Raw genomic sequence first — 144,179 nt, 5'->3', positions numbered from 1 at the left:
TGGGAATTACAACCATTTGGGAATCATAAAAGGCTGAGTTTTTATTTATCATTTTCAGTGAAGTTTCTTGAAATTGTTTTTGTAGGTTGGGATTGTGTAACTCAAGAAAAGGAGAGTGGATGAGGATAAAGGTTGGAACAATTAATATCTGTGAGATCTACTCTATGCCAAGCTCTTTGCATTTATTTAATTCAAAACATCTCCACCAGGTTGAGGTTATTGTTCTTGTTTAACAAGGAGAAAAGCCAGACTCAGAGAAAATAATGAATTTGCTCCCTATTAGACCTGTAAGACCAGCAAAACTTTAAGTTCTAACCCATATTTGCTGGCACCAATCCAATTCTCTTTCCTTTAGAACAGCAAACGTTTTCGAGAGAGGACTAGAGCAAGATTTTTAGGCTCTGTAGGCCATGTGGCATTTGTTGCAACTACTCACTGTGCTGAGGTAGAGTAAAACCAGTCATCAACAATATACAAAGAAGTGAGTGGCACTGGGTCCCAACCAAACTGTTACAAGAGACAGTGGGCGGGATTTGATCTGCAAGCCTTGTTTTGCCAACCTCTGCTTTTAGTTCTAATAGTCTCAGAATAAAAACAAGAAGAAGAACACAAACAGAAAAGATTCCCATAAAGAGATTTGGAGGTTGAAACTCTTATTTGTAAAGGGCATCATAAACGCTCTGTATATGTTATCATCCTGTATTGAGGAGAAAGACAATTTCATATACATGTGTGACTGTCCTATAACTGTGTAAGTTCCTGCAAAACTTTTCTTTAAACATATACACTAAGAGTTTCGAGTATCACATCTCAGCTAACCACTCAAGACTGATCAGAGTATTCCCAGCGGTCCTCTCCAGTTGGTACTGGTTCCCTTTGAGCTTTTAATGCCGTTCTGAGATGCCCATACATAAACAGGTTATCATATTGTTGGAATGATTCCAATGCCACAGGTTATCATATTGTTGGAATGATTCCAATGCCATAGAGCCGGACAGACAAAAATGTCCTTTTAAGGTTAAACTATATTGTTTCCTCTACTTGTGGCATTATGAATATTATATTTCTAAAAGCACAGTTTCTTTGCCATTTGTTTGCTGATTTTTTTTACATCCTACTCAGATAGAGATTTGGCAGTTCCAAATAGAATGGTAACTAAAAGTGGTAAAAATACATTTATTTACGAAAATCATTGTGTTTGAAAAACATGAAAAAACAAAAGCTACCCCATTTTTTTTTAACTCTCACTTAATTTCATAGGAAAATCACCAAGTCTTCTAAAAGGTACAGAGCATCTGACACTTGGAAATTGTCTAATGCAATAACTAAACCAAATAGTGTAACCAAGGAATACTAAAGACCAGAAGCCAATTTATAGTGGGGTTCAGGTCCAGTGGCTTACTATTCTGGTTCAGAAATCCTTTTGTAGTGATGTAGCCTAAAGATGATGGAAGTTGATATTGAAATAGTAGGTTTACAGTGGCAAGAAAGGGATGAATATAAGAAATATTTGGCTACTGAGTTGACAAAATGTGATCTATTAATTAAAGCTCAGTATAGCTCATCATGATCATGAAGATTTTGCTGGAAGATAACAGAAACTGTGAATGTAAGAAGAACAGGGGACTTATTGGAATCTTTCTGAAGTATCCCAGGTAATAGAAGCAAGGATCGAATATTCAAACCATGGGAAGGCAGAAATCAGAGTCTCCAGGGAATACCATAGTGAATCTCCATAAATCTTTTCTCCAGGGTATTTCCATTAGAGTTATTGGCTTTCCATCTGTGGGGGTTAGCTCCATTAATCATTCCAATTAAAGGCTTCATTGTCTCCATGCCCTTTGTTTTATAACTTCATGGTTCTCTCCTGTTACTGAACCCTGCCATACGATATGCCTACCACTGAAATGGGGAGTTTGGTAAAAAAGTTTATTTGCAAGGTGGCCAAGCATGAAGACTGGAGAGCAAGTTGCAAATCTGTCCCTCCAAGGATAGAGCTTCAGGGTATGGGTTACAGAAGCAGTGTAGCCTGAGAGTGACTGGGGATAAGGAAGAGTGAGGCAATCAGCAGTCAGCACTTGAATAATCAAATGTCAAGCTCTTCATAGGTGGGTGTTCAGGAAATGGTGTTAGCATGATCTGTGGGTGGAGTTTTGGCCCTCTGATCTCAAAGAGTTGCTCATCAGGCTATAGGACCATGGGAAAGGGTTGTGACATCAACTCGTCTGAGTTAGAGAAGACTACCTCCAAATCCCTGAAAAAGAACTTGAGCAACTGCTACCACAACAACCATGTATCAGGGTGCTGTCTATAGCACAGCTAGCAGGGAGTCTAGTATGATCTTGTTTTAGCCAAGTAATTTCTAAAATCAAAGATGAAAGCAAGTAACTGGAAGGGAATGAAGTTAAAGCACTTATCTAGATTTTCCTTTGGTTTCATTGCCATGCTGAGCCTGAAATTGGCCACGAAACAGTAGTAGACATGAGATAAGCAGAAACTTGAATTAGCACTTGCAGATTTCCACCTCCTTGCTTGCTCCCTATCTTTTCCATGAGGATCTGGCCATGCTAGCCTTCCGAGTGATGTGACACATGGAACAGAGCTGAGTCATCCCAGTTGTCCAAGCTAAGCTCCCAGCTATGAGACAAAGTCCATTTGAGAACTATGTCTGCAGTAGACTGCAGACACATGAGTGAGCGCCCCAACTGCAGAACTGTCCAACTGAACCATGGATTCATGAGAAATAAAAACTTTTTACCTTAAGTAAAATTTGCAGGTAGTTCCTGAAAAAAGTTTGTATATTATGCAGCATAAATGTCTTTGTTTCTATCACAGTTATCATTTTTAATAATATTTAGTATAATGAATGAAGACATCAACTTTCCCATGCATCAATACATTCACAATCAGCAGAATCTGATCCTTTCCTTTTCAATACCAACAGCTGATATTTATTTTGAACAATTCCTTTGATACTTTTCACCTCCTTAAAAAAAATCAGAGAGTTACTCAACTCTGAGATGGAAACTAAGATTATGGAAAATTAGGGTTCCTACATTGTTCCAGTTGTTGACATAAAATATCTCATTGAATTCATACATCAACTCTGTAACATAGGTATCATCCCTACTAGTGGGGTCAAGGAAATAATAAAATTACAGATAATAATTTTCTAAGTCACACAGCAAGGACATGGCAGAACTAGGATTTGAGTGCCAGTTTTTACAGTTGTGACTGCAAAGCCTGTGCCCATTTATCTGCACATAATGATCCCTCTACTACTCTTTGGGCAAATACCCTTTTAAATAGACATACTCCCTGTATTACTCAATTATTGTTGTACTGTTGATTCATAAACAATAACCTCAACTCATTGGTTTATAACAACATGTATTTTTCTCACCATGTGTCTCCAAGTTGACTGGTGTTCTGTTTACCTCTCAGCTAGACCCGCCTGGTTCAGCTGATTTTGGCTCTGGCAGGCAAGCTGAGCACAGATTCTCTCCAAATGTTTTCTCAATCTCCTTCTACCAGATCCTTGGAAGCTTCTCATTATGAGTGACTGGAATACAAGAGAGCCAGCCACACCATGCATGCCCTACAAAGCTACCGCTGTATTATGTATCCTTAGCATTTCACTGGCTAAAGCAAGTCACATGACCATCAGAACTCATGGAGGTAGGGAATCATAGTCCATTTATACTAGGAAGAAATATAAAGTTATAAAACAAGATATTCAAATGCATAATTCTATAATAGAGAGGGAAAAAGTGAAAGAATCATTCATCCCACCACATTCTCAAGTCAGCAAAATGGCCAGGTAGGTGTGTGTCAGTGATCTAACCTTTTGAGGTGCTTACAGTTTGAAGTCCTGAGTGAGTCTTGTCTTTGTCACTTCCTGGCCATCAGCATTTAACCTAGCACCTATCACTTCTGAGCCTTCCCATGAAGGAATGGTCATAGTTACTTCTGAATCCTACTCCACATAGGCTCTCCTCTGGTTCTGAGGGAGCAAATGTGAACTGTTTCATAAGCCTTACTGCTGTGGTCTAAGTTAATTGTTAACATTGGTTTTTGTTATTTTTATCAATGTTATTTCCACCTTAATTAGGGTAGTTTTGCAGTCTTGTTGGGGACCACTGGGTAATCTGCAATTAGAAAACTAGGTGGTCTGTGGGCTGTGGATGAATGCTTGTTTATTGTGTGGTAGCATCTATGGTTCATGTGGGGTGTTATTAAATTATTTGTTTATAATATTTAATAAAAGCCGGCACTGTCTAGTCTGCAGGCCACCAGAGGCAACACCAGTCTTTCCATTTCCTGGGGTGTGGTTTTCATCTGGGGCGGTCCCAAGTGGGACCGTGGGTGGTTGCTGGTTCGTGGACATCATCTATTTTGCAAAGTGGTCTGCAGTCTGCAGGAGCTGGAGAGCCTGCCTTCCCAGGAGGACCCTGATTTTAGAGTTGAAAGCGTTCACACAATTACCGTTGCTTCATAATGGGCTGAATTCTCTCTCCATCAGACAAACACAAATAGTGCTCGGGGTGAGTGAGAAAGGGCAGGATGTAACATTTGCCAGAACCAACGAGCTGCAAGTGTGAGTGCAAAACACTATCTGCCTGAAGAAAGAAGCCACAGCACTGAGAGCTGGAGGCCCAGGAAGAAGCTGCTGTCCTAAACCGAATATGAAATTCCCAACTTAAACATATTTTACAAGGTTTGCATGTTTGCTCAGTTCAGCTCAAATCTATAAAATTCAATTCTCTACAACTCAATTCAATCAATACTTCCTGAGACTAGTATCAACAGTCCAGGAATAGGCTTTAACTCAGAGATGAATAAGATAAAAACTCTGCCTTAGGAAACTCTAACTGGTGGGTAATACACATGTAAGAAAAATTGGAGGGAGGGAAGGAGACAGACCTGGGTTGTTTCTGGTATAGAGTCTTGGCCCCTCTGAGTCCCAGCTTCTTTATCTGCAAGAGAGGACAGAATTGTCCATCTCATAGAATTCATCTGGTAGTCATCCATTTATTTGAAAATGTCAAAGTAAGACCCTTGTTTTGGTCAAGAGATGTGGAAGCCTTTACAAACCCACAGACTTACAGGTGAGACAGACATGGAACAAACGAACCCAGAGCAATAATTCATAATAATTTTGAAAAGTTCTCCCAAGACCATGTTCAGGGTATGTGGGATATAGGATCATGGAGGAGGAGAGTACAGGGCCTGCGGTGTTTGAAGGACTTAACTTAGGTTAGGCAGTCATGGGCTTTCCCCTTTTAAGCAGAAGAAGGAGAGGTGATTGTGACTTTGCAAGACACACGCATGCATGCAGGCACACAGCTCTCGCGTTGGGCTGGATAAACGGAATGCTTCAGGGAAGGGAATGATGTGTGCAGAGTCTTTGGGGTGGGAGGGAAGACTGGACTGCAGGAAGTAAGAGAAGGCCGCGTGGCTGGAGTAGTGAGTGGGCTGAAGAGAGAAGCATGTGCATCTGGTTCATATTAAGAGTTTGGGTTTTGTTCTAAGACTACTGTGAAGCTGTTACGAGGATTTAGAGGGGGGTAGCGGTAGCTCACATTTGAGGAGCTGAAGTATGGGAAGTGGTTGAGAAGAAGGCAGAGAAATATCAAGAAGACGGTCTCAGGTCTACTGTGATCTTCCAGGAGAGAGATCATGTGAGCTTCCTTGGTGGTAGTAGTGAAGAGGGAGGAAAAGGTCGTCTAGGAGTAATAACAGGTTGCCAATGTTAAAACCACTACTGATCTTCATGCTGCCAAATTCACTGGTCAGTTCTCTGACCCATCTTGCTTTATGGCTGACCCAGACATTTTGATCATGTACTTCTCGAAGCACTTCCTTCTTCTTGTTTCTGGGTAGCTGCCATTTCTGGATCCCTGTCACACGGTTCTCATCTTCAAGACCCACGTGTTATTTCTTCTTTGAGTCATTCCCTTCTAAGTGGTGAGGAGGACTTTTGTCATTCTGGAAGTTTAGCCCCACAGGACTCCAGTATATTTAGTAAAAGAGCATTTGTTAACTGTCATCATAATTCTTGGAAAACAGTAAATCATTGCTTGACACTTGCAAATTGTCTTTGTATTTCCTCATAAAGGTCATATGGAGCCCTGTTCTAAGTGTAAACCACTTCCTCTCAACGTTACTTCTGCAATGAATTTGCTGTGAGGATACTGGAGGATGTTAAGAATTCTGAAAGGGTAGACTATGTAACAGGAAGTATTTCTTCTACTTTGTGTTGGGTCGGCCTGGTCTTTAGCAATGACTTTAACCTCATAATATAAACCAACACCTAAAATGATAACAGAACTCAGTATTGTAATTTACTAGCCATTTGATTTTGACTCACTTAACGTCTCTGACTTCCTGTCAGGGTTTTATTGATACCTTGCTCCAGTGAGATGTGATCTGGTAAATAGTCCCTATTCCAGTGTCTGGAGTTATTCACAGGTGTTCAGTAAACATCAGTTCCTTTGTCCTCTAGAAGAGAGGGGCTTACATTAGTGTCCCCAGCCAACCTTAGTATCTGAAGGCTTAGCACAAGGATTGTTGAGCTGTGGGACACCTGCAGCCTGGTGCAACATCTAGGTACATTTAAAAGAGGTTCCACTTCAGGATGCTTGTATTCTGTCCCTTTGTTTACATCCTCATTCCGTAACCACTTTATAGATGGGAAAAACCAAGAACAAAGGGATTTAATTTACCCAGCATCAGCCTGCATAGGGCTAGACTAATGAAACCTTAGAATACAGAATAGTATGAAAAAATACACTTGATCATGGTGCACTATCTTCTTAATATGTTTTTGTATGCGATTTGCTAAAATTTTGTTAAGAATTTTTTCATCTACGCTCATTAGGGATATTGGTCTAAAATTTTCTTTCCTTAATGTGTCTCTGTCTGGTTTTGGTATCAGGGTGATATTAGCTTCATAGAATGAGTTTGGAAGGGTTCCCTCCTCTTCTATTTCATGGGATATTTTGAGGAGTATTGGAATGAGCTCCTCTTTGAAAGTCTTGTAGAACTCAGCTGAGAATCCATCTGGTCTGGGACTTTTCTTTGTTGGTAGGCTTTTGATGGCTTCTTCTATTTCATTGCTTGAAACTGATCTATTTAAATTGTGTATGTCCTCCTGATTCGGTTTGGGTGGATCATATGTCTCTAGAAACCTGTTGATGTCTTCGAGATTTTCTATTTTGTTGGAGTATAGATTTTCAAAATAGCTTCCAATTATGTTTTGTATTTCAATCATGTCTGTCATGATATTTCCTTTTTCATTCCAAATTTTAGTAATTTGAGTTTTCTTTCTCCTTCTCTTTGTTAGTGTGACTAGGGGTTTATTAATTTTGTTTATTTTTTCAAAGAACCAACTTTTTATTTTGTCAATTTTTTCGATTGTTTCTTTTGTTTCAATTTCATTGATTTCAGCTCTGATTTTAACTATTTCCCGTCTTCTACTACTTTTGGTGTTGATCTGTTCTTCTTTTTCTAGGACTTTGAGTTGTAGTGTTAGGTCGTTTATTTGTTGACTTTTTCTTCTTTTATTGAATGTGCTCTGTGAAATGAATTTTCCTCTTAGTACTGCTTTCATAGTGTCCCAGAGATTTTGATATGTTGTATCTTTGTTCTCGTTTACCTCTAAGAATTTTTTTTTAATTTCCCTCCTGATGTCTTCTCTTATCCATGTATCATTCAATAGTGTATTATTTAATCTCCAGGTGTTGAAGTAGTTTCTGTTTTTTATTTTATCATTGATTTCTAATTTCATTCCATTATGATCTGATAGAATACAAGGTAGTATCTCCATCTTTTTGTATTTGCTAAGAGTAACTTTGTGGCATAACATATGGTTTATTTTAGAGAAGGATCCATGTGCTGCTGAGAAGAAAGTGCATTTGCTCATTGATGGATGGAATATTCTATATATGTCTGTTAAGTCTAAATTATCGATTGTGTTATTGAGATCCAAGGTTTCTTTGCTCATTTTTTGTTTGGAAAATCTGTCCAGTGGTGAGAGAGGTGTGTTAAAGTCACCTAGTATTATTGTGTTGTGGTCTATTTGGTTCCTGGAAGTGAGAAGGATTTGTTTGATGTACATGGATGAGCCATTGTTTGGGGCATAAATATTTACGGTCAAGTGGGTTTTATCCCAGGGATGCAAGGTTGGTTCAACATCCAGAAATCAAAAAATGTAATTCACCATATCTACAGACTTAAAAGAATCACATGATTATCTCAATAGATGCAGAAAAAGCATTTGATAAAATATAGAACCCTTTCATGCTCAGAACTCTAGAAAAAAATAGGGATAGTAGGAACATTCCTCAACATTGTAAAGGCTTTGTATGTTAAGCCTACAGCCAATATCATTCTCAATAGAGGAAAACTGAAAGCATTCCCCATAAAAACTGGAACAAGGCAGGGATGCCCTCTTTCACCACTTCTATTCAACATTGTCCTTGAAAATCTGGCCAGAGAAATTAGACAGACCAAAGAAATTAAAGGGATATGAATAGGAAAAGAAGAACTCAAACTATCACCATTTGCTGATGACATGATTCTATATTCAGAGGAGCTGAAAAATTCCACCAGAAAACTTCTAGAACTCATAAATGAATTCAGTAAAGTAGTAGGATATAAAATCAATGCTCAGAAATCTAATGCATTTTTATTCATAAGTGATGAATCCTCTGAAAGAGAATTTAGGAAACCTACCCCATTCACAATAGCCTCAAAAAAAATATATAGGGAATTAATCTAACAAAAGAGGTGAAAGACCTCTACAATGAGAACTACAGAACACTAAAGAAAGAAATTAAAGAAAACCTTAGAAGATGGAAAGATCTCACATGTTCTTGGATAGGCAGAATTAATATTGTCAAAATGGCCATACTACCAACAGTGCTATACAAATTCAATGCAATTCCAATTAAAATGCCAATGGCATACCTCATAGAAAGAGAGCAAGCAATCATGAAATTCATTTGGGATAGCTAAAGCAATTCTTAGCAGGAAGAATGACACAGGGGGTACCACAATACCAGACCTCCAACTATACTACAGAGCAATAGTAACAAAAACAGCATGGTATCGGCACCAAAATAGACAGGTAGATCAATGGTACAGAATAGAGGACACAGAGAAAAACCCAAATAAATACAGTTTTCTCATACTAGAAAAAGGTGCCAAAAACATACAATGGAGAAAAGATAGTCTGTTCAACAAATGGTGCTGGGAAAACTGGAAATCCATATGCAGCCGAATGAAATTAAACCCCTATCTCCCACCCTGCACAAAACTCAACTCAAAATGGATCAAGGACCTTGGAATCAGACCAGAGACCTGCACCTTACAGAAGAAAAAGTAGGTCCAAATCTTCATCATGTCAGCTTAGGATCAGACTTCCTTAACAGGACTCCCAAAGCACAAGAAATAAAAGCAGGAATCAATAATTGGGATAGATTCAAACTAAAAAGCTTTTTCTCAGCAAAGGAAACTATCAGCAATGTGAAGAGAGAGCCTACAGAGTGGGAGAAAATATTTGCCACACATACCTCAGATGGGGCACTCATCTCCAGAATATATAAAGAACTCAAAAAATTTTACACCAAGAATCAACCCAATCAACAAATGGGCTAAGGAAATGAGCAGACACTTCACAGAAGATCTACAAGAAATCAATAGATATATGAAAAATGTTCAACATCTCTAGTAATAAGAGAAATGCAAATCAAAACTACACTAAGATTTCGTCTCACCCCAATTAGAATGGCGATTATCAAGAACACAAACAACAATAGGTGTTGGTGAGGATGTGGGGAAAAATGTACACTCATACATTGCTGGTGGGGTTGCAAATTAGTGCAGCCACTGTGGAAAGCAGTATGGAGATTCCTCAGAAAGCTTGGAATGGAACCACCATTTGACCCAGCTATCCCACTCCTTGGCCTATACCCAAAGAACTTAAAATCAACATACTACAGTGATGCAGCCACATCAGTGTTCATAGCTGCTCAATTCACAATAGCCAGAATGTGGAATTAACCTAGATACCCTTCAACAGATGAATGGAAAAAGAAACTGTGGTATATATACACAATGGAATATTACTCAGCCATAAAGAAGAATACAATTATGGGATTTGAAGGCAAATGGATGAAGTTGGAGAATATCATGCTAAGTCAGATAAGCCAATCCCAAAAAACCAAAGGTCGAATGATCTCTCTGATGATACATAATGCGGGGTGGGAGGGAGGCAAGAATGGAGGAAGGATGGATTGTGTACAGGAAAGAGGGGTGGGAGGGGTGGGGGGTAGGGAAAAATAACAGATTGAGACAAACTGTACATGTATGATTACACAAATGGTATGACTCTACTTCATGTACAACCAGAGAAATAAGTTTTACCCCATATGTTTATAATGAATCAAAATAAATTTTTAAAAAAAGAATAGGATGAAAGATGTTTATAGCCATCATTGCTGTTTTCTTCACCATACACAGATACACACAAAAGGAAAAATGTGTTTATCCTGAGTTTTTTCTGATGTCACTGAAGAATTCAGCTGGAAGGTCACGGACAGTTACTCAGGGTCTAGGACTACCAGAGCAGGTCAATCATCTTTTCTCTTAATCAAAGGTTGCAAGAGAGCGGTGTTACCATGATCTAAACACCAAGGGCAGGAGTATGCAGAGGTCAGGGGACTCTGGATTCCTCTGTACAGTCCAGTCAAGGATGGCTGAGATTGTGCAAAGAGGGCATTCACTGAGGATTAGCTTGGCAGACTCCAAATTCAGGACACAGTAGAGTGGGGATGAGAACTTCCATCTTGCCATTAATCGTCCAAGATTCCCTTGACACCAAACTGTGCTTAACAACTGTCACCTCCAGGTGTTGTCCCTTACGTGGCTCCCTTTATTCATCAAAACCATCTTGTAAATAAGGCAGGTATCAGTCCACTTTATTGATGAGAAAATGGAAACTTTGGAATTCTTGTTAACTTGCCCCATGTTGTGCACTTGGTTAAGAGGTGCTGTATGTATTACAAACTTTCTTTTAAACTCTTTCAGAGAGCTTAAGCAATGTGCCTGTGAAATCAGACATAAAGCCAGTCCTTAAAAATGGCAGATTGGCATTTTTGCCACAGTGCAAAAACACTAAACTCTAAAGGCTTCTTCAGTTTAGACTGTGGCCCAGGTCGAAGTCTGGTGGGCTGAGATTTCTGATCCAGTGCTTCACCTGTTTTGTTCTGCTCCCCTCTTTTTCCCTAGGCCCAGAAAGGGTGCTCTCCAGTTTGTGCCTGTCAGTGTTTGAGTCTGGTTGCTTCCCTATAGTTGCCATGACAGCTGTGGCTGAAAGCTCACTTTCTTCATCCTTGGACACCCATTAACTCTCTGACCTTCCCCAAAATTTGTTCCATGGATCACCTGCTGTCCAGACAATCTGTTTATAGAAGGTGGACAACCTCATATTGTTTGTGTCATGAACTGCCGGCCATGTCCCATCTTCCCTCCCTTCTCATCTGTCATTCAGGCTTGTGTCAGAGACAGGGTCAATTAACTTCCTACAGAGATGTTAACTTGGCAGACACAAATTGATTGATTTGTTTTAATCTGACCACTTTTTGTGATGAGCATTCCAGGTAGGAGGGATAGTCAAGTCTGGGAACTGGAGTGCCTGTCAAGATTGATTGCTCTTTTATTTTAGAAGAAACACAAAGTAAATAGTAGATGTGAGCAGATGGCAGATTTGTCTGATAGATTGGTGTCGTCCAAAGCCTGAATGGATTGCTTGCTCCTTATACAACATCAATCTCCACTTCCCACATCATCATCTTTCTCTTCAAGACAGCGATGGCTCTGTCCTTGCTACTGCTGTCTTTCCTGTTCATCCTAATGGCTCAGTCCAGAACCAAATTGTCATCCTTATCAACCACACTTTTATCAACCCCTTCACCTGATCTAAATGGCCATGACATCACGTTGGTTCTGCCTGGACAGATTCTCTATTCAATGTCTCTGCTCTCTCCTTCTCCACTTGATCATACTCCAGGCTACCATCTTTTCTCCAGCCATGTTGCCATCCACTCCTAACAGGTTCTGGTTACCCTCTCCAGTCCATCCTCTGTTCTCCAGTTCAGGGCAAATTTAATCATGTTACTTCCTTGCTTAACAGTCTCAGTAACTCCACTACTTACCTTCATGTTGGGGTGAAGTCCCAACATCTATGCATTTCTTTACAGTTTTCCATGGTACGAACCCTCTGTGATGCTCTGGTTCTTCATCCATTCGTTTCTCTTCTTGGAAGCAATGTCAAACTCTTGCTTTTTCTTACATATTTTGGGATATTTTGTATTGTGTTAAATATAATATTTGCACAATTTTATCTTTGCATTTGTTTCCTTTATCTGAAAAAATTCTTTATTTTTTTGGTCTTCTAGAAAACTCTTATTTGTGCTTCAAGCCCCAGTTTGAAATATCGTACCTTAAATCTCTATTTTGAATTGAATAGCACTATTCACCTTAAGCTCTGAGACATTTATTTATTCATATGGTTGTTTTCTTACCAGATTTAAGTTATTGGAGAGAGAAATCTTGTCTTATGTAGCATTATATCCTTATCATCATGCAAGGAATAATACATTTTCAGTACATGCTTTAAAATTATATTCAATTATTGGTTCTTGAATCTGACTACCATCAAAAACATATTAAGAGGCAAAGCAGTCACTGTTTACTGCTCTGGTATTTTATATCTTTGATTGTTACAGTTTGATTCTGAAATGTCCTCTTCAGGCTCATTGAAGGCAAGGTCCTCAGCTGGTGACACTACTGGAAGGTGGTTGAAATTTTAGGAGGTGGGGCCTAGTTCTTGAAGGGTGTATCTTGTCCCAACTTTACTTTTTTCGTCTCCTCCCCTTCCTCCATCTCCTCCTCCTCCTTTTCTTCTTCTCCTATTTCTTTCTCTCCTCCTCCTCCTTCTTGTCTTGTCTTGTCTTGTCTTCTCTTCTGTCTCTCTCTCTCTCTCTCCCTTTCTTTCTCTCTCTTTCCTAGTTCTATCATGTTGTTTCTACCATGTTTGTTCTACCATGTTGCTTCCTGCCATGATGCTCTGCCTCACCACAGGTCCAACAATACAGCCAGTCAACCATGAACTGAAATCCTCAAAATTGTGAACTAAGGTAAATCTTTTCTCCTTTGTTTTTCTCGGGTATTTTGTTACAGTGCTGGAAAACTAACATATTGATCTTTGCACATGACTCCTTTGCTCATGACTGTGCCATGTTGTCTCCTAAAAATAATTATGGATGCTTAGCTCCAGTTCAACTTCATTGCATCCTTGAAAGTTGTCTTCACGTCCCCAGGTAAAAATCAATCATTCCTTCTTTGGAAATTTCACAGTTGAACCTATATATTTACGTATTCATTTATCATAGTCAGTAGAATGTTTTTCTAAATAAGACTTTGAAAAATTATTAATAAGTCAATAAGTACCCATCCTTTCCTCTCTCCCAGAATTAATGTGGCTTCCTTTGTATTTTTATAGCATTTATTTCCAATTCTTGAAAATATTTGTTCATGTATCTGTGAGATTTTAAGCTCCTTGAGTGAGAATTTGTGCTTTTCTTTTCTTGCTTTCCCTATTGCCTAGCAGAAAACTTGGCACATGAGGGCTAAACAATTATGTTAGATAGAATTGAAATGAACTAAACTGTAAATATTTTTTAGAATATTGATTTGTCTTACTTCTTGATTTTACCAAAGTAGTCACTAGAGGAAAAGGAAATAAAACAAACAAACAAAAAAAATTTTTTTGGTTGCACTTACATAACAACCCCCAAAATTTGAAATAAAAAATAAAAACAGCCTATTTTGAAATATGTCCCTACCCATGCTGGAGCTACACATGCTTATGATTGACACTTACAGGTAGACCTTACTTATCATTTCTCTTTCTTCCTTCCTTCCTTCCTTTCTTCTTTCCTTTCTTTCTTTCTTTATTTTTATTACAGACTGCTTTTTGATTCATTGTACACAAATGGGGTACATCATTTTGTTTCTATGGTTGTGCATGATGTAGATTCATGGCATTTGTGTAATCATACATGTGCATAGGGTAATGATGTCTCTCTCATTCCACACAAAGTAAATCGAGGACTGAAAACACAACATTGAGTTCAAACATCCCAAACTGCTTCTCCAGACTGTGGAAGACCTGTGATGATTCTAGGGTATAAAGTGAATCTTCCATAGAAACAATCATTTTTTCTCTTAAGATGGCTTAATATCTTATATGTCATTTTTGAATCAAAACTAGCCTATGTCTTCTTCTTCTTTTCTTTTTTTTAACTGCAGAATTGTCCATCAACATAATTTAAGGTCAAGGCGTATTTAACAGGTAGCTGCCACAGAAAGGCAGTGTAGTGTGGTCCTTATAAGCGTGGGCCCTGGTGACGATGGCTCTCTTTTCAAGCTCACTGCAGCTGCTTCCCAGAGAAGCAGGCTTCCCAAGTCACTTAGCTGTTTTCCTCATCCCAAGGGGCCTGCCTTTAGTGGGTCGTGCATGAAACACAAGTGTATCAACTTTTGTAAAGTTCTTAGTATCTGGTATAATAACTTAGTGCTATGCAGTTATTTGCTTAAAAATGTCTTGCCCCAGAGTCTTTTTATGGCATGGTTCTACCTGTAAGTTCTTCTTTATCCTTTCCCTCTAAGATTTGACTTCTGTTCAACCTGGATGACTTGAGTGACTTATGCTACCTTTAGTCACATGGCTTATATTTGAACTCTACTCCAAACTCATTGTAAATTTCTCAGGTGTCTTCACTCCTGAACTGTCTATTGAGTATCAAACAAAGACTCAAGGTACAACCCTTGGGTGCTGAGTCATGTGCCAAGGCCAACAATTAAAGTTTTACCTGAAAATTCTGTGTGTGGGGGCCTGGGAGTGTAGCTGAGTGGCAGAGTACATACCTAGTATGCATGAGGCCCTGAGTTTGGTTCCTGGCACCACACACGCGCGCACACACACACATACATGCACACACACACATGCGCACACACACATGCGCATGCGCCCATCTTGAGTGCAGAGATGTTTTGTGTGCAGATGGCTCCATGCAAGACAGAAACAGAAAAATGCCACAAGAGAGGTTGAAATCATATACTATGCCTGCAAGTGTGTGCTTAATCCCTTCCTAGCCACAGCGTCCGGCACGCAGGGGAAGCTCAATAACACTGTAGGTAAGCCCATTAAACTTCCATTGGAGAAAAACAGATATGTTTGGTAGTCCCATGTGACTTTTGTCTCAGGCAGTGAAGAACTAAAGTACCCATGAGTCCCACAGGACTGTGAGAAGGCCCCAGTGACCCAGCCTGGGAGATAGAGCCAGTGTCTGAACACATCAGAGGGACTTGGGGCCACGGTTTGAACATGGATAGTGTCCCTCAAAGGTCTATGTGTTAAAGGCCTTGTCGTCAGGGTGGTGTACTGGGGTGGAGGGTGGCTATGGGTCTTTAAGAAGTGGGCCATGGGAGAAGTCCATAGGCCACTGGGGCATGCCTTGGAAGGGGCCTGTGACTCCCCAGTCTCCCAGGCCCTCTCTCCTTCCTGGCTCCTGATGGGAGCATTCACTTTGGCATGCGCTTCTGTCATGATGTGATGTCCTCTCCAGAGGCCCAAATCAACAGAGTCACTGATCTTGGACTTGAATTGTGGCCTGAAATAAACCTGTGTACTTCACAGCCTGTGTCAGGTGTGCCATTACAGTGACCCAAAGTTGACCGATGCACTTGGTTAGACTGAGAATGTGTGATGTCCATTTAGTCTGTTTGTCAGTCTCCACAGAGTAGATGCAATTCACTTGTGGTTTTATGCTTAGTTTATGCTCCTTCGTTCTGCCCTGTCTAGTACCATAGACCCTGGTCATATGTATTTATTAAGCACTTAAATTATAGTCATTCCAAACTGAGATGTGTTGTGAGCATAAAAGACACAATGAATTCTGAAGACTTAATGAAGAAAAGACCATATCTCATTGAAATGTTTTATATTGATTATATGTCAAAATGATAATATTGCAGATACATGCATTAAATTAAAGGTATTTTTAAAATTAAATTTACATGTTTTTATCTTTTTGAAGGCAGCTACTTAATATTTTTAAAACTGTAAATGTGAATTGCGGTGTATTTCAGCTCTTCATTAAAGTACGACTTTGAAAGGCTATAAACACTTATTGAGTATATATAATGCATTGAGCCTGTGCAACTTGCTGGTGATTAAAAGACAAATAAGATGAATCTCACAGTCCACAAAGAGACACTTGTACACAAGCACCTACCTATGGTGCTGAACAATGGGTGTTGTGGTTGGGTGACAACGTTGTGTAGAAAACAATAGGAGGTCAAGTCACAGAGGGCTGATTTTGAATTCTAATTCTTTCACTTTGCTGGTTGTAAGAAGGGAATCTTCCTTTGGTTTTCTCATATTTCTTATATACATAATGGTAACTATTATATCACCTTAATTTATTTGTGGTTAGTATTTGCATAGTAGGTGTTCGATAAACGAGTTAATGTAATTTGATTATGTGATTATGGGGGAAGAGAAACTGAAGTGCCTAATGATGGTGAGAAAGTGGGAAGCATGAGACTTACAGAAAAGTGTCATTAGAGTTTTAAAGGATCACTACAAACTTGCCAAGTAGAGTGTAGAAAAAGTCAGTGAAAATAATAAAAATGAATACTTGAATACACTAGGTCCCCCTTTTCAGTGACCATTTTGCAGTTTCAGTTGCTTACTGTCAACAGTAGTCTGAAAATATTAAATGAAAAATTCCAGAAATAAATATTAAGTTTTAAATGGTGCATCTCTCTGAGCAGCATCATGAAATCCTGTACTGTCCTGCTCTGCTCCACTCTGGAGGTGAACCATCTCTTTGTCCAGTGTATCTGGGTTGTGTAAACTACCCTCCCGTTAATCACTTAGTAACCATCCTTGTTATCAGATGAACTGCAGTGGTAGAGCAGTGCTTCCATTCACCTAATTCTCATTTTACTCAATAGTGGTCCCAAAGTATGAGAGTAGTGATGCCAGCAATTTTATTATAGTATATTGCTGAAATTGTTCAATTTTATTATTAGTTATAGTTAACATCTTTGTGCATGTAATTTACAAATTAAACCATATCATAGGTACATATGTACATGGAAAAGCATACTATAAATATGGTTTGGTGCTCGCCAAGGTTTCAAACATCTTCTGGGGTCTTGGAACACATCTCTGTGAATAATGGGAAACTGCTGTCCCTTCTCATTGTATTTTAAATATTGTACTGTAACTCATGTAAGTCTTTAAGAAGTGCTACGTGGTGGGCACTTTAATTGTATTCCCATTTCGCAGATGAGAATCCTGGGCACAAAGACGTTAAATCACTTCTCCAAGATCTTATAGCCAAGAAGAGGTACAGCAGAGGCTGGACCTGGGTGCTTGGCCTCAGGTCTTAAGCACACTCTACTCTGCTGCTGAAGAGAAACATCAAGAGCAGGGCCGGGGGAGGAATCAGTAGACTGTCCCTCATGGCTGGGACGTGTGAGGTATCAGGGCAGCTTAGGTGAGGGAGGAGATTGCAGGCCTGAGGACAGTCATTAGAGGTGAGACAGAAGAGGTTGCTAGTGAGGGGCTTTGAGTGGAATGTGAATTTTATTCTATAAATAGTGGAAAACAATGGAGGATTTCTAAGTTGGGTACTCATATGATCAGAGTTTTATGTTATAAGGGGAATTCTAGTGACAGATGGAGAATGTACAGGAGCAAGGAGACTACAAGGCAGGCTGAAGGTTTGAGCTGGGGTTTCAGCAGCAGGGATAGATGGAGAGGTCCAGTGCACGCGACTTGTGGTCATCGTAACGTTGTCATTTCCTCATCCTCCATTGTCCATGCTTCTTTTAGCTGGCATATGCTTCCTAGAGATGGTCCAGATTGAGTTTTTTTTTTTTCTTTCTTTCTTTCTCTCAAATTGTCTTTACACGGTTATTTATATTCTGGAGATTATTGCACATGATAATTATAATGCTTCAGTTTACAGTTCTTCGTAAAACACAGGGTGAGTACTGTTCATCTGTATTCTTTTCTTAATGCTCAATGGTGTATTTTTACTGGACACCAATAATCACTTAATTACTGTGGAGTTATTGAGATAAGATATAATGCTCTGTTAAAGATTACCCTAATTATGAGGCAAGCTTATTAGATTCTCTCTCTCTGCCTAGTTTTAGGCCTGTAGAATTTCCAAAAAATGAAAAGTTGAACAAGCCTTGAAATCTCAGTGCTATGTATTCTGTATCCCTCTCATTCAGCCATTAGGTTACCCTTTGTATCCAGATGGGCCGACTCTGGCCACACGTGCCTCTTTGCTGAGATCGGCAGCATGAGACCGGTATTGACGCCCTGAAGCTTGCCAGGAGAACCACTGTTGCCTAAAATAAAGACTGTCTGAAGTGACATAAAGACCCTGCACTTTTGTTTCTAGTTAGATTTTCAGCCAGGGAAACATTTTCCTTCTTCCATTCACCATTTTTAAGTTCTTGTTCAAATGTACACCTCATGAATCTCTTATTGTTTAAAAACGTTAATTTTATTTAATTGAATATTCCTAATGTTTCTGGCACTGGAAATGATAGCAGCAGTTTAATCTTCCATTTACTAAATGGGGATTTGACTGTAACTGCATCAGGTGGAAGTGTAACTATCCAGGAGAATGAATTTGAAAGTAGGCAAAGGACTACAGTATGGTTTCTGAACTTATGTTAACCTTGCCCATTTGCTCACAAGGTCACTGTCGCACATTGTATAGTTGTTTATCAGACACAGCTGGAAGGAAAAGGAAGTGTGTGGGCTATCGGCTTACAGACCCTAAAAGATCCCGACAAACTGAAATAATAGATTCATTCTTAAATGCCTTTACTTGGTTCTAAAAAATCAGTCAGACACGTACACATTAGGAGATAAGAATCTTGGATACCATATGCAAGGGGAATCTTGGATACCATATAGAAATCCGAACCATGCAGTCACCGTGGAGATGGCGACTTGAGACTAGCATTTTAGAAACTGGTTTATAGGGGAAGAGAAGAGGGGATGGTCTGAGAAGGCTGTCCCCCTGCCTTGCTTGAGAGCACAGAGCTATCGCATTAGACTGAGAGACAGAGCTGTTGGGCAGTGTGAGATCTCAGATGCCCGAAAAAGAGTAAGATCTGATTATCCTGTCCATGGGTGAGGGAAGTAGTGGGGAGAAAAGAGGGTTATAGGCACTTATCATGTGAGCTTACCCTGAGTCTCAGAGGAGACTTTAGGCTTGAACTTTTGGGCAATCTCGGAATTGTTGAGACAATGGGAACTCTTGGAAATGGACTAAATGTACTTTTGCGTGGTGAAATGGTCATGAGCTTCTGGGGCCTGGGGTGAAATATTATGGTTTGGATGTGAGTTGTCTTCCAAAAGCTCATGTGTGAGACAATGCAAGAAGACTTAGAGGACAAATGATTGGGTTATAAGAACCTTAACAGAATCAGTGAATTAACCCCCTGATGGGATTAATCGAGTGGAAACTGAAGGCAGGTAGGGTGTAGCTGGAGGAGGTGGGTCATTGGGGGCGTGCCTTTGGGATATATATCTTGTATCTGGCAAGTGGAGTCTCTCTCTCTGCCTCCTGATCATCATGTGAGCTGCTTCCCTCTGCCACACTCTTCCTCCATGATGTCTTGCCTCACCTTGTGTCAGAGGAATGGAACCTGCTATCTATGAACTGAGATGTTCGAAACTGTTGAGTCCCCAAATAAATGTCCTTCCGAAAAATTGTTCTTGTTGGGTCTTTTGGTCACCACAGCAAAAAAGCTGACTAAAACAAGGGTGCTATTAAGAGTAGAGTTGGAAGAATTCGCTGGGGAAGAAAGGAAGGACACATCTCTCGTGAGACAAGAGGGAAGGAGGTCAACCTGAGTAATCACAAAACCTTTTAAAAGTTATAAAGATTGTGTAATGACAGGCAGAGGGGAGGTGAAGATAATGAATCTGGAAGCTTCAAGGTTCTTAAAACAAGTAGTTGAAGTCATCTTTCAAGTCTGCAAAAGTAACACATACTGCTGAAGAAAGAGACCTTAATTTGGCAGATGTCAAGGTGGGGTGAAGGGTAATTAAAAATGTAAAGAATCAAGGCCTTCATGTGAGCTTGTTCAATGTGAGTTCTGTCCTGTCACTGTCCTGACTTACGGCACTATGAGAATACTGTGAGGGGAAGAGAGTGCCAAGTGGAAGGGTGAACACAGACGAAGACCTCAGGGAGGGAAGGAAGACAATGTGTCTGGAAAGTTCTGGAAGGAGCTGGTGTGGCTAGAATAGGGTGAGCAAGAAAGAGGTGGGAAATTAAATTTTGGAGAAAAAATCCAGGTTTGTAGGCCCTCGTGTGGTAAAGGAGTTTGGACCGTGTTCTTAGAGCAATAAAAAAAAAAAAAAAAAAAAAGCCAATAATGGATTTTAAGCAAGCAGGATGGTGAAGGCCGTAAAGGAGGGAGATGTGATGGGGAAGTGTCGGTGGTGTTTTAGAAGCTATCTAACTGCTGTGTTCAGAATAAATGAGCAGAGGGCACGTGTGATCCCAGCGAGGGCCCCAGGAGGTGGGTGTAATTGTCTGGGCCAGAGTTGGTAGGGACGGGACTGTTCAGTCATTCATAAAGCACTTGGCCCTATTGTGTATCGGGATTGAAATATGATAAAAGAACCATCGCTGCACATAAGGAGCAAATCCTTTCGCAGAGGAGAAAGGTTCAAAAGCACTTTTTGCAGGACTGACACCTACTATATTAGCAGCATGAAAATGAGCAGAGGCAGCTCAGAGGAGAGAGTGATCAACCCTGATACAGCAAAACTCAGGACGCTTCCCAGAGGAGAAAGCCATTAGCCAGATCGCAGTCTCTGAAGGCTGAGAAAAGTGACAGGTGGACAAGGGATCTCAAGACTGTTCCTTGCTGCGGTCCTCTGTGGTGGGTGGCTGGGACTGGGAGTCAGTTCCCAGTTCTCAAACCTGGACGGAAGAACCAGGGGCAGGGAGCACAAGTCTGCATCTGTGACAGTGCAGTCCTATGAGCTTCAAGAGTAAGAGTGTTGCCTGCCTCCTGGTCTTTGTCTCCATTTCTTTACACAATGTGGTCTTTGGCAAAGAGACCATTGCTAATGAAGTCCACCTGGCTTTACAACCCCCAATGGCTTTTGTGTGCTGTTCTATGGCTAAGGTTTCCACTTTGATTGGATGAGACCCAAAACAGAGAGTTGACTACTTGTGGTGATTAAAAGCTCCCCTGATGATTTTTTAAAGGGATTGTTCAAAGCTTTTAGTGACGCCAAGTAGGGAATTATACTTTACTTCCCTAAAACTTCTCTAGCACTTGCACACAAACGCAGCAGACTTTCCTGCTGCACAACACTGTAGAGAATTTAGTTTTAGGAGTAGCAGCCTTTTAGTGGGAGGTTAAGTGATTCCTGTATATATCATTTATAAGGTATTCAGAACTTTTCCTATGAAAGCACATTGGAAAAGTAAAATTATTATTATTTATATTATGATTATTATCTTATATTTTCCCGTTTTCACATGTGATATTATTTTCTGAGCTAAAGGTTCAAGTAGAACCACTAATCATAAAGAAAAGAAGAAATAGATTGGACAATCATGAAAATTAGAGATAAACAAGCAAGGCAGAATAAAGGTGAGCAGTATGTGACAGTTGTTCTTCCTTAAAATATGATTTCTTGGTAAGTGTTGCTCTGACATTTTTTGTTATCTCTATAAGAAGGATGTTGAGTGTAGTGACTTGCTGGCAGCAAATGTGTACTTACACACACACACACACACACACACACAGGACCTAATAAACCTACAAATTATTTGAAGCATCTATTTTACTCCTGCCTCCATGCAGTTGATAAACAAATAGTTGAATTGCATAATTAGCATTGTGATGCTTTTAAATTAAAATGCAGAAAAGAAAATAATGAACTTTTGTCTGCTTTTCTCTCATCAAAGGGCTTGCCCTGGATAATGGTACCTTGTCAGAATTTAGACATTTAATATACCCAGGGGGTAGGAACTGGAATGGAAGCGTAATATAAAGTTTGATTAATGTTTCAATTCCTTTAGGATAAAAAAAAAATCACAGGTTAAATCAATTCTTTTTTCCATTATTGTTGCATTAATTAAAATATTCTAAAGTCTTTTAGATTATATAGTTTGAATATATTTATATTAGTTAAACTTGATTGCATGCTATAAAAAAACACCAGAAGCAGGGCATAAGTAAAAACAAAAAAGTTTCCTTCCCAGAGGACTGGGTGTGGTAGAGTTGGGTGCATGCTCCCATATTACTGGGAACCCGTCTCCTGTGTGGGGTTCTGTCATCCCTTCCTGGCTGCTTCTTGTCCAAATGGCTGCTAGGATTTCAGTCAACATATTAGCACTCCTGATAATAGGAAGGAGCAAGAAAAGAAAACAGTTTCCTTTGAAAGAAGACTTCCTAGATATTTTACTAACCCTGTTCATATTTCACTGGTCAGAAATTTGAACCTACTGACAAAGCCAGCTAGTGGAAAGAGAAACTGGGATATGCAATTTTTGTGATAATGCATCCAACTCAACGTTTAACTTAAATAAGTCACGTGGTAGAGTCTGCAGCTTGTTGGAACTCCAGGGCATATTAATGCTGGTGCTCTTGAGAAATAGTCACGTGGACAGTTGCATTCTCTGTTTCCAGTTTTCTACTGCTTCAGTTGGTCCCAGATCTTTGTCCTGGAACAACTGCTGTGTGGCAGAGGTAGAACTCTTCCTGGTACTTGCTTCATGCTGCTTGGTGGCTGCTCCAGAGGGCATACAATACATTCCTCCTCCAGGGCACTGGGCAGCTCAGCCCTTTCTAAACCATCCTGCATGTTTTAACAGAAGGAATGATGCTGAAGACACTTGCATGAGAACTCACAGAAAAGAGACAGAGAAAGTAATATCAACAAAAGAATATTGGTTACATTATTCTTCTTGTCCATTGTAATTTTTAATCTCAAGGGGGAATAACTAAATAATGACATCACCTCTACCAAGTTCAATGTGAAATAAGAAGATTCATATAAACAAAATGAATACATACCACTTTTCTATGTTGTTGAAGAAACAAGATGATTGGCTGTTCCTCAGCTTTAGTCATATGAAATTCCTGCTTAGGTAGGTCAAAAAGTCAAGCATAAGCAATTCTTAATGGTTCAACCTGATAGCAGAAATTTCTGCTCTGAATTAAAAACAAATTTCTTTGGTCTTAAAACTAATATCATTTAAAGTTACATATTTCCATTTGTAAAAGCTTTTAACAAATAGATGTTATTTTTAAAATGTTAGGAAATATAGATATGAAAACAATATATTAAAAGAAAATCCATCCTCTTCAAGGTGATAAAATCAAAAAGTTAAATCATATTTTCAAAAAAAGACTACATAGAATTACATTTTTGGTTTGCAGAAATTTATTAAAAGTCAAAGATGCCGTTTTATCTTCTATCTCATGAGCATTCATTGAACTATATATAGATTTAAAAAAATGGAAAAAATGTCTCCTAATTTGAATTTCTAAATCCATAAATGAATATATAGTACAGTAGAACTGAAACAAAACCTTCGCAAAATAAAATGCGAGGAACTTTGTTGTGGAAAATGATGCCCTCTGGTAGCCTCGGTGCTCTCCAAAGGCAAAAATACACTTTTGCAAATTAATGAGCTGAGGGACAAACGTGTCCACCAGGAATGATTCAGCATCCACAAAAGGAATCCAGGAAGAAGCTGGATTCCTTCCCCTCTCCTCGCTTGTAGGGAACCCACTCAGGGCTTTATCCATGGTCTGTAAGGCCCCTGGCAATTCCTCATCATGGGTCAACTCTCTCCAGGATCAAGGAAGTAAGAGGTGCAGTACTACAGGTTGTGGGCAGTGCCAGTATGGAGATAATTGGGAGCATCACTATGACTCTTATTTCTTGACAATCTGGGGAACATGGCCATGTCTGCTTTGGGTGGTCCTGATTTCTTCTGGCTGCAGAAGTACTGAAACCACTAGCTTGCTACCTCCTGGCCACAGCCAGCAGGTGAAACATTTTAAGGTCAATGCTAAGAGCCCCAGGTAGCAGATGCATGACCTCCCTGGTTACTAAGGAGCCATTTGCCTAGCTGGTTACTAGGACAGGGAGGAGGGAAGGAGGCAGAAAACCCTGCACAGGAGACAGAGTCCCTCCCCCTCCCCCTTGGCTTTATCGTGCTTTCAAATATGAAGCTCTGATTAAAAATCTGAGGAAAGAAGCCATTCCTAAAAACTAGAAATCTTTTGGATGTAAATAAAAGGTCCTGAATGGCATTTTAGTTTTTTTCCCTGAATTGATATGCAAATTTCTAATTTACTTAAAGCACACTGTCATGCATTATAATAAAGTCTAATACACACTTCCATGTAATTATGTGTAATAACCAGTGATCAGTGGGAGGAGGGAAGGAGAGAAGGGAATTGTGTTTCCAGCTGGCCCTCCACACCTGCAAATAACAGACAACTCCTTTCAATGTAGAGGAAACAAGATAATGACAGTATGATATTAAATACAAACATTAATTCTTGGGAACAAAACATAAGGAAGAGGTCTATCAATTAAGATGTGTGATAGTGAGCAACTTAAATTATATTCCACATCATCTTAAAGAAAAATAAGGACCATGAAGAATGAAAACCTTAATTTGCTATTTACTGCAATACTCCTAATGCCATTGATCTTATTTTTTTTAAAGGAAGACTTGTCTGGGCCACTTCAGTCCTGTGTGGAGGCCCACTCTTCATGTTCATTTGGTTTGCTTTAAGGACTAAGTTGCAAGAGCAGTCTCTTTCCTTTGAAAGAACAAGTTAAAACCTAGGGGGAAATTCTCAGGAGCCCAGTGGGGACTCAAGTTGTGAGGAGAAACGACATAAGGATGTATTGTGAATCAGAAAGCGTTATCCTAATGTAAAAGACTTATTATCCTGGCCACTGTCACCGGCAAGTTTTGTGATGAAAGGTGAATTAACCTGGTCACTGTCACTGGCAAGTTTTGTGGTGAAAGGTGTATTCATGTCCTCCTCTGCAGAAAGAATGTATTGACATTTAAACATGATCTCCCTGTGTGAGGCAAAGTAAGAAAATTTGTGGCCAGATTTCGTCTCCTTTGTGCCATTAAATGTTAGCTGTGTGAAAGTGAGCAAGTTACTTAAGCTTCTGAAAGCCTCAGTTTCCTCATCTATAAAATGGGAACAAAAATAACAACAACTATCTGATAGCACATCGATGGGAATTAAATGAAGTAACATATCTAATCTTGGCTGTATAGAAGGCCTGCAGAAAAGTGAAGCACCTGTCTTACAAAGTAATTATATATATTAAAATATAATTCCTCCAAAATATATATATGTCAAAAGAAATTAAATACAAAGAATTCAAATCTATGGACTACAAAAAATGCATAGTGGATATTTTCTGTGTCTTGTAGAGTAGAATGGTCAAGAATGGGTGTCCATGGAGGGCAGGAGAAGAGACAGTCAATAAAGGGTTCCATTCCAGTTTTTCTGTTTCTAATTCTGTGACCTTGGACAAGTTGTTTAACTTCTCTAGGTTACTCAGAGTAGACTGTATCTTTGGAGTATGCATGTGAGAAAAACTACATGAATTAGATCCACAACATACCTTTTACTTCTGTTGGATTAAGTAGAAATGAAAACATAGCCACCTTCCAGTCCTAGCTTGATGGACAGATCTTTTCCCAGATTCTAGTCCCTCCTTAACTTTACAAAGAGTAGCATAAGTGGTCCCTTTGGTATTGTAGTGTTTATAAGAGAGGGAGTAGAGTCATGAAAGAACAATATGATGTAGAACGGTGAATTGAAGTACAGAGATTTAGAAGTGTGAACTCATAGAGCCAAGACCCCTAAAGTGCTGATACCAATGGACCAGAGATAGTGCTACTAGGTGGGTTTTGTGACAAGTCCCAGAAGCAGGAGGATTGCTGAACTGCTGGACGTTAGTCCAGGGAATAGGTCAGGGAATGCTGCCTTACTCCAGGAGTAGAATTCTTCCCTACTCTAAATTAAGAACTTTGACATAAATGCCTTGGCCTCTGTATAAATTTAATGTGTTCTGTAGTTGTGCTTCAAGTTCTATTCCAGAAACTTTCGATGATGGTATGAGGAGACATCTCAGCACTCAGGATGCTGGACAGCTCCTCCTGGACATTCAAATACTAAAAAGGATGGGAAAAATTAACTGTGTCTCCTCAGTGCATCCCATGAAGGGAGTGGAACTCTGTTATAAAAACACAGTGATGAACCATTGGTGTGGGTTTAAGTACATCTATTAAAACTTATTTTCAACCAGGACTTTTCTGCCCCAACCACAGAATTTATGTTGGATGCTTATTATGTTCCTAGCCATATTCCAGGTCCTGGGAACATAAATGTGATCGTGTCACCATCCCTACCCCCGTGGATCTCAACATTTCAATTATGAGACTAGACTGTATATCAATTTTTATTTCTTTCTTTACTTCATTGTAAACATGCTCTTTTAATATAACGTGGTAAGTGTTATAGAAGCAGGTGATGATGGAAGCCTTCAGCCCGTCTTGATATACCACACAAGGTTGATAGAGTGATCTGGTGCTTGAAGTGGTGTGTGAAGTTGGAGAAAAATTGGTTAGCTAAAGAGAAGGGTTTTCTATGTCTGGGAAAAGATAAAAACTAAAGAACAGATAAAGGACTTTGGAATAATCATGGTGGGAAGACTGTTGAGGGAGGTAGTGAAGGAACTAGGATGGAGATACTGCTTTAGTCTACACCAGGGATGGACACTCTTTCCAGGTCACATACTATTTTTAGTATTACAGGGCACATGGTCTTTATTTCACCTCCTCAACTCTGGTGTTGCAATGTAAAAGCTGCCATAGACAATAACAAACATATGGGCTTGACCAGATTTGACCTGCCTATGCTATACCATCATGATCAACCCACCAAGTTCATTACAGCACTATACATAATCTCTGAAATGTCCTTTGATCTTATCATCTAATTTTATCATGTGGCTTTTCTTTTTCTTTCTATTTTAGCAATTTTCTGGAAAGAAGTATAAAATAGAATAACAATTAAAATAGATGGAGTCCCCATGGGTTTTCAAAGCATGAACTTATTCTTATACCTGTGGATGGAACTTTCTTTCACTTGAGGCAAAACAGAAGAATGTTTAGCTCACTAAGTCTATAGTCAGTACTTGGCAAAATGGACAGGAATAGTGCTAAACTACCATTTATTGGATGAAGACTTTATGGTGGGTACTATGTGCAAAAGTTTGCATGTTGAGTGTCTCTCAAAGGTTCATGTGTTAAACTCTTGGTTCCTAGGATGGTGCTACTGGGAAGAGCTGTTGACCTTTAGGAAGTGGGTCCTATGGGATCTCTTCAGGTGTCTGAGGGCATGTGCTTGAAGGGGATTGTGGAACTCCAGCCTCTCCCTTTTCTGGCTTTACTTCCTGGATATGAAGCAAGCAGTTTACTCTTCTATGTGCTTTCCACCATTGCTACCCAGCACTTCCACCAGAGGCCTAAAAGCAATAGGTTCATTGAATCATAGACTGGAACCTCTTAAACTGTGAGGCAAAGTAAATCATTATTGATTATTTATTATTATGCATTAATTATTTCAGGTATTTTATTATAATGATGGAAAGGTAACCATGTGATAGATACTTTTACAGATGCAATTTTATTTCATAAACTTTCTCACATAAAGGAACCAGCACTGTGCTTTATTCCCACACTTTTGTCTTTTCTAATTTTGCAGACTATGTTTTATTCATTTATCCTTTATTCAAAACCTATGTATTGAACTCTGCTTTCAGGAAATCTGGGGTAAAGATCACAGGTTTGTACTCCCAATTTTAACCAATTAAAAGAGTGTTAAAAATGTACAAATCAGACATTGTTAATCAGGCAGTTCAATACAATGAAACCTGAGAAAGAAGAAATAGAACAATGTGAGCCCAAAGGTGGTGCAAGCTTACTGGAGAGAGTTTTCTGTTGAGAGCACAAGGTGAGGAAACCAAGGAGAAGTTCAAGTTGAAGACACAGAGTGCAGAGTTCAGAGAAGGAATGGTGGAACAGAGAAGAATCATGAGTCAGAGAGAGCTTCCTAAAGAGAGAGAGAAAGCCACAAAATATGAGGGAGGTCCCCCATCCAAATGTTCAGATAGGTAATAATCTATATATGCATGTCAGAAAACTACTTAAATAGAATTATTTAAAAAGTAAAAGGAACAATCCTGGAGGTCACACAAGGTCATAAATTGCTTGTCCCAGAGTGGAAAGAGCTCAGTACAGTGTTCAGTTGTCAAAAAGGTTCTGTAATGCTAAGGGGGCAAATTTGCCCTAGATTAAAGGCTCCTCTGTGCTGTGAGATAAAATTCAAAGCAAGGCTTGAAAAGATCAAATGATTTCACTGTAATTTAGTTGTGTCCCCGAGTAACCTCGAGAATGTAGGGGAAAAATAATGTCTATTACTTAACAGTGCAAAATTCACCAGGATGACATCCAATAAAAAAAATTACATGGCATACAAAGGACTAGGAAATACAAACCATAATGAAGATAAAAATCAATGAATCAAAACTTGCCAACAAATTATATGGATGATAAAATTAGTACATTAGAATATTAAAATAGTTATAATTATGTCTTTCTTTTCAAGAAAGTAGAAGCATTCCTTAGCATGTTAGCATATAAAGGAGATACATGAAAATATCAAAATTCTAGAAGTGATAAAATGATGTGTGAGGTAAAAAAAATTCACTGGATTAAATTCATGGAATAGTAGCGACAACAGAGTGCCTTTAGAGAATTTTAAGCCATAAAACAGAAACTATCCCAAATGAAACACAAAGAGAATAGGGCTGGATAAAATTAATAGTGCATCAATGAGCTGAGTGAAAATTTCAATCATCCTGATAAATGTAAACTTGAATCTCTAAAAGAGAGAGGAGATAGATAAGGTGAGGGAAGAAAAAAATGTATATTTTTAAAATGTGAAATGTTTCTAGATGTGATGAAAAATATAAATTTAAAGATTTAAGAATCTTAAAGAATCTCAGCAAAACTGTCCTAAGACATATTGTAATCAAATTAAAACCAAAAATAAAGAGAAAAATCTGAAGAGCAAAAAAGTTAAAGACACAGTGTGAGCAGAAAAGCTTGACCTGTAAGCATGACAGTCAACTTCACAATGGAAACAGTGCAGGTGGGAGGGCAGTAGAACATCATCATTGAGGAGCAGAGGGAAGGAGCTATGGATGTAGATTTCTTGCCCAGTGAAGTGTCTTACATGAAAGGATAACATACTATATGTTTCAAAATCTAGAGGAAGTTTGAATGTGTTCACCTTAAAAAAAAAAAGAGATATGTTAGAGAAGATAGATGTTTACCTAGATTTAAGCATCACACAGTGTATACATGTTTTGAAACATCATGTGGTACCCTATAAATACATACAATCTTTATGTTTTTATGTATCAGTTAAAAAAATAATTTTCAAAAATAACAACAAAAAAACTAAAATAGAGAACTTTTCAGACACACACACAAAAGAGATCAACATTGGTCCTTGGATCACAATAGATATTAAAGAAAGTCTTTTAGGTAGAAAAAATAATACTAATTGAAGTCTTGATTATACAGCATACTATAGAATCCCAGAAAAGGTAAATATGTTGTTAAACATAAAATATTTGCTTCTTATATTTGAAATTACTCTGAAAGATAATTTACGATCAGAAAAAAAATAGTACAATGTATTGTGGGTTTTATAATAAACATGAAACATTTACAAAATTAAGAAAAGCTTAAGAAAAATAGAAATATAGTATTGAAAAGTTCTAATACTACCTGTGAAGTGGTATCATACTATTTGAAGGCACATTGTGATGTTAAATTTGTATAATAAAACAGTAAAGTAACTACTCAAAAAATGTGGCTCACTGGACACCAAGAAGAAAAAAGAATTTTAAAAGTACACAATTCACAGGATGTAGAAAAAGAGAATAGAGAGAAATATATCATAAGACACATAAGAAAAAATATCAAAACTATATATTTAAGTACAACCGAATCTATAACCTAATTAATTTAAATGAACTAAACACTCCATTTTAAAGATAAATATTTCAAACTGCATAAAAAGCAAGATCTAACTACATACTATCTACAAGACATATACTATAAATGTGAAGACAAATAGATTAAAATAACAGAGAAAGAAATAGATATATCCTGATAAACTAATCAAAGGAAGTTGGAGTGCATTATATAAAGAAGGCAGAGGAACAATCTTTAAGTAGGCCTTGAAGCAAGTACAATGATCAGAGACAAAGAGCTTAGTTTTGAAACATAAAAAGATCAGTTTGTCAAGAGGACATAAATATTTCCAACACACTGTACCTAATAACAGCTTTAAAATACATGAAGCAAAAACTGACAGAACTATGAGAACAATCAATTCACAAGTACCTTGGGGATATTAATAACCCCCTCAATAATTGATATCTGTCTACAGATTAACAAACATAGAAAACTTTATCAATGTTATTAACAACTTGATCGTATTGACAAAATTATATCCGATAAGTGCAGAATATACATTCTTTTCAAGTATATATAGTACATTTTCCAAGATAGAACATATAACTGGTTCTAAGCCAAGTCTCAATAAATTTAAACATATTCAATTAAAACAAAGTATGTTCTCTGACCACATGGAATTTAGAAATCAAAAACAATAATATCTGGAAAACCCTCAAATATTTTTAAACTAAATAACACACTTCTAAGTAACCCACAAACAAGTTAGAAGTATTTAAAACTGAATGGAAATGAGGTCCAACATTTCAACATTTATACACTTAGACATTTATTTATACATTTATAGCACTAAACACCTATATTAGAAAAGTTTGCAAATCAAAGACCTAAGCTTCCACAATCAGACATTGCCAAAGAGCAATGAGACCCAAAGTAAGTAGGAGAAAAGAAACCACTAAGATAAGAGCAGAAATCAAGAAGATTGAAATACAGTATAGAAACAAAGATTGGAAACTAATTCTGTTTGGCAAGTGGGGGTGTGACAGGGACAGAATGTGGGCAATTAAGAAGGGACAACATAAAGGGTTTCTGGAGGAAAAAGACAGTAACTAGCATGACTTGCATTTATTAGAAATCTTTCCTTATCTTTCAGCTCTTTAAAATGCCAGGGCTTATTCTTCACTATTAGCCTGAAAAGAAAAAAGTCTGACAATACTATTTTACAGACAAAGAAAATGGACTGCCTTTTGTCCTTTCCTGAAGGTTTCTGTTTTTATTCCATCCAGTCTGTTTCAGTACTTTGATAAAGGAAGCAGCCAGAAACAGCTGAAGCCTCGTGAAACAGTATGCTGAAATTGGTAAAGACTGACTTTGACATATTCTCCTGACAACCTTTTGATTAATTTTCTGCTTCATTAAAACCCTTAATTAAATTAACACGGGGTGTAGCAATATCCCTGACATATTTTGTGTATTAGCAAACAAGGCCTAGGAATTCAAAGACTGTGGCAGTGAAGAGATCAAAAGGGCCCTTGAAGCCAGGCCAGTGGTTCCTGGGAGAAGAGGGTGGTGAAAAGGACTAAGTCGGGAGCTTCTCCAGAAGCCCCTTTGGAGGGATGCAGTGGCGCTCAATGAAAGCATGGAAGTCTTGAGTGATGACTTCACCACGGTCCCGCTCCATCCTGCCGGACTCCACAGCTCTGCCTTCCACCCCTCGGCCACCCGATTCTGCCCCTCAGACAAGACTTTGTAATTGAAAATGGCTAAGCTCCTGAACGAATCCTTCACCCCACCACGTTCAATCCTTCATTTGTCCCCTTCACACTTACAGATATAGATTTGTAGGCGTGCTTTTCATGAGTGCTGAAAATGAGGTGCCAGGACTCATATCTTGAAAAATTCTAAAAATGATAAATTGATCATTTTTAAAGTTCCTCTTTCACCTCTTCCCATATGTTGGATTTAGCAGCACATATGCTACCACTGGCATGCTATCTATCCCTGCATTGTGTAGAACTAAAAACTTGGAGGTGGGGGAAGGTAACAAAATCAAAGGTCCATAAGAGCAAAAAAAAAAAAAAAAAAAAAGAAAACTCTTAGAATATTAATCCAGACATTCATTGCTTCAAGTGAAATTATTTTTAAATGAAATTATTGACATTCAAATTTCATAGAAAATGAAAATTTTCTACCAGGCTATTTTCTGAGATAATAATTTGACTGAAACAGGTTGTGGGTTGCTCACTGTCTCCTATAGTATTGGTGTGCATATGGGGCTAACATTCTTTCCACCATTGTGATCACCGACAAGTGACAGTTGCAGGTTTATAGACATTTTAATAAATAAGCTTATCACTTTTCATTTGTTAGCATAAAATATAATGCAATGTTTCCTACCTTTTATAGGAAGGTTGTATGGGTTACTGATGTATTTTTATGTATCTGTTTCACATGAGTTCAGTTGATATCCATCCATTCATCCATCCATCAATCCATTCATGGATTCATTTAACAGAGGAGAATTTAGTGCTTACTATGTGTTAAGAATGCCCTGGAAATACAGAGATGAAAAACAAAAACAAAAACAAAACAAAACTTCTGTCCTCAAAAATGCCACAGGCCAATACACCAGGAGTACTAACTGAGGTTAGCACATAGGGAAGAGGGCACATTTAGAAAACCAAATTCAACCTCAGGGAGGTGGTCAGCGAGGTCTTTCTATAACCACCAGTGTGGATGCTGCATCTTGATAGATGAGAAGACATTCCACCCTAGGGGACACATGAAGTTCCGAGGGAGCTTTGGGGAAGAAGAGCATCACTTGAAGACATACTAATATGTTCAAAGCACAGCACGCAAAGCAGCCAGTGAGGTGGGGAAGATGGAGAAGGCCACAGCCTGCAGGGTGATCAAGGCCCTGGAGATTAGGAAAATGTTGAGATGATGCTGGAGAGGAGAGTAAGAAAGAGTCATGAAGGTTTGTGAGCAGCAAACTAAGAAATGTGAAATGATTCTGGAGACTGTGAGGGGTTGCTGAAAGAATCTGAGGAATCAGTTCTGGTTGGACTTTTCCTGCCGAGTAGGAATCACTAGCATCCATGTAGAGGGAGAAATGCACTGGGTTCCGGTGATGGGGGTACAGGAACAAGGTGGGAGGAGGCTGAAAGAATCCAAGCTGGAAACAGGACAGATTGAACTTGGAGAAGAGAGGAGGGCAATGTTGAATAAAGCTGTTGCATTTCTTTGGATGAACAAAGGAGAGCTACTGTTGGCATTAGTCAAGGATACAGACCTCATGGGAGGGCTTTTAAAGAACTATATCTCTTAAAGATAAAATATAAAACTATCTCCATGGTGACAGCACATAGCCTTGCATTGGGTGATCCGTGTCCCTGCACACGTTGCTTTACCTGGAACACTTTATTGTTACAAACACTGGAGCTGTTTGATAGGAGAGACAGCAGCAGCATCTCCAGAAGGGACCTAAGCAATGTTTGGGTTCCGTGTGGGGAATATAGGTGCCTTACTAAGTCAGGAAGCACTGAGCATGAACTCTTTTAATCACTCAAAATAGCACTTTGATAAACATGGTATAGTATTTGAGGAGAATCAGGCAGAAAGATGAAGCAACTTCACTGTGGTCATACAGCTGGTGAGGGCAGATGGGAAGCACATGTCACAATGCCTGACACACAGTAGGTGTTTATTCAGTGTCAACAAATATGAATATTTTGTTGCACTCAGCCATTGTTTATTTTACCTAATGGAATAAATGATCTGAGGGTTGATAATCAAGGAGGACAACAAAAGGGAGTCCCAGGGCAATGGAGCCTGGCCTCATGCAGCAGAAAACCAGGATCTACGGGTCAGCACGGTAGGGCTCTTCTGCTTAGGAGCTGTGATACCTCTAAGCTTAGACATTTGAATAAATCTTCAGAAGAAATGATAAAGATTAAAAAATAGACACTTAGCCTTTGCCATAGAAGTTCCAGAGCCAAAAGGGATTCCAGATGTCCTCAGTGAAGGGAGCTTTCATGAATGGTAAGGGAAGGGGGGCTTAAAAATGACTTGCAAAGTTTTCTGATGCTCCTCCACCTCAAATAGGATTTCCCCTTCTCCTTGTCTCCTGTACTTCCCGTCAAGGCGTCTGTCAGGATGAGCCACTGTTTCTGGTAAGTGTGTTATAGATCTCAGGTACGTGGGATCGGAACAAAGGCTGAGAAGCACTGTTTTGTCCCAACACTTTGAGTTTGCAGATGAGAAAAGAGACCCTGAGAGTGGAAGTATGCCACAAAGCAGATGGTAATGCCCTGGGGCTGGTGCTTTGAAACCCGCTCAGGGCAACACAGCACTTAGGATCTATGCTCCTAAAATTCCTACCTTTACTTTCTGTAAGGAAATGAGTTAGTGTTGTGAATGATTCTTTGACTGATACATTTGACTGATAATAAGATTAAAGCCAAATTAAAACTCTCAGAAGATTCAAACTCTTAAACAGATTATATTGCCATCTCCTCTCTACAGACAATTAAAAAAAAATTCAGTATAAAACCATAATACAAATATAAGAAAGTTCAATAAAGTTGTGATTTTCAATGAAGATGACTTCAATGCCTTTTTAAAAATCGAAGTATCCATACATTTATACAAAATTCTTTTACAAAAGATTAAAATGCCCCACATGTGCTCCAAGTATGTTTATACCTGTAGGTCAAGTCACTGTTGAACAAATGAGCCCACATGGCCTTTTATATCAGACTCTGGTTTATTTATTTCAGCACTTCAGCCTGAAGCCTGTTGGCTCAAAAGTCCATTGGCTCTACCCCAAATGTTCACACATCCAATTATTCAAAAATATAGGCCTGAAAAGCAAATTTTTAATCATTAGACTCTGCTTGCTTTAAATACCCTATAAAACTTCACCTAATAGCTGTTGTTTATTGAAAGATAGGGCCTTGCAGTTATAAGGCTGGCCTTCCCAGATGGAGCTCCCTGACCCAGAGACTTTCTGCTGTGCTGTTGAACTGTGATTGCTTGCAGTCCTTGCATGGTGGATCCCTTCTCCCCAGAAGTCCCGTGTTCCCCTCCTTAGTCGTGGTCCCCTTGCCTTGGCAGTCTTTCGTGCTATGGAAACTTGACCAAGCAAGTAACCCTGTTCACCCCAAAGGAAAGAGGCACACTCTCTTCTGAGCCTAGGACACAGTCTGGACATTGAGTATGGACCAATTCTACCTATTTTAATTTGTTTCAATATTGCGCATAAAAAAAAATGTCCAGCTCACAGAGATGCTGACCAATAAATTAAACTTTACTACAAAAGGCTTCTTTTTAAGCGGGGGATTTGTACTGGGGATTGAACTCAGGGGCACTCAACCACTAGTCACATACCCAGCACTATTTTTTTGTATTTTATTTAGAGTCAGGGTCTCACTGAGTTGTGTAGTGTCTCGCGATCCTCCTGTCTCAGCTTCCTGAGCCCCTGGGAGTACAGGTGTGTGCCAGTGCACCCAGCAAGAGAGACTTCTTTAGTTGAGTTTCTGGCCACTCATGAAGGGCCACACTCACATGGTTCATTCTCCCAGTGGCATCAGGACCAAAGAACACGATTCAGCAACCAAGGAAGACCTTTCGAAGACACTCTGATTCCTACTTCCATTCCTTTACCCCCATTCGGTGGATGGGTGTAATTCTCGATATTGTGTTTATCTTTCATCCCTCTTCTATCATTGTAGATACCACCTTCTTTTCCTTCTGGAATCCCCAAGCTCTCCTGAGGGGTTTCTGTCCAGTTTTAGCTTGTATATGCTCACTCCTGCCCCTACACCCCATTTCTACTTGATCATTGCAGAGTGCCATCAAGAGAGGTCTCCTGGCAAAAATGATCCCCCTCAGAAAGCAGAGAGGGGAAGGATCTTAGCAGAAGAAGGCAGTCACCCTTTAGCTGACCTGGAAGGGACCCCAGGACTCAAGCATTAGTGAGGTTTCATTCCACAGTTGCCTTCTTTCTCCCTGGTTCCACAGCAAGATGTTTGATCACGTGTTCCGTTGCTTTCAATGTCCATCTTATTTATGTCACCCTTCAGTCCCTGACACCACGTTCAGGTCTAGGGAGCTCTCAATAGTTTTTCTTAACCACTTGAGGAGAAAAAGCTCTTGAAGAAATCCATAGCGTCTATACCTGTTTGTCCCTGATTTCAATATTGAAATTTTCTCATTTGTTTTTGACAAATTTGTTCCCTACATCCTGGGAACAATGGGCACAACATTTAGACCCTGAGAAGCTATACTCTTGACCTCAAAAGCAATGTAAATGCCTGGCTTTATTGAAGTGTACCTTCTGCAGCTTCACAAGAGACTTTGACTCTAATCTTTGCTAAAGGTATTAATACAAAAGAACTCCTTTGGAAATAGGTTTCCTTGGTTTAAAATAATGTGTTGGAAATTATTCTCATTGACAATCAGTTTGCATTGCTCAGGGTCAGGCATACAGAAAGCTAAACAGGGAGCAGTAGGTTCAGGGAAATTTCACTTCAAGTTCTGCATTTGATAGAATCAATTTATTATTCTGAAAAAAGCACTAGACCCATGTTTTCAATTTTGGAAAACATTTAAAAATTAGTTTTTGAGGTTGGATTTATGGACTGATTGTGATTTAAGTTGATCTCTTGGCAAAATAGATTTGTTTTTGCAAGTTGCATGTAATTCAAATTTTTATAAAACGAACTCATTATTAGGTGCTACATTGTTTAAAATGAAAACATGCAGATTATTTAAAAAATAAGGAGATTATGAGTGGGGATTGAGAGAATTTACCACTTAGAGCAATATTGTGATCAAATCCTTGATAATGTGGCAAAATTTTAATTATGATAAATATTTGCTGTTGGCCTTTATTGTTATAAATATTAACCCTCTGCTTAGCAAAAGACATTTGAATGCAAGTCAGAAAACCCCCTCTGCAGGTGATCATATCATCTTGGGCAAGTTTTTTTGCTTGTTTATATTTTGGTACCAGGATTTGAACCGAAGGTCACTTAACCACTGAGCCACATCCCAAGCTCTTTTTAAAAGTTCTTTATTTTGAGACAGGGTGTCCCTAAGTTGCTGCAGCTGGTTTTGAACTTGGGATTCTCCTGCCTCAGCCTCCCAAGCGGCCGTGATTACAGGTGTGCACCACCATGTCTGGCTAACTTGTTTTTTGAAGAAGATTCTAACCTCTCAAAAATAGATTAAAAAGATAAGTCATTAAACAAATAGGGACTGACTCCATTATTCTTACTAGAAATTCTCCTTTGCTCATTTGGTAAGCACTTTTGGTGTTCTCATACCTAAAAATGACTTTGAAAATTTAAATCACAATTCTACCAAACACAGAACACAACATCCTAGATCCTTCAACTGAGAAGGGGGCCTGAGAAATCACCTGTTGCCATATTTTCATTTTGTTGACCAGGACACTGAGATGCAGAAGGACTCATTGTAACATATACATGCCATCAATTGTATATATTTTGGCTTGTGGCCCAGCTATTTATATTATCCAGTGTCTCCTCTCCATGATCGACTGACACAATACTTGAGGACAGAGACTAAACCAACAGCTTTGCATTATCTCCTATTCCAGACTCATGGTAAATCTGTAATAAGTAGGAGTAGACTAGAGTTGGAGGCAGGTAGTAGGGAATGCTTGAGTCCTTTTTATGAAAACAAGCACAGAAAAAATACTGATATGCCAAAACATACCCCATGTGATTGTTCCAGATGGGAGATAAACAGGATAGAACATGCTGGGGTTTCACCCCAAGAGATCAACAGCCATTATTAAGGGAGACTATTGTGACTATATCACATTCTCAGCCCTTGTATCTTTTCTGCTTGATTTTTGAAGTCAGAATTATTGCACAGATTCCACGACCTTTACTGATTACAATCAGAATTTTGCTGTCTCTCGGCTGATACCTAAAAATCCTCTACTCTTTGCTCCAGCCCATGTTCTCATACACTGCGGGTGCTTCACAGAGCCCTATGGCATCTGGCCTTTGCTTTGTTTTTGACTTGACTCTGATAACTGTGATAGCATGGATTCACAGACTATCCAAGAGGGATGACCATGGTCCCAGGTGCAGCAGCTAAGGAGGCTGCCATTAGATAGGCGTTCACTCTTCTACTAAAGCAAAGACCAATTTCCTGAGATTTTAGTAGTGAGCAATCTAGGGAGTAGACTTGCAGAGGGACAGGGATATAAGTAGAGATGATTTTTTTCATTCATTCATTCCAACATTATTTATTAACAATCACAACTATGGTGGGTAATATGTTGATTAAAGATTGATAAGACAATCCCTGCCCTTATGGAACTGAGAGCAGAGTGGGGAAGACACTGCAGAGACTAACTAGATGTTCAGCAATTACACTTCTGTTCCCTGGACACTTAGGAAAGCTATATTCTCAGCTTCTTTTACATCCTTGGGCTAGGACCATGTGGCTAGTTATGGCTAATGGAATATTGGCAGGAGGGGTTTTTAAGTCTAGCCTTAAATTATAACTCTCCTTTTACAGTCCATGTGGCTGATAACATTATGGTGAACTCACACAACAGGAGGTACTTGGATCCCTGACTTATTACCTGGAAATGAGTAACCCAGGAGAACCAGAAAAAGTTTTTTGGATTGTGACTTGAGTGAGAAGGAATCCTTTGCATTAAGCCACTGAAATTAGAGTTTGTCACTCCAGAAAAAAATGCTCTATGCCACATTTGATTATAAAACAATAGAATTGCCAGTCATTGATTTTTTTTTTTTTTTGGCAAATATTATGTTGTCTTCAAGGAGAGCACCTGTGTTATCGTGGGTATGCTGCCCATAGAAAGAGATGTATAAAGGAATCCTTCAAAGATTCTGCCCTTTGCCATTTTCACCTTTCTTCTTTGGATCTTTCCTTTATATATCAAAGCTCCTGTAATTGAAATAGGAAGAGGTGTGTTAAAACTCAAAAAAGATTGCATGTGAATTAATATCTTTAGCCTTGTTTCAGGAATGAGTCCACGAAGTTCAAAAGTCCACTTTCACGTGGAAGGAGAGGAGGCGATAATTATTACATGGAGACAGGAGCTGAGAAGGAAGAGTGTCAGAGCACCCCTGAATTGTATCTGCTTTTTGGAGTTGAAGTGAATTTAGGTAAGGTTAGAAACCTGGGCCTTGAGGGCTTTTACATTTGCTTTAGGTCATATGCATTTCATTAAGGATGTTTATGCACAAGGCACCGCTTCAAACAGGCTGGCAGTTGGAGCCATTTCATTAGAGCAGACCTGCTGTTGGAGCAGTTGGATGGTGCAAGATGGGTCTAGTTTGGATTACTCATTTTTATGTTTATTTCTAGAACTTTTAAATTCTTTTTCAGATCTTCCATTTAAAGAAAATTGACATATAAAATTGTATGTATTTACTGTGTGCAACATGATGTTTTGACACGTCTACACATTGTGGAATGGTTAAATCTAACTAATTAACAAATATATTGCCTCACATAGCTATCAGTTTTGTGTTCAAAACACTTAACATCCACTCTTTTAGCATTTTTCAAAGATACCATATATTATTATTAACTATAGTCACTCTGCTCTACAACAGATCTGTTGAACTTTTTCCTCCTGACTGTAAATGCGTACTCTTGGACCAACAACTCCTTCACAGTTCCCACCCAAAACACACCAGCCTCTGGAAATCACCTTTATACTCTCTACTTCTGTGACATCAACTTTTTTAGGTCACACATAGGAGTGAAATTTTCAGGTATTAGTCTTTCTATGCCTGGTTTATTTCACTCACCATAATGTCCTCCTGGTTCATCTGTGTTGTAGCAAGAGACAGAATTTCCTTTTCTATTAAAAAAAAAAAAAGTAGCCCAATAGTATTCCAGTGGGTTTGTATGCCACATTTTCTTTATCCATTTATCCAATCAACATTTAGATTGATTACGTATCTTGGCTATTGTGATTAATGCTGCAATAAACATGGGTGTGCAGATGTCTCAACACAGATTTTGTTTCCTTTTGGTATTTGTCCAATAGTGGAATTACTGGATCATAGTGTAGTTCTATTTTGAGCTTTTTGAGTAACTTCCTTACTCTTTTCTATGATGGATGAATGAATTTACATTCCCACTAAGTGTGCAAGAGTTCCATTTTCTCTGCAAATCAAAACTACACTGAAATTTCATCTCATTACAGTTAGAATGGCAGTCATCAAGAATACAAACAACAATAAGTGATGGGGAGGATGCAGAGAAAAAGGAACACTTTTACACTGTTGGTGGATTGTGGATCAGTACAACCACTATAGAGATCAGTTTGGAGGTTCCTCAAAAGGTTCCACCATATGATCCCACTATCCTGCTCTTCAGTATTGATCTTAAAGAATTAAAGTCTTCATATTACAGTGATACGTACATACCCTTGCTTATAGCAGTACAATTTACAATAGCAAAACTATGGAACCAGCCTAGGTGTCCATCAATGGATGAAAGGAAAAAGAAAATGTGGTATATATACACAATGTAATTTTATTCAGTCATAAATAAGAATGAAATTATGTCATTTGTAAGAAAATGGATAGAACTTGAGAGCATTATGTTAAGCAAAATAAGCCAAACTCAGAAAGTCAAGGATTATATGTTTTCTCCCATACATGGAAACAAGGAGAAGCAAGTTGCCTGTGGGGAGCTCATGAAAATTAATGGGAGATCTACTGAATAGAAGAAAGGGACCAAGGAGTGGGAGGAGGGGAGAGAAAGAAAAAATAATAGGAAATGTTATTGTCCAAATTATATTGTTATATTGTGTGTATGTATAAATATGTAGCAATGAGTCCCACTGTTATGTACAATGCACCAATAAATATATAAAAACAAATGCATAATAATGATTTCATGTATGACTTTTGTAATTTTTCTCTGATACATTGGCTTATCAAATTAATGAAATAAAATGGCTTTCTAACTTTATTTTGTGATCTGTTAATTTTGTTTTTTTTATTTTTTTTAATTTTTTTACATTTACATAGGGTAATGATGTTTATTTTATTTTTCCCCTCCCCCCACCTCTCCCACCCCTCTTTTCCCTCTACACAGTCCTTGTTTCCTTCATTCTTGCCGCTCTCCTTAGCCTAACTCTAAACCTAACCCTAAACCTAATGCTAGCCCCTCCCACCCCCCATTATATGTCCTCATCCGCTTATCAGCTAGATCATTCGTCCTTTAGTTTTTTGAGATTGGCTTATCTCACTTAGCATGATATTCTCCAATTTCGACCATTTGCCTACAAATGCCATAATTTTATCATTCTTCATTGCAGAGTAATATTCCATTGTATAAATATGCCACAGTTTCTTTATCCATTCATCAACTGGTGGGCATCTAGGTTGGTTCCACAATCTGGCTATGGTGAATTGAGCAGCAATGAACATTGATGTGGCTGTATCTCTTGTAGTATGCTGATTTTAAGTCCTTTGGGTATAGGCCAAGGAGTGGGATACCTGGGTCAAATAGCGTTTCCATTCCAAGCTTTCTGAGGAATCTCCATACTGCTTTCCAGAGTGGCTGCACTAATTTGCAACCCCACCAGCAATGTATGAGTGTTCCTTTTTCACCACATCCTCGCCAACACCTATTGTTGCTTGTATTCTTGATAATCGCCATTCTAATTGGGGTGAGATGAAATCTTAGGGTAGTTTTGATTTGCATTTCCCTTATTACTAGGGATGTTGAACATTTTTTCATATATCTGTTGATTACTTGTACATCTTCTTCTGTGAAGTGTCTGTTCATTTCCTTAGCCCATTTGTTGATTGGATTATTTGTATTCTTGGTGTAGAGTTTTTTGAGTTCTTTATAGATTCTGGAAATTAGCGCTCTATCTGAGGTGTGGTTGGCAAAGATATTCTCCCACTCTGTAGGCTCTCTCTTCACATTTCTGATAGTTTCCTTTGCTGAGAGAAAGCTTTTTAGTTTGAATCTATCCCAGTTGTTGATTCTTGCTTGTATTTCTTGTGCTATGGGAGTCCTGTTAAGGAAATCTGATCCTGAGCCAACAAGTTGAAGATTTGGACCTACTTTTTCTTCTATAAGATGCAGGGTCTCTGGTCTGATTCCGAGGTCCTTGATCCATTTTGAGTTGAGTTTTGTGTAGGGTGAGAGATAGGGGTTTAATTTCATTCTATTGCATATGGTTTTCCAGTTTTCCCAGCACCATTTGTTGAAGAGGCTATCTTTTCTCCATTGCATATTTTTGGCCCCTTTGTCTAGTATGAGAAAATTGTATTTATTTGGGTTTGTGTCCATGTCCTCTATTCTGTACCATTGATCTACCTGTCTATTTTGGTACCAATACCATGCCGTTTTTGTTACTATTGCTTTGTAGTAGAGTTGAAGATCTGGTATTGCAATACCCCCTGCTTCGCTCTTGCTACTGAGGATTGCTTTAGCTATTCTAGGTTTTTTATTCTTCCAGATGAATTTCATAATTGCTTGCTCTATTTCTGCAAGGTACATCATTGGGATTTTAATTGGAATTGCATTGAATCTGTATAGAACTTTAGGTAGTATAGCCATTTTGACGATATTAATTCTGCCTATCCAAGAACATGGGAGATCTTTCCATCTTCTAAGGTTTTCTTGAATTTCTTTCTTTAGTGTTCTGTAGTTCTCATTGTAGAGGTCTTTCACCTCTTTTGTGAGACTGATTCCCAAGTATTTTATTTTTTTCGATGCTATTGTGAATGGGGTAGTTTTCCTAATTTCTCTTTCTGAAGATTCATCACTTATGTATAAAAATGCATTGGATTTATAAGCATTGATCTTGTAACCTGCTACTTTACTGAATTCACTTATGAGTTCTAAAAGTTTTCTGGTGGAATTTCCAGGTTCCTCTAAATATATAATCATGTCATCAGCGAACAGGGATAGTTTGAGTTCTTCTTTTCCTATTCGTATCCCTTTAATTTCTTTGGTTTGTCTGATTGCTCTGGCTAGAGTCTCAAGGACGATGTTGAATAGAAGCGGTGAAAGAGGGCATCCCTGCCTTGTTCCAGTTTTTAGGGGTAACGCTTTCAGTTTTTCACCATTTAGAATGATATTAGCCATGGGCTTAGTGTAGATTGCCTTTATAATGTTTAGGAATGTTCCCACTACCCCAATTTTTTCTAGTGTTTTGAGCATGAATGATGCTGTATTTTATCAAATGCTTTTTCTGCATCTATTGAAATAATCATGTGATTCTTAACTTTAAGTCTGTTGATATGGTGAATGACATTTATTGATTTCCGAATGTTGAACCAACCTTGCATCCCTGGGATAAAACCCACTTGATCGTGGTGCACTATCTTTTTAATATATATTTGTATGCGATTTGCTAAAATTTTGTTGAGAATTTTTGCATCGATATTCATTAAGGATATTGGTCTGAAATTTTCTTTCCTCGATGTGTCTCTGTCTGGTTTAGGTATCAGGGTGATATTGGCTTCATAGAACGAGTTTGGTAGGGTTCCCTCCTCTTCTATTTCATGGAATAGTTTGAGAAGTATTGGAATGAGCTCTTCTTTAAAGGTTTTGTAGAACTCGGCTGAGAACCCATCTGGTCCTGGACTTTTCTTTGTTGGTAGGCTTTTGATGACCTCTTCTATTTCATTGCTTGAAATTGGTTTATTTAAGTTGTGTATGTCCTCCTCGTTCAGTTTAGGTAGTTCATATGTCTCTAGAAATTTGTTGATGTCTTCGAGGTTTTCTGTTTCGTTGGAGTATAGATTTTCGAAATAGCTTCTAATTATGTTTTGTATTTCACTCGTGTCTGTTGTGATGTTTCCTTGTTCATTCCGAATTTTAGTAATTTGAGTTTTCTCCCTCTTTCTCTTTGTTAGTGTGGCTAAGGGTTTATCAATTTTATTTATTTTTTCAAAGAACCAACTATTTATTTTGTTAATTTTTCCGATTGTTTCTTTTGTTTCGATTTCGTTGATTTCGGCTCTGATTTTAACTATTTCCTGTCTTCTACTACTTTTGGTATTGGTCTGCTCTTCTTTTTCTAGTGCTTTGAGCTGTAGTGTTAAGTCGTTTATTTGTTGATTTCTACTTCTTTTTTTGAATGCACCCCATGAAATAAATCTTCCTCTAAGTACTGCTTTCATAGTGTCCCAGAGATTTTGATATGATGTGTCTTTGTTCTCGTTTACTTCTAAGAATTTTTTTATTTCCCTCCTGATGTCTTCTGTTATCCATTCATCATATAATAGTGTATTATTTAGTCTCCAGGTATTGGAGAAGTTTCTGTTTTTTATTCTGTCATTTATTCTAATTTCAATCCATTATGATCTGATAGAGTACAAGGTAGTATCTCTATCTTCTTGTATTTGCTAACAGTAGCTTTGTGGCATAAAATATGGTCTATTTTAGAGAAGGATCCATGTGCTGCTGAGAAGAAAGTGTATTCGTTCTTTGTTGGATGGTATATTCTATATATGTCCGTTATGTCTAAATTGCTGATTGTGTTGTTGAGATCTATAGTTTCTTTATTCAATTTTTGTTTGGATGATCTATCCAGTGGTGAGAGAGGTGTGTTAAAATCGCCTAGTATTATTGTGTTGTGGTCTATTTGATTTCTGTAATTGAGAAGGATTTGTTTGACGTACGTGGATGAGCCAATGTTCGGGGCATAGATATTTATGATTGTTATGTCTTGCTGATTTATGCTTCCCTTAAGCAGCATGTAATGTCCTTCTTTATCCCTTCTGATTAGTTTTGGTTTGAAGTCCACATTATCTGAGATAAGGATGGATACTCCAGCTTTTCTGCTGTGTCCGTGTGCATGGTATGTTTTTCCCCATCCTTTCACCTTTAGTCTATGGGTGTCTCTTTCTATGAGGTGAGTCTCTTGCAGGCAGCATATTGTTGGATTTTTCTTTTTAATCCAATCTGCCAGTCTGTGTCTTTTGATTGATGAATTCAGGCCATTAACATTCAGGGTTATTATTGTGATATGATTTGTATTCCCAGTCAATTGACTCATATTTGTTTTTGACATGATTTGGTTTCTCCTTTATTTGGGTATTCCTTTAGGCTAGCGCCTCCTGTTGCTGAGTTGCATCGTTGTTTTTCATCTCTTCCTCATGGAATATTTTGCTGAGAATGTTCTGTAATGCTGGCTTTCTTTTTGTAAATTCCTTTAGCTTTTGTTTATCATGGAAGGATCTTATTTCATCGTCAAATTTGAAGGTAAGTTTTGCTGGGTATAAGATTCTTGGTTGGCATCCATTTTCTTTCAGGGCTTGGTATATGTTGTTCCAGGCCCTTCTAGCTTTTAGGGTCTGGATTGAAAAATCTGCTGATATTCTTATTGGTTTCCCTCTGAATGTAATTTGATTCTTTTCTCTCGCGGCCTTTAAAATTCTGTCTTTATTTTGTATGATAGGTATTTTCATAATAATGTGCCTTGGTGTGGGTCTGTTGTAATTTTGTATGTTTGGAGTTCTATAAGCCTATTATACTTGGTTTTCCATTTCATTCTTCAGATTTGGGAAATTTTCTGTTATTATTTCATTGAATAGATTGTTCATTCCTTTTGTTTGTTTCTCTAAGCCTTCCTCAATCCCAATAATTCTTAAATTTGGCCTTTTCATGATATCCCATAATTCTTGTAGATTCTGTTCATGATTTCTTACCATCTTTTCTGTTTGGCCAACTTTGCTTTCAAGATTAATTAATTTGTCTTCAATGTCTGAGGTTCTGTCTTCCAGGTGTTCTATCCTATTGGTTATGCTTTCTATGGAGTTTTTAACTTGGTTTATTGTTTCCTTCATTTCAAGGATTTCAGTTTGTTTTTTTTTCAGTATCTCTAACTCTTTATTGAAATGATCTCTTGCTTCCCGAATTTGGTCTTTTAACTGTTGATTGGTGCGATCATTTAATGCCTGCATTTGCTCTTTCATCTCCTCCTTCAATGCCTGCATTTGCTCTTTCATCTCCTCATTAGCTTCCCTGATCGTTTTAATTACGTACATTCTGAACTCCCTTTCTGACATTTCTTCTGCTGTGCTGTCATTGGGTTTTATTGATGTAGTATCTAGGTTTGTTTGGGACATTTTCTTCCCTTGTTTTCTCATATTGGTCAGTTGTCAATGGGACCCTGAGATATTGCAGTTTTCCGCTACTGGCTTATAGTGTCCCGGTAGATTTCCAGTGTATCACCTCCCAGCCTTCAGTAGCCTGATATCTTGGAGGAATCTGATAAAGCAGCTCATCCGAAGAAAACTGCCCCTAGCCCCCTACTGGTTCCACGGTTTGGAACTGGCTTTGTGCGGAAATGCTCTCACTGTGGGCCTGCGCCGTGCAGCTGGCCGTGTGGGAGGACCCCACTACCGGAGTGTGGAAGGCTACCTTGGGATGACTCTAGCTGCCCTGCCCGGCTCCAATAAGCCACCCCTATCTGGGCCTGCCACCCGGGCCGAGCTTTACCCAGTGGGCAGACTCACCCGTGGCTCTATTTCAGTCCGAGTCTCTCAGTGCCTCCCCTTCTTAACTCCTGGGTTGTGGAGCGACTAGGGGTGCAGTCTCCCTCTAGGCCGCCATCTTGGATCGCCCCGTGAAGAGAGCCTGCAGCCGGAGTGGGCAGAGCCGCCTGAAGAGGTCTCTGGCTGCCCTGCCCTAATCCCAGAGGCTGCTTGCTGATCGCGGCTCTCCGCTGGTTCGTTGCCGGAGTACGCTACGCTGCAGTGGCTCCGGGACTCGGAGCTTGTTCTGGTCAGAAAGGCTCTCACTAGCGGGCCAGTTCCGTTCCGAGAACCTGGAGAAGCTGGCTGTTGATCTGTTAATTTTGAAAAAAATTATTTCAATAATTATTTTTGAAGAAAGTAAAGAGATGTTACATAAATTATATGCACACACACACACACACACACACACACACACACACAGTTTCCTTTTCTTCATATCCTCACCAATACGTATTACCTTTTGTCTTTTTGATAAGAGCTGTTCTAAGAAGAGTGACATTATTTCTCATTATGGTTTTGACTTGCACTTTCCTGGTGGTATTGAGTATTTTTTTTCATGTACATTTTGCCCTTTCATATGTCTTCTTTTGAAAAATGTTCAGAATTTTTTGTCCCTTTTAAAAACTTGGGTTGTTTTCTTGCTATGGAGTTGTCTGAGTGCCTTATATATTTTGCACGTTAACCCCTTTATATGCATAGTTTGCAAATGTTTTCTCCCATTCTGCACATTGTTTCTCAATGTTGTTTCCTTCTGCTGAGCAGAAGCCTTTTAGCTTGATATAATCCATCTTTACTATTATACCATGTGATATAATGCTTTTGTTGACCTTGTTTTGAGGAGTCATGTCCAGAAAATCATTGCCCAGGCCAAAATCATGGAGATTTTTCCTGTGTTTCCTTCTAGAGTTTTCATAGTTTGGGATCTTGACATTTAAGTTTTTATCCATTTTGTGTTGGTTTTTATACATAATGAAAGATATGGAACTATCTTTCATTTTTAGAATTATTTCTTTTTAAAAATATAATAAACTCCAATTACCCAGGAACTGCCCTACATACCTTATAAATATTGTCACTATTAATATTCATTAATACCTTGAGATTTTTATCTTTAGATACAAAGGATATCTCTAAACGGCTCACATTTTGTAGTAAACTTCTGCTAATAGATGCTCAATGGAGAAATTGGGGAGTCTCATCATGATTTTTAACCTAGAGATAAGAAGAAAATATTAGAAGTATTATGCATTTAAAATTGGTTAATATTAAGTTATAGCAGATACCACATTCATTATGTTGCAGTACTGTAAATGCTTTCCCCCTAAAAATTAGCTACTTGTGCTTACCAATATTTGTAATTTTAGTGCACTTTCTTTCTTGGAATTTAATAAGTATGTTTTGAAAAATGCATAACCTCATCACATAATTGTGAAAAATTAAACTAAAGGTAACAACAGAACAACACACACAATGAGAACAATTCAGAACATAGCTTGCTTTTGAAAGAAATTTATAGAAACATCTATGGAACCATTTAATCTCATTTTAGGCACTGGATCATTCTTTCAACCTCTTCAAAGCCTGTGTCTTTCTCCTGTAAAGTGGAGCAAATAGTACTTGTGAAGCAAAGATTAGATGGAATTGGTATAAAACATTAAGCCCAGTGGCTGCCAGAGAGTCAGAGCTTTATTTGACTTTCCTCCACCCCCTTCCCTTCTCTTTCCACCATTCCCTCCTGTGCCAACTTCTTCAGGACACATTGCAGAGCAGAGAGAAGATGAAGTAGGAGAAATGAGTTTTATTTTGATGACTGGAGTTTCCTCAGGAAGGACTTCTTCAATTTGCTGTCCTTTGGTTGTTTTAGAAGCATGAGGAAGATGTCGAGTCCTACAGGGAACACATCCCATTGCTCAGCAGTTCTCAAAGTCATGGACTTAGTCTCTACTTGCACTCCCAGTAAGAAGAAACTCCCTGGCCAAGGTAGTTTAAAGCATCCTTCCTTGAATCATGGCAGATGTAACAATACTGCTAATGCCAGAAAGAACACAGATCAGAACACTATGGGTAAGAGCCGGGTGTGGTGGTGCACACCTGTAATCCCAGTGGCTCAGGAGGCTGAGGCAGGAGGATCACAATTTCAAGGCCAGCCTCAGCAATTTAGCAAGACCCTAAGCAACTTAGTGAGACCCTGTCTCAAAATTAAAAAGGCTGGGGATGTAGCTCAGTGGTAGAACCTCTTTGGGTTTAATCCCCAGTACCAAACCAAACCAAACCAAACAACAACAAAAACAAAAACAAAACAACTATAGGAGCAGGTAGCTTCCTTCAACCACTTTTACTAATAAGCAAGCAACCAGAATCAACTAGTGCTTCTTGGAAAGAAGCAAACTGTCCCACAGAAATAATATAACGCACTCTCAGACCCCAGTGATTACTTTCTGTAATCAGTAACAAATAAAGGAAAGTGTGGGCATCCCAGCAAATGACAGGGTGGACAAGATCAAATCTCGACTAGAATTATTCTCAAATCACTGTATTAGTTTTCTGTGGCGGTGTTAGAAATCACCACCAACTTAACAACTTACACAACACTTTTTAAAAAATTTTTTATTATTTTTTTAATTTGTTCTAATTATTTGTACATGACAGTAGAATGAATTTATACATTTTGATAGATCATACATAAATGGAGTGTAATTTCTTCTTTTTCAGATTGCACATACTGTAGGATCACATCAGTCATGCAGTCATTCAATGCTTATTTATCTTGATGTTTCCGTGGTGTCAGGAGTCTGGGCAAAGCTTAGACTGTTCTTCTGATCAGGGTCTCAAGAGGCTGCAACTGAGGGGTTGGTTGCCCTGAATTCTCACATGGTAGTTGTATGGGGAAGGATCCACTTCCCATCTCATTAAGGTTGTGGGGAGATTTCAGGTTCTTTTCTGGGGTGGATAGGTATCTGAGGTTGAACTCAGGGGCACTTGACCACTGAGCCACATCCTCAGCCCTATTTTGTATTTTATTGAGAGACAGGGTCTCACTGAGTTGCTTAGTGCCTTGCTGTTGCTGAGGCTGGCTTTGAACTCATGATCCTCCTGCCTCAGCCTCCCGAGTTGCTGGGATTACAGATGTGTACCACCACTCCAGGAAGGATCTGCTTTCCTGAGTGAGGGTCCCACCTTGCGCCGGCTGGAGGTGGGGCCCCTCCCTTGGGACCAGGAGGATGCCCACCATTCCTAGCCTGGATGGGTTTTCTCTTTACTGCTTGCTTCATCGAGTCAGCAAGGAGGTTTTCTCACTTGAGGGAGGGCTCAGTCCCTTTTTTGAGATTCCCATCTATTTAAGCCAGGGTCATCCAGGATATTTTCCCTTTTGATGTATTTAAGATGAATTTATTTGGGCCATTATTTTATTTATAATTCCATTCACCCTTAGTAGGTAACATAATCTAATCAACTGAACATCATCTCAATACTTTTGAGATATTCTCTTGATTATCAGCAAATCACAAATCTCATCCATACCCAGGGAAAGGGATTACATGATGTGAATACCAGGGGCAGGAAGTCTAGGAGTTGCTGTAGGATCTGTCCATAATAGCCAAACTCGTTAAGGTTTATTGCTGTTTAATCTGAAATGAAACACTTCTCTACTGTGTGTCCTATGTGAATGAAGGTACATAGATATGAATATGCAGTGGGGTTGCACCGACTTACTGTAATCCATCAGTATTTGGTAGGTGAAATTTAAAAAAAATTCTGTGAAATGATATTTTAACATATTCATATACGTGTTACAACATAAATATGTATTAAACACTTTATATGATCACATGTACATACTACTAAATTGAATGTAATAATATTACATATACTGTGCTTAATGGGCAATTTAAGAAGTTATTGAGGCATAATTTTTACTATACACAATTTTTGCTGTTCAAGTTGATTTTAGAGTCATACCCCTGAAAAAGAAGTGACTTTGCTTTAAGTCTGAAGTAAGAGACCCTTTCCTGACTTTAGCATCTACAAATTTAGTGACTGGGATACATTAAAGAGGTGAGAGGCATTTCCTTGAGAATTCTGTTTTCATGGGGTTTCTTTTTCTCCTGTGTGTGCAGTGTGGAGTTCGGATGGAAAGACAGCTGGTTCCCAATCTGTCTTTCCGAGCATCATACTGGGTGCTGCTAATGTCTGAGGGGTCCACTCAGTTCAGATGAATAGTAGAGGAAAGAGGATTTTTAATTCTCTTTTAAGTCCAGTTCCAAATAATTGGTTCTACTGTAGATCTGATTATATGATTTTCATAGTTATATTATGTAATATGCAAATATATTTAGTTATATTAATATACAAATATGTGCAAAGTAATACATATTAATATATATTTATATAATTAATTGTAAAGTGACAGAAGTATAGCCTAACTGGAATGCTTGTCTTTCCTCAATGGGAAAGAATTCAATCTTATCATTCCCCAGGAAATTGTGGCCTTTTGGGTGCACTAGTGCTAAACAGTCTATCAGGTAGAAATATTTCGAAACTTGAAATTTCAGAAAGTTGTAAATTCGAGAACATTTGACCTAGATGGCTCAAATATCAGAGTGAGATTTTTCTGACTCATGCAATTGAATAATGCTGAGGAGGGACTGATTGCAAAGACCACTCGTGATCTCATTTTCACTAGGCTTCTAGCTCTGCCTAGATTGATCGCTACACCATAATAACTATGGAAAGAGAAGTTTACATCTCAGTTACTTGCAAGAACAAGCCCTGGGTCACCATGAGCTGGATTAGTTCTATTGCCAGAAGAATGCAATGCTCTGATTAACTTTGACCTGAATTTCTTGCCCGTCCATGATACACTAACTTTAGCCAAGAGGTTAGTATAAGTCTTCGGAATTGAGCCGATTTAGGCCCAACCTGGTGCTGTGAGATTGGAGAAGATTCTCTGCAGACCACACAGTAGTATAAGAATGGATGTAAATCAGATGGAAGTTGTTATTTGGTGGATATTTAGGGTACATAGAAATTAATATTTTGAATATTTTACATCTGGCCTGACTAAGAGAGAAGTCTGCACAGTGAGTAGAGCTTGGCCTTGTGTACCTGACAGTTCTCCTCTATAACGTGGTATTCTCCAGTTCTGTCCCTGTGTCTTTGATGCCATCTACCTCCTAAGACCTATGTTTACAGTAAACTCCTGATAATATTTACAGAAGGGAAGGGTCTGCCTAAGAGAGGAAATCAGAGCGTTCATTCTGAGGTTATTGCTGACACCCTAGCACACACCTCTTTTTAACAACCATATATTTGTAATGGAATTGGAGTGTTCCGTTGTTTTAGTAGTTAGTTGTCTTTAAATTTTTTTCTCTCTCTGTCTTACTCTGGTATTAATTTTCTATTGCTACTGTAACAAGTTACCATAAATGGCAATGTTTAGTGGCTTAAAAAAACACAGATTCATTGTCTTACAGTTTTGTGGATCAGATGCCTGACATTCTCACCAGGTTTAGATTGAGGTGTTGGCAGAGCACACCACCTTTTTTGAGGCTCTAGGGGACAATCTATGTCGTTACTCACTTGGGTGCTGAACAGAATCTTGCTCCTTGCAATCTTGACACTGAGGTCCCATTTTCTGGATGGCTCTCCACTAAGGGTGGTCCCCAGACTTTAGAGCTCACCAGTTTCTTGACATTGGTTCCCTCCCTTCATTTCCAACACCAGCTATGGCAGGTTGGGTCCTTCTCCAGTCACAGCTCTGACCCATCATGGAAAACTCTGCTGCTTTTAAGGACTCCTGTGATTAGATTAGGCACACCCAAATAATCTAGAATAATCTTGCCCTTTTAGTGAGCAGCTAGTAATAATTATAGAAAACAAAATACGCTCTGGTGTTCTATTCATCCGCACACAGAATACTTCTGGCACCAAATGTGTGATTTGTGTTTTAGCGACACTAAGCATTCTCTAGTTCTCTGTGGACACAACTCGGGGTTCTACAAACCAATTCAGTTCTGAAACTGTCTACCTGCAATTAGCATCAGATCCCACAAGTCCAATAAGACTGCCTCCACTTTAGATGCCATCTTGAGTCTCAGCTTCCCTGCTGACTTCCAACTGACCAGGGGCTCCCATGACCTCCTCTGTATGTTCGATCATTTGCTAGAATGGCTTACAACACTCAGGGACATATTTACTTATGTTTACCAGTTGATTATAAAGGAGTCAACTCAGGAAAAAATACACAGAAGAGATGCACAGGGAAGAGTTTGCTGGAAGTGTCCTGGAGCTTCCTTTCCTACTCTGCACGATCCTCTCAACACCTTGATGTGTTCAGCAACCTCAAAGTTCTTCAGACTCCATCATTTTGGGTTTTTAAGGAACCTCCTATACAGGTATGATTGATAAAATCATTGGTCACTGGTAATTAAGTAACTCTCGAGTCCCTCTTCCCTCTAGGGAGTTTGGGGAGGGGATGAGCATTCCAACCTTCCGATCGCAGGGTTAGTTTCCATGGCAGCCAACCCCCTATCTTTTGGGGTTTTCCAAGTCACCTCTCTAACAAAAATTCAGACATGATTGAAATAAAAAAAGGCAGAAATGTTCTTTTCACCTTTATGGCTCTGGAGGTATTTCAGGAATCAGGGAAAAAAAAACAAATATCACTATAAAAGATACTCCATTTACTCTAACCATTTAAAGTATTGCAAAGGGTTTTAGGAGCTGGAGACCAAGACCAATGTGTGTGAGTGTGTGTGTGTGTGTGTGTGTGTGTGTGTGTGTGAGAGAGAGAGAGAGAGAGAGAGGGAGAGAGATGTGTGTGTGTGTGAGGTATACACATATTCCTCAGTACCACAATTATTAAATTCATAGATTATTAATTGAAAATATGGCTAAAACTCAAGTCAAGTGAATTTCTGTTTGGGTCTAGTCTCAGTTTCCTTTAATTATTATTCTAGATTGATACTATTATGGTTTACATATGTTTGTGCTAAATTGCCACTATCAGGAAGAACATCCTATTGTGTAAAATATAAACTATTTTCCCTCTGTAGTGCTACAGTTTTGAGGTTTAGGAATAAATTGTAGTTTAAGTGCTGTCTCCAAACCATATTTAAAAACCAAACATTCCATGGGTGCCTCCTGGCTTACGTTATCAACTGTTTTTCCAAGATTATAGTGGTTGAGATTTTGCTTTTCAAACTATTTTATGCCTATTTGTGTGTGTCCACTTTCGCCACATCATTTCTATGCTCAGAACTCTAAATCGACTTTGAATTGCATTCCATCTACTGACTGAGTTAAAATGCTTGCTCAATTGCTTAAAGGAAAGAAAATGTTTCCTTGAGCTGCCTGAACCCTTAATAATCTTTGGTCAATAGCCACTGTATTAAAAAAAAAAAAGAAAAAAAAAAACTATACATCTCATGGATATTCTTGTTTACTCAGAATAATAATCACCAATGTTTTGGGGATGGTAGCAATGTGCCTTGTATTTTATATAAACTTTCTGCTTGAATTCCCACAATATCCTTATGGGCATATATGCTATTGTCAGTTCTGTTAATAGATGAGAAAATAAAATCACAGGGGGATAAAACCACTGTCCAAGCCCATAGAACTATGAAGTGTCAGCACTGAAACTTTAGTTCATGACAAGAATATCTGCACCCTTACCATTAGGCTGTAATGCTCCATGAAATTTACTAGCTTTTAAAGTGGCTATTTTACCATTGATGTGGGGGCAATTTGGAGATCAAATATAGCTTCACTGACAGGAAATTGAGTACTATAGTTGCCCTAGACTGATGTCTAAGATTTATAATTGTATAACTGTCCTTCCATTTCCTCCTTCCATGAAAGCCGTATCATAGCAGGTAACCAATTTTCATAGATTATTGTCGACCATACATTTTGTTTTAACTAATAGGGTGTTTTATCCTACCCATTAGAAGAACTTTTATAGTGCCTCCTATTGTTGATCAGGGGAAAATTCTTTTTGTCCTAAAAATTAGGAATGACTCTGGAAGCTGTTTAGAAAGATATGTAAATAAGTTTCTTATCCTCCTTTCACACATACGATGAAGGTTTGGTTTCTTTAATCCAATCATCTTTGCCACATTCTAGTGTCCTATGTTTACTTTCAGACAAAACATTCATTTGAAGTTAATCTTAAAGCTGAAATCATCAAAAAAAGTAATAAGAAAATGAGTTCATTTTATTTCCCAAGATTCTTTACCTAAGTTCCTTCCAAGTTTTCATTTATTTTGCAAGTCTTTTTAGCCACAAAGTAAGCTCTATAGCTACCATGATATTTATAAATCAATTCCCAGGATCCTAGAAACAGATGCTAAGACTTCATTATATGTGAAAGAAGGGTAGTGGGTGATTATTAGATATTTGCTCTTGCTGGCGAGTCTCTGCCCTGCATTTCAGCCTAGTGCCTAGGCTTGTACCCCAACTCTCAGCAAGATACTGCTGAAGGCCTCAGAAGCAATATCAGAGTATGTGCGCTCTGATCTTATCCTACCCTGCTGTCTCTCACCCCTCCATCTCCCCAGAGGAGCAAGGAGGGCCTAACTCTGAAGTTCATTTATCCAAATAAAGATAGAAGGGGTTCAACTGTGCAAAGACCCTCAGATTTCTCATCACCCAGGGCAAATTTGTATCACCAAAGATGCCGAAGGCTAACACAATGCTCAGGTGAAATTTCTCATAGGCTATCACCTACTCTTTGGAAAGTCCATTTGTTTTTTTCCCCAAATAATTTATTTTCCCCTTTGTTGCTTATAATATCCTCCACTGTGAGGGTGAGCTTCTAGATTACTGGGTTTTGGATATTTACTTTTTTCTGTGGACAAAACTCTCATGTGTATAGCAAATTGTTATACTTCTTTTCCTGTTAATCTGTCTACTGTCTTTTCATTTCATAGACTTAATTTTTGAAACTTTAGAGTGTAGGAAGAAAATTTTTTTCTTACCTGTACATACATTTATGATATGAAATAACTTCACAATGTAGGAAAACTCAGAATTAGTAAAAAGAAACAAATCTAAATAACGAAATGGCTTCCAAGTAAGCAGTGAAAAGAAAAAAAAAAAAAAACTTAAGGGAAACTATCAAACATTCAACTAAATGCCACTCCAGTGTCAACCCCTGTGGAAACATATTATAGAGAAATTAGTAGACTTCACACATTTATTAGAGGATACACACCATTGACATAAAATAGCTAAGTGTTCAAACAAAGACATGAAGTAGAAAACAACAGAATAAATCCTAAGAAATGAGAAGGCATGAAATAATGCTAAATGTAGACTTAAACAAAATGAAGTTACATCAAGAAAACTAAAGGAGTCATGATTACAAAAAAAAAAGTTTCAAAAGACGAACTGACGAAGCTATGATAAGATGTAGTAAGAAAAAAAAAAGAGAATACTTAAATGAAATGCAGAGTGAAAAGAAGGAAACAAATAAACAGAATACAGATTTAAGAATCATAATAAAAAGTTATAAAAATAGTACCTGAATATATTTGAAAATATTCATGTATGGCCAAAATGATAAAAATGAGGTGAAACTAGAATAGACTAATAACCACTAATGTAATTTAAACGGATTCTCATAATGTCCCTTACTTCTCAATCTCAGAATTTTTAACAAATGAATTTAATCAAACAGTCAATCAACAGGTAATTTCTTTCTTGTACACATTGTTATAGAAAAAATAGAAAATAATCAAAGGGAAAATATCAGAAATCAATTTTACAGGTTATTTATGATTATAAATAATAATATATCTAAGAATAACTAAGCAAGCAAAGCGATTCGTAGGCATTACATTAAAATGCCAGGATTATGCAACATAGAACAAAATCTATCACCTTGACAAGTAGAGAAGAAAACAGTGAATCAACATCACCAAAATGGTAGAAAAACAAGTGAAGGAAATGAACTTTGTTAGCATTAATAGAGACTATTAAAAGAACACTAGAGTGAACAACCTTTTTAATGCAAAGCATTAGCCACGTTACCTTTAATGCACAACACAAAGAGGGATTCTTACTTTTCCTGCTACTATTCAAGTGATTTGTAGAGGTGGAGAAATCAACTTAGGTTTATTTCCTGAGTTTAACTCTGAAAGTCTTGTGTCTTGGCCAACTCCCCAATCCCAGGAAAGTCAGGTGGATTGTCTAGAAAACTGAGTTTTAAAACTGAAGTCCCATGTTCTGGAACCCCTTTGAGTCTCAGGCAAATGAGGGACATTGGTCCTGGGCAAAGCAATAACACAAGAAAGTAGCCCATGAAGTATGAAACTTGGAAAAGAAGAAGTCATTTTTCATTATTTAGTAGGATGTGGTATTATGAACACAAAACTTCAGAAAGATACAAAACTGCTAAAATGAATAAAATATTGAAGAAAATATATGCTGGATCCTAAATCAGCAATGCAAATCAGTAAGATTTCCCAGTATCGTAGGACTTCCTTATCCAGGGTTGCAATAAGATCTGTGAAGATAGTTGGCTACTTTACAGGAAAGTAATTGAATTGGATTCTTATGTTCTATCATATAAAAAATATTTAAAATTGCATCAGGTTCTAAATATGAAATGTAAAACAAAACAAATGTTAAATAAAGAAAATACATAAAAATAAAAGAGAATTTAGAAAATGTCTTTGTGTGATATCAGGATGAAGAAAATTATTTAGAAGATCAAAAATTTAGATGTAAAAGGTGAAAATGACCCATTCATTTGATTATCTCTACTTTAACTTTTTTCCACAGCAAGATATACATAAACCAGGAACAGATATTTGTAGTGTTTCTAAACTTTTACAGGTATTAGTAATTAATGCATACATGAATTGCCTGAAAATGCCAGGAATAAGGAAGGATCTTGAACAGAAGATCATAACATAGAAATGCTCTATTTGAGGAAGACTGGCTGTTGATTTGCTAATAAGTATGTGAAAATGTCTTGATGACTAGTATTCAGGGAGGTGTGAGTTAAAATCAAGAAACAAGGGTTAGGGATGTAGTTCAATGGCAGGGCACTTGCCTGGTAGCCTGAGGCCCTGGGTTTGATTCCCAGCACTACAAAAGAAACACTACTGAGCATCCAAATATTTGGTAAAAATTAGAACATCAGATGATATATGCAGTCTAGTGAACTGTGAGGAAAATCAGAATTCTGAGGTTGGGGGCAGCGCACACCAGTGTAGCCATTCTGAAGGACAAGTCAGCAGTGCTTAATTGCACTGATGATGTAGATAATATTCAAGTGAGAAAAGCAGAAAGTTAGACCGTGGTTTTCTCACCATCACCCTGAAACATTCTACTTAACAGATTATATTCATGGAGTGTGAATACAATGTCTTTATCCAGTCGTTGCTCTGGTAGGTTATGGGAGTTCAGGCTAACCAGAAAACAAGTGATGTAATAGCTTTCTTGAAACTTCTGGTAAGCAATTTTGGAAGAAATATAGAAACTTGGCCTATGGATGGAAGTTAAAGGTAGTCTCCAGGTCTCTGGAAGAAAAGATACTTTAGTGATTAGCATGGGATGTAGATGAAATGGCCTACCTGAAGTTGACTTTATCCAACTAATATTTGTGAATCACCAATCAAATGGCTGACAGTTCCCAAGCCCTTGGTAGATGACAATGAACAAACAGAAATTATGTTCTTCCCAGGTTCACTAAGTAAAGTTTCCTTCTATAGGCCAGATCAGAAATGGTTCATAAAATCAATTTTTCAGCTGTTTTCAAAGATCATTATTTTTCTTTTTACGATAGAATCATCCAGAAGGAATGAAATCCTGATGAGAAGTTACTGACTATACATAGGCTAAAAGGCACTTCAAAGACATGCTTTGCTCTTATTAAATTATTTTTTGTGGAGAGCAGGTGGAATCAGACTTTTTTTGGGCAATATCTTCCTTCCCCTAACCTAGGTCATCATTCTCCCCAAGATAGATATAAGAAACTAAGAACTGCTGTGCTGAAGACAAAAATGTCTTTAATTTAAAGGGAAGTGGGTCATTTAAAATTCTCATCTTTCTTAAGCCTATAAAGTATCACATAAGTGAGAGGAAATCATTCCTTTTAGTTCTGTTTTGGGGCTAATAATTCTCATTTGCAAATAACCACAGATGTTCTTGAATGAAACTGTTATGTGAATTTCAAATGAATGCAGGATTTTAAAGAGTTTTGCTTAGATATTCATTCTGCTGTATTTAGGGGTCAAAAAGAAGTCAACCCATCTCAAGAAGAAATCCAACATTTTATCTATTACCTACCATGTAAACTTTATAGTTTGATTTTATTCATTACTTATGACAACCCTTAGAGGCTCAGAAAGTTTAATTTACTGATTTATTTTAGCTAACTGAATTATTAAATGGGAGAGCTAGGGAGTCAAACTCAGTTGAAAACAGCAACATTCTGACCTCTGGAATTTTATTTCACAAGATCCTCTTAGCTTTGTAAGACAGATTCATTTATTTTCTTTGAGAGCACCACCATGTTCCTAGTGATGCCAGATGATGGAGCACGTTCTTGAATAAAATAGATAAGGGTCTTGCCCGTGTGGAACTTAGGGCCTGGTGAGAAGAGTCAGACTACGCAGTAAGCAAATTTAACAAACTATGCAAAAACTAAGTAGGACCAAAGGGCCAGAAGTAGACACATCTGGATGCCATGATAGAAGTCAAAGAGGAGCAAGAGAGAAGGTTTCCTTTGAACAAATTGATGAATGTCCCTCTGAGGCAATACTATTTCAAGGTAAAATGTAAGTTGGAAAAGGATGAGGAGCAAAGTATTATAAGAAAGTTGGAAGGTACAAATGTATTAATATTTAATTCTGTAATCCATTTTGAGGTTAGATTTCGTGTGAAGTGTGAGACATAGGTTGATGTTCCTTGCTTTGTCTTTCAGATGTCAAATTGCTCTAGCACTCTTTGGTTAAAGATTACCTGAATTGGGTTCTCCTGTATCAGGTGGATTGGACTGATTTTGGGGTTCTGGGTATTCTGTGACATCAATTTGGTCTATCCCCCACCAGTAGCTCAGGTTCTATTACTGTAGCTGTGTAATAGTTCTTGATACCCAGGAGACTGATTTCTTCCACTGTATTCTTTTTTCAAAATTATTTTAGGTATTCTGGTTCCTTTGCCTTTCCACATAAATTTTATTTAAAGTTTTTTTCCTGCATAAATTTTAGAATACCTTTGACTATTATCTGCAAAATGAAAAACTTGCTCAAGTTTTAATAGGAATTGCATTATTTGAATTTCAGTTTGATGACAATTAACATTTTCACAATATTAAATCTTTTTGTCTATGAACATGATATAACTTCATTTTTTATATTTTAAAAATTTCCTTCCTCAACATTTTTTAGTTCTCAGCAATTAGTATATATACTTTGTTAGATTTGTCCTTAATTTTTTCCATTTTTAGTGATCATAAGTAGTAGTATATTTTAGATATTGGTTCTCATTGGCAATATATTAAAAAAAAACAATTGATTTTGTATTTTATTTTATATCCTATAAACTTGATGAGTCCATTAACTAGTTCTAGGAACTTGTAATTTGGAATTTTATTTGACTTTCTACATAGACAATCATGTCATCTGTAAATGGGGACACTACAATTCTTCCTCTCTAAATTTGCCTGCATTTTATTTTCTTGCCTTATTGTTGTGGCAAGAGCTGCTAGCACTACATTGAATAATGGTGGAAAGGACAGACTTCATTGGCTTGTTGTCTATCTCAAAAGAGTCATTTACCATTAAATTCACGTCAGTAAGACTTTTCTGAAAGTGCTTTTTTATTATGTTGAAGAAGTCACCTCAAGACCTATTTTTTCTGAGAGTTTTTAAAGTGCATGGGTTTTGAGGAATACTGAGTGCTTTTTCTGCTTTGATTCATATGATCATGTAGTAGTCTTCTTTAACTTGTTAATTGAATGATTTTTAGTATTGAACTACCTTTGCATCTCTTGAATAAATCCCATGTGGTTATTGTTTATAATTACAGGTGCTCTTTGGTTTACAAGGGGGTTACGGTATGATATATCCATAGTAAATTGAAAATCTCATTAAGTCAAAAATACATTCAGTACACTTGACCTACCAAGCATCATAGCTTAACCTAGTCTATCTTAAACATACTCTGACACTTCAATTAACCTAGAAGTGGGTAAAAGTATCTAGCATGAAACATATTGTTAATCAAATATTAAGTATGCCACATGTTTTATTAAATATCTATATTCCAAAAATGCTGGTAACATGGTATAGTGTAGAGTTCCAGTTGGCTCCCAAGACTGAGACTGACTAGGAGCTGTGGCTTGCTGCTACTGCTCAGAATCACCAGTATTGTACCACATGACACATGCCTGGGAAAAGATCAAAATTCAAAATTTGAAGTAAGGTTTCTACTGAATCTGTATCATTTTTGCACTATCATAAAGCAAAATAAATCACAAGTTGAACCATTGTAATGTGGAGACAGTCTGTATTGTTTTATATTGCTTAAGTTTATTTACTAATAGTTTAAGGAGTTTACATCTCTATTCCTGAAGGATATTGGTCTATAGTTTTCTTTTTAAAGTGCTATCTATCCTGTTTTGGTACTAGGGTAAAACCAGTTTCACAAAATAAAATTAGAATTGTCCTTTCCTCTCCTATTATCTGTTAGAGACTGTAGAATTGCTGTCCATTCTTCTATAGACACCTGCTAAATTTTTCCAGTAAAACCATCTGGTCTAGAGATTTTATTTTTGGGTATTTGAAGGTTATTAATTCAATCTCTTTAATGGCTATAGGACTATTAATATGATGTGTTTAGTATTGACTGCACTGTGGTAAATTGAGTTTTTGGAGAAATTATTCCATCTAAGTTGTCAAAATCATGTGTGTAGAGTTATTCATAGTTTTTTTCTATTTTCATTTTGTCTGAAGGTTCTGTAGTGATACACCATGTTATTTATTTTTGATATTGACAATTTGTGTCTTCTCCCTTTTTTTTTTTGTCAGGATTGCTAAAGGTTTGGCAGTTTCACTGATCTTGCAAATTTCTAGTTCTTTATATCAATTTTTTAATTTCCCATTTTTGGTGAAGCTGATTTCACTTCTTATCTTTATTGTTCCCTTTCTTCTGCTTGTTTTGGATTTATTTTGATTTTCTGTTAGGGTATTGAGGGGAGAAGCTTAGATGATTGCCTTGAGAGTTTCCTCTTTTGATTATATTAACACTATCCTCTTCCCTTTCAGCACAGGGTGTATCTCAGAAATTTTTACATGTTCTATTTTTATTGCTGATATTAAATCTAACTGCATCAAAGACCTAAATATCAAAATTAAAGAAATGGAATTTTTAGAAGAAAACTAAGATGGCTTCTTTTAATAACACTTATCAATGTATAAATAACTGTGTACCATTTATTTGCGTAATTACTTACCTATTAGTTTTTTACTTACTACTGTTTCCTCCTTACAACATGTACCACATGTATACAGGTACATCAAAGCACATCAAACAGGAAACTTACTAAATATTTCCCAGTAAATGAATGGGACGCAAACCAAAAGGAGCTATTTCCTCCGAGGCGATGGTGTGTACAGATGCAGTAACTGAAAAACTGCTGATGGAGACTAAAAAGAGGAAAGGCATTTTCAGCAACATATGCATTTAAAATTATTCAATTTCAATTTAGTGGTTTCAGTGTAAACCAAAATGACTTTATTCATGCATGTGGAAAATGCACAAGGAGCAAAAACTCAAGTGCTTTAAAGTTGGTAGCTCTCGAATCAGCCAATATTCATTGTTCTGTTTTAAAAATACTCCATAACATCAAACAGTTTAGAATTAACCAAGTTTGTCGTGTTCTTTGTTTTCCATGGCCTTGTGATTAAACTGGCTCTGTTCTTATTCAAACATGTCTACTTCTGCTTCAGCATTATTGCTTGTTTGACCAGCCATGGGCACATGCTGGTGTTGAATGTGCTATGTGTCTATCTGTGTGTCCTCCTCCATTGGAAAAACTCCTCCTAGATGAACTGAGGCAGGATTTCTAACTCTACACTGTAATGACTTGATTGGAATGGCAATAAGATAGATGATTTTTGCATATTAATGCAAATCATATAGCAATATTTTTCTATAATAGGATCATGGTTGTATTTTCCCAAAGTGATTGTATTTAATTAATATTAATAGTTTCTTCTAGCCTCTAGTGTTCCTTTCACACCTTTATTTAGTTTAAGCTAGAGAATAGCACAATCCAGTCCTTTACCTTATACCACCCTTCTTTATTTGCTGAAGTTAGAAAATGACAAAGTACAGACATAATGAGCAGAGGGAGTCACTTTTTGATGATTTCACTATATTTGTAGTGATTACTGGAGGGTCGCCTTCACAGAAGTCAGATTTATGGTGTGTTAGGGCCAGAAAAAATAACATTATTATTACTACAACCATTTATTGAGAAGCTGATTTATGCTACATGCTGTATGTACATTTTGTCCTTAATCCTTATAACAATTTGGATAGGAATAATTACTGATGATAATATTGAGACTCTGAAGGGTTGAGTTACTTGACCAGGATCATACTGCAGATATAGCATTTGAAACATGTTCCCCTCGTTCCAAGTTCACACTCTTAATCAATGTACTACACCACCTTTCCAGTCCCTTTATCTTTATTTAAATATAAGGGAAAACTGAGGTATCCCTTATATTAACCAAGATTGTTGGGTACTTTATATTCTGAGGTATGGAGGTGGAGAATGTGTCATCTAAGGTCCCAGAAATGTTATTCATTTATGATATGAATTCTATTTGCAGAGAATAGTGCTAATCACTGAAATAGAAGTAGACAAAAAGGAATAAAATATAGTTTTGTTCTCCTCATGTAAACACTAAATTATAATCTTATTGGGGAATGCATACAAAATTAGGGAGCAGAAATGAATGAAGTGGGAGTAGAGGAGAAATTCTGGGTGTGGGTTGAATATGGCAATGACCCAAGTTTCAAAGACCATTGTACATTTATGTCATGTTTTGGTTCCAATCACAATGGGTCACTGTGGCTGCCTTAGAAGTTATCCCAGGTTGAGGTTAGCTAAGACAACAGACAAAAGGGTCTGCTCTTACATCTGTTTTTAGTAGCCTGGTTGGCTATAAAAGTGAACAGTATAGAGGCAGTTCATTTTGAGATGACCTCTCAAGGCCAGACCCCTAACAATCGATCCTACATTTAAAAAATATATGCTTTTGTGGCAACACGGGACATTAATTAGCAGGCAACTATAATCTAAGAGAGCCTGAGAAAGCCTTGGAATTATCCCCCAAATCATGCCAAAGAAAATCTGTGAAATTACTGCTCATTTAAACTCAGGTGATAATATCTTTATGGGTAACAAAATAATAAAAATAAATTTCCCCTGGAGAGATATTGATGATCAAAACCATCCATGCTAACAGTTACTGAGCTAGACTGTTTTATTGCTCAGATTATAGCCTGTTTTATTCTAGTTGCAACAATAAAAACATCAGGCATCATGGCATAAGAGAGTCAAGATATAGTTTGGGTGAATGATTTTTTTTTTCTTCCACTAGGAGTTGAATTTTATCTACCAAACCCATTTTCTCATCTCTATAGTCCTTTAAAGGGCTATCCTTGATTATGTACAAGTCCTAAAACAGTTCAATGTTTAATTTTTGTAGAACTAATTCCTCTGACTCCAAATCCCACGCTCTGCACACTCAGTCGCATTGTCTGCTCTCAGGAGAGTGGGAGTTCCGCCCTTCTCTGCATTCCCTCTTTGTGAAACTACCGAGTGCAAAGAGAATTTGTCAGAGATGACTTCTCCTCATACCAGACCATTCGTGCTGCTGTTTGTGTGGCTGAAGGGATGCTATCCTACAGAAATGGATGAGAAGGTGCTTGAACAGTCCACATTATATGTGATTCCATTTTGTGTGTATGTGCCAATGGGACTTGTGCCATTTCTGTGCTGTGACCATTGGGGACCTTATTTCCAGTTCCTGAAAATTTATCTTGTCTACAGGATTTTGATCATTTTAGCCTGGATAGGAAGAAATCTTCATTTGAAACCCTATGTACATGTATGATTACATGAATGGCGTGAATCGGCATCGTGTACAACCATAGACATGAAAAGTTGTGCCCCATTTGTGTGCGATGAATCAAAATGTAATCTGTAAAAATAAAAAATAAATAAATAAAATAAAATGCTTTTACACTACTGGCTGGTTTGATTCCATGTTTCTGTGAAGGTTTTCTTAATCTCTACGTTGAAGGGGATCTCTGTAATTTCCTATTCCTAGTTGGTTATTTTACAATCCATGGTTAGCCTGGAGAGCAGGTGATCTAGAGAAAATAGAAAATAGTCTTTTTATGCTTTTATTACTGCATTATGGTTATCTATAATATTGGTGTTCATTTTGTCATAATTATACATGCATGGAATATAATTTGCTCCAGTCCTCAATACTTACTTTTCCCCTCCCCTGTTCCTATTCCTTTACTGGGTTTCCTTTTATATTTATAGTTTTTTAAAATAAATGCTTTGTATATACATATATCTATAAAGGTGAAACTCACTGTGGTATATTCATATGTGCATATAGCATAATTTGGTCAATTGCTTTCTACTGTTCCTCCTTTTTTCCATCCTTCCTCTCTCCCCCTCAATCCCCTTCCTCTGCTCCACTGTTCTCCCTTCTGTTTTCATGAGATTCCCTCCCCCACTTTTAAACTAATGCTTCCATAAATTTATGAAATTTCTAATGGAAAAGAATACTTAGGCTTGATTAAAAGGTATAAGGCAACTGGCAATAAAACATGTGTACTGGTTTCTAGACAATGAGTAATTTGAAAACCTGCCTGGAGAACATCAGTGAAATTTGGGTTCTTGTTCTGCCAGTCACCAGCTGAGTGACTTTAGGCAAGTCTCTATCGCTCTAAACTTTGGGGAAAATTGAGGATAGAAGTACGTGGCTAACTAGACTTAAGAGGTAACTGAGAGATTCAGATGAGACAATAAGAGTGAGAATACTTAATTAATTATACATTGCTTGGCAACTAAAATGGGTAACATTAATGTGAAATTGAAACATAAATACATTAAACCTCTCCATGTGGAACCTAAATAGAATAATTTGGGTGCACTAACACTGATGATAACTCCATCAGAATAATAATATTGGAACTGAACATTATGGAGAAGGTAATAATCTCTCCCTTTTCTTTTACTATTGTTTCTTGTCAAATGAACCTTTAAAAACTGACATTATCTTTTGTATGTGGATGGCTTTGTTCCTCTCCTGACTCAAACCTCCCATTGTTCATAGAGATGTGGCAGGGTGAAGACAAGCCTAATTTTGAGACCCAAGCAGAGGCAAAAAGAGGAGGGAGCAGCTGACAGGGACAAGGGATAATGGATCAAGGCTTCAGTGTTTTCATTATAACAAAACAAACAGAAATGACATCTTTCAAATGATTTAAAACATTAACAGAAAAGACAGGTGTTTCAATTTGATAAGCAACAGAACAGGTAAGTTAATTATTAGCCTGGGAAAGGTTTTTCATATATGAGTCATGACCACCTCCAACTGTTGAATTATAAACAACCTGACTACTTCTGAAAAAATTGTTAACGACTTTTTAAAAAATGTATGATCATTATGGCTTTCAAAACATCATCAAATCCTTATCTTACTTATCTTTCACAACAACTCTGTAAGATGGATGAGGAGAAGTGAAGCTGGGCAGACTTGCCTGACTTCACAGAGAAGACAGATATCCAGTTGGGTTTTCTGTAAGAACAACATGGATTGGACTTGTTACGTGTGTCCATGTGTCACATGTAATAGCATGTGTGACACTCTTGCTTGTGAAAGGTGTAAGGATAACATGCAGCTGCATATGTTTACTGGACCTGGCTTTATTCTCAAAGAAACAGAAGTTCTAAGTTATAAAAAATCATAAGAACAAGGAAATTCCACAAATATTATAAACGATTGAGAACTGAGGAAGAAAGGTTTATTCACAAATCCATCAATTCCAAGTAGACTTATTAAAAAGTTTTAGTGGCAGATATTTGCTTCCTACAAACAAGTCCCCAGTTATCTTTCCTACTTATTCAGTATTGATATGAACCCAATAGTTCAAAAATACATATTGAGCATCTATTGTATGTGAAGGATCATGCTGGTTTTTCTGGAGTCACAATTGACAGGATATTGGGAGGAGGAGATTCTAGTTGAGCACTATTCAATAGACCTTTCTACTGTGATGGAAATGTGTGTATCCAATATGGTAGCCAATAGACACAGGTGGCTGTTGGCACTCGAAGACTGTTGTGATTGACTGTAGTAGTGAAACTGAATTTTACACTTTATTTCATTACACTTAATGTAAATTTAAGTAGCTATATGTGGGCTAGTGGTGCTGTATTTGATGCCATGGTTCTAGATCAAACTCATGAAGTCTGTCCTGATGATATTTTTGATGAAGGTCTTGCATTTTCACATGTATTTTACATAGAAACCAAAACATTGAAATATTTGCCCTCCTCAGTCTGCAACACACATATCCCTCTTTTGCTGGGTTGCTGCAGTGCTTTTGTGCCCTCCCCCATCTTTCTTCTCCTTCTTTCTTTTATAAGCTTTGAATGTCTGCCAGTCTGGTTTGGTACTGCCATCGCAGTCATTTACTGTGATCACATTTTCCTGCAGATGGATTCCTTTCATTTCTGTGGAACTTGATGAAGAAATGTTGTATCTTTTGTCATTATTTCATTTTCTTTAATATCTCCTCTTCCTCTTTTGGGTGTATATTAACACCTGAATGTTATCAATCTTTTTCTGATTGCTCGGTGAGCACGTTGCCCCTTTTTAACATGGTTGTTAAAATAATAAAATCCTTGGCCTTATCATGACTACTGTAGTCTGATGCAGTCTGGAGAGACAGTGGTGACTGCTTCTCTCACATCCCTTCAGTCCACCTCCATGTGCTTGTTGTGGGCCAGCTTCTTAGTTTACTCACAGTTCCTGTAACTTATGAACATCCAGCTTCTCAAAGAGTCATTTGCACTTGCCTTGCCTTGTTCTCAAACTTAATTATCATCTCATTAGAGAGGTCATTTTCCATTCCTTTATCTAAAGAATTTTCACGTCCTTTATCTAAATCCATCTTTCCTCCTATTTATGTTCTATCCCAAGCCATATTTATTTTTGTGTTTATTTATTATTCCTTAATGCTGTCTACAATGAAAACTCAATGAGGGAAGAAATGCTACATTTCTCTCTATTTCCAGGTGTATCCCCGTTGTCTCATAGAGGTTGGAAAAATGGTACATGCCCAAGAAATTTTGTTGAGTGAATGAATGAATCACAGTTGGTTGAAGGATTCATAAAACTGAATTCATAACAGTTTGTAAGTGTGGTTCTGTAATCCATTCTGGATCTTGTGGATTTATGTTCTTATCTAGTCCATATACCCTTGCTTGGGTAGACTGATAACACAAATATTTCTGGGTGTACTCTGTGCAAGGGTCTTTGGTAAATATGAATAATACAATATTGTTGTTACCCATGAGAAGTACACAGTTTATTGGGGGTGGTAGACATGTAAGTAATTAATTAAAATTTTGTGTGATAAACTCAATGGCAGGGGAAAATACACCCCACAACTCCCAGAGGAACAGATCTGAATAAGTGACATGAAAGGACCATCTCCTGTGGTGTTAAATTCACTCTATTTTTTCTGGCATTTCAGTAAAATGTAACATGGGGTAGCAGACAGATTCTGAAGGTGGAGGGGTCTGGCTTTCTGGTCTTGTTTTGCTGTTTCCTATCTAGGAGACCTTGGGCTGGTTGCATAAAAGTGTTGGGCCTCAATTTTTCTCCTATGAAATGGGGCAGGCAAACAAGACCTCCATCATAGGTTTGTTGTGGGGATTAAGGAATCCACAGGACTTATAAGGACTCCTCCATTTGTAAATGTTTCCTCCTCTATTTTCTTTCTCTGTTTAACATATCCCTTCAACTAGTAAGGAGATAATGTTTTAGATAACTTGATGGAACTCCAAATACTCACAACTCTACTGAAACATGTTCTTGCCAGAGGAAATTGAGGACTTCCATTGTTTCACAGAGAGACATTGGTCCCTAAAATGAAAGGTCATATTTTGGTGGATCCATATTAACTCCTAGAAGATTACTCACTGGGGATGTGGAACTTCCCAGTGCTTAGTGATGCTTAAATCTTAGGAGATGTCAATGTTCAGCAAGGTTGAGCAGCAAGGATATGAATATCTCAATCTCGGTTCTTAGCTTCCAGGAAAATGAACTAAATACTATAGGTATCTAATTCTTGGACAGATGATTTAAGCCTCCCCAAGATGGTATTTATTTGAATGTACTCTTTCCCCAGTTTAGAGATGTGAGCTTACGATGCTCAGGTTTCTATCAAATGGGAAAAAATGAGTTTTACACAATAAATGTAGGGAGAATGTAATAATTGGGTTTGGTGGGAAGAGATGGATCAGAAGTGAGGAGCCATGTAAGACTGGGATCCTGTTGTGAAACTTGTTTTGCGATTATGGATCATAGTGTGTGGGTCCTTGATCCACCTGAGACTCCTGGTTTTCATGTGGCTGACATATTTCGGTCTAAATGATTCTTTGTGTGCTGTTTCAATGTGTATTTGCATGGCACTTTTTAAATTATTTATTTTTGAATTTTTTACAGACTGCATTTTGATTCATTGTACACATATGGGGTACATAATTTCTTTTCTATAGTTGTACACGACGAAGATTCATACCATTCATGTAATCATACGTGTACATAGGGTAATGATGTCTGTCTCATTCCACGATTTTTCATACCCCCCTCCCTCTCATTTCCTTCTACATAATCTAAAGTTCCTCCATTCTTCTCTCACTCCTCCCCCACCCCCATTATATATCATCATCCACTTAACAGGGAAAACATTTGGCCTTTGTTTTTTTGGGATTGACTTACACTTTTTAGTTGCAGAAATTTCCCACATTTGCTTTCTCTCCTTGGGTGTGCCTGTTAGATATCCACAAGGCAGCTCCTGGCCTCCTTCAAAGCTTGCTCATATCTCCTTGCTGAGTGCTCTCATGCACCTTCCTTGAGAATTACAGCTCTATCTCCTTTTACACTCAAACTTTTCCCTTTCTTCATTTCTCCATGGTACTCAGTACCTTTCAATACACTTACTTCACAGTTCATTTATTTATTGTATTGTGTTCCTTCGAATTAGCTTCAAGTTACAAGATATGTTTGACCCATTGTTTTATACACACAATAAGCCAGATAGACAGCAGAGGTTTAATCATATTTGTTGAGTGAATGCATGAATGTGTTTTTTGCCATTCTGTGATAGAGTTTGAATATTTATTATAAGTTAGAGATGAAGTATAGCATGAAGATCAAAAGGTAACTTTTGCTTAATTCCTGATTTTGCTTTCATTGCTGACCCTTTGCTCAACCTTCTAAACATGAGAAAACTCCAGAATATGTCACTGAAAAACTTCTATAGAGTACCAAAGGTTTGGACCTGTAAATAATCCACTCTTTATGACCTTTTAAAGGCATTTATGGTATAAATTTTCCTTGTGCTTCTTAATTTTCTAATTCCTCTTGGAATAATTGAATATATTATACTAATTTGATCATTCATTTGTATATAAGTTTGAATTACTTTTGGATGCAATTGAAAATATTGCTTAATTTCTTTAAAATCATACATATGCTTATATAGATATGTGTGTGAATTTGGAAAATTCAAAAGAGAATAAGAATAAAAGAAAATTATAACAAAATCACAGACAATCATAACCACAATTATCTTATTTCTCATTATTTCTTATCTTCACTTATGTATCCATTCATAAGCTACTTAGTCAATAAATTTTCATTCATTATTATATGCCAGATATTGTTCTAGCTAATATAGTAACTATCATAAGTTCACACATGTTTGATAATATAGGAATATGTCACCTACATTATTTTTAAAAATGTTTTTTAAATTGAGTCATATTTAGAATAGCCATCTCATGCAATTAACTTTTCCTATTTCAATTTAAATAATGCATAACCAAACTGATGGTTTATAATCCAGATTTACCAGAAATTATTCAATACATATTTGGGTATTTTGTTTTTTTTTTTCCCAAATTTTCAAGTTTCTTTAAATTTTCAAGGTGTGTTTTAATTCTGTGAAGTCTTTGAGAGTGATGAGCTTATCTTCTTTGTTCATTCTGTCCAGTGCAGTAGCTCTTAGGGCACTTATTTGACAAATGAGAAGACTCAGAGAAGAAGAGTAATAGCCATATAGTAGCCAAACAATTTGGAAGTAGTCAATCATTAAACTCAAATATAACTGCAGATCCATGTTGATTCAGCTATACCTGTATCACATGACTGGACAGAACGTGATTTTCCCTCTAACTTCCTTTATAATGGACTCCTTTTCAATACTATTTACAATACTGTTTCAGTACCAGGGCTACCAGGGCTGGGCCCACCTTCTAAGGCCATGCTTATTTTCTCAACCTTGCTTCCCATAATAGTCTTCCTGAGATCCCAATGTATCTGCTGTTTTCATGACAACTAAATTTCTAACATGTTCTCTTTACAAGAAAAAAAGACTCTCCTCCAACTGCATTTTGTGTTTAAAATCAACACATAGGAAAGGGCTGCTGTTCTCAGGAGTCATCCTGTATTTAGAGTGAACAGGACATCTTGGACTGCAGAGAACATCAGTGATGAAATTTTGGATACTGGTCCATGTGAGATGGATCCTTATTTAGGCCTAGTAGCTATTGTCATGCAGAGAAGTTGGCTGGAGAGAGGGAGGTGTGTTTTAGATGAATGAAGCACTGTCAGGAGGGGCAGAAGTGTGAAAGAGTATGCAGGGTTCAAGGAACAGTGAGTTACTTATTGTGTATGGAGTTTAGCAGAGAGCTATAGGAGATCAATTCACAGCCATTGTTTGGATGGAAGTCTCCAGAAGATTATGCTTATAGTGTTTGTAAGCTGACTTCCTCCATGAAGGGCATACACAGACCATTAATTCAGATGTAAAGTGCCAATGACAGATCCAATTAGGCAGGGTGCCTAATTAGTATGCTTTGAGATACTTGAATTGCCAGATTATTGTGTATTGTTTCACTTATCCATACAGGAACACCCAATTCTGAGGCCTGGGACATTCATGGCTTTGCTGTAGACTGACTGAATAAATAACCTTCTTTAAGGCCACTACTTATATATGTTGGGTTTCATTACCTTTTAATTAATCCCAGTTTTATCCACTTAAATTAGAAAGATTAGTTTGATTATTTTTATAAGTAACATCTGAATAGAAGAGTCTCAACATTTTAGCCAAACAGACCTGGTCTAGTGTTATTGACTCCCGGATTGCTCCTGTGGAAATGGAGTTAATAACTAACACTTACTGTGATAAACAAATGGGAAAATGAGTAGCTGTAAGTGCCTGACTAATGAAAGGCAATCAATAGTTGGTGTCATTATTGGCATTATTTCAGTAATAGTACATCTCATGCTATGGTATCACAACTAGAAAGCAGTGAATTGTTGGGTCACCAGTACATATTCACCCGATCAACATATTTATTGAATGTTTTCTGTGTGCCAAGAACAGTTGGCTCTCTGTACCCACGGATTCAATATTTGCAGGTTCAAACAACAATAGATTAAAATATATGGGAAAAAAAAATTGTACTGAACAGACTTTTTGTTGTCATTATTCCCTGAACAATGTAGTATGACAACTATTTACATAGCATTTATGTTGTATTAGGTATTACAAGAAATCTTGAGATGAGTTATAGTGTATGGGAGGACATGCCTGGGTTATTGGCAAATATAACATCATCTTATTTAATGGACTTGAGCATCCACAGATTTTGGTACCTGGAACTAAGTCACCTCATATTTGGAGAGATGATTGTACTGTGTTAAGTTTTAGTGGTAAAAGAGAAAATACAAGAACATTCTTACCTTCATAAAGCTCATGTTTTGTGAAGATACATATATTGGTTTTCAATCGCTATTGCTACAAATAACTGCAACTTTAGTGTCTTCAAATAACCCAAGTTCTTCATCATATAGTTTTGTAAGTCTGAAGTTCAACACATGTCTCCTTGTTCTGAAATTATGGTGTCTACAAGTTGAATTCCTTTCTAGTGGATCTAGGAGGGGACCTATTACCTCATCCATTTTCTAGAACTGCTCTCAGTGTTTGGCTCATGATCCCTTCCTGCATCTCCAAAGCCAAACTTTTCTCATCTGTCTGATCATTCTTCGATTACCACATCTCTCTTTGACTCTATCTTCATCAAAAACAAACTTTTAAAGAAGGATTCATGTGATTAAATGAGACCCTCCTGGATACTTTGGATTAATTTCTCCCATTGCAAGATCCTTAACCTTAGTCACAAATACAAAGTCCTTTTTTCAAATGAGGCAACATACATATCTTCCAGAGAATAGGACATAGATCCCTTTGGGGGTGCACTATTCTGCCTACTGAGGGACACACACACACGGTAAACAAAACAATATACATAAATAAATCAGCATATGAAGTGTTGGGTATTGATAAAATATTGGGACTGAAGTAAAATAGGCTGGAGGGAATAGGGAGTTCCAGGGAAAGGAAGGGATTACTGTTCACATGGGGTTGTCAGGAGAGGGCTTAATGACAAGGTGACTTCTGAGGAGACACCTGAATTTGGTTAAAGAAGAAATTATTTAAGAAATAAACCTACACCCTTATGGACTCAGTGTTTGTGTCTCCCGCCCTCAAATTTATTTGTTGGAATCCCCAACCCCGAAGTGATAATATTTGCAGGTAGGGTCTTTGGAAGGTGATGAGGTCACGAAAGCAGAGCCCTCATGGGATTAGTGGCCTTATGAAAGAGACCCTAGAGAGATTCCTTGTCTATTTGGCAGGTGCAGACAGAGTACAAACCAGGAAGCAGGCCCTCACCAGACTCCAGATCTGTCAACTCCTTGACCTTGGACTTTCCAGCTTCTAGATCTGTGAGCAGGAAGATTCTGTTGTTTATAAATCACCCAGTTTATGGTATTCTGTTATAGCAACCAAAACAGAGCAAGGCATACACTTTATTTTTCTTGAATTTAAAGCACATGAAGTGTATTTATTTACCCAAAATTTGGTAAAGGGCTAAGGCATTTCTGGACACATGTGGTTTTTGATGGAATACTAAACTTGCATGGTATGAATTTTTTAATTTCATTTTTCAAGTGGATCATGAACCTATGATACTGATGAAAATAATCTGAACTTATAATTCTCATGATTTGTCCATTTCCCCCCAATATTTTAGAGTTATTTTGATGGAAAACACCTCATTTTATCAGTTAATGTCAATATTTGAGTAAATTCTGTAATGTAATTTGCAATAACAAATACAACTGTGAATTAGGAACAAGAGTAGAGAGTGGGCAAAGGATATTGGTGAGGATGCCACAGGGAACCACCCCCCCAGTTCATGAAGAAAATGAGGAGTATTATAGTTTTGTCCAAGGTGTCTATTAAAACTCCTATAGCATCACTAACCTGAATTCAGTCATAACTGAGAAGCTATTATTGGATCGTTTCAAAATTATAATGAAAAGCTTTAGTAGGTATTAATATTCCTCTATGAGAAATAGAGATGAGGTTTTATAAAGATTGTTGTCACATTTGGGATATGAGGTGTGCCCCCAAAACTCCTGTCAATGCAGAAATACTCAGGCAAAATGATTGACTTATGAGAGTTGTAACCTAGTTGGTCCATCCTCCTTTGAATGGACAGATTGGGTGGTTACTGTAGGCAGGTGGGGCACAGCTGGAGGAAGTGGGTCACTGGCCTTGGAAGGTTTCATCTTCTCTGTAATCCCTCACCTGCCGCCCACTTCCTGACCACCATGAGGCAAATAGTTTACTTCTGCTGCACCATCAGCCATGATGACCTCACCTCAGCTCCAAAGCTAAACCTCTGGAAAATAAACTTTTCCTCTTCTAAGTTGTTCTTGCCAGGTATTTTGGTCACAGCGACTAAAATCTGGCTCACACAATAGTTGAAGTTTCTGAGTTAGATTCATTTAATAGTCATTCCAGGCACATTCTGTTGAAATACTTCAGAGAATTCTCAATGTAATCAGTGAGCCTGTACACATAGACCTACTCTTCCCACTTAATCACTGAGATTCTTGCAAATGATTTACTCTCTCTGTTCCTCAGTTTTCCTATCTGGAAGTTGAGAGTGACAGTCAAACCTATCTCAAAGGGTTTTTGAGAACCTTAAGTTACTTATTATAAAAACTTTAAAAAGTGTCTGGCATATAGTCACCCAGCAGTAAGTGGTAGCTACTAGTGTTAAACTAAATTAATACTATTTCTTGGGTGTGGAGAGCTATAAATAATATTATGAATATACAGAACAAGCAAAAGGTCCAACTTCTGTGTTCATTCACAATCCACTGTTGGTAACTGAGCTCTTGTGGAGATCATGGAGCATAAAGGTCATTTGAGAAGTTCATGTACAACACTTGAAAATGCTAGTTCTGTAGAGGTGGAAGGAGGTTATAGGAAATGAACTTTTAACAAGTACTTTGGGTAGCCAGAGGCACCCAAAGAAGCACTGATCTGGTCACTGAGAGATTAAAATTGAACTTTTTAACATTGTGTGCCCATTTTTGTGTGTATATTTTCATTTATGTGGTAGATGTGGTTAGAAGTGGAAGCCTGAAGTCCTAGTATATCAAATAAAAAAAAAAACAAAAATGATTTTAACTTAAGAAAAAACTTTAAAGACTTCAGAGAGCAGATGGAGAATAGAGAAATAAATGAACCACAATTCCAGAGGGAGACAATTAGTCTAATGTGAAAGGAACCATAGTTCCCTCAGATCAGTTTTCAATTCTGGATGTGTGAGGAGGATCAGGCTTGGCTAGACTGAGAGATTTTGATAAGAGAAGAGAGAAGCTGTTCTAGTGTTTGGATCATGTAGGACACGAGTGGTAAATTTTGACCTGGGACATCTACTGAGTTGTACAGCTGTGTGGATAGTGGGGGGTGGGGGTGGGAAATGAAGGCAAGGCCTAAAACGTGTGAAGGAGAATGGAAATTTCCACAGTGCTTCTGTTCTTTGGAGAGATCCTACCCAAATACATAACTGATATCTCTCTCGGGAACTGCTTGGTAGAAATCTCTGAAGGGTAGAATTATTTCTTCCACACAGTTTCTCATGCCTAGGAAGACAGGCAGAGAGAGAGAGAGAGAGAGAGAGAGAGAGAGAGAGAGAGAGAGAGAGAGAGAGAGAGAGGGAGAGGGAGAGAAAGAGAGAGTTGTCTCAGAATCCATGAGACTGGTTCCAGGACCCTCCTCAGGGACCACAATCTGTGGATGCTCATGTCCCTTAGATAAAAAGGTATAGCATTTGCATAAAACCCGCACACATCCTTCTTCCATATCCTTTATCTATTTTTTATTAGTGCATTATGATTACATATAATATTGGGCTTCGCTTTTGTGTAATTATACAAGCATGGGATATAATCTGCTCCAATTCAGTCCCTAGTACTTCCCTTTTCCCTTTCCTTCTGCTCCTTTTCCCTTTCCTCTTACTCTATTGATCTTCTGTCTATTTATTTGTAATTTCTTTTTAATTAGTACTTTATAGATACACATGAAGGTGAAATTCATGGTGGTGCATTCATATATGTACACAGGAAAGTTTGGTCAGATTCACTCCATTCTTATTGCCTTTACCTGACTCTCCTCCACTCCCTTAATCTCCTTCCTCTACTCCACTGATATCTCTCCTATTTTCACCTCTCATATACTTAAAATCATCTCTAGTTATTTACAATACAGAATACAATGCAGATGCTATTTTAATAGCTTTTATACTATTTTTTTAGGGAATAATGACAAGAAAAAAATTCTTTAAATGTTCTATACAAAAACGGTTTATAATTTTTTTGAAATAGTTTTGATCCATGGTTAGTTGTATGGGCCAGTGCAGAACCCATGGATATAGGAGAGAGAATGAATTATCAGAAACATCAAAAAGATGCTTTATTTATATACCCACAAAAAGACTGAAAATAAAATGATAGAAAATTATAGAACATACAAACACTAACCAAAAGAAATCCAGTAAAGTTATAAAACTATTAGACATAAGCAATAATCTCTATTATAGATATTTCAAAATGAAAATGGAGTCAATCAAATAATACATTAGCATCAAAAAACTGCATATACCAATAATATATCTTGAAAATATATGAAGCAAAACTTAATAGAATTTAAAGAATTAAAGAGACCCACTATCATGTTTGAGATTGTAACACATTTCTCCCAAACGTTGACCTTCAAAAACAGTAAAAGTCTATACCTTACTTTGCTTCTCCAGTTTCAGGGTAGAGTGGTCTGTTACGTGGTTATTCAGCTTCTTGTTCAGTACCTTTTATGACAAAACACTCACTGCTTTTTGAGGTGGCCCACTCTGTTGTCAGAAGACTCTAGCAGAGCTAGTCACCCAGATTTTATCAGACAGTGATAACTAAAGCACAACAATAATAGATGCTTTGCTTAAGAATACCTAGCCTTTTAGTGTCCAATACGAGGTCATGAATCCTGATGCCATATTGGACACTCTCAAGACTCATAATTAAACTTTTGTCTAAATGAATTATAAATCAAATCTGACTGGATTAGGACCTCACTGAGGGTAGAGAATTTTCTTGCTCTTCGTGTAGTTTGCACCTTTGGGAAGCTTACCTAGTACTGAACACATTGGGGAATGGCGAGAGGGGTTGGTGGGAAAGGAGATAAGAGCTCAAAAGGGGCTGACTGCTTTTTCCCCCACAGTGGAACTAACAACTGTGTCCCAGAAACCCACTCCAACTTCTGAGCTCCCTTCCCTCAGTTGTGATAGAAGGTCGCAAAGCTATCCCACATTAAAAGAGCCTGTAGGGTCCAGGAACATTACACATTATGTATGTAGTTCTTGATAAATATTCACTGTTAATTAAGAGGCATATTAAATCATGGATTTAATGATCAAATGAGCAGGCTTTGAGACCCTTCAATGGGGAAGATTATACCAGAAATATATCAAGCCAAAGTAGTCTGACAGTAAATTCAACATGTTACGTTAAAAAAAAAAGCACCTAGTTTCATTGTAGAAGCCCATTATAAACAAAAACACTTTGTAGCTAATTGGTTTTTAGGCAGACCTTTATTTTTTATGATGCTGTAAAATTCTCCTCTTATTCAAAGTTTCAAATGGCTCTCTATGAGACCATTAATAAATATTTCCCCCTGTTGGAATGATTTTTTAGTTCTTTCTGTCCAGAACGTAGAGACCAATGTGATAATAAGTAGGAGCACAAACATATTCTCTCTTTAAGATATCTCTGGTCATAGGACGGGCTCATTAATGTTGTCATGGCAACTGTACCCTCACAGGTTACATGCTTGTGAGCTTTTACTGAGATGCAAATTCTAGCTTAAACAAAGCAAGCTTACTCTAAAATGACATGTCAACTTTCAAGAGGGAGTGGGATGATCCTGAGGATTTTATTTTTTCCTTATGCAACATACTGTTTAAAAAGCTTACCTCTTTGTTTTGTCTAATATGTTATTTTTTATTTTGTTAAAAAGTATTTTGTCCAAAAAGAGAAGGCAGATAAATTAAAATGGGATCTTAATAGAAGCTGTCCTTTCAAATTTATTTGCTTTCTGAACTCACTTATCTTATCAATACCTTTATAAGCCAAAGCAGATAGAAATGCCAATAAGACCTTCTAAAATATTCAACATAAACTTACTCTGGAAGCTGTTTCCATCTTGGTTTGCTTGTCGGTACTGTCTCTACACATACCACCGTGCTATGACTGCATTATAGTCCAGAAATCGAGGAAGATGCCGTGAGAAAACCTCGCTCCACTCAGTTCCTTGGTGTTGGAAGTGCAGATGGATCCTCTCCCTTCTAATCTATGCATTTGGTCCTTGACCCTTGAGGATGCTGCTGCTTCCTTCCCAGGAAGAGCAGGAGAGGTAATACTTCTGGTTTACTTTTTCTTGTTTGCTTTTCAAACCAGGAACAACTACTTCATTGGTCACAGCTGGATCTCCACTGGGACTATGTTCTTTCTTGGTGCTCCTGATGTGTCTCTGGGGCCACAGCCAGGCACTGAGGTGCTGGAGGTGTGCTGTTCTTGCCTGCTTCTTCACCTCCTCCCTCCGAGGGCAGCAGATTCCTCTTCTGCTCAGTCTGATCAGTATCGCCATTGAGTTTGGGGGTAGAAAGGAGGAAGTCTTACTTTGGCTTCAAGATAAAGTCATGTTTTAAAATACCACTTTGTAAACCAGTGAGTCAACAAACAGTTGATTGCCTACTGAGTGACATACTGCTAAGCACAGGGGATACAGAGGGTCCTTACCCTCAAGGAACTTGTATTTTAGTCAGGAATAGACTTGCAAATGAAGAAATGAATATTAAAATGTCAGTAGTAATATATATTACATTAGTCAGTATATGTAGGCCTATGTGTTGGTAATAAAGACCCTCTCAAATTGTAAAGGCTAAAAATAACAAAGGTTTACTTCTGGAGAGGAAGATAGGGGCCACATCATGCTGGACCTTGCTGATAAGTTAAAGAATTTGGAATATTATGAAAAGTCACTGGTGGATTTTAAGCAAGGAAGTGAGTGATGTGATCCAAATTACACTGTAGAAAGTTCCTAGTTCTGTCTTCTGTGTGGAAGATGCATTGTAGGTAAGCACAGAGATGGCAGAGAGATAGTTGAGCTGTGGTCCAGGTCAGACCAGGTGTTGGCGGAAGAACAGTAGGCAGACTTCAAGCATATCTGGGAAGATGAGTCAACAGTGTTCCTGTTAAACAAGATGTGGGTGGTGAATGAAGGCCTGGAAGATGCTTCCTCACTTTTGATCTGAGGTGACTTCGTGGGTGGCCATGCCATATTCTAAGCATATTTGCCAGAAAACACAATTGTTCTGGTTTTTTTTTTTTTCATCTTATATTTGAGACACCCATATATATCCAACTAGAGAAGCTGGGAAGAGTTATACATGATAGCCTGGAGCTCGCAGAAAAGGTTTAGCCCGTACATATTAATTTGAAAGGCATTCAGGTATAGAAAATCGTTTTGCAACTGTTTTATAAGAATTCCAATTTCAAATATATAGTAGTCCTGTCACCCCTTATTCACAGGGGATTTCTAAAGCCATGGATAGTATCAAAGCCCATACATACTGCTTTTTTCCTACATGTAGGGCTTAATTTATGATAAAGATTAATTCCTGAATGATGAAGATTAGTTTCTAGGTTAGGCACAGTATGTTACAAACAATATTAACCAATAATAATATGGAACAATTACAAAAATATACTATAAAATAAAATTGCCAGCAGTATTGTTTCCCTTTGGGGTCATTATTCAGTAAAATAAAGGTCACTTGAACACAGATTCTGTGATACGATGACAGAGAATCTGATAACCATGATGGCTACTAAGGGACTGGTGGGCAGGGGGAGTATATAGGATGGATACGCTGGGCAATGGATGATTTCATCTGCTGCCAGAATAACAGTGCAACTATCTTGTGGACTTTTAACCCTAATATTTCTCTCAGAATGTTCCAGATAATGATTACATCATTGAAAAAGTCTACTGTGACCCTCCTAACTACCACATTATAAATGGGCAATGCTGAAGGAGATAGACCTAAAGTAAAGAGGCAGATTCCAATTCTTGAAAACATAGTTTCTGTTGAGTATTATTCCCAAAAATGGTTGATTTGGGGTGAGATACTTATATGGAGTTATGTTTTTGCAATGTTAAAATCTCTATATGTTTCTAATCAATAGAAGGTATTCTTTTTCTTATAGATGTCAATAGAAGTACAGTATCTACAAGCACATGTCCTGTGTAGAAGCTGCTGAAGGACAGTGCCAGTTTGAGCTACCCTGGGAAAGGAGAGATGGAGGCAAATACCAGGAGGGGGACAAGAGGGTAGAAATGAGCCCTTTTCACAGGGCAGGAGTCAGGTCAGGGCAAGAGTGAATGTCACACCTGGAGAGTGGAGGCAGGAGACCGAGGTCCAGATAGGAACGCACGAAAAGCCCCATCTGTGAGGCTGTGGAGCCAGGATGAGGGAGCGAGCACCAGGGTGAACTTCATCCAGAGTCCAGGCCTCAGTAATGCTCTCAAGCCTCAGTGCTCCTTCCCGAGCAGCTCTTGGAAAGCCTCGGTTTGGCTTCATTAGGTGCATTGTGCACAACCAGCTTGGAGCTGGGGATGTGCTAATCTGCATTTGCTCCTTACCACATATAAGGCCATTGTTAATTTAAAGTGTAAGCCTCCTCTTTCCATGAGGATGGATCAAAAGAAGACTGTCTTGGAGCTCATACTGCTGCTAGAGGGACTCAGCATTCTCCTCCTTCCTTTCTTTCTTCGCCTTGGCCATTCCTCCTCCTCCTCTCCCTCACCCTCCTCCTCCCCTTCCCCCTCCTCCTGTTTGTTTCCCTTTCCTCCCCTGATTCTGCTTCCTCTTCCCTTTTCCTTCATCTACCACCTACTCTTTTTTCTTCCTCCTCCTCATCTTCTTTCCTATTCTCTTTCTTCCCCTTACTCCTCCTTTTCTTCTTCCTCCTTCTCTGCAGCCTCCTTCCTTTCCCTCCTCTTCCTCTTTTGGGAGTGAAGAGGCAACAGAAGAATTAAAAGGAGTTATAGGCAATAGCAAAACTCCTGTTATCAGGGTGAACGAGGCATCAGGCTCTGATGTGGGGAAACAATGGAAAGGAACAGGATAATGTAAAGAGGCTGTGACAGGGAGCTATTCTGAAGCCTTAGGGCATGAGAAGGAAAACTGGATTAGGCACAAAAGTTTAGTAAGAGATAGAAGGAAGATCTCTAAATCCTTTAAAAACTGTTAAAATTTTCAAAGAAAATAAACATTGACATTTTCTATATTAGTTAATCAACTTTTTGTTGTAGCAGAAGAATGTGACTCAGTTGGTTTAAATAAAGAAAGTCATTATCTTACACAAAAGAATTCCCATCATTAGCAAGAGTCAAAGAAAAGTTGTACCAGTCAGAGTAAAATAGACAAGGAAGAATTTTTCTTTTTTTTTTTTTTTTAAGATTGATAACAACAGGGGAGAGAAATTGAACTCAACCCTGCTGAGTTCAACAAAACACTGGAAGATTTTTACATTCTGGGTTGAGGTCATGGAAAAGTTCGCAGATCCTTAGTGGGGAGGTTGGTCAACTTGACTAGGTTGTCTGGGTTTGCAATGATTATCAAAGTCAGGTTCCTATGCTTCCCCAAAGATGGGAAAGAAGGGAACTATCTTTTTGGATGATTACACTTCAAAGAAATGACTCCCAAGTCTTGAAGAGAGACAATCCTGCATTATAAGACTGAGGATGGATAGATTTATATCACAAAAGGGCAGAGAAAGAATTTAGAGTTACAACTTTTCTAAAATAAGTGTTCTAAGAAAAGGCATTTTGGGATCTAGAGTTAGGAAGAATCATGCCTGACTGAGGGGAAAGTTTAATCTGTTTTGGTCAATCGTTCTGAGGTTGATTTAATTCAGCAAATGAATGATAACCCTAAAGAGTTGGAGGATTTCTTTTTTTAAAGAACTTAGCCTTATTTAATTTATTTATTTTTTAATGTAGTGCTGAGGATTGAACCCAGTGCCTCACCCGTGGTAGGCAAGAGTAGTACCACTGAGCTACAATCCTAGCCAGAGTCAGAATATTTCTCTTTACTCAAGTTGACTTGAAATGCTTTACCACTCACATAACTGAAAGCCATGGTAATTATCATCAGACATGGTTCGACCTAGATGCTTAATTTTCATTTTAAATCTGTTCTGTTCACCTTTTTATTTACTTATTCTCTCAGTTTATTCTTAGGTAGACTTTACTCTCATGGTTTCAAAGTATCTGCCATCAGTTCTAGGCCTTCCCTCTAGCATAACAACAAAAGGAGAGTATCTCCTCAATTGCATTAAAAACCCCTGACATAACTTTTATTATTAATTTAGGATTATCTGTCCAGCTTTGTATCCATCTCTTAGGTCAGAGGAATAAAATATATTCATTTTCTGTGGATGGCTGTTGTATGCCCCATTTTGAAAAATGTTTTATTAGTTTATTATAGTTGCACATAATAGTGGGGTTCATTTTGACATAATCATACTTGCATGAAATATAATTTACTCCCTTACAGTCCCTAGTACTTCCCTTTTCCCTTCCCTCCTCCCTCCCCCATTCCCTTCTTTTATCTCCTGGTCTTCCTTCTATTTGTTTACTGTTTTTTTTATTATTATTTTTATTTAGCTTTTACTTTTTTACAGACTGCATTTTGATTCATTGTACACAAATGGGGTACATAATTTCATTTCTATGGTTGTGCACGATGCAGATTCATACCATTCGTGTAATCATACGTGTACATAGGGTAGTGATGTCTGTCTCATTCCACCATTTATCATATCACCCTCCCTCTCATTTTCTTCTACATGTTCTAAAGTTCCCCCATTATTCTTGTTTACTGTTTTTTAATTGGTGCTTTATGGATATCCATAAAGGTGGAATTCATTGTGGTATATTCATATGTGTACAAAGCCTGTTTAGGTCAAGTTCATTCCATAGTACCTCCCCTTTCCCATCCCTGCTCCTTACCACTCTGTCCCCTTTCTCTACTCCACTGATATCCCTTCTATGCCAGGGAGGGGTGATTATGCCAGGGTTTCTTCAATTCCTCTACCTACTTCTAGTAAGGTAACAGGCAGACGGGGACTATGCTGAAGGGAGGAACTGAAAATGCAGGGCCTAGAGCCAGATAATCAGCCTGGCTCCACTGTGATTGATGGATGATGTTACTGAAAGACAAATTACTAGAACTGCATATTTTGTCCTGTTCAGCCATTCTTTCTATTCTAGGAAGTTTCCACCAAGTTAGTTTGAGGATTCTAGCATCATCCATCACTTTGCTGTGTTACAATTTCATGCTCCTTGATTCTCTCTGCTGGATCATCCAGTTTCCATTTTGAAAGAGGTTTTAAAAGAGGTTGTCATCCACACTTTGCTGCCCCTTCTCAGAGATGGCTACCTGCTCTTGCCCACCATTTTACTTCCTTGAGAGGAACCCTAGGTAGGGCTCTGTATTTCGTTGGGACAATTCTCACTACACTTTGATTTCTTCATGGTTGGTCTTTTATGTGGACTTTTTCTTTCTTTCTTTCTTTCTTTCTTTCTTTCTTTCTTTCTTTCTTTCTTTCTTTCTTTCTTTCTTTCTTTCTTTTCTGGATTGACAAATTCCTGTTAGATCAACTATTTAGTTCTAATTTTGCATTTTGTATGCTCCAAGAGTATGGCCTTGGAACTAGATCTCTATGACTTCCAATACAGAATTTCTCAAAAGATTGCTTGACCATGGGAAAATTACTCAACCTCTCTGAGCTCAGTTTCCTCATGGACCTGCTAATGATGAAGGATATTTCTCTATGTTATAAGGATTAATGAGACAATATGATGTATAGCACACCCAATAAGTGTTCCTCACATGGCTGCATTGCAAGAACCCATGAAGAGTTTAGGCTCAGATTCTGAAGCAAGGTAGCAGCACCATGATAATTCTACCATGTAGGACTCTGCTTGAAGGCTTCTCTTTGAAGACTTCCCAGGCAAAGTACAGCAGCATATTGATATGCTATGACCAGATAACACATGTCCTGAGTTATTAATCTTCTCTTGCCTCTAGGTAGCTAAGCAGATCTTAGGGGTGTCTGAAGTTCCCTGGGTGGTTATCATAATTCAAAATTGACCTCATCCACTTTATTGTGCCACACAAAATTTTTCTTTATTTGCTGAACGTGCCACAGTATGGGTAGTTTTCAAATCAGCGTTTTATCTTATTTCTCTTTAGATATAACAATTCTATGTGTGTCTCACATATAGTACATGTGGGAAAATGAAAGTTGAAGTTTAGAAGTTTTCATAAATCGTAAGTTAATTCTTGAAGAACATGGAATATTTATCTTACTAGGAAACAGAAGAAAAGAACAGAAGCAGGAAATTTTAAAATGAGGTTGGGGAACAGATACTCTGACTGTGCTTGCCAAGGGTACTTAACATTAGCTGACAAGTAGCTTGACTGTGTTTATTTTTCATTCATACGAGGATTAATGTAAGTGATAGCCCTCCTCTGTCTTGTGGCTATGCTATCTGGAATATGTGGCTTCAAGGCTGCACGTACAGCACAGGGTTGGAGTATTTTAGAAAATTTGTAGATTTATAAACTAGGCTTAGCTGATATCATCTCTGCCTCAGTCCATTGACTAGAACTCATTTATATCACCTCGATCTAATTGCAAAGAAGATTTAGAAAATGTGAACTAGTTAAGTCATGAGGAATAGAAAATCTGTTGAATGCATAGCATTGTCTCTGCCATAATATTTTACAGGGACACATGTATGGGAATCACAATTGTCAGGAAGGGTTGACTCAGAAGTAATATATCATGACATAGAGAATGAGCTAGGGAATTTTAATGCCACAGCTGTAAATTAACACAGCATAGTGTATCTTTCTTCACTAAACGGTAATTTTAAAGGTGAGAAGCCACATATCAGGTGATGATGGAGATGCTTGACAGTCTTGATTGGTGCCCACTATGTGTTTCTGCCTGAGTTCAGCTATTCCATCTGTCTAATCCCCTTCATGTTTATGTGCCTAGTAAAAGTTGGAGGCAGTGTTGTAGCAAATTTGGATTCCAAGGAGCCTGATAGTTCCTTACAGAGTTGTTAGGGGTGCTTGAACAAACTTTATGAGTTCCTTTACAAGAGTCAAGGGAGAGAAGGCTGAAAGAGTAGCTAACGTCTGAATTGTAAAAAGGAAATCTCACCCTTGGGTCTAAAGAGCACTATCTTCACTCTTAGATTATGAACACTCACGAAAAATTTTAAGCCGGGATTGTTGTCCTGTTTACTAAATTATGTTTGAGGTAGAGGAATCTGTTTTTTTCCAATGCCACTGGAAGTAGGTTAAGATGTGCCTTGTTGTGCCTCTTTGTCTCTGTCCATCTGTCTATAATTACACTCACAACTGTTGGGTGCTAATCTCTGCTTTCATCTTCCTCATCCACTCTTAGTTTACCCTGGATGAGGACTAGCTTGGTTTGCCTTCCTAGCCTCAGAGTTCCACATAGTACCTTATACAGGAGCAGCAGCAAGTTTGTGGGGTACAGGTTCCCAAAAGCTATTTGTAAGTCCACTTCTCCCATCCGCCCCCACCAAACCAGTTGTTTAATTGGCCCTTCAATCCTTCCATGAGATGGATATTTCTGAATAAGAGCTCTAAAAGAAGCAAAGTAACCTCTGAATCATCAAAGAGATTAAATTACACTCCATCTCTCTTTTGTGTTTGATATGATTTAGTGTTTGATATTTTGCATAAATTTATTTGGCAAGTCATTCCTCTCTATATGAAGATATTTTATTAAATATGACATCCTATTTCTCAACTCTCATGATCTGCTTAGGTTGATTTAAATAATCTGTTTGAGTATATGAGAAGGACTTAGAGAAACCAAATACAGTCTTTTAGTAGAGATTAACAAACAAAAGTGAAGTATGGAGACTGACCACGCCTTCTTTTCTCTAGGAGGAAAGCAAGTCTTGGAGGATTTCAGTGACACACTGAAACGAACTAAAATCTTTTGAGCACCCTCAGTAATATGGGAAAGAGGCTAGGCATTTTGCATGTATTTTACCTTTAGAGTCCCCTAATACTCCAAAGACTATCTATCAGTATTCCCATTTTACAGATGAGGAAGTTAAAGTTCACAGAAATTGTATCTATTGTCCAAGGCAAACATCTGGAAAATGACCTGTAGGACTCCAAAGTTTGCAAAGCAACACTGCAGTGTCTATCTAAAGCTAAGCTATCCATAATACAATAGCCATTTTCCTCCTCTCTTCTTTTCCTTCTGATGCTTCTGTACTGCTCTAATTAATTGGCATTGCCTGAGTCTGTCTCTTGAGAACTTGCCTCACCTTAGATAGCCTGTTTGCAAAGCGCCTCTCAGCATAGAAAGATCAACTTATAAATGTTTCCATGGCAACCATTGACTCCCAAGGTCTGCTTAGCCCCTTCTTAGACCATGTAGCTGAGAACCAGAAAAATAGATGCTTTTTAAAGTTTTGTTACAGCAAAGTTCACTTTCCAATGATCAGCAGTTGGTATTTTTAAAAGTACAAGTCAATTTTTTAAAAATATAATCAATTATGCAACATGGGTTGACTGTTGCCGATCTCAGTTAAGCCCTGTCTTCTTCCCTCTACACTTAGCCCCCCTGAGAATAGTTGTTTGTTCCCCTCTCTTTTTTTCCCCTGGAGGGGCCCTACTGACTTGATTTTTGTATACAATTAAGAAAAATAAAACATGTCTTTAAAATAAAATCGTATTTTCACTAAGGGTTGCTCTATCTTTGCCCAATCAGAATATTTTGTGTGGTATCAATCAGCATAACACAAATGACATATTTTTTTCCTTTTAAAATTCTTTTTTAATAGTTTGTTTTATTTTTATTCTTTTTATTTCATCTTTAAACATTTAAAATTTATTAAGTTTTCATTGGTTCATCTCAATTATGCAGAATGGTGGTTTTCATTGTGACATATTCCCACATATATAAAAATACAATTTGATCAATTTTGCTTGCCAATATCTCCACCCCTCCCTCCTTCCTCCCATGACTCCATTTCTGTATACTAATGGTCACCTTTCTTCTTTTGTGGTGTGTCTTTTTTCCCTTTATCTTCAACAGATGAATAGATAAAGAAAATGTGGTAAATGTGCACAATTATGTTTTACTCAGCCATACAATTCTTTTTAAAAAAAAATGAAACAGGAAAAAAATTTTAGTTTGCCTTTTCTAACTTTTTACCTGAAAAATAGTCTAACACTTATTTAGTGAGGGATTCATGGAGTAGTTATATTTAGAGCTCTAAGTTTAAAATATCCAAAACCTTGAATGTTCTCAGAATGATTTAAAACAAGATAAACATGTTTTTTTGGGGGGGAGGGTGTGAAAATTTGCCATAACTTGGGACAATGGTAGAAGATGTTTGCAGTGAGAGACAGCCAGGAAAATATCAGTAGACCCATTTTCCCCTTAGTGGAGAAGAAATAAGAAATGTCCCTCAGTTCTGCAGCAAGTCTGTAGAAAGAGACACAGACAGTGATCTGTAGGTGACGACCCCCTACAACACACGCATGTTGAACATCTCCACCTATGGTTTTAGCCCTGCACTACAGGTTGTGGGGTGTTTAAAAGGGACATGAAGAGGGGAAATGACTGCCTTTGATAAATCTACAGTCCACTTGAGGATAAAAGACGAGTCTACCTAAACCAATCTGAGAAACAGGGGGTGGAAGGTACTTTGCTGTTTCTACAACTGAAACTAATTTCTTTGGTGCCATGTCAGAAACTTTGATTTCTCTTATCCATCCTACATTTTCTCAGTCATTTGGGGCCTTTTTCTGTCATTGTAGATATTTCCTTCCTCCTTTCTTCCTCTTTTGAACTGATGTGTGAAACGGAGGCTTTGTAAGATCATGGCACTACAAGTGTCTGGGGGAAGGAGATGGATCTACCTTGGCTTTGGTCCAGAGCTGGCATCTGCTAGGATCTGCTCTCTTGTTTATTCCTGGCTGTCTTATCTCTCATCTTCCCCCTCCCCCATGCTTGTATTTGTCAGGATGGCCAAAATATGTTTGGCTTTTGGTCACTTGATTTATACTACTTTAATGCTTCTTTCCACTGACAAACCATTTTTAGAGTGATTCTTCTCTGTATCTGTGTTTGTCTGTCTGTCTCTCTCCATTTCTCCATCTCTTTCTACCCATCTGTTCAGCTGTTAGAAAGTAACAGGGTCTATATATGCACCAGGAAAACCGGACCATTGTATAACGTATCTGTTTCCAGACACACAACAACAGGCAGCTTAGTGTCTTGATGCTGAAGGAAGAGAAACATACAAACAAGATATCAGCTCCAGCGTCTTTCTAGAGTGAATGCTCAGTGCGCGGCACAGTTGGGAACCTGAGTAATGCACAGTGATGGTGTTGAGAACACAGGTGTCCCAAGTTGGGGGAGGCTTGTGTAAGCAGAATTTGCAAGAATTTGACAGGTAGAATCCTAGCTAGAAGAGAACTTAACAAACAAAGAGTTCCAAAAATATGCACTGGAGTCTTCTTGAGTCTGGGTTTTTTTTTTTTGTATGGGAAGAAATTCTTCAAGTATGGATATAAAACAATCTCTGAGGAAAGAAAAATTACTTAAGAGCTGTAAGCTGGATAATTCCCAGAATCATATGGGAATTGGAGTCATTTGACTTTTCTTGCCCGGAATGGGGAGAACTTATTAAGTATATGAGATGATTGTTAGAAACCCTCAAAGAGTAATGTCTTAGTGGTGGGACTAAATTCTACCTATAAGGTAAACCTCCTCTGATTAAAATTGCTTGGAAACAATGCTTAAAAGGAACAAAGAAACTAATTGCTTGTTCTAATAAAGCCCAAAACTGTCTCAGAGACTACACCAAAATTCAGAAGCCAGCTGTGTTAAATTCACAATCTCTGGCCTGCATTCAAAAAGTGCCAAGCACATTACAAAAGAAAAAAAAAAAAACTGCCATCCATAACCAGGAAACAAAGACAATCAAGCTAAATAAATAATAGATAGATAACAAAGATGAAACAATTACAAAGTAAAATCTTAAGAGGGTGTTCGTAAATGTGCTTAAGAATTTAGAGACGCAGGAAACTAAAGAGTGGACATGGGAGAAAGATTTCAAAAACAAATGGAACAGTATAAGACAAGGAGTAACCCTTGAAATAAAGTTTTTATGAATGCACCCGAAGCAGCTAGACGGCTCAGAAGAAAGGGTTATGCTTGTGAAACAGCAATAAATACCATCTCCCCAAGTGAAGAACAGAGAGAAAAAAATAAATTGAATTTAAAATTATTCCAAAAATTAAAGTCTGTTTCAAAATAATAAAAGGATAGAATAAGATAGTCTGTGATAACATTAATCGTAAGAAAGTTGGAGTGGCTACATTAATTTCAGATACAGTACTTCTGGACACTCACGATTGCTAGAGATAAAGAGCAACCTTTTTAATGATAAAAAGATGATTCATTATGAAATGGTGTGAACCCCATAACAGATATTCAAAATATATAAAACAAAAGTTGACAGAAATGAAAGGAAAAATAAATAAATTCATATATGTAGTTAAAAATTTCAACACTCCTTACTTAGTGTGATATAACAGTAGTCAGAAAATCAATAGGGTTAGAAAAGAAATTATCAACCAACTTTATTTAATTGATATTTATAGAACTCTTTACCCATAAGGCCAAGAGTGTACGTTATGTTATTTACCAGTATAGACCACATTTCTTATGCTATAAAACAAATCTTCATCCATTTTCAAGGATTGAAATGCAGGCTATGTTCTCTGACACACAGGGACTTCAGTGAGAAGCCAGCAATAGGGAATGTCTGGAGAGCCCTCACATGCACACCTGGAAATGAAACACATGTCTTTAAATGAAGTCAGGGAGAAATGAAAAATATCTTAACTGAAATTAAATAAAAAGATGTACCCCATTTGTGTACAATGAATCAAAATGCAGTCTGTAAAAAACTAAAAACAAATAAATTAAAAAAAGAATGAAAATCGTGGGATGTAGCATATTAGTTTTCTTGGGTTGCCATAACACAATGTCACAGACTGCATGGCTTAAGCAACAGAGATCTATTTGGCACAGACCTGGAGACTGAGAAGCCTGAGACTGAGAAGCCTAAGACTGAGATTGAGGTGCCAACTGATCGGGTTCCTGGTGAAGGTTTTCTTCCTGGCTTGTGTGTGTGGTGGGGATGATGATGAGGAGGAAGATAAGGAGGAGAAAGAAAGAGATCTACAAAACTACTAATTCCCTAATTTCGTCACAAGGGTCTCACCCTTACACCTAATCTGTATCTCCCAAACTCCATTTCCAAATATCATCACTTTGTGAATGGACTACAATATACAAAACTAGTGGTATGGGGAGCAATAAATTCAGTCCTCAACATGCAGCTAAAATATTTCTTAGTTCTAAAAATACATATACAGAAAGTCGTCTATAGCTTTTCAATTATCCCATACTGAAACTCTACACATTAAACAATGTTTCCCCCTTCCCTGACCCCTATAGCCGCTGTTCTACTTCTAGGTACCTCATGTAAGTGGAACCATATAATATTTTTCCTATTATTTCTTACCTAATTAATTTAGTATAATGTCTTCAAAGTTCATCATGTTATAGCAGATTTACATTCTTTATAAGGATGAATAATATCTATTGTATGTACATACCAGATTTTCACAATCAATTCGTCTATTGGTGGACATTTGGGATGTATCTACTTTTTTGGATACTGTGAAAGAAGCTTCTGTGAATGTTAATGTCTAAATATCAATTAGAGTCTGCGAATTAAATTCTTTGGGTTTTATAGCCAGGTGTGGGATTGCTGGGTCATATGGCAAGTCTGTATATACTTTTTGAGGAATCTCCATACTGCTGTATATAGCAGCTGTACCATCTTCCTTTCCAACAAGCAATGCACATGGATACCAACTTTTGTAACTACTCATGAACATTCATTATTTTCTGTTCTTTTGATAATAGCCACCCAGATGAGTATCAAGTGTGTTTTTGATTTGTATTCATCTAATGATTAGTGATGCTGAACATATTTTAATATGCCTCATGGCCATTCATTTATCCTCTTTGAAGAAGTGTTTAAGTCTGTTGTCCATTTTTGAAGTTTTAAATGCTTAGATCAGAAAAGCTTATAATCAGAGACTTAAGTGACCCTAAGAAGATTTAAAAAAAAAGAGAAAAGTTAACTAAAAGTAAGAATAAGGAATAAATATGAATCAAATCATTGTAATAAAATCAGAAAAATGAGAAAACAGATTAAAACCCTAGTCAATTAGCAAGTCTTATCAATTCCTGCTTCCTGAATATTTCTTTAGTCAATCACCCTTCCAAAGTGTGACTCTTAAATACCATGTTACAGTGTCCTGTGTAATGTGCAATTGCTTATGTATCGAGAAGGACCATGTTGTTTTCATCTTGGTATCTCTACTGTCTGCCAGAGTCCTTTGTGAATAATGTGTTTAATAATCGCTTGACCAATTTACACATTTCCCCTCAAAAATTCAAAATAAGATAGTGAAGACAAGGCAGACACATATAAACAACAGAGAACAATGCAAGGAAGTACAGTGGAAAGGCATAGCATTTAGAATTAAAAAAAAAAAAACCTTCTTTATAATTATGTTACTTGACTTGAATCCTTGTGGCTTTCTGATCCTCACTGGTAAAATGAATATAATTCAGATAACAAATAGAAGAAAGTCTGGTATTCCTGCAAATAAAAATGAAAGTGATCACTAAAAATCTTTTCATCTATCCAGATGTGGAGTTGAACTTGAGTTGGCTCAGTCAAACCCTGCTCTAACTCCAAACCAGAATTGTGTAGGGCCTCTGTGTTCCCTTTTCTCCTGGTATCTAACACGTCATCCTCCTGTGTTTTCTTCCTACAACTGTCATCACAGCCTGTCACTAGACAGAAGGTCCTTGAGGTCAGAAACAATGACTTTTCATCTTCTTTGAATTTGAAACTGTCACGCTCCTGGCATAGAAAAGAGAAAAATTAATCATTGTTGAGTAATGGAGTGGAAGAGTAGAAAGCATCAGAACCTAGAGAAAAGAAAAATTGCTAATACTTTCTTTCTTAAAAAAAAAAAAATCAACAGAGGATCCATTGCCCAACTTCCCCATGTAAACTTGTCACATGACAAGTGATGAGATTAAATGGTTGGGTCCTTGCAGCCTTTCCCAAGTAGTCCTTGATACCAGACTCCAAATTCTTTGCAGATTATTTAGCAAATTTCTGCTTTTTTTTTTTTTCCGGTAAGCATTTGAGTTATTTTCTCTCTAGTACACACTTTCATATAGTGTTTTCTTCATCAACTGAGACTTGTGGAATTTGTCCATGCTTTAAAAAAAAATACAGTGAAGAGAAAAGGAAAACTGTAAACTTGACTGTGAACTAGCAAAGGTAGAAAACGATGAAGCTGGAAGTTGGTGAAAGTTAGTCACAAGACTTTGTTTATTTACAGCAGCTTTCTCTCACTTCTCTGCTGTTCATATCTCTCTCTTAAATGTGGTATCTTTGGGGGCTCTGTTCTAATTCCACCTCCTAAATCCACTGCCTGCTGTTTTATGTGCATTTCTGCAGCATTTATAAATGGTACCACAAAATCTAGCGCCTATTAAATTTTGTAAAAAAAGTATGTATTGCACTATGTGTTTGAAATGTTTCCACATTCATTTCCTTCAGTCTTTGGATTTATTTCGATAATTGGTTATCAGTGCTATTGTAGCAATTTCACTAGTCAGAGTCAGAGACCCTCAAAGTCTTACCTGTAGAAGGTAAGTGTTTTTGATTCAAAACTCATCAAACTGAACTTCTTGAACTGTCCTGCATGGTTTATACATGTGTGTCTTGCCTTTCCATCTCCAACCTGCATGGTGTGCTTTCCAGCAGAGCATAGTGGAGCACTAAGCACCAAGCAACATGGTGAATAATTGCTATTTGTCCACCTCAGCCAGGTATAAATAGGTATAAAATCCCTGGTTTTGCTCAAACATACTTTTGCTCTTTTTTGCATTAATGGATTTCAAGTGGCTCTTCAGGGACTTATTTATAGCAACTAGAAGAGTAGGACATAGGAAAAATAACTCTGCAGAAACTTGAGATCATCTAAGCTACTATCCTTTTCTCTTTTCCAGTCCAGCATGGGTTCCTCCTGAGAAGAGACTCAGTGCCCTTACTGGGCAACCTATTCCAGGGTCTCTATTGGTGACAGACTCTTTCTTCCTCTTCACTACAAGTAGAGCTGAGCATATGACCTGGAACTGGACAAACACCCAAAGCCCTGTCCAAGTTATTGGTCCAGCAATAGGTGCATGGCCAAGAACATCAAATCAGAACTCTCTCTGAGATTGTTCTCTTTTTTGCCACAGCTTTAAGGGAAGGTACTTTTTTCCAGTGCTGAAACAGGAGTTTTGGATTATGAATTTCCATCATATCCATTACATGGAAAGTCTACCTGAGAGAAATGGAGCGCCAACGACATCATTCGAATACTTTATCTCCAGCACAGCTGCGCTCAACACTAAACCTAATCTTTTCTGTTGATAATTCCTTCAAAGCTTAAACTAGCTCAAGTTATGCCTTTATTACTGAGAAGTTGAAAGAGTAGAGACTAATGCCCTTGTCACTCTGCAGAAGAGGATGGGTATGTCTAGAAATGCCTTTCTGAAAGTCACAATGCTGGTCCGTCATGGGGGAAAAATCACTTTAATTTTAGCATAAGATATTTTTATAGTTTACCAAATTTTAGTATCTGACTTTTGAGTTTTCTGGGTCTATAATCTACACAATCACTGTCTCTGTATAATAGGGATGTGTGCATGGGCACTCACAGCTGCATTTCTGAATTTCAATATATTATTTCATTCAGGATTAAGCCCTTCTTTGTTCTGAGGTTCTGGGGTTCCTCAGTGCCTGCTGTTCGTCAGTTATGGAATGGTGTATATTTGGTATATGTATGGTGTACAGTCAGAATACATTCTAGGGTGGTACTGGTGATGGCAGTGCCACTAATGTGTCAACCACTCTGTTTGGCACTTTTTGTGTTTTTTAAACCTATTCAATAATTTTGTTTTCAAAGTAGAGAATGGAGGGAAAGTCAGCAAAGTTATATAAGTAGTTAAATGTCACATAGGGATTTAGAGATAGTCACTATTCAATTCAGTCCAATCTGACCTCAACCTATGCTCTTGTTTCTGTACTAGAGACCTTCAATTTTTCTTTTATCCAAATCTTCCATGCTGCAGATGAGAGATGTAGAGCTCAGAAAACCTTACCACTTGTTTGAGATCATTCCATCAATGGATGGCAAAGCTGGAACCTATTCACTCAGCACCAAAAATGTAGACAATACTGTGAGGAAAATCACTCACAGGAATCACTTGACATTTGTGTAACCAAAATGCTAGCTATTAGTGGAGTTATTCACGTCCCATTACTCTTGGGTTACAGCATCCAAGTTGCTCAGTCTGGTACTTTGGGGCTCTGAAGGTGCCTTTTAGACACCTATGTGTCCCATTCTCTGGTAAGGGAGGCAGAGGCTGCCTCACAGTTGTGTTTTCCCCATGGATCTATGCCAGGTGGACGGCATCAGTCAAGATTGCCACTGAGGGCACCGGGAGGAGAGACTTCAGGAGACTCATAACCATGTCAAAAGTTCTGGTGATCATGATAAAGAATCCAGATTGGTTGTCATGTCCCATGGACAAATATGGAACTAAGGCTAAAACAAAAGGCAATGGGTGAGGATCTAAGGAACAGAGGAATGTAGTAGATGCCGAAGAACAAGGACAAGAATGAGTGAGGGACTTTCAGACTTTGATGTGAAGCTGCACCCAGCTGCTGACGTTAGGGGTCTGCACTGCACGATGCTTTGATAGATACAGCCTGAACAGTAGGAAAATGTGGCATAGGCAATTCTTGGGAGAATTTAGGAATTCTTTGAAACATATATAGTGCAGCAGCTGCCTAGCTGTGGAAGAAGAGCTGTGGATGATTTTGCTGGTTGGATCCAATGCAAAACTGCTCTTTTCCCCAATTTACATAAGCTCCACATTGAAGTACTCACAGATTAAAAGCATTTCCTGAAAGCTCTTGGAACACTTCACAGTTTTCATTCTTTAATTCTTATATATTGGTACACTTAAAAATATTATGGAAGTTACTTCACCACACAGAACTGAAAAGCCCGAAAAAGGCAGACAAGTTTCCTGTGTAGATTTTAAGACCATTTGTACACAATTACTTGCAAAATTCAGCATTGAAGTTTTCTCGGTTGGGATAAGGCAAACGGCCTTTGGACACTACCAAGCAGAAAAAAGTCAATCCTGCTAGGAGCCTTGACACATTTGGAAAAGAATCTGGCTTCCTTTCTGAGAGCTACGATCTCACTACTCATTCTGGTTTCGAGTGATGAATCTGGCAACTCCTCATAGGGAGGAAACTTCTCATCGGTTTAGTAATTTTCTTTTTCTCCTTCTCAATCTCAGAAAGTTAAGACTCGTGTTTTAAGATTTCCCTGATTTTCTTCGTTTAAAAAAAAGCGCAACTATTTTTGAACCTGATTAAAGTATATATTTAACCTCCACATTAAATACAATTTATTGCTCTTATCTTGTGTGAAGTAATGGTGTGAGTTTGTTTTAGAAAATTTGAAATCTATAAAAAGTAGACCAAAAAATATCCAGATGTAATTCTACCACCCTGAGAGAACTACTGTTCTCTTTTGATGTCTGTCTTGTCAGGTATTGTGACTTAATGGTATTTTATGATAAAGATTCATGTTTCACATACTAAATTATGATGTACTTGCTATCTTTTCATGTCACGAAATGGACTTTCTCAAATGGAGACACCATTATTTATTTAACCCATCCTTTAGACATTTAGGTTGTTGCTATTTTTTTCTTAACCATAAAGGACAGGAGTGAACATCCTTATAGATGAATCTACATGCATGCATATTCATGATCCTTGCCTTATAACCAATGCACTTCTAGAATCTATTTGTTGTATTACTGGGTCTTAGAGTAACACCTTCCCATTTTACCACTTTGGTATTAGTTTGTAACATAAACATTTGTACAATTCCAACTTTAATGGCTGAAATGTAAGCCTGATTTGTTGGTAGACAAGTTGGGTGTTGGGTGGATTTTGAGGTCTGCATCTTGATTGGGTGGAGATCATTATTTGAGGGAACTGAGACAGAGGACTTGACGACTCAGTTGCTAAAGTGAAGAAACAATTGAAACTTCAGAAAGCCCATGTGACCAAACACTGTGCTTCATACTATGTGTACAATGCCTCTGTTCTTCACAAGCCTTTAAGGTCTATTTTATTTGTATGTATTTATTTTTCCCATTTTTAATTGGTACATTGTAATTGTACATAATAATCACCATTACCTTAGAGATTGCAACTGAGGCTCAAAGTTTAGACAAGTAACTTTCCTAAGATCAGATTTCCAAGTCAAGATTTCTCAAACTTAGTACTGTTGACTTTGGGGGCTAGATAATGACTGTGAGAGACTGTCCTTTGATACTTAGCATCATCCCTGCCTAGACACCACTGGAAACCCACAGCACTCCAACTCCAGCTCTGACATGAGAAATGTTCCCGGATATTGCCAGATGTTTTTTGGGGTGGGGTTGGAGGTAGGCAAAATCATCTCTGGTTGAGAACCACCACTGCTGTAGGTTGCAAGATAATAACATTGCATTGCGAATCCTTGGACACAAATCTATGTGCCCCTGTATTCAGGATATATTTCTAGAAGATAACTGATTCCACAGATAAAAACTTTCAAAAGATTCTCAATTCACATTGCCAAATTGCATTTCAATCAAGTTGTGCCAATTTAGCCTTACTTATTTAATATGTGAGTTCCTGTGTCTAATGCATCCCTGCCTACACTAAGATTATCTTTGAAAAAACCTTTGCTACTTTAATTTTTGAAAAATATTAACTCATTAAATTTGCATTTGCCTAGGGAGATTGATCATTTTGTGGATATGTCCCCATTTGTCATTTTTCTTATGTGAATTATGAACTAATGTGCTTTCCTTGTTTTGTTTTAAGATGTGAGTGATTTTTAATTGATCTATAAGCATTATTTATAGATTAAGAATATTATACTCTTGCCACCATTATTTCTTATAAATAATTTTAAAGTTTTCCATGATTATGTTTGAAATGGAGAATGTCATTTTTGTTTATTAAATGTAAGCCTAAAAAGTTTTTCTCTATCATGAGATTCTAAAGATTCTTAAAATGCTAACTTCCGGTTCTTTTTATTTATTATTTACTCTTAGCTGTTAAATTAATCTGGCCTTCCCAGGCATGGTGGTGCATACCTGTAATCCCAGCAATTTGGGAGGTTGAGGCAGTAGGATCACAAGTTCAAAGCCATCCTCAGAAACTTACTGTGGCCCTAAGCAACTAAGTGAGATCCTGTCTCAAAATAAAAAAAAAATGCAAAGGGCTAGGAATGTGGCTCAGTGGCTAAGCACCCTGGGTTCAATCCCCATGATCCTCCTCTTCCTCCTCGTCCTCCTCCTGCTTCTGTTCTATTTAATAGTATAGAATAAAAGCTCCAAATTTTTTTCTTAGAAAAATTCTTTGATAACATTTGTTGAAAATGCACCCTTTTACTTTTGAGCAATACTTTTTTATAATATATTATTTACTAGCAATTTTCTCATTTATTCTTTTAATCATCTTAATGATTGCCATTTTGCAATTTTGTTGAATATGTAACAAGGCACGTTCCTTTCTTATTTCACTTCATTTATAAAATTATTGTCACCACCATCACGTGTTTACACTTTTCCATAAATGTCAGAATTATTTTGTCAATTTCCCCCAGGCATTCCCTACATTTTATCCGAATAGTTTAGGAATTTCATGAAAGTTGCAGTGGAGTCTGGTCTACGAAGGGAGAGAGACAGAACATTTAGAGACGAAGAGGTGAATGCTTGGTTTTGGACAGGATGCCTGCCTGTCTGAGGAGGGAAAGCAAGAGTGCACAGACTGTAAGTCTGTGAGAGGTGCTGCTAATACAGGTGTTCAGGAAAGGCATTTTAAGGAGAAGCCTTTTCAGCCAAGCAGAATGAGGACTAAGTCACCCAATGAGTGAGAAGCAAGGTGCATAAAGCAGCCAGAACAGATCACAAAGGCCTGAGGCAAGAACACCTAAGAGTGTTTGAGAAGCTGAACCAGTGGGAGGGGCCCTGAATCATCAGCTCAGGTAGAGGCACGAGATGATGCTGAACAGGAAAATCATTGGTAGGGGATATGTGCAAGAGGGGACAGTTCCATAAGATGCTTACAGCTATAGCATTTGTAAGATAAGACATAATACTATTAATTTCTGAACATGTATTTGTATTAAGTTGCTTTATTAAAATATTTTTACTTCTAGAAGGCTTTAAGTTGTTTTGTTGAAATTTGAAGCTATGTAGTCATCTTAATTAATAACATTTTTCATATTGTTTATAAGTCATACCTATTTTATCAGAGTCATATCCTTATAACATTGTTTAGATGTTAAATAGTCAACATGACTGTAATGGTTTTGTCCTATCCCTGATTTTAATGCTAATAACTCATTAATTAATACTTTAATTAATAATTTAATGATGATTAAACAAATTTAATAGTGATTAAAGTGATGAATTTTGGTTTCCACTATTTATCATGTTTTATTTTTAAACATTTTTATCAGTAATAGATATTCAATTGCATCAATGATATTTTGGCATCAATGACATTTTGATATGAAAATTACATTGTGCTTCTTTTTTGACTCTTAATGGTTTTCTCTTCTCATGGTTATGACCCTTGATTCCATGGCATTAACCTCATCTTAAAAACCTAACCTGAGAGATTTTGTGACAGGTGATAGATACAACTTACTAAAACAAGGGCCACGCATGTTTATTTGACCCTGAAACTTTCAAGTCCTTATAAATAAAGTTTTGAACATAATATCTTCTTGAACAACTGTGCTAGTTTTTACTTGGTAAACCTCAAGCCTAAATGTGGAAAGGTTCAGAAAGAATAGAAAAGAAAGAAAGACCAGGGAAACAATGTGATCCCATAAAAAGGTCGAGGATCTGAGGAGCTCCTCACTGAATGGTCCAGATGCCACCATGGCTATGACTGGCTGGGTGGCTCTAGGCAGCCCCTCAGGTTAAGAGTGAGAGCTTTGAAGGAGGCTGGCTGTGAGGATAACGTTTAAGTAAAGTGGCTTATGCATTTAGCAATGCATAACTCTTACAGAGACTTGGCAATGAGCCTTCCGCAGGGTGCTGAGAACTGTTCTGTTCTAAATTTTTGCTCATTCAGTTCTCCCGACAACCTGGAATTGGATATCATCATCATCATCACCCCAGTTATATTGTAGGGGTAAATGAGACCCTAAAGGCCTAAGTACTTAGTTGAGCACTTAATTGAAGGTCCTGCAACAAGTAAGTGGCAGTGCTGGGATGTCTTCTTGGACATTAGGACTTTAGAGCTTCTGTATCACTACCATTGAGACCTGGCTTTTTGGTCTAGGTACAGTGCACATTCTCTACTTGCTAAGACCACACTCCCTTAGGAATCATGAAGTATGACTACTCTATTTTACTGAGGACTGGAAAGGCAAATGACTTTCATAAGTGATAAAATGAATGAAGCCTAAAAGAAGGACAAAAATTCTGGCCTCCTTATTCCACTTTTCAGTTTCTCCAAGCACAAGGATCTTCCAGTACCATCATGGAAACTTCTGGGCCTGCCCGTAAGCTCTTGGATAGACTTCCAGCCTTGTCAAGCAGCTAGTGGTATTTATCTGTGTTGCACAATTCTTTTAAACCACTAAAAGGAAGTTCCTTTTGGTAGAGGTAATTAAAGGCAAATGACAAGTTATTGTGGATGTTGCAGGTGAATTATTATATTTTTAAGTGCAGGAAAAACCATAAACAAAAAAGCAAAAGCTGAACATATAGTAAATTGAAGGAAAATGCCTATACATATGTCCTGTAAGTTTATTTAAAACTCAATTCACATGACCTAATTTGAATTTCTAGTCCAATGCCAATAAAGGCAATAGTACCATGCTTCAAATGTCAAAGTGGATTAATTCCTAAATAATTTGGATAAACTAAGGCTGAAATACTGATCCCAGTCTTTTAATTGCCTAATGTGATAATAAAATAGATTTTTCCCCCCTGTGGACTATGCCAATAATATCTTAGAAAGAAAGAGTTGAAGCTTTGGGAGCCTAGTTTCTAGAGATGTTTTGTATCAGCAATTTACTGTTGCGGGGGTGGGTTTCATGATAATATCCCTTTGATCTTTCTGAAGTTTCCACATTGTATTTATGGGGATCTAGCAATTTTTTCTGGCCACTCTTTCAGCTGTTGTTGAACTGAACCTGAATAAATATCATCAACCGTCAAGTTAGTAAATTTTGCTACAGAAATCTGATAGTTATTCCCTGTATGGTTTTGGTCACATTTTGTAATAAACCTAAAATCCACTACTTGGAGAGGACAATTCCATATCTCCCAAGATCTCTTTAATAGCTCTGGTAAAGATCAGTTATTTTCCACTTGAATGCTTCCAGAAACAGGGAGCTCATCATCTTTATCACCATTATCACCGTCCAAGACTACCATTTACTGAGAATTTAGCATTGGCTGAGTGCTTTCCATGTTTGACCTCTTTAATCCTTTTGCAAACTTTATGAGGTAGGTGTTATCATACAAATTTAACAGAAAAGAACATGAAGGCTCAAATTTTTTTAAAAAGAGAAAGAAAAAATGACTCACAGTTTCACAATAGGGGAGATAAAATTGAGTCCCATTCCTTACGGTTTATGTGCAGTGTCTGGAAAGGCAGCTGGCAGGTCCGCTGCTGCAGAAACTCAAGGGAGCATGCTGCCCATCCCTTGTGCTGTTCCATGGCTTTCCAGGAGCCAAGTCCTCTCCACCCTGTTCACAGCTCTCTAATGTCAGAGAAGCTTGGAGGCTTGTCTCAACTCCTCACTGTGGTTCCCTACTCCTGGCCACACTGGGGACTCTCCATGCTCTTAAACACACCTTGTTCTTGCACATCTCCACACCTATGCTTCTGCCATTGCATCTGCCTGCAATGGTTTTCTCCTTAATTTTGCTTCTAGAAGATCCTGTGCATCCTCGAAGCTTGAAATTTTAGTTTCTGGTGCTCTGTGAAACCTTCCCAGCCTCTCCTATCCTCCTGTCTAATTTTGAATTCTTTGGCCAACGTTCTCCCCTCCTGCCCTTTCCCAGTTCTTGGAAGCCACCCTTCTGCTGTCTGCTTCCAGGACTGCAGCTCTTTTATAGTCCACATGTAGGTGAGATCGTGCAGTATTTATCTTTCTGTGCTTTCCTTCTTTCTTTTTAAAGGCTGAACACTATTCCAATATGAGTGTCACATTTTCTTTACTCACTCATTTCTTGATGGATAATTAGGCTTATTCCGTATCTTGGCTATTATAAATCATGCACCAATGAACAGGGAATGAAGATATCTCTTTGACATACCGATTTCCTTTCTTTTCCTGTGTGTGTGTGTGTGTGTGTGTGTGTCTGTGTGTGTCTGTGTGAATACCTCCAGTGGTGAGATTGCTGAATTTTTAATTTTTTGAGGAACCACCATATCATTTCCCAGATTCTTGTATTTTCCTCTCAGTTTTTTTTTTTCCCCATACCTTTGCTTCTTTCTGGAGACAGAGGAGCTCTTTTGAGATCCACATGAAGAAAATATCTTCTTTTCCCCCTTTGGTACTTGGAAGCAAACCCAAGGCCTCATACATGCTAGGCAAATGTTCTACCACTGAGCCCCAGTCCTTCTGTATGAGTTTTGAATGGCATTCAGCTATGCAGAACAGGAGTCATCCAAAAATGGTGAAAACAAATCAGGGATCTTATTTTTCTTTTTAAATGTGTGGTCTGGAGGCTGGTTGTCATTCTAGGCTTCGTTCTTCTGATATAATGTCCTTAACATTGCATTCTGGTGGAGGGGCTGCTTATTTTTAGGAACTCCTCAAGGGCAGGGATCTTTTATTAATTCATTCAGTACTTTTACTGATACTTGTTCGTATCTCTCAGGCATATAGTCAGTGCCTGGAACACAGTGACTGTTCCGTAAATACTCTCTCACATGAAAGATAAATAACTGATAACAGATGAGGTCATCTCTCCCTTGAAGGAAAAAAGAAGGCAAAATGCGTATTTTACCATAAAAAACACAATCTTAGGGGCTTGACCTACAGAATTTAAGAACATTCAGTGTTTCTAACTTGCTGAAGAAATTACACTTTGGTTCACCTGAGAAAACACCCATTTTTCAGTCCTAGTTTCTTGACCTGAAGAGTGAATTTAAAATACAGACAGTCTCCAAATTACAGTGTAATGTGTTCCTCAAAACACATGTTGTAAAGTGGAGTGTGCTTCTTATGGAAACAATATTATAATTGACACTTACATTTTCAACCAAGGATTTGTCAACAAATAAATCACAGAAACGATGATTAGCATGTCATAAAAACATAAAGCTATAACAATGATTTAAAGTGTAAAATTATGCCTTATGTCCTACAAAGTAAGCATACACTTTACAGTAAATATTTATGAAAACAAGAGTCCAAATGTACTATAAATTGTATATATTGTGCATAAAACACAGCTATATTCTGCCATAAATATGACTTAAAACTAACACGCTAGCAATAATAATCCTTTAAAGCTTTGGACTAGATCCCATTGATTTTGAAACCTCCTATCTCTCACCTGTGGAGGATATGGTTTACCATAGTTCTTATCATATAGAAGAGACTAAGAATTGCTTGTGAACTGTGTTAACATCTGCATGTGGATTGAATGATTCTTACACAGTGAAAAGTGCTAACTCTTCTGTTTAAGAGAATTCTAAAATTTACTTGTGAAGGGAAAGCTGTGCCGACTGCTAGACTGGAAGGGATCCTCTCTGTTTTAATCACATCTGTTCTGCAAGCCCTGGGCACATTGCTGGTACTCAACAAACGTTTCCATAAATTAATAAGATGATGGCATTTCCAGAAGTGTGACTTATGATTAAGCCAACATCTAACTACTCAGCAGCCTAAGTAGTCCCATGAAAGTCAGCCATCTTGAGTTTACCTCTGCTTGTGGTACCGTGAAGGGTGGATGTGCTCTTGAGAAATATGATTATTTTGGAGTTTATGAAGATTTGGAGCTCTACATATTTTATCATTGTTAATTATTATCCTCCTAATTACTGTAATCCCAATATTTTCACATCGCCTCTGGTCTTAATAACATAAAACACAATAGAAAAAAAAAGAATATATAATGTTATGTATTTAAATTTATAGTGATAATATATGACTATGAAGTAGGAGCTAAATGTTTAAAATGTATTTAAATGTGATCTTTGCAGAGGATAATGACTTTTCTGAGTAGAAAGGCTTTAAGTTCTGTCATCATCTTGAAGATTTTGCTGCTGATCAACCATTAATAATTCACAAGTAGCTTCCTAAGAAATAGTGTGGAGGTTATTTTGTACTTTGTTCCTCTGGTTCACTGAATGATTTAAATGGAGAGCTTGTTTACTTCCTGAGGGCTCAGAAAGGCTTGGAAGTACTTTCATAACTTCTATTATACTATGGATAAAAAGAGGTGAACTATTTTATTAGTTTGAATTCTATATTGCAATTTGCAATCCTGTGTGTGTTACCATATCCTGTGAACCTAAGATTCTCTGTGGTCTTCAAGTTTCATTTGCTTGTTGGTTGTTTGACACTTGATGCTTTGCCACATAACCAAGTTAGCAAATGAGATTGAGAAACTACTACCTCCCTATCTACTCTCACCTCTGCATTGTAGTCATTATTCCTATGGAAACATATTTTTTCCAATCCCAGGTCTTCTTTTTGCCTAGTACTGTGCCTAGTAGGAACAATATGTTGCATGACTGAGTGATGTCAAGAATATCCCTATGGAGGAACTCCCGAATTAGTGAAGCTGATCTTTCCTAGTGCCCAACAGCCAAGGTATCGGCAAGGAGAAGCTCTTGAGTCCTAAGAATCTATGGTTGAAGATGGGAATAAAATACCACTGTTTTTGATAAAGGAAGCTAATTTTTATGAAATATTATTGCCAGGTACTGAACACTCATTTTATGAATGAGCAGACTAAGGTTAAGAGTAAGTAACTTGTCTAAGATTACAGAACTTTGGGTGTCCCAACCCCAGCATCCTGGTCCCTGATTTTATTACTCTTTTTCTCTCCCAACAACTTATTCTCACTCAGTAACTGGCTTGTCCATGCAGAAGTCAGATACAACCTTGCTGCTTTATTGAAACAGAATTAGGAAGCCTACTGTCCGTGGGTTCAAGTCACACCAATCTCACCATATTTCTTGGCAAGAGTGCTGCATTATTCTCTTCCACTGACTCCAAGTCTAATCCTAATGGCTTTTTAATTCAAGAAGGAAAGTATATGATTATCAGCCTTTGACCTTAGGTAAGCTTGGTGCTGCAATACTATTTTACGATTGTTGGTTTGTTTGTGTTGGTTTTCACAGATGTTTTAGAGACATAGTTTTGTGTTTACAGATCCCTTTGCAAACAACAATATATAAGCAAGATGAATTAAAATGCAGGTGAAAAATATCCCCTCAAACGTTACCATGTGAACAGAACCTTGGAAACTACATATAAACCCTCTTTAAACCGCCCTTGCATCAGGCTGGCCAGAGAAAGTGACATTTACACAGCAATACCCTGCAGGAGAAAGAAGCAAGAGTTGAAATAGAGCCACCACAAACATTGTGGCTCGTAAACCTGAAAACAGGAAGGGTGACCTTTCCAAAGGCTAGAAATGTACTTTTCAGTCTCTAAAATTCAAACCATTTTTGGTGTCAAAATCTCCTTGAGCTCCAAGTTGCTGTTTTCATAAACATTGCTGAGTTGAAAACTGACATAGCTTTAATTTCTGGTCTTCAAGTAAAGCCAACACAAGGTCTGGGCTGGGGAAATGTTTCCCTGTGGGCAGTGTGGCCTGGCCAGTGGGCTTCTCTGAAAATCCTTTGGCACCATCTTTTCTTTCTGCAACTGACAGATGGAGAACTGCAGAAGTTAATGACCAACTCTTTGCACCTTTGTCTCTGAAAGGTTTACTTCACAGTCATTGTGTAGCCCTGAAAGCCTTCCTCAAATGACTCTCTCTTCAATAGATAATGCACCAGCAACAACTTAGTATTTCTCAGGTCTTACAAGATTTGGGTGCACACGTGGTGTGTCAAGAGAACCAGGGAAGTTGAGTGGAAAGCAGGAGGGTTGTCTACAGTATCTATAGCGTCCTGAAGGACTCCTACAAGGAAGAGGGGTATCTATGTAGTGGACCCTTGGTCTCCATTCTGATGTGCTCAGATCCACTTTACCATTTCTGTGAAACTTTACTATTTACTATTAGTAAGAAATGTTGTTCTGTTATTCTGAAAGATAAGATGAGCACTGGTAGATCACAGAGGGAAGAAGACTGAGTCAATAAAACTTTTTACAAATTGAATTTTTCAAATATGATTTCTAAGTAACTATCTAGAAAAATTTAGAAGCTGCATGAATAATATTGGTATTGTTCTTGGTAAGAGTTCATGTACTAGGTGTGGGATTGCTTTTAAGATTCTGTACCAGTGCCTTATCGGTGGATTGTCATGGTATGTGAATGAGCCTCAAACCTCCACAGGTGATCTGCCAAATTGAAAAATATTTAATATGGACTTTTCACAGTGCCTGTGTGTTACTGAGATCTCTCCTTGCCCTTTCACATAGGAAATGCAGCCGGGGCTGAACAATTCAATGGGGAAATTTCTGCAAATGGGAGACATAAGAGCAGGGTAACTCCAACTTAATATGTGAGAACTGGACCTTAGGTACCTTAGAAATTAAAACATGCTGGAAGACTGCCTGAAATAGAAAAATCCCCCCGCCCCCCAAAAAAGACAGAGAATTGAGTGGTAACGCAATGAATGGTATACAACAGACAGAGATACACCATGACTGTTGAAATACAAAGCAGACTGAGAGAGGAGGCTGGATATTTGTTGACACGGTTAGTGGTGCTTTGGATCCTTTAATCTGTCTAGTTGGGATACCCAATTCTGGCGTTTGAAATCTCACCAACACAAAAAGATCAACCATGATTGTTCTCTCAACCTTGTATATCTCCCCGACTGAAGGATACAGCCTCAGTTTTGTGGTGGCGCTTGCAAAGACTCTGAAACAGTCCCAGGAACAAGTTTTATGACATCCAAGACAGATTTTTGGTCCTCTCTGTATTTAAACAGAGAGGAAGAAGAGATCTCATAGTGGACAAAGCTCAAATGTAACAAGGAAGTTTTGCATTTGGAGAGGGTGGGAGGCAGTTTAGAAGTTGTTAATGGGAAACGGAAAAAAGTGAAAAATCCTAAGAAATCAAGTTAAAAATTAAAAGTACATGTAAAGCTAAATATTTGGAAGAGAATACTGGGATTGGTCTAAGGGGAACTGATAGATGTGATGGTGACATATTTCACAAGGCAGAGAGTGGGAAGTTTCTGCCAAATAATATCTTTCCAGAAATGCCCAGTGACTGGGAATTTGACACTTCCACTTCCTGGTCTCAGTTTAACTACCCAAAATCTAGATTTATTTCTTCTTTGCCCTTGTATTTTTATTGGTGCATTATAATTATATGTAATTGTGGGATTCATTGTTACGTATGCATACATGCACACAATATAAGAATATAATTTGAACAATATCATTCCCTAGTATTTTCCCTTTCTCTCCCCTCCTCCCTCTCCCTGGTCCTTTTCCTCTATTCTACTGATCTCCCTTCAATTTTCATGAGATTCACCCCCCACATTTCTTTTCCTTTTTTCTCTCTAGCTTCCACATGTGAGAGAAAACATATGACTCTTGGTCTTCTGAGTTTGGCTTTACATTATGCTCTCAAGTTCCATCCATTTTCATACAAATGACATAATTCCATTCTTCTTTATGACTGGATAAAACTCCATTGTGTTTATATACCATATATTCTTTATCCATTCATCCTATAATGGACATCTAGGAGGTTGCATATTTTGGCTAATGTGAATTGTACTGCTATAAACTTTAGTTTGCATTTATTGCTCAAGCATGCTGACTTCAGTTCTTGGAGGACGGATAGCTGAGTTATATTGCGGAGTTAAGTTTTTTGAGTTCTTTATATATTCCGCATAGTAATCCTGTTAGAGGAGGAGCTAGAAAAGATTTTCTCCTATAAGTTCTATCTTCACATTCTTTTTTTTAAAATTTATTTATTTATTTTTACTATTATTGTATACAAATGGGATACATGTTGTTTTTCTATTTGTACATGGAGTCAAGGCATACCATTTGTGTAATCATATGTTTACATAGGGCAATGATGTTTGATTCATTTTTTTTCCCTTCCTCCCCACCCCTCCCACCCCTCTTTTCCCTCTATAAAGTCCTTCTTTCCTTCATTCTTACCACACTCCTTATCCCTAACCCTAAACCTAACCCTAACCCTAATGCTAACCCCTCCCACCCCCCATTATATGTCCTCATCCGCTTATCAGCGAGATCATTCGTCCTTTAGTTTTTTGAGATTGGCTTATCTCACTTAGCATGATATTCTCCAATTTCATCCATTTGCCTGCAAATGGCATAATTTTATCATTCTTCATTGCGGAGTAATATTCCATTGTATATATATGCCACAGTTTCTTTATCCATTCATCAACTGAAGGGCATCTAGGTTGGTTCCACAATCTGGCTATGGTGAATTAAGCAGCAATGAACATTGATGTGGCTGTATCTCTGTAGTATGCTTATTTTAAGACCTTTGGGTATAGGCCAAGGAGTGGGATAGCTGGGTCAAATGGTGGTTCCATTCCAAGCTTTCTGAGGAATCTCCATACTGCTTTCCAGAGTGGCTGCACTAATTTGCAACCCCACCAGCAATGTATGAGTGTTCCTTTTTCACCACATCCTCGCCAACACCTATTGTTGCTTGTGTTCTTGATAATCACCATTCTAATTGGGGTGAGATGAAATCTTAGGGTACTTTTGATTTGTATTTCCCTTATTACTAGACATGTTGAACATTTTTTCATATATCTGTTGATTGCTTGTACATCTTCTTCTGTGAAGTGTTCTTTTCCTTAGCCCATTTGTCGATTGGATTATTTGTATTCTTGGTGTAGAGTTTTTTGAGTTCTTTATAGATTCTGGAAATTAGCGCTCTATCTGAAGTATGAGTGGCAAAGATATTCTCCCACTCTGTAGGCTCTCTCTTCACATTGCTGATAGTTTCCTTTGCTGAGAGAAAGCTTTTTAGTTTGAATCTATCCCAGTTGTTGATTCTTGCTTGTATTTCTTGTGCTATGGGAGTCCTGTTAAGGAAGTCTGATCCTAAGCCAACAAGTTGAAGATTTGGACCTACTTTTTTTTCTATAAGATGCAGGGTCTCTGGTCTGATTCCGAGGTCCTTGATCCATTTTGAGCTGAGTTTTGTGCAGGCTGAGAGATAGGGGTTTAATTTCATTCTGTTGCATATGGTTTTCCAGTTTTCCCAGCACCATTTGTTGAAGAGGCTATCTTTTCTCCATTGCATATTGTTGGAACCTTTGTCTAGTATGAGAAAATTGTATTTATTTGGATTTGTGTCCATGTCCTCTATTCTGTACCATTGATCTACCTGTCTATTTTGGTACCAATACCATGCCGTTTTTGTTACTATTGCTTTGTAGTACAGTTGAAGATCTGGTATTGCGATACCCCCTGCTTCCCTCTTGCTACTGAGGATTGCTTTAGCTATTCTAGGTTTTTTATTCTTCCAGAAGAATTTCATAATTGCTTGCTCTATTTCTGCAAGGTACATCATTGGGATTTTAATTGGAATTGCATTGAATCTGTATAGCACTTTAGGTAGTATGGCCATTTTGACAATATTAATTCTGCCTATCCAGGAACATGGGAGATCTTTCCATCTTCTAAAGTTTTCTTTAATTTCTTTCTTTAGTGTTCTGTAGTTCTCATTGAAGAGGTCTTTCACCTCTTTTGTGAGATTGATTCCCAAGTATTTTATTTTTTTTGATGCTATTGTGAATGGGGTAGTTTTCCTCATTTCTCTTTCTGTAGATTCATCACTTATGTATAAAAATGCATTGGATTTATGAGCATTGATCTTGTAACCTGCTACTTTACTGAATTCACTTATGAGTTCTAAAAGTTTTCTGGTGGAATTTCCAGGTTCCTCTAAATATATAACCATGTCATCAGCGAACAGGGATAGTTTGAGTTCTTCTTTTCCAATTTGCATCCCTTTAATTTCTTTGGTTTGTCTAATTGCTCTGGCTAGAGTCTCAAGGATGATGTTGAATAGAAGTGGTGAAAGAGGGCATCCCTGCCTTGTTCCAGTTTTTAGGGGGATCGCTTTCAGTTTTTCACCATTTAGAATGATATTGGCCATGGGCTTAGCGTAGATTGCCTTTATAATATTAAGGAATGTTCGCACTACCCCAATTTTTTTCTGGTGTTTTGAGCATGAAGGGATGCTGTATTTTATCGAATGCTTTTTCTGCATCTATTGAAATAATCATGTGATTCTTAACTTTAAGTCTGTTGATATGGTGAATGACATTTATTGATTTCCGAATGTTGAACCAACCTTGCATCCCTGGGATAAAACCCACTTGATCGTGGTGCACTATCTTTTTAATATATATTTGTATGCGATTTGCTAAAATTTTGTTGAGAATTTTTGTGTTGATGTTCATTAAGGATATTGGTCTGAAATTTTCTTTCCTTGATGTGTCTCTGTCCGGTTTAGGTATCAGGGTGATATTGGCTTCATAGAACGAGTTTGGGAGGGTTCCCTCCTGTTCTATTTCATGGAATACTTTGAGGAGTATTGGAATGAGCTCTTCTTTAAAGGTTTTGTAGAACTCGGCTGAGAACCCATCTGGTCCTGGACTTTTCTTTGTTGGTAGACTTTTGATGACCTCTTCTATTTCATTGCTTGAAATTGATTTATTTAAGTTGCGTATGTCCTCCTCGTTCAGTTTAGGCAATTCATGTCTCTAGAAATTTGTTGATGTCTTCGAGGTTTTCTGTTTTGTTGGAGTATAGATTTTCGAAATAGCTTCTAATTATGTTTTGTATTTCACTCGTGTCTGTTGTGATGTTTCCTTGTTCATTCCGAATTTTAGTAATTTGAGTTTTCTCCCTCTTTCTCTTTGTTAGTGTGGCTAAGGGTTTATCAATTTTGTTTATTTTTTCAAAGAACCAACTATTTATTTTGTTAATTTTTCCAATTGTTTCCTTTGTTTCAATTTTGTTGATTTCGGCTCTGATATTTACTATTTCCTATCTTCTACTACTTTTGGTATTGGTCTGCTCTTTTTTTCCAGGGCTTTGAGCTGTAGTGTTAAGTCGTTTATTTGTTGATTTCTACTTCTTTTGTTGAATGCGCCCCATGAAATAAAACTTCCTCTAAGTACTGCTTTCATAGTGTCCCAGAGATTTTGATATGATGTGTCTTTGTTCTCATTTACTTCTAAGAATTTTTTTATTTCCCTCCTGATGTCTTCTGTTATCCATTCATCATATAATAGTGTATTATTTAATCTCCAGGTATTGGAGAAGTTTCTGTTTTTTATTCTGTCATTTATTTCTAATTTCAATCCATTATGATCTGATAGAGTACAAGGTAGTATCTCTATCTTCTTGTATTTGCTAACAGTAGCTTTGTAGCATAAAATATGGTCTATTTTAGAGAAGGATCCATGTGCTGCTGAGAAGAAAGTGTATTCGTTCTTTGTCGGATGGTATATTCTATATATGTCGGTTAAGTCTAAATTGTTTATTGTGTTATTGAGATCTATGGTTTCTTTATTCAATTTTTGTTTGGATGATCTATCCAGTGGTGAGAGAGGTGTGTTAAAATTGCCTAGTATTATTGTGTTGTGGTCTATTTGATTTCTGGAATTGAGAAGGATTTGTTTGACGTATGTGGATGAGTCAATGTTCGGGGCATAGATATTTATGATTGTTATGTCTTGCTGATTTATGCTTCCCTTAAGCAGCATGTAATGTCCTTCTTTATCCCTTCTGACTAGTTTTGGCTTAAAGTTCACATTATCTGAAATGAGGATGGATACTCCAGCTTTTTTGCTGTGTCCGTGTGCATGATATGTTTTTCCCCATCCTTTCACCTTTAGTCTATGGGTATCTCTTTCTATGAGATGAGTCTCTTGCAGGCAGCATATTGTTGGATTTTTCTTTTTAATCCAATCTGCCAGTCTATGTCTTTTGATTGATGAGTTCAGGCCATTAACATTCAGGGTTATTATTGTGATATGATTTGTATTCCCAGTCATTTGACTCATATTTGTTTTTTGACATGATTTGGTTTCTCCTTTATTTGGCTATTCCTTTAGGCTAGCGCCTCCTGTTGCTGATTTGCATCGTTGTTTTTCATCTCTTCCTCATGGAATATTTTGCTGAGAATGTTCTATAATGCTGGCTTTCTTTTTGTAAATTCTTTTAGCTTTTGTTTATCATGGAAGGATCTTATTTCATCATCAAATCTGAAAGTAAGTTTTGCTGGGTATAAGATTCTTGGTTGGCATCCATTTTCTTTCAGGGCTTGGTAAATGTTGTTCCAGGCCCTTCTAGCTTTTAGGGTCTGGATTGAAAAATCTGCTGATATTCTTATTGGTTTCCCTCTGAATGTAATTTGATTCTTTTCTCTCGCGGCCTTTAAAATTCTGTCTTTATTTTGTATATTAGGTATTTTCATAATAATGTGCCTTGGTGTGGGTCTGTTGTAATTTTGTATATTTAGAGTCCTATAATCCTCTTGTACTTGGTTTTCCATTTCATTCTTCAGATTTGGGAAATTTTCTGATATTATTTCATTGAATAGATTGTTCATTCCTTTGGTTTGTTTCTCTAAGCCTTCCTCAATCCCAATAATTCTTAAATTTGGCCTTTTCATGATATCCCATAATTCTTGTAGATTCTGTTCATGATTTCTTACCATCTTCTCTGTTTGGTCAACTTTGTTTTCAAGATTAAATAATTTGTCTTCCATGTCTGATGTTCTGTCTTCCAGGTGTTCTATCCTATTGGTTATGCTTTCTATGGAGTTTTTAACTTGGTTTATTGTTTCCTTCATTTCAAGGATTTCAGTTTGTTTTTTTTTCAGTATCTCTAACTCTTTATTGAAATGATCTTTTGCTTCCCGTATTTGGTCTTTTAACTATTGATTGGTGCGATCATTTAATGCCTGCATTTGCTCTTTCATCTCCTCCTTCAATGCCTGCATTTGCTCTTTCATCTCCTCGTTTGCTTCTCTGATTGTTTTAATTATGTACATTCTGAACTCCCTTTCTGACATTTCTTCTGCTGTGCTGTCATTGGGTTTTATTGATGTAGTATCTAGGTTTGTTTGGGACATTTTCTTCCCTTGTTTTCTCATATTGGTCAGCTGTCAGTGGGACCCTGAGATATTGCAGATTTCCTCTATTGGCTTATAGTGTCCCGGTAGATTTCCAGTGTATCACCTCCCAGCCTTCAGTAGCCTGAAGTCTTGGAGGAACTTGATAATGCAGTGCTTCCGAAGAAAACTGCCCCTAGCCCCCTACTGGTTCCAGGGCTTTGAGCTGGCTCTGTGTGGAAAGGCTCTCACTGGGGGCCTGCACTGTGTGGCTGGCCGTGTGTGAGGAGCCCACCGCTGGAGTGTGGAAGGCTACCTGGGGAAGACTCTAGCTGCCCTGCCCTGCTCTGATAAGCCACCCCTATCTGTGCCTGGCGCCCAGGCCACGTTTCGCCCAGTGGGGGAGACTCACCCCGTGACTTTATTTTTTCCAAGTCTCTCACTGCCTCCTCTTCTTGAGTCCTGGGTTCTGGAGTGACTGGAAATGCAGTCACCCTCTAGTCCGCCATCTTGGAACGCCCCGTGGAAAGAGTCTGTGGCCAGAGTGGGCAGAGCTGCCTGGAGAAGTCTCTGGCTGCCCTGCCCTGATCCCAGAGGCTGTTTGCGAATCGAAGCTCTCCGTTGGCTCGGGGACTTGTGGCTGGCTCTATGTAGAAAGGCTCTCACTGGGCGGTCTGCTCCGAGAAGCTAGCCTTGAAAGGCACCTCCCACCACAGGGGGCCGGGCTGCTTGGGGAAGTCTCTGGCTGCCCTGTCCTGGTCCCTGAAGCCACTTGCAGGCCGGAGCATGCTGCGCTGGCTCCGGGACTTGGAGCTTGTTCTGATCAGAAAGGCTCTCACTAGGGGGCCCACTCGGAGAACCTGGAGAAGCTGGCAGTGTGGGAGGGGCCCACCGCCAGAGTGCGCAGGCCTCTTGTGGCAGACTCTAGCTGCCCTGCCCTGCTCCGATAAGCCACCTCTATCTGGGCCTGCCACCCGGGCCGAGCTTTACCCAGTGGGCAGACTCACCCGTGGCTCTATTTTAGACCGAGTCTCTCAATGCCTCCCCTTCTTAACTCCTGGGATCTGGAGTGACTGGAGATGCAGTCACCCTCTAGTCCGCTATCTTGGATCGCCCCTCTTCACATTCTTAATTGTGTCCTTTATAATTGGATACCATCCCACTTATTAACTCTTAGAATTATTTCCTAAACTTTAGGGGTTCTATTTAGAAAACCATTGCTAGCACCCATTTGTTGGAGTGTTGATCCTATATTTTCTTCTAGAAGTTGCATAGTTTCTGGTCTAAGTTGAACTCTTTGATCCATTTTGAGTCAACTTGTGCAGGGGGAGAGATAAGCATCCAGTCTTATCTTTTTTTTTTTTCCGGGAAGCAAGGCTTTTTCTGCAACATGGAGGAAACATGCTTTGTCCACTGGCCTCAGACATAAATTGTTATGACTCAGGTACTGTCCAGCAATACCCCTTGTGGACCCCATGCAGCGTTGTAAAGACAAACCAGAGCCTGAAAATTCCGAGCTTTCTTAAACTGAAAAAATTGGAACGCAAACCTGAAGACTCTGCTCCTGCAGATAAGGGAATTGTGCTGCGAACCAGACACCAAAGTGAAACTGAAAGAGAACAGCAAAGACCACAGATTACTCTATCAGCAGAAAATGTAAAAATAAAGAGACAGGCGACAGAGTCACTCTAGTCTTAATCTTGTAGATATGGTTAACAATTTTCCCAGCACTATTTGTTAAAAAGACTATCTTTTCTCCAACATATACTTTTGCCACCTTGGTCAAGGATCAGATGACTGTATCTGTATCAGTTTATCTCTGCATCTTTTATTCTGTTCAGTGGTTTGTTTGTTTTTATGAGAGTACCATGCAGTTTTTGTTACTATCTCTCTGTAGTATAATTTAAAATCAGGTATTGTGATGTCTCCAATATTAATTTTTTTTTTTTTTAATTTGGGGAGTGGGGCTTATATTGCTTTGGCTATTCTGGGACTTTTATTCTTTAGATAAATTTTAGGATTGTTTTTTTCTAATCCTGATAAGGATGCCATTAATATTTGATGGGGATTGCATGGGTTATGTGAATTACTTTTGGTAATATGACCATTTAAAAAATATTAATTCTGCCTATCCATGAACATGGGGGGGGGAAGCTTTCCATCTTTTTGTGTCTTTTTTGATTTCTTTCTTCAGTTTTATGGTTTTTAATGTAGAAGTCTTTCATTTCCTTGGTTAGATTTATTACTAGATTTTTTTTTTTTGGAGGATATTGTGAATGGGAATGTTTTCCTAATTTGTTTCTTAGTAGATACATTATGGGTGTGTAGGAAAACTATTGATTTTTGTATGTTGATTTTTGTAACCTGTTACTCTGCTGAATTAGTTTATTATCAGAGGCAGTCTTTTGGTGAAATTTTTTGGATCTTCAAATTATAGGATCTTATCATCTGAAAACAGTGATAATTTAACTTCTTTCCTTCCTATTTTTATCCCTTTTATTTTCTTCTCTTGTCCAATTATTCTGACTAGAATTTCTAGTATTATACTGAATAGGAGCAGTGACATTGTCCTGAATTTAAAGGAGATGCTTTCAGTTTCCCTATTCACTGTGATGTTGCTTTGAGATTGTTGTATATACCCTTCATGGTGTTGAGGTAAGTTTCTTCTATCCCTAGGTTCTTTGGTGTTTCATCATAAATGGGTGCTGAGTTTTATTGAAGGCTTTCTCAGAATCTATTGAGATGGCTATGTCATACCATGCAGATGGACTCAGCAAAAAAGCTGGAGTATCCATCCTCATTTCAGATAATGTGGACTTCAAGCCAAAGTTAGAAAGGATAAAGAAGGACATTTTATACTGCTTAAGGGAAGCATAAATCAGCAAGACATAACAATCATAAATATCTATGCCCCAAACAGTGGCTTGTCCATGTATGTCAAACAAATCCTTCTCAATTTCAGAAACCAAATAGACCACAACACAATAATACTAGGTGACTTTAACACACCTCTCTCACCCCTGGACAGATCTTCCAAACAAAAATTGAACAAAGAAACCATAGATCTCAATAACACAATCAATAATTTAGACTTAACAGACATTTATAGAATATACCATCCAACCAAGAGTGAATACACTTTCTTCTCAGCAGCACATGGATCCTTCTCCAAAATAGACCATATATTATGCCACAAAGCTAATGTTAGCAAATACAAGAAGATAGAGACACTACCTTGTATTCTATCAGATCATAATGGATTGAAATTAGAAATAAATGAAAGAGTGAAAAACAGAAACTACTCCAATACCTGGAGATTAAACAATATGCTATTATATGATGAATGGATAACAAAAGATATTAGGAAGGAAATTAAAAAATTCTTAGAGGTAAATGAGAACAAAGAAACATCATATCAAAATCTCTGGGACACTATGAAAGCAGTACTTCGAGGAAAATTTATTTCATGGAGCACATTCAATAAAAGAAGTAAAACTCAACAAATAAATGACCTAACACTACAGCTCAAAGCCCTAGAAAAAGAAGAACAGACCAACACCAAAAGTAGTAGAAGACAGGAAATAGTTAAATTCAGAGCTGAAATCAACAAATTGAGACAAAAGAAACAATACAAAAAATTGACAAAATAAATAGTTGGTTCTTTGAAAAAATAAACAAAATTGATAAACCCTTAGCCACACTAACAAAGAGAAAACGAGAGAAAACCCAAATCAAATTCTGAATGAACAAGGAAATATCACAACAGACACATTGAAATACAAAACATAATTAGAAGCTTAATTCTCTTTATGCACTGAATTACATTCATTGGTTTGTATATGTTAGATAAAGTGAACTTGGTCATTATGTACAATCTTCTGTGTATATTGTTGAATATGGTTTACTATTATTTTATTAAGGAATTTGTATTTAAATTCATCAGGCGTATTGGTCTATAATTTTTCCCCTTGATGTGTCCTTATCTGGTTTTAGCATAAAGTTGATATTGACTTTATAGAATGAATTTGGAAATATCATCCCTTTCCATTTCATGGAATAATTTGACAAGCATCAACATTAGTTCTTCTTTAAAAGTATGGTAGAATTCTATTAAGAATCCATCTGGTTCCTGGTTTTTCATTGTTGAAAGGCTTTTTATTACTTCTTCTACCTTATTTTTAGTTTGGGTCTGTTTCAGTTTCCTATAGATTCCTGATTCAATTTTGGCTGGTCATATTTATCTAGAAATGTATCCATTTCTTCTAGGTTTTCCAATTTATTGGAGTATAATTTTTTTAAAGTCCCTAATTATTTTTGGTGTTTCTGTGATGTCTGTGGTGATTTCTTCTTTTCAGTTCTAATTTTGTTAGTTTGGGTGTTCTCTATTTTTCTTTTGGTTAGTTCGTCTAAGGGTTTGTCAATCTTGTTTATCATTACAAAGAAACAAGTCTTTGTTTTACTGATCCTTTGTGACTTTCTAATTCTCTGCTTCAATGATGTCAGTTCTGATCTTGGTTATGTTCTTCTTTCTGTTATTTTTGAAAATTTTTTGAGGTAATTGAGATGCATCATTAGTTTATTTGGTATCTTTCTGGTTTTCTGATGTAGGTACTTAGAGCTATAGATGGTCCTCTTAGAATCATCTTCCTAGTATTCCAAAAGTTCTGGTAGGTTGAATAATTAGTCTCATTTGATTCTAAGAATTTGTAAATTTCTCCTCTGGTTTATTTTATCACCAATTTATTATTCAAAAGCTTATTGTTCAGTCTCCATGTGTTTATTAGTTTAGGTAGGTTTTCCTAATTTCATTTTGTTATGATTAGAGAAGATATGAAGAATTGTGGCAATTTTTTATTTGCTAAGACTTGCTTCTGGTCTAAAATATGGTCTATTTTGGAGAATAGTTCATGAGAAGATAAGAAGAAAGTAAATTTGCCTTTGGATAAGTTGTTATATATACACCTGTTAAGTCCATTTTATTTACAATATATTTTAGGTCTGAAGAGTCTTTACCAAGTTTATGTCTGGTTAACCTATCTGTTGGTGAGAGAAGTGTGTTTAAAATCCCCAGAATTATGAGACTGGAGTTGGAGTATTTAACTTAAGTAGGTTCTGTTTCATGAAATAGGTGCACCAATGTTTGGGGTTCAAGTATTTATTATCATTATATCTTCACGTTGGATTGTTCCTTTTACCAGTATGAAGTGACTGACTTTGTCTCTCCTGATTAATTTTGGCTTGAAGTTTGCTTTGTTGGATATGAGAGTAGCTGCTCCAGCTTGTTTTTGGTTCCCATTTGCATTGTATATAAATTTCTATCATTTCACTTCAAGTTTGTGGCTTTCCTTTTCTATAAGGTCTCTTGCCAACAACATATATCTGTGTCTTCTTTTTTAATCCACTCTTTCAGCCTATATCTTTTAAATGAAGATTTGAAACATTTACACTCAATGTTATAGATCTATGTTTATTAATTCCTGCCTTTTAATTTATTTCTAATGCTTTATTTGTTCTGTCTCTTATGTGCTTAGCTACTCTTCAAGTGAGATCTGACTATTTGTGAGCTGAGGTTTGTTTTGATTTTTGTGTGTGCAGTATTTCTTTTAAGTATTTTCTGTAGTGCTGACTTCAGTATTCATGAATTCTTTTGATTTTTCCTTGTTAGAAGTTTTTTATTTCTTATTCAATACTGAAGGATAGCTTTGATGTACATAGCAATCCTGATTGGCAGTTGTTTTCTTTCAGGTATTGGAGCACATCATTCCAAACACCCCTGGAATTTAAAAGTTTGGGCTAAGAAGTCAGAAGTAATTCTGATTTATTTCTCTCTAAAAGTGACAACATGTTTTTCACTTGAGGTTTTTAAAATTCTATCCTTGTTCTGTATGCTAAGCATTTTAATTATAAAGCAACATGGAGAGTTTTTTTAAAAAAAATCTTGTCTACTTAGGGTTTTAAATTTATCCTGTATCTGGATGTCTATCTCATTATCAAGTTTTGGAAATTTTTCTGTTATTACTTTCCTGAAGACATTATCCATGCCCTGAACCTGCATCTCATAGCACTCTGATTCTAATGATTCCTATGTTTGGTCACTTAATGCTGTCACAGAGTTCTTGTATATTCTGGTCATGGTCTTGTCTTTATTACTGTCTGTATTTTCAAGGATGGCCACTTTGTCTTCCAGCTCTGATACTCTGTCTTCAAAACAGTTCAATCTATTAGAAAGACTTTCAACTGAATATTTTATTTGATTTATTGTGCCTTTCATTTCCAAGAGTTCTTTTTCAGTATCTCTATCTTCTTATGAATTTCTCATTTTTATCCTGTACTACCTTTCTTCCTGTGTTCTTTTGGAAATAACTGATCATTTCTATAATCATTCATTTGAATTCTTTATCTAGCAGTTCTTCCACTTCAATATATTTTGAGTCAGTTGGTGGTAAATTATGAACTTTAGAAGGTTTCACGTACTTTGCTTTTCATATTTCTTATATTTCATGGTAGGTTTTATTCATCTGTTGGGATCATTTTCTCTTCCTTTCTTATATGTTGGCCTTTTTAGGGCACAACTTCTCTTGCTAAAGTGTTCTGAAATACCAGGTTTTTGTGAATTTCAATATTTCCAAATGGGTTTTGTAATATAGTTTCCCTGCTAGTTCTTTGGTGATAATTAGTGTATTTTGGTGCAGTATATATTATTTCAGAACTTGAGGATTCCACTTTCCCTGTAGATCTCAAAAGAGTAGGGACCTTTTTATAGATATGGTATTGTGTTGCATACAGCAGGGTATGTGGAGTATATTCTCTGTGATTTCTCTCTTCACTTAACAACTCTGCACATTATAAAGGATATGGGAGTACTGTAGATTGAGATCCCTCAAAGGTGTCACGTTCACATCCTTTGTATTGTTTATTTGCCTTTTCTGCAGAAGAGGATGCCCTTTAGTGGAAATTGAGGATGAACCTAGTTGTTCTCACTTGGAGACTGGTCATTAGTTTGGGGTTTTTGTCTTTTCTGTTTTTCATAGTAGGTTATCATTAAAGTTTAAGCAGAGCTAGTTCATACATGGAGCAAGACAGACTGTCTCTTGACTGGGTTTACCTCAGCAACAGAGACTGTACCCTGTAAACTTGTAGTGTCCCAGTAGATTTCCAGGACCTCACAGAAAATGAGAAACAGACAGTAACAACAGAAACAAACAATATGCAGTATTAAAATAAATACCAGATTCCTAGTATGACATTATAATAATAAACACCACAAAACTGGGAATTATGGGATCAGCAATTGCCAACAGCAAAAACAGTAGATAACCCTGTACTAGATCTGGTATTAAAGTAAACAGCATGTGTCAACTATGCCTTCCACAGTATTAATAACTGCAACATAATGAATGATGGGGGCAAGATTTGTATAAACCAAATAGTTCTAAAAGATGGTTAAAATAAAATTCATTAAGAGAAAAGAAAATGTGATAGAAAGATAAAAGAATGCTTGAATGTTGAAAATGTAAACATGGAGAAAGCAGAAAAGCTGTATCAAGTGATGTCTATAAAAAAGGAGAAAAATAAATGAAGGAACAAAGTAGGTAGAAAAAGTAAGAAAGACAACAAAATAATTTGACTATGGGGGAGGAAAAAAAGGAGAGAAAGAGATGTTAAACAAACAAAAACCAAACCAAAGCAAAATAAATAGACTCTAAGCTTAAAAAATAAAAGAAAAAGAAAAATAGCAATGAAAGAAATGCTTTAAAAATGAGGAAAAAAGAAATAAATATGTAAATAAATAAAAATCCACAAACCAATCAGTACAATACCAAAAAAAAAAAAAAAAAAAAAAAGAGGAAAAAAAGATTCTTAATGAAAAATGAATTATTTCCAATGAGGTGGTCAACACTGTCCATGCGGATGGAGGATCACTGCCTATGCCTGACTGTTCTTTCCATGTGTTCCTTTGGGCTTTGGACCCCTTAGTGAGAACGAGGGCTGGCCTGTTAAACCCTCCCTCTTTTTTTGTGTTGGTTAATGAGGTGCCACCTGAAGTGGCCTAAAAGTGAAATTAGTTGTGGTAATTTCCAACCTCCCTTCATACCACTGAAGGCAGGGTGGAATGGGAAGTGCTGTGGTCAGCACTTTGTTCTGACACTGCAGATATATTCACTCCCAGGTGGGGTTGCTGCAGAGTTCTAAATGGGGAATTCCGTCAGCTGGGGCTTAGTTCTAATCATGCCTTTGGGACTTGGTGGGGTGGTATCTGTTCTGGAAAGATCAGCATGCCCCTAGGGCTGGGCAGATGCCTATCTCTACAGGGAGTCTGGGTCTCAGGACCCTCCTAAGAATTTTTCTCCTAGGGTGGGGGAAGTGAACCCTCCACAGTTGTCTCACATTCTGCTTTGCCCATGAACATGGCCTTTCTAGGCTCAGTCTCCAAGTGGAATTCCACCCACCCGTTGAGCTTCCCAACACTATGTGAGACACCAGACTCAAAGGGAACACGAGTTGCACTCCTCTCCACATTTCTGACTTGAATCTCCTTGGGCACAGTCTTCTCTGTGCCTATTTCAGTCATGTTCTGCTAGGTAGACCCTAAGCCACCTGCCAGCTCACCGGCTTGCTGGGGCACTATTTGCTATGACCTCCTGGACCCTCACAGCAGTGAGCTGTAACGTGTCCTCCTCACAATCGCGATGACTCCCACCTTAGCTCTCCACTTGCCAGGTGAGAAACACAGAGCACTTTTCAAATACTAGTTGACTGTGCAGTCTCTGGGTCAACTAAGTTCAAACTATTTCTCTCTTCAAGTTTTTATGTGCCAAAATTTGTCCACTGTGTTTCTTTCTCTGTGTTATTTCTCTCCTCTGCAGTGACCCAGTCATGCTGCTGCCATAACCAGCTTAGCTCCAATCCTCTTTTGGTCTTTTGTTCAAGGCACCCAAATTTCTGAGTCTCTAAGAGACTCTGTCGAATGTTGAATTTCAATGAATTCCCTCTTTCTCCTACCTTTCTAAGAAGGAGTACTCCTACTGCTTGGATCCTGGGCCATGGAGCAACTGAAAATGCAGCCTTCCTCTAGTTCGCCATCTTGAATCTTTCTAGATTTATTTCTAATCACTTTATACTACTCTGTTCCAGTTTCTCTAGTTGACTTCGTTTGCTTATTAATTGAACTCATGTAAGTATCCCATCTTACAGAAACCAAATTCTTTTATCCCTAGTGGACAACCTTTGGCTTTTCTCCACTATGGAGTATTTCACACTCTTCCAACCGATGTAACTCTGATATTTATGTGTAACCCAAAACACATTGTTCATACTATTTGTTTGATTCTTGTCATGTAATACCTTTTAAGATTTTCCCTCACATTTCTACATAGGGTTTGGTATATTGAGTATTTATCTATTGAGTACTGTGCTAAATGCTTTATATATATTATCTTATTTAATGCTTCAACAATAAATTTTATTTTTCCAGATTTATTGAGGTACAATTGAAAATAAATATTGTATATGTTTTAGACATACAATGTGATATTATGATATACATGTACATTATGTAATGATTACCATAATCCTGTTAATTAACATGTCCACCCCTCACCTCACTTGTGCATGTGTGTGTGTGTGTGTGTGTGTTGTGTGTGTGTTGTGAAAATACTTTAGCTCTACTTTTTAAAAAAATTTCAAGTATAAAATACATTATTATTACCTATAGTCACCATGTTGGCAATTGGGTTTCCAGAATTTGTTGTTAGAACTGAGACTTTGTACCCTTTGACCAACATCTTCCCATCCTTCCCCTGTCTGCTGATAACTACTCATCTATCTCTCTGTTTCTATGAGTTTTACATTTTTTAGATTCTTAATATAAGTGAGATCATGTAATATTTGTCTCTCTGTGTCTTATTCCCCTTAGCATAATGATCTCTGAGTTCACCCATATTATCACAAATGGCAGGATTTCCTTCCTTTTAAAGACTGAAGAGTATTCTGTGGTATGTGTGTGGTGGTGGATTGTGTGTGAATATCACATTTTCTTTATCTATTCATTTGTCAGCAGACACTTAGATTTTTTTCTATATCTTAGCTGTTGTGAATAATGCTGCAATAAATGGGGGATTGCAGATATTTCCTTGACATACTGATTTTAGATGTATGCCCAGAAGTGGCAGTGCTGGATTTTATGGTGGTTCTCTTTTAAAATTTTTGTGGAGCCTCTGTATTATTTTCCATAATAGTTGCACTGATTTACAATTCCACCAACAGAATTCAAGGGTTCTCTTTTTTCCACATCCTCACCAACACTTATCATTTGAAATTTTGATAAAAGTCATGCTGACAGGCATGAGATGGCATCTTATTATCATTTTGGCTTACATTCTCCATGATGATTAATGTTGAGCACCTTTTCAAATACCCAATAGACAGACAATATTTTTTGAATAATATTCATTCATTGTCTTTGTTTTTAAATCAGATTACTGATTTATAATTATTATTAACAGTTATATGTAATCTATATATATTTTGGCTGCTACTCACACTTTATTGGATATTGGGTTTGTGAATATTTCCTCCAATTCCATAGATTGCCTTTTCATTTTGTTTTATTGTTTTCCCTTCCCTGCAGAAACTTTTTGAGTTTGGTGTGGTTCTAATCATTTATTTTTGTTTTTGTTACTGGTGCTTTTAGCATCATATCAAAGCAATCATCACCAAGAACATCATGGAACTTTCCATCTATGTTTTCTCTTAGGAGTTTTATGGTTTCATGTCTTGTGTTTAAATCATTCAAATTCGTTGCCACATGAAAAAGGGGTAACTAACTTTAGGATAATTCTTAACAGAGTCCTTATTTCCATCTGAAGCCTCATCAGCATAATCTCTAGTCTCTCCATATTATCAGCATTCTGGACTTCTATGTTCTCACCTCAGGTTTTCTCTAACCTGTTTCCAAGCTTCTCCCAACAAACCAATTCCAAAGGGATCCTCCATATCATCTTAGATATAAAACAACAATAAGCCCATTTCTCTGTACCAATTTTCTAGGTATCTTTTAATCAGTTAAAGTTGAAAATCAAGATTAACTATCACATAGGGAGAAAAAAAAAAAGAAAAGTGGATCTTCTTGGGCAGTGTCCCACATGCCTGAGGGAATCCGGTGCCTATGCACTATTGTCTCAGTATCTCCTGTGTGTGAAATTGCAGGCCAAGGGGATCTCTCTTGGCACCAAGCTGTGGCACTTTGTGGTGGAGGGGACATAAATAAAATAAAACTGTTCTTACTCTTATTAATACATCTATTATAGAATTTTTTTCCCCTCCAACAGTGTGCTATAACTTCTTTGCTAGACTCCAGGACTCCCAAAATGTGTTCTCATTTATGGGTAATTGTCAAATGGTTACTTTTGTGAGGGCATAGTGGTAGAAATGTGAAAATTATTTATAGACCCTTATTTGTTCAAGAAGATCCTGGGCCTGTAAGACCCTGGGCGGGATGAAGGCCACAATGTAGGACATAACTGCTCAATTTAGTTTCTTATTTTCACGTCTAGGTCAGGCACTTTTAGAGTCACTTGGAACATTCATGTGTGGTATATATTTCTTTGGAACAACACCCCAGAGCTTTCCTTACTGTAAGAAGTGCTTTTGAGTGGTGAAGTTCAGTAATCTAGTCCTACTCTGACAACCCTAAAATCATAGGCCACTGGGACCAGAGGTGAAAGACGACTCTAGTTTTGGTTGACATGATTAATTATGTAAAAGCTTAAACTATATTAAGTGATGCATTATTGACAATTATGAATTAAACTTTGAGGAACATGCAACTTTATAATATTATTTTCCATATGTTTGTACATTTTCATGCTGTAAAGTAATGAATGTTTTTAATTACGGGATTTATTATAGGGTTGACCTTTTATTTTATTTGACCAAGTAAAATAAACAAGAGTGAGAACAACAACAAAAAAAAAAAATTAGATTTTGCTTCTACCATTGTGGCATAGCAGAGCAGACATTTTTATACCAATGAAATACAGAGGACATACTTTAGTTTTTGAGGATGCTACTTTCACCATCTTCATTTTCTACTACATTGCATTGGGGTATTGAGAATTTTGTTATAGTATGTACCTGTCCACCCACTGCCAGTTGGGATCCACTGATGTGGATAATCCTAAGCTCATTAATACCCTTCTGTTGTCTATGCAGCATTTGTGTCTTTGACTATAGGCAAAGTAAAGAGGAAAATTTTAACAAATCGAATACTTCAAGGAAAACATAAGCTGTAAGACTGATCTGAATTCTGTTTGGTGTTCACATGGAATTATTTGTCTCTTGAATATATCAAGGATTTTGCCTGAGTTCTCCACATCATCGCAAGTTCAGTGCCTCAATCACTGGCACTGTGGATGTGGAAAATTCTATGTAAAAATACGATGGGCACAGCCTGATCACATAAAATAGGGAGCACATCCGTGTACTCAGTGGAGGAAGAACAATGTCAGGGTGAGTTCTGTTGTCATCTCTCATACCATGAAGTGTTGATCACGTTAACTCTGCAAGACTGTGCTTGCCCACCATAACCTCATCTTTTTGATTGTTCACACAAAACATGTTTGCAGCCGCAGGGTCTTCTCTGCTGGGATTCTCTGTTGTGAGTTTTCTCCTTTGCTGTCCATCACAGGTAGGGTTTGGCAATGATTAGGAGGCATGGCATGAATCATTGATTCCCTGTGGTTCCTCAGGCAAGTGGACAAAGCAGGGGACCCAGTGGTGCTGCGCTATATGGAGGGATGGATTGTTGTGAGTTGGTGGTTTTAGGTTTGATTTCATTTCCATGCGTTGGGCTATTTGGATTGTTTATTTCAGATCTTGTACGTGTGCCCAGATATGGCATGCAGATTTGGTCAAGTGGAAGGAGGCTGAAGAAGCAGGGTAGAAGAGGAAATAATTACACTTCAGTTAGAAAATGAGTTAGAACCCCAAGGTAATGTTTATTACTTCAGTTCACGTAAATATGCACCTCAACTTCCTTTCAGAAATGAATCTCAACCTTCATTTTATGGTAATCAATATTTGCAGTCCCCATTCCAGCAATCAAACATGGAACTCGGATTAACATTCAAACTAACAATATTTAAACAGGAAATTTGAACTAGAGCTGTGGATTATGGTCTTTACCCTTCAAACAAAACAAGGTTTACATAATCAGCCTTCATAATATTTTTTGCCAGTGTCTGACATTTTCCCCTGGTTTTGGCCTTTCTACATTCAACGCGATATGCTGAGAAAAAGCTATTATCATGTAAACAGCCTTTTCTCCCATTTTTTCATCTAAAACTTGCTACAAGATGACTTGCTCCACAGTTTTCTTAGCCAGGAACTTGATGACCATGTCTATGTTTATATAGTGATCTAAGTGGGGCCTCCCTGCACCTCTGTAAGCACTGATTGTCCTAATTGCCTAAAATTCCTCGTGGGATGCTTCAGAATCCTTGACTGCCCACTTATCCCAAGACCACACTGCACTGAACCAGGTGGACTACATTCAGCGTTCTGGCATAGTTGGCTGATACAGATCTTCATTCATTCTTTCATTCCTGATTTCATACATTTTTATAATTATGCATATGTTTGTTCACCAATTAGTCACCAAGAATTTAAGGAAAATGAATGACAATGTGCCAGTCACCAAAGAGGATAAAGTGGGAGAGTCAGAGATAAATAAGACAAGATCTCTAACATGAAGGAGTGCACAATTTAATTGGAGAATAGACAGGTTCTAACAGAGGTAGTAGTGGAATATTACAGTTCTGAGAAAGTGGTATTTCATTTTGATTTTTGTGTAGATAAGGAGGGATGGACAAGTCTTTGTGGAAGAGATGGATTTCCACTTTGGACTAAAAGATGATTTTGTTGTGTGGAAGACAAAGGAGTTGGGAATTTCAGGTGTATGGGCAAACTGGACAAAAATCATTATCACCATCATCATCTTCATCAACACACACACACACACACACACACACACACACACACACATACCCCACAAGCATTTTATTTTTTCTTCCTTCGTCTAGATCTGTTTCCTGTAAGATTTGTCTGTTTTTTAGCTGCTAGTGTATATTTTGAATCTCCAACATGGTGGATTAGCAAGTGGTCTTCACAAGCTTACTTGATTACAAAACGTATGTTTCTGAGGAGCTAGAATTAATATCCTGTGAGATACTGATGTTTAGTGTCTATGCTTACCAAGGTATTTAGAACCCGTCTCATTTTGTCACAATCTCTCAGTCCTTGATTGTGATTATTGACTTTCTGAGGTGCCAGTGAACCTGCTATCTCTCCAGGAAAGCAACTTTTTAAATTTTCCTCATTTATTCAATCCTCTTTCCCTTCTTTTGGGAAGCAGAACCTCTCCTGCTAAAACATCCTCAAAATCATTTGTCTCAGCTATTTCTTCATTTGTTCCACGTGTTCGCCACAGTACTATTGGAAAACGTGAAATGACAACCCACATTTTTGTTAGGAACAATCACTTATTGCTCATTTTGTGTCTCCTCAAATGATTAATATAATAATTGAGATATTTTAGTGAGAATAATTTTAAGATCTATTGTTTCTCTGTAAGATGTACATTGCCTTAAGTCTAAGAAAATATCTCTGGATTCCTCAGTACAAGAAACTTTTATCTCACAAATTCTTAAACTAAATTGGTTCTTATTCTGCCTTGTGAATTTGGAAAGGGAAGGGAGATCCAAGTTAACATTCCCTAAGACCAATTCCAGCAAGAGTAGGATTTTGTATGGTTGACATCTTTGTGACTTCTAGACTCTCATGCTGTGCTATGTACTCCAAAAAAAATCAGAGCCAGATGAATTCTAATTTCTATTGTTGAGGTATCATGGAGATGACTGATTTTAAAGATCTTTAAATGAAATAATATCAAAAGTATTAAATATTATTTTATTATTTACTCTGAAAGTTACTTTATCCTAAACCTTTCAGTTCAAAGTTTTAAGAAAACGTTAGGATTAAGTCAGTAAAAAATTAATCTTCTGATCAACTCATATTACTTAATTCTTAATTCTGACATATTGAGAACCTTACAAAGGACTCCAGACTTTTTAAAGTTTAGTGAATTCTATCTACAAATCTCATCTCAAAAGGAATCAAAGAAAACTTCTGCTCCAGTCTTATTTGGCAAAGTTAGTCTGCCAACATTTTCTTTTTGTCAAATGAGCATTATCAATAAGCTGTAAAAATGTTCCTAGAAAAAAAAAATACTAATTTAATGTACACTTATTAGTCATTTAGATAATGGGAAAGTTTGGATGCAGATTCAATTATCCAGTCCCCTTGCATTTTCAACAATATCTGAATCAAGAAGAATGGTCCATTAATTACCTGTATTGTCAGGGAGAGTCACTTGGGAGACTTTGGAACAAAAAGAGTATTCATTAGTGGAAAAGAAAATGGATGGAGCTTGAGTTCATCATTTCTCTGTTTCATGCCAGCTTTGAAAATGGCCTAGTTGCAACTCTTAGCAATGGATTCCTGTAATTGCCAAAGACTCAATCATGTGTTTAGAACACCAGGATATGGCTTGCATTATTACAGACAAATGCAGGGTCGTGTTGGATTTCTGCTGCAGGGCATTCTCCCTTGTGTGAGGAAAACTTTTGCATCTTGAAGTTACTTTCTGACCCAAGTTTTCTGTGACTTGGCCCAAACCCAAGGTCAACAGGGAAACAGAAGTTGCCTCCCTTTGGCCTGTGGGGCACAACTATCTCCCTTGGGCACACAGAGCTGTCCATACCTCCATGGGTGCTCTCCTTGGCTTATGGACAATGTCTATATTGGTTAAAGATATCCTACCAATGTGAGGTACTTCCTGAAATGTCATGAAGTCCTTGAAGTCATACAGCTCAAACCATGTACTTTCATTCATGAAAATGCTTTAACAAGATCAGGGGCCCTTTTCTACCAATTTTGTACTTATTAATCAATTCTTATTGTGCAGTTCCCCTGTATCAGGTACCAGGACACAGCAAGGACTCAGACGTGTCACTGACTCTGACACTTACAGAAGACAGAGGCATGTGTAAATACAAGTGCCAAACCTCAGTTCTCTTTGGTACTGGCTAGTTGTATTACTTAGTGTACAAATGAGGAAACTGAGGCATAGATAACACAGTTGAGGACCAGGAATTGCAAAGGTTTTAAAAAATGTGCTATGATTAAAGAGTTTAAGTCATAAACTTATTACAGTTATTGTTCTCACAGAATTGTGAGAAATAAAGGAAATAGCCCATGTAAAGCTGCATAGCTCTGTTCTATGATGAATGCTCATTAAATGTTATTTGACATGACTCTTATTTTTATTATGCCTTTGAGTCATCCATGTTGGAAGAGAACAGTGGCTGAACACTCCATGACTTCCTGGCCACAATCAAACCCTGGCCTAGACTCTGAACATTCATGTGACCTTATGCAGGACATGTCATGTCTTCATACCTGTTTTTCAGAAAGCAGACAATATATTTGCAGTAGAAAGTAGCCTTCAAGGAAGCAACAGCATTTTCTGTGTTGCTTTCTGTTATAAGCTCAGCTCATAGACTAGGCCTGCCAGAGTTGGAGTTCAATGTCTATGTGTTCAATGAGTGAATAAATATATCCCAGACTTATTCTAATAACCAAATGACTTAACATAGATAAAGAACTTAGGACGATTTCTGGTATGATTAAGTATTCAATTAATGTTAACTTGATTATACTATCAATTTTAGCATTACTGTTGCTTTTCTTATCAAACGCCACCTCCCCTGTGAAGCCCTCAAGGATTGCTTCTTTATCCTCTGGGCACTCCAATGTGTTTGTTTCTTTACATGGTTTTTCTCCTTTAGGAGACTACACTGTGTTTGAAATAAAAACTTAAAATTTTTCAATAAGGGAAAAAAAAAAAAGAAAATCTACACTATAACAATCACATAGTATTCAAACCTCCCAGTTTTCGGTAGCCTGATGCATGAGAGGTACCTGACAATGAGCTTCCAGTCTCCAGCAGGAGTCTCAGGATGGGATTTGCCCCACCTAAAGATGGGAGTTAGTGCTTTCAGGATAATCCAAGATGGCTGCTCTGGCTTTCAAATGTATTGGCAAATGGGGAGCTGCAGCTTGGGTATAGGTGTGGTTGACTGGAGGTCCTGGAGGCAGGGCAGTTGGTCAGGCAGGGGTCCTGGAGGTGGGGTGTGGTTGGTATGGATGCGGGATCCTGGAGGTGGGGTGTGGTTGGTATGGATGCGGGATCCTGGAGGTGGGGTGTGGTTGGTATGGATGCGGGATCCTGGAGGTGGGGTGCAATCAGTTGGTCTGGGGGGTCCTGGTGATGGGGCACAGTCAGTCGGTCTGGGGGTCCTGGCGGCAGGGAGCAACCAGTCTATGTGGGGGCCCTGGAGGCAGGGAGTGATCGGTTGAGCTGAGGGATCCTGGAGATGGGGCTCAGTCAGTCTGGCCAGGGGTCCTATGGGACCTGGCTGTTTTCTCAAAATGGCAGCAGCCATGTGTAACCAAACCTGCTGGTACTGTGACAGTGAACTTCCAGGCGACAGCAGGCAGCTGGCGCTCCACTGGCGGTCTGCAGTCAGTTTGCTAACTGCTGTCTGACGATTGGAAGGTGAACCTCGGGTGGTGGATGATGGATAGGTGAAAGGCAGGCGATGGACAGGCAAGAGGTAGGCAAATGGTGAATGATAGGTGCCTGACAGTGAGCAATCTGCCCTCAAAAAGGTGTCGATATGCTGGCTGACTGCAGGTGATCACAGTAGACAAATGGGGTAAACAGCAGTGGATTGATAAGCAGCAAAAACTGCCTCACCAAGAAACAGATATCCTCTGCTTGACCCCTGAGTTATGGAGTGACAAGGAACGCAGCCTCCCTCTAGTCCGCCATCTTGGATCCTTCCTACATTGTGTTTGGTGGGCCTTGCTTAGGCATCTTGTGCAAGCACAGCAAGTTGGCAAGCTGCCACTCTGATGTCTCAGTCTTCATTTGATGCTTATGTTCCTACATACTAGGACTTGTGATTGTTTGTTTCTAAGTCAGACATACAAGGTTAGTAGAGAAAAAAAAAAGTAATATGCATGGTTTCAGGTTTTCCTATTTGATGGTGCTGGGGATTGAACCAGGGCCTTGTAAATTCTAGGCAAGCCCTCTACCAACTGAGCTATATCTCCAACCCCTTGGGTTTTCTACACAGGCATTAGACACTGGCACCAGCGATGTACCTTCCTTCTCAAATGGTTCTTTCCACTCCCATGGAATCACTCTTAGGTGTCTGGTGGAGGAACGAGGGGACAAATGGGAAATAGAATATGTAAATTTCTTCCACTGTAGTGACACAGGATTGGTGTTGGAGTCTTTCATGGTTAAAGGGTGGATGGAAAAAATGGCTCTCTCAAGTAACAGCTGCATATGAATAGAATTTTAGAACTGCACACAGAATTCCAGGATGTCAGTTGATGGCAAAGGATACAGTGACAGAGAGGCAAAATCTAGGTGAGAGTTCTGATATAGGAGAGAGCTTAGTCTCTTGGGATTGGATTAGGGTAAGGCATCAGGAATGCCCTTTTTATTGCATGCCATTTTAAAATGGGTACCTTACCAAGCAATTCCCAAAGGAATGTTCCACCAAGTGGTAGGTTGCTGTGATGGAAAACAAAACAGAGTGTCTGTTTTGGAGCCAGGCAGGCTGCAGTTCTAATCCAGGCTCTGTTGGATCACCCTGGAAAGCTTCTGACAGTTTCTGAGACCCAACAAAGCCTTTGTAGAGAGGGACATTGGGTGGTGGTGGAGTCATTAGAGTTTGCTTATCCTTCTGGGCACACAAAAGACCACACTTTGCAGCCCCTTTACAGTTTGGTCAGTCCATGTAAATAATTTTGGATAATGAACTGTGAGAAGAAGTCGTGACACAGATCTCTTCTAGGCCAAAGCAGTGACAGGTCATGACAATTCTTTAATATTTCTTCCCAAAGGAAGTCTTGTATTGAGAAGAGGAGTCACATGTGAAGATCCTGAAAATTAACCACTGCCCAGGCCATGGTTACTCTCAAAAATTACCTCATTGGTTTATCTGCATTTCCATATCCATCTTCTCAGTGAATATAGATAAACTGTGCAGCACAGTGTACGGCACATTGCAGGCACCAAGAATTAGAGTGTGGAATAAGAGGAAGGTAGTTGTCATTTATGTAGTTCCTGTAGGAAAGGCTAACACATATCTAATATTTAATTTTATTCAATATCATGACTCCCATCTGTTTGAAAGTATTTGCTAAGAAAATGGTGCTCAGGAAAACTTTGCTGAATAAAAGTGGCATGGGACGCTGAGGTTGATTATTGGCCACTCCAAATGGATTGCTGGTACCAGGTGGGATCAGTTGATTAACTCACCAGACTTGATAAGGGTGATAATTTCTTAATTTGCATGGAGCTTTAAAGCTAAGCACTCAATTTCAGAGGTGGCATTTGCCTTGTTTATGGATGATATTACATTAACTGGATTCTCATATCAAAGCCTCTACTCTTCTGAAGCAGGACAGGCTGGGTTTCACTCTCACAGTAACATTATTTAACATTACTTTTGCTCAGACACAAAATGAGTCAATACTGCACACAGAACTTTTATTCTCTGATTTTTAGTGTGTGTACTTCTCCTAATTTGTCATCTCTGTGGGCCAAGCCATGGGCACTGGCTCGGGGATGCATCCTCATTGAAGGGGAGCTTCTTTCTTGATGTGAGAATAACCTGTCTGTATCTGGTGGTTGAAAGGAGGATTGGATTGGGGTACAGCATTAAGAATGCCCTTTTCATTTTCTGCCATTTTAAAAACAAAATCCTGACTGAGCAATTCCCAAGGGAATGTTCCACCAAGTGGTAGGTTGCTGTGATGGAAAACAAAACAGAGTGTCTGTTTTGGAGCCAGGCAGGCTGCAGTTCTAATCCAGGCTCTGCTGGATCACCCTGGAAAGCTTCTGACAGTTTTTGAGACCCAGCAAAGCCTTTGTAGAGAGGGACATTGGGTGGTGGTGGAGTTATTAGAATTTGCTTATCCTTCTGGACATACAAAAGACCACACTTTACAGCCCTTTTAGAGTTTGGTCAATCCTTGTAAATAAATTTTCATTCCATGTAACTATGCTAATTTGTGTACCCAGATGATTTAATGTCAGCTTGGGACACACATACGTAAAGCACTGTTGTGATAGCCATTTTCTGAAACATTTCTAGGTGACACCCCATCCTCACCCTCTGAGCATGGGCTGGACTGAGGGACTTGCTTTCAATGTGTAGAATTTGTCAAAAGCAATGGGCTATCACTTCCTTGCTTCTGTTGGGAAAGAAGAAAATATTCATTTTGCTAGCACTTTCTCTTACTGGCACTGCCTTTCTTGACTTCTAATTTGCTCTCTTTGGAGAAGCCAGCTTCTATGTGGAGAGTCCAAGGTAACAAGGATCTGAAGGTGCCTGTGAGATGCTGAGTCCCATGGAGTTTGAAAGCCTCTGAGAATGGAAGGGTACCAGTGACTACTGAGAAAGCTGGGAAGCGTGAACTCCCTTAGTCTAGCCTTGAGATGACCCGTCCCTGACAGACACTGCATTTCAATCCTTCGAGAGAAAATAAGCCAGATGACTCAGCTAATCCTTGTCTGGATCTCTGACATGTAGAAACTTTGAGATTTGTATTTAAAGTTGCCAAGTTTCTAAATAACATGTTTTATAGCAATGGGCAAGAAACACAGATGGTACAATAACTTTGACTCCTCACTTATTCTTTCCTCTTCACATTTGCTTTGGTGGCAGGCTCACCCTGATGGACCAGCCCTAACGTTCAGGCTTTAGGGCACTGTGGCCAGCAGTGTACGTTCCGTGCCTACTTTGGTCAATCAGAGGGCAGGGTGACATTTTTCAGAGAATTTCCAGAATCACATAAAATTGGGATAGTTATTTTTCAAATAAAGATAGAACAGGCAAAGAGTAACAGACACAAGAAGGTGAGGAGGGCAGGTAGGGTACTCTTGGGGTTTCCTAGGAAGATTGGCATGCTTGGCTTTCACACCACCTGTAGAATGCCTGAGCAGCTTCCTGGGGGAGTCATCAACACAGGTTCTCCTTTTAAGGATGGCAGAATTTAAATGTCTCTCTCTGTTCAAAGCAAGCAAATGATAATACAAAGCCCAGCACTTACCTAAGGGCTCTGGGTCCAGCCATAAATCTTCAGGAAGTATAAATGAGCTTGTATATGTTTCCATGAGTAAATAACTTCAGTAGCAACCAAGAGGAGGGAACACTAGTAATAACCTCCTTTGAACATTAGTATTGGGAGCTCACTCAGTTCTGTTCCTCCTGACAAGTCCTTTAGCGCCACTGTTGGTAGAGAGACCCTGGGCTCCAAAGACCGACTCTTTGCTGCAACCTGTGTCCCAAGCCATCATTTCCACTCCACCACTTACCAAAGAGCTTCAGTCTACAGACCACACACGTGGAGATGAGACTGATTAAAATCTCATCTGAGATCCTGGTCGACCTGGTCAATTGGCAATCCTCAGTGCTATTTGGGTGAGCTCAACCAGGAAATGATTCAAGTTAGTAAAAACATTGAATTAAACGAATTGAGCATCCGATCGATTAAGAGCTTACCACATGGAGAGAAAAGACCACAGGATTGGGGTCAGCAGTCCAGACTTTGTGTGAACACTGAGGAATTAAAGGGTTGTGGGTGGGCAGTATAATCTGGTGTGGTTGGACATTCACTCAGTAAGATGATATTTAATGCATTTAAAAAAAGTCATCTGGGAAGAAACTTTATGATTTTTTTTTGCAGAAATGAAGAAGAGATTTATGATTTCTAGAAGTGATGTCATGAAATAGAATTCTCAGAATTAGGTGCAGAACTCTAGGGAACAAAATATTTGAACAGAGAAACATTTAAATTCTCTCATCCCCAAAAGGAGAACCATCTTATATTAACAGTATGGCACTTGGCAAGTTAGTGTGTATGTTTGTGTCAGTCTCCTCATCTGTCATACCGAGATGCCTACTAAGACATTTGACTTGTGAGCTTTTAGGATGGAGTATAACCGTGCCAAGCACTCTGAATGGAGAAGCAGAATAGTGGCGTGACTGTGCATGTGGACCCTGGAGTCAGACCGCCAAGGCTTGAGGGACAGCTCTACCAGTTCCCAAATGTCTGCTAGGAAGTCAGTCTTGACATATTGCTAAATTTTTCACTGCTGTAAAATGGAGAAACGGTGGCAGTGAGAAATGACTAAATTTTAAAAAGCTACCGATGGATCTTCTATTATATTCCAAGTGCCATTGCGGGTGTTATCCTAAAGGAAGGAAGAAGGAAGGAACCTCTGCCTTGGTGCTTCCTTCTGGCAGACTAAGGGAGATAACACAGCCAAGAGAATGGCATTGTGGAGTTCCAGCCATGGAGGAGAATAGGGTTGGAAAAGCCAAGAAGGGAGAGGACTTGGAGTTCCAGGAGGTGGGTGGGCATACTGCAGCAGTAGGCAGGGTGTCAGGCTGGACCTATATATGGAGATGTGGGAGCAAAGCCTTGAAAAAGAGGAGGGACTGTCCATGAAGATACCTGGGAAAAAGTTACCTAGGCAGAAGAACCAGATAGATCAAAGTCCTGAACTGAGAGCATGCCTGATACATCTGAGAGGCAGCCATGATCCAGAGTGGCTGGATAAAAGTAGGAATTGGGAAGAGAAGTAGAGATAAGTGTTCAGGGATACAGAACACTTATGATTTGCATCTTCTGGTTAACTATTAAGAATCCTGGCTTGAAAGTTTAATAAATAGTGAAAATATGAAGAAGAGAAAATAATCATGCTTGCATGCATAACTCGCAAGGGTAATAGCAAGTAACATTTTAGTGTGGTTCATTTCTATATTGTATTTTCTTGTTTTATGACGTTATTATTACCCACCTGAGTATGCCTGTGCTTTTCAATAGAGTGGCACAGGTAGCCATTTAAATTAAAAGAAATCGTCACCAAGTGCAGTGGCACACACACCTATAATCCCAGCAACCTGGGGCTAAGGCAGGGGGATCACAAGTTTAAAGTCAGTCTCAGCAACTTGGGTCCTACACAGGTTGGTGTGTCCCTATCTCAAATAATAATAATATTAATAATAATAATAGGGACTGAGGGTGTGGCTCAGTGGTGAACCCCTCTGGGTTCAATCCCCAGTACCAAAAGAAAAGAGACTAATCTTGGTTTCCAGTCTGAGTAAAGTGGGTGGGCTTTCCTGCAGAATTTTAAGCACAGGAGTGGTACAGCCTAACTTATAGTTTACGAAAATCACTTGGGCTGCTGGGTTGAGAATCGATGCACAGCGCCAAGTGTAGAGCTGAGGAAACCTTGTGACAGGTGTGTCCTGCTGTACTCTCTGCAGGTCTCAGAATCCCTTCAGCTAACTTGACCATGTGGCTGAGCTCTGGCAGTGCACTGTGGGTACAAATGATTGTCACGTCCTGTGGCATCTCCAAGTCCTGAGCAATTGCAGAGCCTTCAGAAGGACCAGGTCTGGGTTTCCACAATGTGTCTTGGAGGAGTATCCTACGAGAACCACAAGGCCAGGGATATCTGCTTTGAATTTTTGCATGATACAAACAAATTTCTGATGCATGAAGTCATTTTTATTGGGGGGATTATTTCTTATAACAACTACTCTATTTGGTCAGTACACATGTTAGATGGCTATTGCAGGGAAAGCAAAAAGAAGTAATGTTGTCCCATCAACCTCCGAGAAATGCAGGTGGTGATAAGGTAGAACTTTCTGATTTGGGTTTGAAAGACAAAAAAACAAAAGTGTCAAAGGTGACATCATGTGGTTTTAGTTGAAAAACTATAGGAATAAAGTTGCCAACTGAAATAGATGAATTTCTTTGGGGAGAAGGTCAGGACTTATTTAATTTATTTCATTGTCATGTTGTGTTTGAGAAACCTATTAGAAATCTGAGTGAATATTTCAAGGAGGCATTTATATTTGCATGTAAACTTTGAGAAAAAGGTCTGGGCTGGAATATTACTCAGCTATAAAGAAGAATGAAATTATGGCACTTGCTGGTAAATGGATGAACTATAAACTATCATGCTAAGTGAAATAAGCCAGTCCCAAAAAATTGAGGTCAAATGTTCTTTCTGATATGTGGGTGCTAACTCATAATAAGGGAGGGTAGGAAGGGGAAATATAGAAGTTCATTGGATTAGACAAGGGGGAATGAAGGGAAGGGAGAAGGAAGGGAATAGGAAAGACAGTAGAATGAATCAGACATAACGTACCTATGTTCATATATGAATGCACAACCTGTGTAACTCCACATCATGCACAACCAGAAGAACGGGGTGAAAATTGTAATGGGTTGCATCCCATGTATGTATAATATGTCAAAATGCACCCTACTGCCATGTATATCTAACAACAACACATTTTTTAAAAAGAGTCTGGGTAGGAGATTTATACTTGACAGTCATGGATATATAAATGGTATCTGAAGCTATAGGATTAGATATAATTGCTAAGGGTTTAAGTATAAATAGGGAATTGAAATAAGAATTATGTCCTCAACTCCTTAAAATTTAAGAGGTTGGGGAGAAGAGAAAGAAATTCAGACAGGGTGCTGTGGGGGAATGATCAGTGAGGAAGGGGAAACAAAGGGATCATGAGGACTTGGAAACCAACAAAGTTTATCAAGGAGAAGGAAATGATCAGTTGTATTCGACCTAAAATAAAGAAAGAAAATCCTCCCCTGAATTCATCAATTTGGAGGCTTTAGTGGACTCTGGTGAACTTTTCAGAGGAGTGGGAGAATGGGAGTAGGAAGAAGAAACGGGATGGCGAGTCCAGGAAACGCCTTCTGAGGGAGTTTTGCTGCAGGTGAGAGTGAAGACATGGGCTGGTGGTCATGGGAATGAATGAGTTAAAATAATTTTTTGGTTTTTTGCCTTCTGAATAAGAGAACTAAAACTGCATCTGTGTGGAAATGTGCATTATTCAGCAAAGAGGGGAAATCTGATTACGCGGGAAGGAAAGGGTTGCTTATGACTTTGGGAAAGATTGTTTTTCCTTCCCATTGGCCTATTTGTTTCATTTGCTCCATTTTACAATGCTTTAATTATTGTGCATATGTGGGAAGTGTTGCTTTCTGATGAGTTAAATCCTTCTCCCCTGAACCCATTTTCTACTCATCCTCTTAAGGCATTCAGTCTCCAAGGTTGCCGTGTTCAGTACAGACTGCATACATAAATTCTATAATCAGTTATCAGGGTAGTTTTTCTTTCTCTCTCTCTCTTTCTCTCTCTCTTTCACACACTCACATGCACATGTATTGAGATTTGAGTGCAGTTGAATAGTATACAAGAATTATTGCATTTACGATATTGGAACCTCCTCTCCATGAATATGGTATACAGTTTCATTAATAATTTTCAATAAAGTTTGATAATTTTTTGAGGCAGTCTTGAAGATCTCTGAAAATTTATTCCCATGTACTTATCTGTTCCTTTCCCTGTTGTCATGCTAAAGGATTATTTGAATAGAATGAAACATGTGGATCTTAAATGTTTAGTTTGAGAAGTTCTGATAATTGTATAAATCTTTATATGCTCCAAACATGATGTAGATCATTTCTACCACTCTGGACAATTTTCTTCATGACTCTTCTCTATGTGTTTTTCTTTTATCACAAAAATAAATATTTTCTAGATTTCTGTTGTTAGTATTGTCTATTCTTAGACTTCACATAATTCAAATTATATAGTATGCACTTTTTTCTTTGGCTCTTTTCAGTCCACCTGATGTTTTGGAGGTTCTTTCATGTTGCATGAGGAGCATTTTATTTGGTTTTATTGTGGTCTAATATTCTATTATAGTATTTGATAGCATAACTCACTTAAACATTTTCTTCTTGGTAGTTATTTGAGTTTTTTCCAGTTTTAGTCTATTATAAACAAATCTTGTAGGAAAATTGTGAAATTTTCTTTGTGGTTGTATTTTTTTTTTGTTTCTCTGGAGTGAATTACTGTAGTAGAATTCTTAAGTTATAAAGCGGGTATGCATTTTATAAGAGATTACCACACAGGTCTCCAAAGTGAGGGAGTTTTTTTTTTTTTTTTTTTTTTTTCTTTTTCTTTCTTTTTGGAGGTATAGGGGCTTGAACCCTGGGCCCTTTGTGTGTGAGACAGTACTCTACCACCAAGCTGTACCCTCAGCCTGAAGAAGCCACTTTATACTCCCATTCACCTTACAGTATTCTTCATACAAATTTTACTTCCAAATTTTGTATGTTGTATTTGTTTCTTGTTATCATATTAATAATAAAAGTCATCTTCTAATGTTCTTGTATCAAGCAAATTTACTGAATTCTTATTGATAGTTGGAATTCATACATCAAACATTTTGTGTTGTCTTTCCAGAAGATCATCATGTAAACTTAACTTAAAAAAAAATATTTCTTCTTTCTTTGCAATCCTTCTAATTTTTATTTACTGTTTTTGCCTTAGCATACTGTTAGGATCTCAGTCAACATCATGTTGAATAAAAGTAGTATAAACATGATATTTCTGTAGATATGTAATAGGTACTCTTTCAAGGGTAAAGTTGAATTTTTATATTCCATGTTTACTAAGAGTTCTTCCCATAAAGAATTGTTGAAGTCTATAAAAAGCATTTTATGTACATATTAGGGATCTAATACACTTCATTCTCAATGTGGTAATTTAAATTAATTGATTTTCCCATGTTAAAACATCCTTGAATTCCCTTCATAGATTCTTCTTCTTTGCAAATTATTTTAAATTAATTATTTGATTCTTCTTCCTAACATTTCATTTCAGATTTTGCATCTATATTCATGAATGAGATTGGTCTATAATTTTCCATTCTTTTCTGGTTCATTTGTCTGAGTTATAATAGCTTCATTTTATACTTTGGGGAATTTACCTTCTTTTACTTTTCTCTTTGACATTTTATGTATTGTAAAATTCATTTCTTTCCTACATCTTTGGAAGAACTCATCTCTGACGTTCTGTGTGTGTGTGTGTGTGTGTGTGTGTGTGTGTGTGTGCATGATGTGTGTTTGAATGTAACCCCTGCCTTAATTTATCTATAGGCTGGATTTTCTATTCAGTTTTGAACATTTTTTTTTTTAAAGAAATCTTTTCAGGACTTATCTTTTCAGCTTAAGTTTCTATATATGCATGTGTATGATTTTAGCCTAATTGTAATTTTGTTTGGTTATTTGGTCTTTTCTCTCATGTTTCTCTAACCATCATCGTTTCTGTCTTTTTTTTTTTTTTTTGAGGGGGAGTACCAGGGTTTTAACTCAGGGGCGCTCAACCACAGAGCCACATCTCCAGCCCTGTTTTGTATTTTATTTAGAGACAGGGTCTAACTGAATTGCTTAGTGCCTCACAGTTGCTGAGGCTGGCTTTGAACTCAAGATCTTCTTGCCTCAGCCTCCAGAGCCGCTGGGATTACAGGCGTGCACCACCGGGTCTGGCTTTTTTCTGCCTTTTCTATTTGACATTTTCTTATAGCATATCTAGATTTTTATTCTGCTTGGGATTTGTGATTCTTGAACCTGAGGGTTTTCTGCTTTCTTTAACTCCTCTCCATAAACTGCCAATACCACTTCTCCTTCCTCCCACCTTTAGCTAACAGTCATTCTTATTTTTTTTGAGAAGATAGAAACCATGTGAAGATAATTGTCTTATTCTCTTACCATTAAACTTCCTTGCCACTGCACACTCTCTGCCCAAGTGCCCTGGTTTCTCTCCTCTCACATGGGAAGAATGATTTGTGTTCTGTCTGTGGCCAACTTCTTTACTTGTTTCTCAATCCCACTCCCTCTGACCTATTCAAAGACACTTCTTGTGTTGTGTTTTCTCTTTCCCGAACCATCAATTCCTGTCTACTGGTTAATATCAAGTATAACCAGGATGTCATGCTAAAATATTATTTTATTACTGGTTCCTATTCCCAAAGAATTTTCAATTTAATTTGGCATGTAGTTAATTGTTCAGAGTGTAATGTTTTTAATTAAATATCCAAATGTTTCTCCATATTTTCCATCCGCAACTTAGAGAGGTCAATATCACTAATTCTTACCAAGTTTTAACTCTTCCAAGGACATTAAAAGCAGGTGTGACATTCTCAGTGGTCTCTGCCTCTCTCTCCTCCCTCCCCCCTTACATTTAGCTGAATTCCTTAGTCAGTTCTAAGATAAGAGCATTACTATAGAGCCATTCAGCTCATAATGCTTTGCAATTTAAGTGAGAAATAAAGCTTCGCTAAGGTCCTGGAATTTTGCGAGCTTATTTGCTCCTGAAACTTAACTTAGCCTGTCCTGACTACTACAAAGAATGAGAAATTAGTTCTGTTTTACAATTAAACTCGGAGTGTTGGGAGGACACAGAGGAGGATTCCTGACCTAGTTTTAGAAGGTAAAGAATGCTTCATAGAGGAATAAAAATGAAACTGAGATGGTAAAACTTAAAAGGAATTATTGCGTCTCAGCACGGTGTCGAGCATGAGTTCACAAAAATGCTTCCTGAAAGAGTCAGGGAAACTCCATCAACTATGGGAACAGAGGTATGTTCCTGAGCACATCTGCAAAGGGTTTCTACATGGCTAATCTGACCCCTGAAAACATGAGACCTCTTTGGACTGGTTTTACAGGCTAGAACTTTCTGGAAAACAACTCTATGTCTTCCACCTCTGAACTGATGTCAGAAATGAAAGTCTGTTTCTCCGCTGCCTCAAGCCCTAGCTTTGAAGTGATGCTATTCCATCAGCCTCCCCTGGATCTTCATGTTTTTGCAGCCTGATAGGATTTGCAATTCACAGATAACTCTACAAGGTTTCAGCCACAGAGGAAGCCAGAGCCCAGGGAAGGTAATTAAAAGCAGAACTAGAGAGAGCAAAGGTGCGTGCTTGACGCTGGAAGATTCACAAGGCCACATCCGGGGGTGGGAGTGGGCAGGGAGAGAGGGAGATGCAAAGTGAATTGGCCCAGTGATGGCAGTGACCCCACGATGGAGAAGTTAAATCCATGGTAACCGGGTGGTGGTAAACAGTTGAAAGGAAACTACGGTCAGGGAAGAGAAATTTTCATTTTGGTTGGAAACCACTGGAAAAAAATCATAGCAAACATATTCAGCCTCTTCAGTTTTAGCACACTGGTAGAACCTGGTCATCACATGGATACACGGAAGGACAATTAAAATTGTTTATCAATTTATCCACAAAGAGATGGGGATTTTGTTACACAGAATGAAATCTCAGAGCTTTGCTTCACAACGGGGGGACAAAGTGAGGTCCCTTTTAATTTTTTTTTTTTTTTTTTGTACAATTTCTCCATTAGGTATTAGATACTCATATAATCACGCCAGATTCTCCCCACCAACACCATTGTGAGCACGGCTCTACCCAAGCCCTGCAGTGGTATTAGGTGTAATGCATTCTGCCAGGTTGCCATGGTAAGGGTTCGCCTGCTCCCGGCCCCCCACCTTTCCATAAATAACAAAGTGGAACAGTGCAGAAGGCGTGTATGCAAGAGGTCGCCAGAGTAATTACCCAGGGCTTTGCCACACAGAAGGGTCTCTGGATTTTATGTAAATATATTTAGTACTAAAAGCTCGCTCTCTCTCTCTCTCTCTCTCTCTCTCTCTCTCTCTCTCTCTCTCTCTCTCTCCTCGTTTGGGTAAGTGACCTATTCCAAACATCACTACCAAGCACTGGATACTTGAATTAGTGAAGAGGCAAAGCCTGTGTGTGTGTGGACTCTACCTTAATTTTATGAGCCCTAGAACTCATCTATTACTTACAGTGGGGTTTCAAGCACAGCTTTATATTTCTTTTCCAGGAAGGAAAACTCAGTCAATGTTTATACACTTCTTGAAAAATTTCTGAAGAGTTTTCATGGAATTCTTAAGCAATTCTCTTTCGGAGTGGATCATTTCGAGATAATATGAAAACTTTTCTCCCGTGCACACCCTGAACAGAGCGAACTTTTGTTTCAGTTTAGCAAATGCATATTTGGTGCCTGCTCTGCGTCCTAGGATGTTCTGGAGAACTGGGATAATTAGGATATGGCCCTTGTCACCCTGGAGTTTCTATGCTTCCAGCTTGTTTCCAGAACATTAGTTTTGGGTTTAGAAGGTTTGCTTTGCAGGTTTGGAAAGAAGGCGATCCAGGGTTCATGCCTGCATGTTCTGGTTGGCAACTGTGTGGGCTGAATCATAGGTTCGCAGACCTGCAGAGGGAGGCAGCATTCCCGGCCCCGGGTTGGGGTCCGAAGGCAGAAGGGATAGAGGAAGAAGCCACCATTTTGCTGATCAGTTCTCAGTTCCCAGGGGACAGAACAACCATGGGGCTGAGACTAGAGCGATTAATCAGGAGAGAGAAGCCTGTGGCCACAATTCTCTGTCTAACACCTTTGAAACTAGAACAGCTCTGGGGTTTCTGCTCCCGTCCGTCCTTTCCAACTGGGCTCTCTGGAGGTAAAGCGCAGTAGTTGGACTGACATGACGAAGTGCCTCTGTGTGCATATCCTGACACAAACACTGGACATTCAGGCTTAATGAGTGGTCCCAACTCTGGTCAAGCACAGGGAAGTACTTTATTTCACAAGATTATTCTACAGCAGTTCTCCTGACACAATAACCCTCCTCTAGGGAGATGGACATCTTCTTCTCCTATTGGCAGGCTTTCGATTTCAGTGTCATATTTTAAATAGTGCACACATTCTAAGGATCGTAAAAATCATGAGGCGTGTTTATTTTTTAAGAAGGGAGAAGCAATCACATTTGACCTAATTAGCTTAAACCAGAAGATAAATAATAAAACCAGAAGATAAATAATAAACCTTGTCTA

The sequence above is a fragment of the Sciurus carolinensis genome, chromosome 10 (assembly GCF_902686445.1).
Source record: "Sciurus carolinensis chromosome 10, mSciCar1.2, whole genome shotgun sequence".
Classification (NCBI taxonomy): Eukaryota; Metazoa; Chordata; class Mammalia; order Rodentia; family Sciuridae; genus Sciurus; species Sciurus carolinensis.
Note: the sequence above shows the minus strand (reverse complement) of the source record.